The sequence below is a fragment of the Oncorhynchus masou genome, chromosome 30 (genome assembly GCF_036934945.1).
Source record: "Oncorhynchus masou masou isolate Uvic2021 chromosome 30, UVic_Omas_1.1, whole genome shotgun sequence".
NCBI classification, from domain to species: Eukaryota; Metazoa; Chordata; class Actinopteri; order Salmoniformes; family Salmonidae; genus Oncorhynchus; species Oncorhynchus masou.
In genome coordinates, this window is record NC_088241.1 from 39,564,545 (window position 1) to 39,708,723 (window position 144,179).

The following is a 144,179-nucleotide window of genomic DNA, read 5'->3' on the forward strand; positions in this document are numbered from 1 at the left end:
ATGATTTCAGGGTTTGTGAAGAAAAACCTAGCCTAAATATCTACACACAATGCCCAATAATGACAAAGAAAACATTTAGAAAATTTAGCAAATATATTAAGAATAAAAACAGAAATATAACATTTACATAACTATTCAGACCCTCATCTCAATATTTTGTTGAAGCAACTTTGGCAGTGATTACAGCCTTGAGTCTTCTTTTAGTATGACTCTACATGCTTGGCACACCTGTATTTGGGGAGTTTCTCCCATTCTCCTCTGCAGATCCTCTCAAGATCTGTCAGGTTGAATGGGGAGCGTTACTGTAGAGATATTTTCAGGTCTCACCAGAGATGTTCGATTGGGTTCAAGTCCGGGTTCTAGCTGGGCCACTCAAGGACATTCAGAGACATGAAAGACAGTTCTGCGATGTGTTGGCTGTATGTGCTTAGGGTCGTTGTCCTGTTGGAAGGTGAACCTTCACCCCAGTCTGAGGTCCTGAGCGCTCTGGCGCAGGTTTCCATCAAGTATCTCTCTGTACTTTACTCTGTTCATCTTTCCCTTGATTCTGGCTGCTTCTGTCAGGCCACTCTACCATGCAGGTCTGATTGGTGGAGTGCTGCAGAGATGGTTGTCATTCTGGAAGGTTCTCCCATCTCCACAGACGAACTCTGAGGCTCTGTCAGAGTGACCATCAGGTTCTTGGTCAACTCCCTGAACAAGGCCCTTCTCCCCCGATTGCTCAGTTTGGAGTCTTGGTGGTTCCAAGCTTCTTCCATTTAAGAATTATGGAGGCCACTGTGTGCTTAGGGAGCTTCAATGCTGCTGAACATATTAGGTACATTTCCCAAGATATGTGCCTCAACAAAATCCTGTCTCGGTGCTCTACAGACAATCTCTTCAACTTTATGGCTTGGTTTTTGATCTGACATGCACTGTCAACTGTGGGACCTTATATAGACAGGTGTTTGATTTCCAAATCATGTCCAATCAATTGAATTTAGGTGGACTCCAATCAAGTTATGGGGTATTGTGCGTCGTTTGATAAGGAAAACAGTTAATATAAGCAATTTTCGAATAAGGCTGTAGTGTAATAACATGTGGAAAAAGGGAAAGGGTCTGAACATAAGACCCATTAACAATTGTATTATTTCATCAAAATAGTTTAACCAGCTTTTTTTGCAATTATCAGTGTTCTGTCTTTCAAGTCTGTCCTATGAAGATAACATGTTTTGTTTAGAATCTAACTAGAACCATGCACATTCACTAATAATGACTAACTTCTTGTAGCAGGCATTAGGCTATAGAAAATTAACACAGGTCTCATCAACAATCTTTCAAGCCCATGTGCTAGTGATGAGCCAGCTAATCTTTATATACTGAACAAAAATATGCAACAATTTCAACAATTCAGTTCATGAAAGGCAATCAATCAGTTGAAATAAATAAAATTTTCCCTAATCTATGAATATCACATGACTGGGCAGGGGTGGAGCCATGGGTGGGCCTGGGAGTGCACGCACTTGTGAGGTGGGTGGGCCTATTCCACATAAAGTGCTTTATTACAGACAAACATTCCACGGTTTCATCAGCTGTCCGGGTGGCTGGTCTCAGAAAAAGCCGGATGTGGAGGTCCTGCACTGGCATGGTTACACGTGGTCTCCGGTTGTGAGGCTAGTTGGACATACTGCCAAATTATCAAAAATGACCTCAGAGACTGCTTATGGTCGAGAAAGGATCATTCAATTCTCTAGCAACAGCTCTGGTGGGCATTCCTGGAGTCAGCATGCCAGTTGCACGCTCCCTCAAAATTAAAACTGAACATTAGAGTTGCCTTTTATTGTCCACAGCACAAGTTGCACCTGTGTAATGATCATCTTATTAATATGCCACACCTGTCAGGTGGAAGGATTATCTTGGCAAAGGAGAAACGCTTACTAACAGGGATGTAAAAGAAGTGTACACAAAATTTGAGAGAAATATGCATTTTGTACGGTAGAAATGGGGAAGGTATAGTGGGAGGGAATGGGGAAGGTATAGTGGGGAAATATTCTGATATTTACTGTGATGGGGGATCAGTAAATGGATGTTAAACACAGGAGAAGTTTATACGCTAAATAAAAATAAAACCCCTGGAGGGGGGTCTGAGCTGGCAACCCTGAGGTACCATGGTTACAATCTGAAGCCGTGTTCAAAACAACTGGGAGCTCGAAATTGCCAACTTCCAACTTCAGTGTGTACAAGACAACTGGGAACTTTGAAAAAATCAAGCTCCGACTGGGAAAACTATTTTTGAACAGTCATCCAACTTGGAATTCCAATTCGGGAACTCGTGCCTCTATCTAGAACTTCTACTTTCCGGCCTGAGATCACTGATGTCATGATTTGACCTCGTATTTTTCAGAGTTGCCAGTTGTCTTGAAAGCACCAGTCAGTCGAGTGAACTATCCCTTCACTTTGTTTTTTTATAACACCTTTGGTCTGACAGATTACATGATAACCAGACAAATTTGTATGATGTCAACGAACATGGCGCCATGCATAACTGGCAAATAGCATAGCATTAGCTCATCATAATTAGTGCAACCTTCAAAAAGGTATTTTACACATATCACGTGTCCATTACAATCAATGCAAGAATCAGAATGTATGATTTGTCATCAGTACTTGAGAACATTGAGAACAAAACAGGCAGTTAACCCACTGTTCCTAGGCCGTCATTGAAAATAAGAATTTGTTCTTAACTGACTGGCCTAGTTAAAAAAAGGGTAAAAAAATACAAATAATTACATATGGTATGCTACAGTAGAAACAAAAACACGATATGCAGAAAATAAGGCACTTACTTTGATAGGAATGCACACATGTCCAAAGTTAGTATTTGCAAGGAAAACAACAATGCTGGTAATGCGAGCACCAGCCAGAAAATGTACCAGGGGGGAAATGTTTGTGGAAGGCCTATTCTGACTTGAGCAATGTCTTCATACTTGATCTGAGGATACACTTTGGAAGTGTTTGGGCTCTCCAACAGTGGAATGGGTTACTTCTTATGTGAATTAATGTGTAGGCAGAACACACCTCAGTTCAAACTGTTGTTAGAAAATCAAATTTGTTAGAAAATAATTTGAAATTGACAAATTGGAACATAGCCTATAGATAGCAGGCAGCATGCCTTGATTTGACTGCAGCGCGGGTTAACTGTCCTGTTGCGTAAGTAACAAAATCATTTTGGAACAGCGAGTGAATTCTGATATCACACGAATAAAAAAACTCACGCTGGGGCGACGAGTATAGATATTTGGAACTCACACGTAAAAAGGTTCAAAGTTGACCCTATTAATAAATGACAAAGCTCGTTATATGATTCTACTTTCATCTGTGTCTGGTGTTAGCTAGTTCCTCAGCTGCAGTTGTCAAGTCATTACATACGTCAGTGCTGGATGATATTTTAGTCACTCAAAAAGCTATTTTACATGGGAATCAGAATGTCATGTCTTGTCATATTATGTCTTGTTCCTGTTCTTTCTCTTCACTCTGTCTCTCTCTGCTGGTCTTATTAGGTTTCCTTCTCTCCTCCTCCAGCTGTTCCTCATCTCCTCTAACTACCTCGTTCACCGCTTTCCCACCTGTTCCCTTTTTTCCCTCTGATTAGGTCTCTATTTCTCTCTCTGTTCCTGCTTCTTTCGGTGTCAGATTCTCATTTGAGTTTCTCATGCCAGAAACACACTATCGTCTCGTTTGCTTCATCCTTGTCCTGTCCTGTTGGAATCTGCCTGGCAGGTGCATCCTGTACTCAGCTAACTTTCTTATCGTCTGCACTGTGTCCAGTTCATCTGATGCTATGTGAGATCAGGTACCACTGTTCCTCTACGACCCGCGCCTACCCAGAGCGACCTGCAGCCGGTCGCCGCTAACCCAGCTATTCTCCTCTGCTGCTAAGAAGGGGACTCTCTTGTAATTATCAGAGGGACTTTATGTTTCATTTGTCGCCCTCTCTGCGGGTTGTCTATTTTCCATTATCTACATCTGAAGAGGATCTATGTCGTCCCTGTGTTCACATTAAAGAACTCTGTTTTTGTTAAACCGCTTTTGGGTCCTCACTCAAGTGCATAACAGAAGAATCTGACCAAGATGGACCCAGCGACTCCGGATCCTTTCCACTCAGCCGTCGAGATCCAGGGAGCGATGATAGGCAGACACGAGGAGGAATTGTCTGCTGCTCGACATGCCGTTGAGACCCTGGCCGCCCAAGTCTCCGACCTCACAAGACAGATTCACCATCTCCGCCTCGATCCACCGGCCACTTCCAGGGCTTCCGAGTCTCCGGAGCCCAGAGTCAATAACCCGCCGTGTTACTCTGGGGAGCCCACTGAATGCCGCTCATTCCTCAGTGTGATGTTGTGTTTTCTCTCCAGCCCAACACTTACTCCAGGAGCACAGCTCGCGTCGCCTACGTCATTTCTCTCCTTACTGGACGGGCTCGTGAGTGGGGCACGGCAATCTGGGAGGCGAGGGCTGAGTGTATTAACCAGTATCAGGACTTTAAGGAGGAGATGATACGGGTTTTTGACCGTTCTGTTTTTGGGGAGGAGGCTTCCAGGGGCCTGTCTTCCCTATGTCAAGGTAATCGATCCATAACTGATTACTCTATTGAGTTTCACACTCTTGCCGCCTCAAGTGACTGGAACGAGCCGGCTTTGCTCGCTCGTTTTCTGGAGGGTCTCCTCGCCGAGGTTAAGGATGAGATTCTCTCCCGGGAGGTTCCTTCCAGCATGGACTCCTTGATTGAACTCGCTATTCGCATAGAGCGACGGTTTGATCTTCGTCGCCGAGCTCGTGGAAAGGAGCTCGCGTTCTCCGTTGCCCCCCTCTCCGCATCACTGCCCTCTTCTTCCGCCGGCTCGGGTTCTGAGCCTATGCAGCTGGGGGGTATCCGCATCTCGGCTAAGGAGAAGGAACGGAGAATCACCAACCGCCTCTGTCTCTATTGCGGTTCCGCTGGTCATTTTGTCACTTCATGCCCAGTAAAAGCCAGAGCTCATCAGTAAGAGGAGGGCTACTGGTGAGCGCTACAACTCAGGTCTCTCCTTCAAGATCCTGCACTACCTTTTTGGTCCATCTCCGCTGGACCGGTTCATCAGCTTCCTGCAGTGCCTTGATAGACTCTGGGGCGGAGGGCTGTTTTATGGACGAGACCTGGGCTCGGGAACATGACATTCCTCTCAGACAGTTAAGGGATCCCACGGCCTTGTTCGCTTTGGATGGTAGTTCTCTCCCCAGGATTCAGCGTGAGACGCTACCTTTAACCCTCACTGTCTCTGGTAATCATAGCGAAACCATTTCTTTTTAAATTTTTCGTTCACCTTATACACCTGTTGTTTTGGGCCATCCCTGGCTAGTTCGTCATAATCCTTCTATTAATTGGTCTAGTAATTCTATCCTCTCCTGGAACGTCTCTTGTCATGTGGAATGTTTAATGTCTGCTATCCCTCCTGTTTCCTCTGTCTCTTCTTTTTAGGAGGAGCCTGGTGATTTGACGGGGGTGCCGGAGGAGTATCACGATCTGCGCACGGTGTTCAGTCGGTCCAGGGCCACCTCTCTTCCTCCGCACCGGTCGTATGATTGTAGTATTGATCTCCTTCCGGAAACCACTCCCCCCCGGTGTAGACTATACTCTCTGTCGGCTCCCGAACGTAAGGCTCTTGAGGATTATTTGTCTGTAGCTCTCGACGCCGGTACCATAGTCTCCTCCTCCTCTCCCGCCGGAGCGGGGGGTTTTTTTGTTCAGAAGAAGGACGGGTCCCTGCGCCCCTGCATAGATTATCGAGGGCTGAATGACATAACAGTTAAGAATCGTTATCCGCTCCCTCTTATGTCTTCAGCCTTCGAGATCCTGCAGGGAGCCAGGTTTTTCACCAAGTTGGACCTTCGTAACGCTTACCATCTCGTGCGCATCAGGGAGGGGGACGAGTGGAAAACGACGTTTAACACTCCGTTAGGGTACTTTGAATACCGGGTTCTTCCTTTCGGCCTCGTAAACGCTCCAGCTGTCTTTCAGGCATTAGTGAATGACGTCCTGAGAGACATGCTGAACATCTTTGTTTTCGTTTACATTGACGATATCCTGATTTTTCTTTTTCACCGTCACTCCCGATTCATGTTCAGCACGTTCGACGCGTCCTCCAGCGCCTTTTAGAGAATTGTCTTTATGTGAAGGCTGAGAAGTGCACTTTTCATGCCTCCTCTGTCCCTTTTCTCGGTTCTGTTATTTCCGCTGAAGGCATTAAGATGGATCCCGCTAAGGTCCCAGCTGTCATTGATTGGCCCGTTCCTAAATCACGCGTCGAGCTGCAGCGCTTTCTCGGCTTCGCGAATTTCTATCGTCGTTTCATCCGTAATTTCGGTCAGGTGGCAGCTCCCCTCACAGCCCTTACTTCTGTCAAGACGTGCTTTAAGTGGTCCGTTTCCGCCCAGGGAGCTTTTGATCTTCTCAAGAATCGTTTTACATCCGCACCTATCCTTGTTACACCTGACATCTCTAGACAGTTCGTTGTTGAGGTTGACGTGTCAGAGGTGGGCGTGGGAGCCATTCTTTCTCAGCGCTCCCTCTCTGACGGCAAGGTCCACCCTTGCGCGTATTTTTCTCATCGCCTGTCGCCGTCGGAACGTAACTATGATGTGGGAAACCGCGAACTGCTCGCCATCCGCTTAGCCCTAGGCGAATGGCGACAGTGGTTGGAGGGGGCGAACGTTCCTTTTGTCGTTTGGACTGACCATAGGAACCTTGAGTACATACATTCTGCCAAACGACTTAATGCGCGTCAGGCTCGTTGGGCTCTGTTTTTCGCTCGTTTCGAGTTCGTTATTTCTTATCGTCCGGGTTCTAAGAACACCAAGCCTGATGCTTTATCTCGTCTCTTCAGCAGTCTCCACTGACCCCGAGGGGATTCTCCCTGAGGGGCGTGTTGTCGGGTTGACTGTCTGGGGAATTGAGAGGCAGGTAAAGCGAGCACTCACTCACACTCCATCGCCGCGCGCTTGCCCTAGGAACCTCCTTTTCGTTCCCGTTCCTACTCGTCTGGCCGTTCTTCAGTGGGCTCACTCTGCCAAGTTAGCCGGCCACCCCGGCGTTCGGGGTACGCTTGCTTCCATTCGCCAGCGTTTTTGGTGGCCCACTCGGGAACGTGACACGCGTCGTTTCGTCGCTGCTTGTTCGGTCTGCGCACAGACTAAGTCTGGGAACTCCCCTCCTGCCGGCTGTCTCAGACCGCTTCCCATTCCCTCTCGACCGTGGTCTCACATCGCCTTAGATTTTATCACTGGACTGCCTTCGTCAGCGGGGAAGACAGTTATTCTTACGGTTGTCGATAGGCTCTCTAAGGCGGCTCATTTTATTCCCCTCGCTAAGCTCCCTTCTGCTAAAGAAACGGCACAAATCATCATCGAGAATGTTTTCAGAATTCATGGCTTTCTGTCAGACGTCGTTTCGGACAGGGGCCCGCAGTTCACGTCTCAATTTTGGAGGGAGTTTTGCCGTTTGATTGGGGCTTCCGTCAGTCTCTCGTCCGGCTTCCATCCCCAGTCTAACGGTCAAGCCGAACGTGCCAATCAGACTGTTGGTCGCATCTTACGCAGTCTTTCTTTTCGTAACCCTGCGTCTTGGTCAGAACAGCTCCCCTGGGCAGAATACGCCCACAACTCGCTTCCTTCGTCTGCGACCGGTCTATCTCCTTTTCAGAGCAGCCTCGGGTACCAACCTCCGCCGTTCTCGTCTCAGCTCGCCGAGTCCAGCGTCCCCTCCGCTCAGGCTTTTGTCCAACGTTGTAAGCGCACCTGGAAGGGGGTCAGGTCTGCACTTTGCCGTTATAGGGCGCAGACTGTGAGAGCCGCTAATAAGCGTAGAACTAAGAGCCCTAGATATTGTCGCGGTCAGAGAGTATGGCTCTCCACTCAAAACCTTCCCCTTAAGACAGCTTCTCGCAAGTTGACCCCGCGGTTCATTGGTCCGTTCCGTATTTCTCAGGTCATTAATCCTGTCGCAGTGCGACTTCTTCTCCCGCGATATCTTCGTCGCGTCCACCCGGTCTTCCATGTCTCCTGTGTTAAGCCCGTTCTTTGCGCCCCGCTCGTCCCCCCCCCCCATCCTTGTCGAGGGCGCACCTATCTACAGGGTCCGTAAGATTTTGGACATGCGTCCTCGGGGCCGTGGTCATCAGTACCTAGTGGATTGGGAGGGGTACGGTCCTGAGGAAAGGAGTTGGGTTCCCTCTCGGGATGTGCTGGACCGTTCGCTGATCGATGATTTCCTCCGTTGCCGCCAGGTTTCCTCCTCGAGTGCTCCAGGGGGCGCTCGGTGAGTGGGGGGTACTGTCATGTCTTGTCATATTATGTCTTGTTCCTGTTCTTTCTCTTCACTCTGTCTCTCTCTGCTGGTCTTATTAGGTTACCTTCTCCTTCTCTCCTCCTCCAGCTGTTCCTCATCTCCTCTAACTACCTCGTTCACCGCTTTCCCACCTGTTCCCTTTTTTCCCTCTGATTAGGTCTCTATTTCTCTCTCTGTTCCTGCTTCTTTCGGTGTCAGATTCTCATTTGAGTTTCTCATGCCAGAAACACACTATCGTCTCGTTTGCTTCATCCTTGTCCTGTCCTGTTGGAATCTGCCTGGCAGGTGCATCCTGTACTCAGCTAACTTTCTTATCGTCTGCACTGTGTCCAGTTCATCTGATGCTATGTGAGATCAGGTACCACTGTTCCTCTACGACCCGCGCCTACCCAGAGCGACCTGCAGCCGGTCGCCGCTAACCCAGCTATTCTCCTCTGCTGCTAAGAAGGGGACTCTCTTGTAATTATCAGAGGGACTTTATGTTTCATTTGTCGCCCTCTCTGCGGGTTGTCTATTTTCCATTATCTACATCTGAAGAGGATCTATGTCGTCCCTGTGTTCACATTAAAGAACTCTGTTTTTGTTAAACCGCTTTTGGGTCCTCACTCAAATGCATAACACAGAATGACTGTTCGGGACCTTTAACACCTAAGCATATGCTATGTATGTAAGGGTACCATTTGGGAGGCAGGCTTGGAGAGAGTATTTTTTGGCTAGTGCAATCAAGGATACACATCTTCTTCAAAGCTTCTGCGGAAAAGGGCTTATATTGCATTAGAAATGAATAATGAACTGAGTGGAGCCCTGGGCGTTTTTTATATAATCCAGCCACTGTCTCTCACTGTGTATTTCAACAAGTTTCTCTAAAATAATACATGAAAAGTGACACATTATTACTGAAGGCAATCCGAAGCTGCCTGGAGACAAACCAATCAAAGGAAGCAATCTCAGAAATCACAGATAACAATCTCGACAAGTGCCGGGTGAAATTAAAAAGATGTAATTTTGGAAGCATGGGTAACAATCAACTAACGCTTCAGGGCTATCTCTCACAGGTAAGGAGGCAGACAGCATTAGGAGGCCAACGTTGCGAGATGCAGGCGGAGATGGATTGTTTGATTGTGAATGAAAAAAGTCATGTCAAAGTTGTATTTTTGTTTTCAAACAAAGAACACAATCTCATTAGATGGAAATGCCGCATTGTTGCCCCTCTAGTTCAGAATCAATAAAGACTCACTCTCGTTCACGTTACTAAGATTAGATCCAACGTTTCTGCCGTCCGAATGCTTAAGCACTGTGCTATATCATTGATGGTAAATGAGTTAGCTCTCCAAGCCAAATAAATCTGTCTGGTGCAGCTGGCTCAGGTAATCAAACTGAGAAGGTTAAAGAGCCAGACAAAGGCCCTAAAACAAAAGCTTTTTGTACGCCATCGGGTAATGTCACATTATGTCAGCAGGAACTGTATCAATTGCTATACATGTAAATTATACTGCATGCATCGGAATATGTATGCCATGTCAAGAGTACAGCATGTTCTATACAGGAGATCGAGATTTCTTCTCAAAAGACTGCTAGTCAATGAAAGGGGTCAACACAGAATGTGTCAGACAGGCAGTGTAATTTGGAAGTATGTTAGATGGAAAACAAACAACCTTGGTGTTTTCACTTCTTACACACAAAAATCTGCATTCACCATGGCCCACACGGGATACCCTAGTGTTAGTCTTGGCAGCGTATCCCCCTCAGAAATGGCACATTATGCTGTAAGGACACAGAGGGATATGTTGATTAATTCCTCTCGAGCCCCCCTCTGAAAAACACATTTACACAAACCCAAAAAGCGGGAAGAGAAAAGCTGGACGTCGCCAGTGTTGCAGTGTTTCAGACGGTCTTTGGAGGCCAAACACATTCAGCAGCCTGTTCTCCAGTCGAGCATGGCACACCTGTGAAGCTAGCATCTTGGGGGTCTGTAAGGCCAGCTAAGCCTGATAGCTCACCACAGGAGAGGAACTAGAGGACTCTGCCGGCAGCCTACGGCTGGCATGGGTGTTGGTCCGGGGTGGAAAGGAGCTGACGGGGGTTGAGCAGCCACCTGCCAGGCTGGAGCTAATCTCTGGAATGCCAGCCCAGTGAACAGACAGAGAAGGCAGCTAGACAGGCTTCCCTGGAGGAGGATGAGAGGGGGAGAAGGTGGGTGTAAACAGGCCCAAGCTATGGGGATGCTGGATTGGTTAGTTGTAGAACAGCAGTCAGTGACATGCAGGGCGCGGAAGTAGTGGAGGGCGGGTGATGTGTAGGTCAAAGGCATAGGAAGTGGAACAAGTATTATTATTTTTTATGGAAGCTGTTGAAAGTTTTCTAGAATAAAGCCTTTCTATAAACTATAGCTCTTCATTGGCAAACTGACTGGTATGGTTTAAGTTGGGAGCAATGCATTGGAGGTTGAATGGTGTTTAAGGCCAGGAGTACAAGCTGAGTGGCGGAATGTTTAAGATCGGTGTAGTACATGTTTCATTGGTCTGACTAATGAGTAAGGATAAAGGCTTAACAGTTACGTAACAGAAAAAAACACTGAGCATTCACACCCCTTCACTTCTTCAACATTTTGTTGTGTTACAGCCTGAATTCAAAATGGAATAAATACTACATGTTTGACTCACCCAGCTACAAACAATACCCCAGAATGACACAGTGAAAATATTTTTAAGAAAGTTTTGAAAATGTATCGACAATTAAATGTAGAAATATCACACCCCTCAAAACTTTCTGAAAGCATCTTTGGAAGTGAAAGCAGTCTTTTTGAGGGTTTGTATCATTTGCTTTACACAACATGCCTACCACTTTGAAGATGCAAAATATTTTTTCTTGTGAAACAAACAAGAAATAAGGCAAAAAAACAAAACTTGAGCGTGCATAACTATTCACCCCCCCCCCCAAAAAAAAAAGAAAAATCTATACTTTGTAGAGCCACCTTTTGCAGCAATTACAGCTACAAGCCTCTTGGGGCATGTCTGTATAAGCTTGGCACATTTAGCCACTGGGATAGTTGCCCAATCTTCGAGGCAAAACTGCTCCAGCTACTTCAAGTTGGTTGATGCGTTCCGCTGGTGTACAGCAATCTTTAAGTCATACCACAGATTCTCAATTTGACTGAGGTCTGGGCTTTGACTAGGCCATTCCAAGACATTTAAATGTTTCCCCTTAAACCACTTGAGTGTTGCTTAGGGTCATTGTCCTGCTGGAAGGTGAACCTTTGTTCCAGTCTCAAATCTCTGGAAGACTGAAACAGGTTTCCCTTAAGCATTATTTAGCTGTAATTAGCTCCATCCATCATTCCTTCAATTCTGAGCAGTTTCCCAGTCCCTGCCGATGAAAAACATCCCCACAGCATGATGCTGCCACCACCATGCTTCAAGGTGGGGATGGTGTTCTCGGGGTGATGAAAGGTTTTGGGTTTGCACCTGACATAGCGTTTTCCTTGATGACCAAAAAACGAAATATTAGTCTCATCTGATCAGAGTACATTCTTTCATATATTTGGGGAGTCTCCCACATGCCTTTTGGTGAACACCGAATGTGTTTGCTTTTTGTTTTCTTTAAGCAATGGATTTTTTTCTGGCCGCTCTTCTGTAAAGCCCAGCTCTGTGGAGTGTACGTCTTAAAGTGGTCCTATGAACAGTTATTCCAATCTCTGCTGTGGAGCTTTGCAGCTCCTTCAGGATTGTCTTTGGTCTCTTTGTTGCCTCTCTGAATAATGCCCTCCTTGCCTGGTCTGTGAGTTTGGTGGGAAGCCCTCTCTTGGCAGGTTTGTTGTGGTGCCATATTCTTTCATTTTTTTAAATAATGGATTTAATGGTGCTCCGTGGGACATTTAAAGTTTCAGATATTTTTTATAGCCCATTCCTGATCTGTACTTCTCCACAACTTTGTCTGTGACCTGGTTGGAGATCGCCTTGGTCTTCATGGTGCCGCTTGCTTGGTGGCCTTTCAGAACAGGTGTATAAATACTGAGATCATGTGACAGATCCTGTGACACTTAGATTGCACAAAGGTGGACCTTATTTAACTTTATTTAACTAATTATGCGACTTCTGAAGGTAATTGATTGCACCAGATCTTATTTAGGGTTTTCATAGGAAAGTGGGTGAATACATATGCATACACTGCTTTTCTAATATTCTTTAGTTACATTTTTTTAAACAAGTTATTTTTTTCATTCCCCTTCACCAATGTGGACTATTTTGTGTATATCCATTACATGAAATACAAATGAAATCCATTTAAATTACAGGTTGTAATGCAGCAAAATAAGAAAATTGCCAAGGGGGATGAATATTTCTGCAAGGCACTGTATGGGGAAGTGGCTTTCAGATAGTTATTTTTGGCCATCGGTGAGAATAAATGTAATTCTTGTTCCTCATGTTAACTGTGTTCACTGCACATTTAAAATGTTCTTCGATATTTTGGTACATAACATTTTTTAATATACAGTAAATAGAATAACATTATTATTTAAATATTAGAACAAAGTGGTTACTATCCCAACATTGTGATATGTACAGGCAAAGTATTTTCTGCCTGAGAGGTAAGTAACTCATTTTTCATTCTGAATAGGACTATTCCTTCAATTTATACAGCTAACAATTCCCCACGGACCAACTCAATGACTATAACATCTGAAAACAGCTTGTGGGGTCTTAATAATTACTATCTTCATTTGAAAAGGGGTCTGAATCTCAAAGGAACAACCATCCAGCAGTTTCTTGAACTGCATAGTCGGTGTGGCGACCACCAAAGAGGCAGTCAAGTGTAATTCGACAGTTATGGCTGTAGGGCTGGTAGTTTCTGGGAAACAGAACTATTATCTTGTCGTCCTCTCATGGAGTTATCGCCTAGGAGATAAGTTTAGCTACGGTAAATTGACGCACATCATTCTCCCTTCTCGCTGATCAGTCACAGTAACTGTCACAGAAACCTGGGGCACGGCGATAGAATGAAGTCCCCCTGTAGACTCTTCACTGACAATGGAGAGATTCATTAAGTTGGCTCTTGCCATGGGTGAAACTAACAACGCAAATAGTCCACTACAATAGGGCTGAGAATGTTTGCCCATATGTTCTAAAGAAAAACACATGGCATAATATTCAGTCAGAAGTAGAGACGGCTGTTCTTCCAAATTCTCTAACCCCTTTTCTGGCCTAAAAATTACAAGTTCAGGTGTGGTCATTGTGAAATATCTATGTTCTTCAGTGATTTAGACATGTTGGGCACAGCAATAGGAAGATAATGGTGGCTTTTATGTTGCAGACACCAGAAAGATAGAACCTGGGAAACCAGATCAGTGCCAGACTGTGGTCCCCTGCAATAACCCTAACCCTTAGCCTCTTGGGGAACCATGGAACTAAGCCCCCCTCCTCCCACACGGTGTAATGGCTCCATCCAAACAGATCATCAACAGATGGTGACATTCAATACCCTCCTGATGTCCCTCTCAAACCTGGGGACGTGACTTTAATATAGTGCAGTTTATAAGTAGATGCCACACCTTTCGAATGTAGGCCCTCAAGGGATGTGCATCTGTCTGGATATATAAAACTAATTTGACTTGGTCACATTATGAGCAAAGGAATTGAAGTCTCAGAATTTCTTTTTGTGTTAGAGAAAGAAGGTATAATTTCTGATGCACTGTGGATCTCTGTTATAACGCTTTAGATCGTTTTCCTGCCCTTGTAATGCTCACTCTTGGCATGAGAGGAAGAGGAAGAAAGAGAGAAGAGAGGGAAAATAAAGAGAGTGAGGCGTGAGTGGTGTACAAAGTCAGTTTATTTACATGTTCCTGCTGAAAGAGTCGGAGGACCCTTGGCCATCTCACAGCCCTGCCTTTGTGCGCCCTGATGGTCACAGACGTTACCATCTATGACCTGTCACTCCAGTTACCCCTTAGCTTTCTTCTAGACATAGAGGCTACCATTCGTTCCACTCCTTTCATGCCATAATAATTTCCTTCCACCCAAGATTTAATATTAAACTCAATTCAATTCTGTGTCCTTGGTGTGCTGCCATGGGTGTTTCGAATTTATAATTGAACGTGTGAAATTATCCAAAGTGCATTCACATAGGCTTTTGGTTATTTTTACAGATTACCGATTGACATTATTATTGTTATTTTGTTGTTTGATTGAGGATTATGGGTTATGAAAAGTGGGGTTATGAAAAATACAATTGTGGTAAGAAATCTATTCACAACTGTGTGCAAGTTTCAATAACGCATCAAACAACTACATTTTTTTCAGACAGGTTCCATTCTGTGTCCTCTTTCATGTGGTCAAAACAAGATGTGTTCACCCACCCACTACGTGCACCTGTCAGAGACCAGGAAAATATATGAGAGAAAAGGACTCCAACTGAGACCAGTGTGATGCTGTATTCTCTCACAAAACATATATATATAATAATACTGAATGAACAGTGCATTCGGACAGTAGTTTGAAAACAGGTTTTTTGAAATATTTGCAAATGCATAACATATTCAAAACTAAAATATCACATTTACAGAAGAATTCAGACTGTTTACTCAGTACTTTGTTGAAGCACCTTTGCCAGCGATTATAGTCTCAAGTCTTCTTGAGTACACCAATACACATTTGGCACACCTGTATTTAAGAAGTTTCTCCAAGTCTTCTATGTAGATCCTCTCAAGCTCTGTCAGGTTGGAAAGGGAGCATTGCTGCAAAGTTATTTTCAGGTCTCTCCAGAAATGTTCGATCGGGTTCAAGTCCGGGCTCTGGCTGGGTCACACAAGGACATTCAGAGACTTGTCCTGAAGCCACTCCTGCATTGTCTTGGCTGTGTGCATAGGGTTGTTGTCCTGTTGGAAGGTGAACCTCTCTTCGGTCTGCGGTCCAGAGCGCTCTGAAGCAGGCGTTCATCAATGATCTCTCTGTACTTTGCTCTGTTCATCTTTTCCTCAATCCTGACAAGTCTCCCAGTCCCTGCCGCTAAAAAACATCTTCACAGCATGATGTTGCCACCACCATCCTTCACCGTAGGGATGGTGACAGGTTTCCTTTAGAAGTGACGCTTGGCATTCAGGCCAAAGATTTCAGTCTTGTTTCTCACCATCTTAGAGTCCTTTAGGTGCCTTTTAGCAAACTCCAAGCAGGTTGTCATGTGCCTTTTACTGAGGAGTGGCTTCCGTCTGGCCACTCTACGATAAAGGCCTGATTGGTGGAGTGCTGCAGACATGGTTGTCCTCTGGAAGGTTCCCCCATCTCCACAGAGCAACTCTGGAGCTCTGTCAGAGTGAACATCAGGTTCTTGTTCAACTCCCTGACAAAGGCCTTTCCCCCCGATTGCTCAGTTTGGCCGGGCGGGCAGCTCTTGGAAGAGTCTTGGTGATTCCAAACTTTTCCATTTAGGAATGATGGAGGCCACTGTGTTCTTGGGGAGCTTCAATGCTGCAAACATTTTTTGCTACCCTTCCCCAGATCTGTGCCTCGATACAATCCTGTCTCTGAGCTCTACGGACAATTCCTTCGACCTCATGGCATGGTTTGTGCTCTGACATTCACTGTCAATTGTGAGACCTTATACAGAGAGCTGTGAGCCTTTCCAAATCATGTCGAATTAAATACATTTACCCCAGGTGGACTCAAATGAAGTTGTAGAAACATCTAAAGAATGATCAATGGAAAGAGGATGCACCTGAGCTCAATTTCGAGTCTCATAACAAAGGGTCTGAATACTTATGTAAATAAGGTATTTCGGTTTACATTTTTCATAACTTAGCAACATTTAAAAAAAACTGTTTTCGCTTTTCATTATGGGATATCGTGTGTAGATAGACGAGGAAATGTTTTTATTTAATCCATGTTAGAATAAGGCTGTAAAATCTGGAAAAAGTCAAGGAGTCTGAATACTTTCCGAATGCACTGTATGTTAGATGAACTCTCCCAACTACAAACATACTGTACATGATGAAATCTCTGCAACATCACTGCTCTGGAGGTACAACAGAGCACTGAGAGTGATGCTTCACAGTTTGTTAATACAACCCCGTCTTTGTGCATGAACAGTATAACTGACACCATATGGTAATCATGATATAGTCCCAAATGGCACCCATTCCCTCTTTAGTGCACTACTTTGACGAAGCCCATAGGGCAATGGTCAAAAGAAATACACTTTATAGGGCATATGGTATCATTTGGGACACAGACACAGAGACTAGACCTGCTTTAAATCTGTTCCAGGCAGCTTGCAGCAGCAGAATGGGCTAATGAAGCAGCAGGATTCGGCCTGCCTGGGGTCAGAATGCACAAGGAGTTCAGATGGTCCAGCACTGCAGACAGCTGGGGATTCAAATATATATGTGGGCCGAAAGGCACCGTATTCCCTACATAGCGCACTACATTTGACCAGAACCCTATGGTCTCTGGTCAAAAGAAGTGCACTATATAGGGAATACAGCCTTTCTGACCAACCACAGCCCTCAGGGTTCACAGCCCCTCCCCCTCCACAGGACCCAATGTCCCCAACAAGCATGCTGCTGTCAGGGTGCCTAAAAGCCCCTACAGTGCCTTCACATTTTGTTGTGTTACAGCCTGAATTCAAAATGTATTCAACATTGTTTTGTTTCTCAACCATCTACACACAATACCCCATAATGTTGACGTGAAAACATGTTTTTAGAAATGCCTGCTAATTTATTATACATTTTATACATAAATATTGAATTTACATAAGTATTCACACCCCTGAGTCAATACATTGTAGAAGCACCTTTGGCATCGATTACAGCTGTGAGTCTTTCTGAAAGTCTCTAAGAGCTTTCCACACCCAAATTGTGCAACATTTGCCCATTTTAAATTTCAAAATTCTTCAAACTTTGTCAAGGTGTTGGGGATTATGGCCAAGTGGCAATTTTCAAGTCTTGCCATAGATTTTCAAGCAGATTGGTGGTGGAAAGCAGACCGAACTAGGTTTTTTGCTAGAATTTTGCCTGTGCTTAGCTCCATTCCATAATTCATTTTATCCTGAAAACCCCCTCAGTCCTTAAGGATTACAGGCATACCCATATAATGATGCAGCCACCACTATGCTTGAAAATATGGAGAGTTGTACTCAGTAATATGTTGTATTGTATTTGACCCAAACAGAACACTGTATTCAGGATGAAAAGTGAATTGCTTTTCAACATTTTTTGCCGTATTACTTAAATGCCTTGTTGCAAACAGGATGCTTGTTTTGGAATATTTGTATTCTCTACAGGCTTACTTGTTTTCCCTCTCTCAATTAGGTTAGTATTGTGAAGCAACTGCAATGTTGTCGATCCACCCTCAATTTTTTTTATCACAGCCATTAAACTCTGTCACTTTTTTAAAGTCTTCATTGGCCGCATGGTAGAATCCCTGAGCAGTTTTCTTCCTCTCCGGCAACTGAGTTAGGAAGGACGCCTGTATTGTAGTGACTGGGTGTATTGATACACCATTTCAAGTGTAATTAATAACTTCACCATGATCAAAGGGATATTCAATGTCTGCTTTGCCATTTTTACCCATCTACTAATAGGTGCCCTTCTTTGTGAGGCATTGGAAACTCTCCCTGGCATATTTATATGAATCTGTGTATGAAATTCCCTGCTCGACTGAGGGACCTTACAGATAATTGTACGTGTGGGGTACGGAGAGGAGGTAGTCATTAAAAAAGCACTTTTTACAAAGTCCATACAACACATTATGTGACTTGTTAAGCATAATTTCATTCCTGAACTTATTTAGGCTTTCTATAACAAAGGGGTTTAATACTTATTGACTCAAGACATTTTAGCTTTTCATCTTCTATTTATTTGTAAAAATGTCAAGTATACTCTGGTGCACTTCTCCATGGATCTCCACTGCTGCATGGGGAATGAGAATACTCAACAGGCCAAGCCTCTGCCCCCCCCCCTCATTCCTCTCTCTGACCCCAGCACCCCCCTCTGTCCCCCTTAAACCATATCTGCCCCCCTCTTCCCCCCAACCACATCCCTATCTTCCTCTGGATACACTCCCCTGCTTCCATCCCATCCACCTTATGTACTGAACATAGTAGAAGCATGTGGGTAGTTGACATGACACCATTTTTCCCCATGATGACAAACACAAATATAACTTAAATTGCATAACATACAAAAAAGCTTTTTTTTCTTGGATCATGAGTTAATTAATGCAGTGTATAATTTATGTTCATTCAATTTTGAACCACACGAGACTGCCCCAGTTATGTTCAAAGTTCCACAAGTTTAAGTACATTTATGAAAAGATTTATCAAAATACCTTCACCTACTCTTGTAGTTTATTTAATGAAATAACAGTCCCAAGTCCACTCATGATATTTCCAAATACTTCTGATTCATTACATTTTGTTCCTAAAAGCAATGTACACTTGGTGTAACACAATTCTGTGATTTAACAACGAGCCAGCATTTGGGCACCGTTGCGCTGGGATGGTCTCTCTTGCAATGAGAAGTACAGAAAACATGGCTGGAGCACATGGCCTGAATAGATTGTAAGCCTTATCATAAATATTTATCAAAAAATTGCACTTCTCTGCCTTTGCCATAAAAGGAGTCAGTTTCTTAATATTTTGGTGTGATACCTTTCGAATCTACAGTATATATGAAAATAAGATTATTTTTTTGACAATAGAAGTAAAAGAAGCAATGAAAAAATGTTGTGGTGAAATTATATGGTTGTAAGGCTCACACAAGGCTCACAATGGGCCATAGAGCCTGGGATTTCCACTGCTGTGACAGAAAGCTGTCACAGCAGTGGAAACCAGAGGAAACGTCTTTCACTCCGGGGGACATGAACATAAAACTTCTATAATTACATTTGAAGATGTATTTTTCATCAAATAACACTTATTTGAATTAGACCTATTGCATCCTGTAGCAATTGTGATAATTTTAAGTGTTTCTGAGTGCAATATTTAGGTAGTCATTCTCCCACGCCTGGTTTCTCGCTCTCGGCAGGTGAGCGTTCCTCTGTCAACCTCTGGGTCTGTCACTGTCCTCTATGGAGGGATACATTTTTTTTTTACCTGGCCCTATGGATGGTGCAGGCAAATAATGGAGGCAGGTTGTGGTGCTCACATTCATGGTTCTCATTCCCTGCAATAGACCATCAATCCCAATTTCACTCCTCCCGACTGATCATAAGTGATCCACACTGGGAGGGCCCCCATCAGCTGTGCCTCTTTTGGAGACTGTTGCCCCCCTGCTCTCCAATGCACCCCGGCCAGCCTCACTCAAGTCTGTCTCAGTGGTCCTCCGATAGTGTTCCGGTGCAGGGCATGGCACGCCTAGGCAGCAATGCCTGGGGCGGGCACCATCCTATTACTCGTTGACGTCAAAGACACATTGCTTTTCTTAAAACTCTGTTGTTGGCTCTGTTTTGCGGTATACTCCAAAAACCCTCCAATAGGACACCTCTCGAGCGGCTGCGGCTGTGGGTAGGTCGGGGCCTCCCACTGGGTGCGCTTTGATCTCCTCCATCACTGGTGGACTGTGCCCCTGCACCCCTCTGTGCACCAAGGTAAACGTCAATGTTGCAGGTGGCTATCTGGTTGACTCTGCCAGTAGAGTTTTCTTGTCCTAAAGATTAAGCCATTTTAAGTCTAAGAACACACGGTTGGTAAACTGTGAATGCATCTCATTAATTAATGTTTCCATTGATAGCTCCAATGTTACTTGGATAACTGTGGTAATTCTAGAGCAAAGATATGCCAACAAGTGATGGCCCATGCTTCGGGGTGCTCCGGATGCTTTTACTGACCCTTTGTGGCAATGTCTGCCCTATCAACTTTCGATGGTAGTTTCTTTGCCTACCATGGTGACCACGGGTAATGTGGAATCAGGATTCGATTCTGGAGAGGGAGCCTGAGAAATGACAACCACATCGAAGGAAGGCAGCAGGCACGCAAATCCACTCCTGATTTGAAGGGGCAGTGACGTAAAATAACAATAAGGACTCTTTTGAGGCCCTGTATTTGGAATGAGTACACTTCAAAACCTTTAATGAGGATCCATTACTGATGTTTAGAAGCATTTTTGCAGTGATCAGAAACTTCTGAAAGGGTCATTAATTCTGTTTTAAAAGTCAAATTTCACTGCCTGTTGTGTATTGTCCATAAATGTGACGCCAATAAACTAAAGGGGTCCTGTGTGGCTCAGTCGGTAGAGCATGGCGCTTGCAACGCCAAGCGTCGTGGGTTCGATTCCCGCTGGGGCCACCCATATGTAAAAAAAGTAGTGGCCCCAGCCGACTTGTAAGTCGCTTTGGACAAAAGCGTCTGCTAAATGGGATATATATTAAAGGGAAAAAATGTGTTGTCTTCGACAAAATGTACAATTAATTGTTATGAGGCAGGTAACATTATAATATTACACAAGTAAGATAATTGCTTTTTATCTAGTGAGATTAATGTCAATCTTACCTAAAATGTAGTAACGAGACATTTGGTTATCATCATTATACGGGAAATGATGTGTTTTTAATTTCACATTTACATTACATTTAAGTCATTTAGCAGACGCTCTTATCCAGAGCGACTTACAAATTGGTGAATTCACCTTCTGACATCCAGTGGAACAGCCACTTTACAATAGTGCATCTAAATCATTTATGGGGGGGTGAGAAGGATTACTTATCCTATCCTAGGTATTCCTTGAAGAGGTGGGGTTTCAGGTGTCTCCGGAAGGTGGTGATTGACTCTGCTGTCCTGGCGTCGTGAGGGAGTTTGTTCCACCATTGGGGGGCCAGAGCAGCGAACAGTTTTGACTGGGCTGAGCGGGAACTGTACTTCCTCAGTGGTAGGGAGGCGAGCAGGCCAGAGGTGGATGAACGCAGTGCCCTTGTTTGGGTGTAGGGCCTGATCAGAGCCTGGAGGTACTGCGGTGCCGTTCCCCTCACAGCTCCGTAGGCAAGCACCATGGTCTTGTAGCGGATGCGAGCTTCAACTGGAAGCCAGCGGAGAGAGCGGAGGAGCGGGGTGACGTGAGAGAACTTGGGAAGGTTGAACACCAGACGGGCTGCGGCGTTCTGGATGAGTTGTAGGGGTTTAATGGCACAGGCAGGGAGCCCAGCCAACAGCGAGTTGCAGTAATCCAGGCGGGAGATGACAAGTGCCTGGATTAGGACCTGCGCCGCTTCCTGTGTGAGGCAGGGTCGTACTCTGCGGATGTTGTAGAGCATGAACCTACAGGAACGGGCCACCGCCATGATGTTGGTTGAGAACGACAGGGTGTTGTCCAGGATCACGCCAAGGTTCTTAGCGCTCTGGGAGGAGGACACAATGGAGTTGTCAACCGTGATGGCGAGATCATGGAACGGGCAGTCCTTCCCCGGGAGGAAGAGCAGCTCCGTCTTGCCGAGGTTCAGCTTGAGGTGGTGATCCGTCATCCACACTGATATGTCTGCCAGACATGCAGAGATGCGATTCGCCACCTGGTCATCAGAAGGGGGAAAGGAGAAGATTAATTGTGTGTCATCTGCATAGCAATGATAGGAGAGACCATGTGAGGTTATGACAGAGCCAAGTGACTTGGTGTATAGCGAGAATAGGAGAGGGCCTAGAACAGAGCCCTGGGGGACACCAGTGGTGAGAGCGCGTGGTGAGGAGACAGATTCTCGTCACGCCACCTGGTAGGAGCGACCTGTCAGGTAGGACGCAATCCAAGCGTGGGCCGCGCCGGAGATGCCCAACTCGGAGAGGGTGGAGAGGAGGATCTGATGGTTCACAGTATCGAAGGCAGCCGATAGGTCTAGAAGGATGAGAGCAGAGGAGAGAGAGTTAGCTTTAGCAGTGCGGAGCGCCTCCGTGATACAGAGAAGAGCAGTCTCAGTTGAATGACTAGTCTTGAAACCTGACTGATTTGGATCAAGAAGGTCATTCTGAGAGAGATAGCGGGAGAGCTGGCCAAGGACGGCACGTTCAAGAGTTTTGGAGAGAAAAGAAAGAAGGGATACTGGTCTGTTGTTGTTGACATCGGAGGGATCGAGTGTAGGTTTTTTCAGAAGGGGTGCAACTCTCGCTCTCTTGAAGACGGAAGGGACGTAGCCAGCGGTCAGGGATGAGTTGATGAGCGAGGTGAGGTAAGGGAGAAGGTCTCCGGAAATGGTCTGGAGAAGAGAGGAGGGGATAGGGTCAAGCGGGCAGGTTGTTGGGCGGCCGGCCATCACAAGAAGCGAGATTTCATCTGGAGAGAGAGGGGAGAAAGAGGTCAGAGCACAGGGTAGGGCAGTGTGAGCAGAACCAGCGGTGTCGTTTGACTTAGCAAACGAGGATCGGATGTCGTCGACCTTCTTTTCAAAATGGTTGACGAAGTCATCTGCAGAGAGGGAGGGGGGGGGGGGGGGAGGAGGATTCAGGAGGGAGGAGAAGGTGGCAAAGAGCTTCCTAGGGTTAGAGGCAGATGCTTGGAATTTAGAGTGGTAGAAAGTGGCTTTAGCAGCAGAGACAGAGGAGGAAAATGTAGAGAGGAGGGAGTGAAAGGATGCCAGGTCCGCAGGGAGGCGAGTTTTCCTCCATTTCCGCTCGGCTGCCCGGAGCTCTGTTCTGTGAGCTCGCAATGAGTCGTCGAGCCACGGAGCGGGGGGGAGGACTGAGCCGGCCTGGAGGATAGGGGACATAGAGAGTCAAAGGATGCAGAAAGGGAAGAGAGGAGGGTTGAGGAGGCAGAATCAGGAGATAGGTTGGAGAAGGTATGAGCAGAGGGAAGAGATGATAGGATGGAAGAGGAGAGAGTAGCGGGGGAGAGAGAGCGAAGGTTGGGACGGCGCGATACCATCCGAGTAGGGGCAGTGTGGGAAGTGTTGGATGAGAGCGAGAGGGAAAAGGATACAAGGTAGTGGTCGGAGACTTGGAGGGGAGTTGCAATGAGGTTAGTGGAAGAACAGCATCTAGTAAAGATGAGGTCGAGCGTATTGCCTGCCTTGTGAGTAGGGGGGGGAAGGTGAGAGGGTGAGGTCAAAAGAGGAGAGGAGTGGAAAGAAGGAGGCAGAGAGGAATGAGTCAAAGGTAGACGTGGGGAGGTTAAAGTCGCCCAGGACTGTGAGAGGTGAGCCGTCCTCAGGAAAGGAGCTTATCAAGGCATCAAGCTCATTGATGAACTCTCCGAGGGAACCTGGAGGGCGATAAATGATAAGGATGTTAAGCTTTCAAATGCCAGAATATGATTACTGATTTAAAGACAGAGGTAACTACTTAATGAGTAAAATAAATGTAGTGTCTATTTGGTCATCATGAAACCTTATATTAACATGAATTATGATGTCACACCAGAGAACAAACTGAAGGCACTAATGCATTCAATTCTTCATGAAATTGGATATCAACTCAAAATGTAAGGTGACCTTATAACATTTTGAGCTGTTTAGACACATTTTATTGTAACTATATGTTTTTTTTCTTACATTTTAGAATAAATAATGTTCTACTTTTGTTTTGGTCATATGGCAAATACCCATGTATGTTGGTGCCAGGCCTAAAAAAAAGACAAGCGGAGAGGAAGAGATGGAGGAGAATTAGCCCAAGGCGGTATGGAAGGTTTTAGTTGGCAACCTAAAATTACCCTTTAAAATGTGAGCAAAGGCACAGAGAACCTCATACCTCACAGGGGTAAGCTGCTCTTTCCCTTCCGGATGGAAGTGCTTATCTATTCAGTAACAACACCTCAGTCTGCACTAAGCAGAGCTATGGACTAGGAAAATGTCACAGACAACCATACGCAAATTCCAACCAAGTCTACCTCCCTCTCATACCACTCACACCCTGTGTAACATTGAATGTGATATTAAACAACTTAAAAAGAGAAATGCAATTTCAGGCGACATACGTAATCGATATTTCAACGAAATAACAGGTATCTTCTGAACTGCTATTGCGTTCATATCATTTGGTCAGATATATTCATAAACAGCCCACTGGCACATAGTGGCATGCTCAGCAGAAAATACATGACAGATAAATGAATCATGGTGCGATTGGTTCTTCAAGGACACCAGCTCAACGGTGCACCATCCAAGATGGCCACAGCAAACCGCTGAGTCAGGAAAGACCCAAACAAGCCATATTATTATTATTATTATTATTATTATTATGATAATTAATCAACTGTATTATCAGTTTATACGCCAATAAAATGCATCTCATTTTATGATAAATTCCCACAGAGGCACTCTTTGTCATTCAGTTTTTCCATTGATGATAAGAACTCATTCTTTAACAGAGGTATTATAGGCTGTAGAGAAGCTGTGCCAAGCTATGCCATGAAAACGATGAGCATATTATGATTCCGTTTTTACTGGGTTATATTGTAATTGCCTGATATGACTATTAGCAGTGTCTGGGATTATGCCCTGCTCTGTTTAATGCATGAATTTAGTTTTTCAAATCAATCTAAAACTTAATCTCAGCATTTTTGGGGAGGGATGAAGAGAATTACACTGTTGTGTAGAGTAGATCCCCAAACTGCACCATTTAATGACTATATTTGAGCCTGAATCTCCTAAACTTTGTTTAACCAAAGTGTACGGAGACATTCAAGTGTATCAGACAATGTACTTGAAAGGCAGACTACCATCATAAAACTATTGTACGGAAATAGAGACAAAACATAACCAAAAAATAAAATCATCAGCATCTCTATACTAATTTTTGTCCTAGTCAGCAGTAGCATTGGTTTCGGGACATTGAAGTGATGATATTTACACGTTACAGTATAATAAAGTAAACTCCTCATCTGTGGACCTCTATAAACTAGACGGGATTGTGTGCAACTGTAATATGATGTGTAGAGAGGGCAGCTATCAATGTAATCAATCTCCAAAAAGGCTTTTAATGAAATCAATACAGAGAAAGGGGATTGATTTCCTAAATAGTATACCGCCATACTTATTTAACAGTCAAAACTACTGGCTGGACCGGAAACTCCCAAAAAACAATATACTGTAGGTTAATTGCATATCGAATAAAGCAGCTCGATTTGGTAAGTGACACCATTTCTTTCAGTAGCCATTAGGCAGAAGCAGCCAGGCAGGCACAGCTGGATGCATTTGAGAACTGAGTAGTGAGTTCCACCCCTGTTTAGCCGCCTATGCTTCCTCGCCCAGATGAATTAGACCAATCTAGTTCTCTAATTAAACACAGGGAAAGTTGTGGTCATATCTACCTAAGAACTATATGCCAAAATTTGGTCAATTCGGCCAATTGTATGCCATAAATGTGTCATGTTTGATATGTGCATGTGAAATGCATCAGGGATATACATTTAACACTGCATTTGTCATGCATTGTCAAAAAAAATTTAATAGGCATAATCACATTCCGATGTGGATGGGTATTATCTTTCCCTACTGATTTATTTTACTGCCCACTTTTAGCCTTCCCGATTCCAGGCAGTATAAAATAAAGTTGAATAAATCCTGATTTGGTAATTGGGGTCATCTGACTGTTTCCTAAAGTCCTATTTCCTTCTCCGAATGTTTTATTTATCCCTGCTATTGATTCATGAGAGATAATATTCAAAAATGTGTTTCAGGGCCAAGAGGGAGGAAAATAAGTACGTACATGCAAAGTAAACAGGCACGTTGTTAGTCACCATACCAATACATCAGAATGATAGAATTTAGCACATACAGTATTTACCCCAGTTAAACTTTTACACATTTTATTTAATTGTCATTTTTTGGTCAACAATCTACTCAAAACACTTTGTAATGTCAAAATGTATTTTCAAAATTCTTCAAGCTCTGTCAAGGTGTTGGGGATCATGGCTTGACAGCAATTTTCAACTCTTGCCATAGATTTTCAAGTAGATTTAAGTCAAAACTGTAACCACTCAGGAACATTCACTGTCTCAACTCCAGTTTCTATTTGGCCTTGTGTTTTAGGTTATTGTCCTGTTGAAAGGGGAAATCCTCTCCCAGACTGAAGCAGGTTTTCTCCATCCTGTTTCATTTCATCCTGAAACACTCCCTAGTCTTTGCCGATGTCAACCGTACCCATACCATGATGCAGCCACCACTTTGCTTGAAAATAAGGAAGCAGTTACTCAGTCATGTGTTGCGTTGGATTTGCTCCAAACATAATGCTTTGCATTTAGGCCAAAAAGTGTATTCCTTTGCCTTGTTTTATTTTGCAGTGTTACTTTATTGCCTAGATACATGTTTTGGAATATTTTTATTCTATAAAATAAACTGTCAAATCCCTACAATTTGGTTCATCCATACTCATTTGTTTTACCATCTCAGCCATTAAAATAGGTAACTGTTTTAATAAAATCACCAATGGCATCATGGTATCATCCTTGAGCAGTTTCATTCATGTCCTGTACCTCAGTTCAGAAGGCTGACTGTATCTTTCTACCCGGACACGGGTGGTTTAATACATAATCCACAGCATAATTATTTTACTTGACCCTGCTTAAATATTTATTATATTTCTGATTTGTTATTGCTACCCAACTGCCAATCAATGCCCTTCTTTTGAGGCATGTGGTGGAATTATTGTGATCAAAAGGAGACTTTTAGATTTCTACAAATCAATCAAACTTTACCCTATTATTTAATTACTGCAGTAATAGAGGTGGTTGGTAATCACCCCTTGAAGTGATCCCTGAGAACTCAATGGGCGGATTTGAGCGACAGCATTTTACATCAATGGCCATCCTCCTGGATGTTCATGACAAACAACAGATGTATGGAATGGGTCACAAGGTTAGGGTTTGTATGAAAGATACTTATAATTCACAGCAGACAGTATCTCATTGTGTAGGTCTGGCCCTGGAGTCATCTCTCCCTGGTACCTTATTGAACAGAAACATTAACTCATGCTCTGGAATGTGGTATCGCCCAATGACATTGTAAATCTTCTAGAGGCCCATCCTCAGTTGAACACACACAGATGAGTGTTCTAACAACCCTTTATTCTGTTGCATAAAACAACCGTTTGATGCAATAACAGCATTATAACATAATCTTGTAATTTCCACCATAGGCTTTCAAAAATCTCCCTGGTCTCTGTAGTTGAATCTTTGCTTGAAATTCAACACTTGACTGAGGGACCTTACAGATATTGTTTGTATGGTGACCGAGGAAGGGTTGGTCATTGAAATCATGTCTATTATTTAATGAGCTCTTACTAGTTTCATTGTACGGCCATGTGTACTTAGACTTGCATGGCTTAATCTTTGAGCCAAGCATATGCTACTGGCAGGATCAACCAGGTAGCCCCTAGCAACATTAAGTTTAACCGCGGTGCTCATCGAAGAGGAGAACTGCTCGCACTCAGCGGGAGACCTGGACCTACCCAGAGCAGCCAGCAGCAGCAGGCCTTGCGACACAGTCCCCCTCAAAAACGATCCACATTTGCTTAGTAGAGAGCCTCCTGAATATTTTATACCCCACACTTTGGTAATTTATATGGGATTTGTTCAGACAGATTTTACTCCTGAATTCACAAAGAGAGTGAATACTTATGCAATGACTATATTTTTGTTATATTTTTTTTATTAATCCACTTTGTCAGCGATTGGGTGCAGAGTAAAAGCGAAGTCAGGTGCAGGACACAGGTATAGAGTAATCCAACTGAGTTTACTCAAAGAATAAAGCAAAATTCCAAATAGGAACATGCAACACAACTCAAACACAACCACTAATGACATGAACAATCACGGACAGAACAGAAATGTATGTCAGATGGTTAAATAGGGAATGTAATGAGGGAATGTAAAACAGGTGTGTGTGCAATCAGACAAAACAAAACGAAACAGAAAAATGGATCGGTAGTGACTAGAAAGCCGGTGATGTCGACCGCCGAACACCACCCGAACAAGGAGAAGGGCCAACTTCGGCGGAAGTCGTGACACACTTTGACATTACAGAGTATTTTAAGTAGATTGTTGACAAAAAATACAATTCTATCCCTTTAAATTCCAGAATGTAACACAATACAATGTGCAAAAGTCTTATGCAAGGCACTGTATGAGAACATATCATGTTGATATAAATTACATTAAATGACAAGCACGTCAGTGTCTTCTTTCAAGGAGTATTAATTTGTCCCACAGTCCCGTCTCTCCCCAGCCCACATTGGTTGTCTCAGTAGACAACGTGGAGGTGGCTTGTGTTAGGACGTTGCACGTTGTTCATCAACCAGACATGACACATTGTTGACATGTTCAGTCATGGTAAACCTGGATTTAACACACCTGACAAATATATGCAGGTGACAGGTCAGTGCTCAGCTCAGCTCACCTGACACTGACACACAGTGGTCATGTCAAGAATGGTTTTCCGTTAGTGTCTCGTTCTTTCGTGTTTTCTTTGTTTTAGCGTTGGTCAGGACGTGAGCTGAGTGGGCATTCTATGTTGTGTGTCTAGTTTTCCCGTTTCTATGTTTGGCCTGAACCATAATTAGGTAGCCTGTTTTGTGTTGGATTTTGTGGGTGGTTGTCTTCTGTCTTCGTGTGTCTGCACCAGACAGAACTGTTTTGTTTTTTTCACGTTTGTTGTTTTGTATTTTGTAGTGTTCACGTTTATCGTCTTTATTAAACATGATGAACACTAACCACGCTGCGCTTTGGTCCTCTCCTTCGTCCACAGAAGAAAGCCGTTACAGTTAGGTGAAACTCATTCTTCTCAAGTCAGAGTCATCAAATTTCTTCTCTACTGTGTTTGAGTCCCAAATGGCACCATATTCCCTATATGGTGCCCTGCTTTTGATTAGAACCCTATTGGCCCTAGTCAAATGTAGTGCACTATAAAGAGAAAATAGTGCCATTTGGGACACAGACTCAGTCAATGTTTTGAATTTTCTTGTCTTTTATCTGTGCAGTAATCGTAGAGCAGAAGTGTTGGGCAGATGCCCTTAAACAATGTTGTTCTGTCCCTGCTAAAAAACATAGCATAGACCAGCATAAATGTCAAGTTGGTCCATGCTGGTGTTGTGTCTTTGGCATCATTGAAAGTGAAGACTGTCATTTTATCAAATAAATTGTCTGTAATTATTATTACGTGATTAAACTAATCATGTAAGTAATTAACTAGGAAGTAGGGGCACCACAGAAAATATTCAGATTACAAAGTTATAATTTTCCAAATATAACTCTTCAGATATTTAATATCTGATCAATTAGTCTTCTATTAATTAATTATACTTTACCTCACAATAGTGTCATTCCAAATGTCGTAAATTGTTGGTTATCAGCAACGAACCAAGCCTAAACTATGGATCATCCATACACCAATTAGCTTAGTAAATAAATGATTAACTAAAGAAAAGTATCACAGAAATGCATAAACAAACAGTAAATATTCGTTAATAACAATGATAGGGAAGAGTGCCTACTGGGCTAAGCCGATATGACTGCTTGGTGGACAAAGGAAAGGGGCTGTGGCCTGAGAAAGAGCAGGAAAGACTAAATGGATTCATTAGACAGTCTATAATGATATACATTGAAACGCCTATCCTTCGCACATGAACGGTCACTCATTCGAGAATAATTGCAAGTGCACATTTATGGTGTATGTCATTGTTGTCTTCTCTGTTGGAAGAAGTCCGTCTGCTGGAGAGTTCATCCGAGTATCTCTCTCTTTCTGTTTCCCTGAAGAGCAGTCTTTTGTGGTTAGAATGGATTCTTCAGAGTACCATTCAGAAATGTTCTCTTAGAATATATGTTTCGGCGGATGTCGGTTTTCGCATCACAGGATTACATAATTTCTAGCTGCAGACTAGTAATTAGTATCTAAGGTTTGCTCTTATTCTGTAGGGATCGATTGTCTCAGAGTTTAACCTTTTCCAGCTGTGTAGCCAATGACCAAGTGGTATGGTTAGGAGTTCAACAACCATTGCAACCTTAGCTTACACTAGGGTTTTTGTGGTCTGAAGAGGAGTTCCTCAGGAGGGGATTTTATTCGTATAAGAAAGGGCTGTTCCTTGACGCCAGATCATGTCTGTGCTCTCGGGGGTGGGCAAATGACTTAGTTAAACTTGAAAGGGAATACCATTCTCTCACATTAAAGGTTTAACATCACATTGCATAATTTCACAAATAGTTTAATCTTTACTCATTAATTTTATACAAGAATTAGATGCAAACACCATCATTGAGAAATGTACACATTCAGAGATATAGTTATGTGTTTCCTGTCCTTCGTGAGGTCACCAAATGAAAAACTCTCAACATAACTGTCCCTTAACTGTCCACTGACCCCTCCCACATTCTCACAAGTGGAAATATAGTTTCAATATTCCATTTTGGGGATTTAGGAGTTCAGCCATGTGAAATCCTTTGTTCAATCTCTCTGCATGAAAAGGGGGGAGAGAGTCTCTGCCAGGAATTTACGACCTGAGAACCTGGGTGTAGGAGAGAGTGTGAGAGGGGGAAGCCATGATCTACACCCAGAAAGGGCCATGTCATGACACTGGTTCATGCTGGTCTATGCTGGTTAGTGCTGGTCAGTGCTTGTTGGATGCTGGTCAAATGTATCTGACCAGCACGGTCTAGCTGGTTCTGCTGGCTGACCCGCATGATCTAACTGGTTCATTGTGTTTTTTCGCTGGTGTTGACCAGCCTTCATTGTGTTTTTGCTGTTGACCAGCCTTCATTGTGTTTTTGCTATTGACCAGCCTTCGTTGTGTTTTTGCTGTTGACCAGCCTTCGTTGTGTTTTCGCTTGCAGACCAGTCTTTGTTGTGTCTTCGCTGGCAGACCGGCCTTCATTGTGTTTTCGCTGGTGACCAGCCTTCTTTGTGTTTTCACTGGCAGACCAGCCCTCGTTGTGTTTTCGATGGTGACCGGCCTTCAGATGTGCTTATGGAACACACTGTTAAAAGATGTCTGCAATTTTACATTAAGTTACCGGCTATTGAGTTGAAGTAAAAATACTGTGTTTTTACAGTTGAGTTAAGGTGTTATTGTTGTAAAATGAATTGTTGTTGTTTACCTTACTTTCATATCACTTTGTCTTGGCTACTGTACATTTCAATGTGCTGGTGGGGGCTCATCACTATATTTGAGGATATTGTCTAAAATATGTTGCATTTGTGAAAACAGTTAGTGGAAGTGTTATACCAGTTTAATTGTTATGTTGCTGAAGGTTGTGCAACATATACCATAATGCCTAACAAGCATGAGGATTAATTACATGTGTTGGTAGGTGCGATAAAGAATGCTTATTGATTATTTTGCAATCATTACAATTTATACGTCCTTTACATACCCAAGGCCATTAGAGTCATGAATCAAACATTTAAGGAGGCTGGCATGCAGGATGTCTTGGATAAGAAATGGAAAACATGCAAGGGAGAGGGGACATGCAGGAGGAGGACATGCAAGAGAGGTAATATTACTAGTGAAAATCTGAGCTACATTTGATTCCCTTTACTAGTGCCTTTTTCCACAATGAGTCACACTCACTGGAGTGCCATAACCTACAGTAAAACAATTACAGTCCTCTACGATGCAAAACTGTTTTCCTTCGCATTCAGGTGACACACAAACAAACCGAGTCCTCTTCTCCTTTTTATATTTCCTGTAACACAGCCAACAATTTCTAGAGGGGGACGGTAGTCTGGGTACATACTGTGTGTGAAAAAATGGACGGTCTGTAAAATATGGATACCTGTCATTTTTTTACCTTTATTTAACTAGGCAAGTCAGTTAAGAACAAATTCTTATTTTCAATGACGGCCTAGGAACAGTGGGGGCGGGCAGAACGACAGCTTGGGGGTTTGAACTTGCACCCTTCTGGTTACCAGTCCAAAGCTTTAACCACTAGGCTACCCTGCTGCCCCATTAACAGGTGCTGCATGACTACACTGCCATTCCTGGAACAAAAGGTAACTTGACAACTGCAAAGTCAGCACAGTGGAAAAAAAGTGTTTTCAGCCACTTCTAGGTCTTTTGCAAAACATTGTAGAAGTTGATCAATTGATCAGACTTGTCAACCCCAACATTTGGTTATTTTAATCATGGACAGCAGCCTGGCGAACAAGCCTCGCTACTTTCCTATTCCAAACACCATCCTGTCGGACTAGCCTTGTTACCTGAGTGGAATCATTTTCATTGTGCAAATTGGAAAGGCAAGTAACAGTATGTGTCTCTCCACTGTATGGCCGATACATTGCCCCCTATCCTACACCAATGCATATCCCCATGCTTGGTTTGAAATCTAAAGTGTAGCCTGGCCCAAATGAAGCAATTAAGGATATTAGTGTGTAGCCAAAACTGTTTGAACGTTACAGACAGAAGTTGGCAGATCGGCTGTACCGACTTCATACAAGTCCCAAAAGGCTTCCAAAATGCAGCACTATAGTGTTTGTGAGAGTTCCATCTTTCCATAGAGGGGTCATATCAGGTTGTACACTACAGACAATTTTGGGAGAAGACCGCTTTTCGGGATGTCTCATGGACCGGCAAACACCGCTCTAGCTCTGTCACCTTTCACCGCAAATGCGGAAGTGTATTTGATGAAATTGTGTTTCAAAAGATGCTTTTCCTTAAGGGGACTATACAGTCACCTCTCATGACAGACCTTGTGGATCTGCTGCCATGGGTTTGGGTTTTCTGTTTAACAAAAGTGCTAAGTGGAGGGGGAGCCAGGCCATTTAAGATCTTGAATAATAGACATGCGTCAGTGTATTGCACATGTTTACTGAGGATGTAACAGTGATGATGGCTATTGGGCTTTCCATCAAGCACATTGATAGCCTGACAGACTGAATTGGTTTTGATGTTGTACAGCAAGCTTGGGCTCAACTAGTCAAGCAGTATGTTAAGTGGGGGAGTATCACAGATTTGAAGTAACTGGGCCTCTCTCTCTCCCACAGAGAGGAGAGGGGGAGCTGTTGGATGGTCAACGTTCACACCCTGCTGTTAATCTCTAGGGGGGGAAACTTTCTCTCTATTCCCTTTTAGTATCAACCAAAATAATGTCTTTGTCTAGAGAGACTTTTGCCAGATCAAAACTCTAACGTCCAAAAAGTGGACTTTAGAACAACATTTCTAACATCCAAATGTGGGAAATGGTCAGCGGGTTGATGTATAAAAATAATGTCATATTGATTTTCTTTTTGTGATGCTATTAAAAACTGTATGGACCAAATAATATAACTTGGAATGGATACCCCCTTTATATGTTAGGTTTCCATCCAATACATTGTGCATTGGATATGAAAAATGATGAAGACATTTGTGTTAAGATAGGATTGTGACTTTAGTAGTCATAAGATAACTTTTTATCATATCCTTTGCACATTAAGTAGCCACGCCTCGAGTGAGGAAGAGCATGTCAGACGAATGGAGCTGTACCCATTGACCAGAGTGCTTATTTTGTATTTTTTTTAATTTCACCTTTATTTAACCAGGTTGGCTAGTTGAGAACAAGCTCTCATTTGCAACTTCGACCTGGCCAAGATAAAGCATAGCAATTCGACACATACAACAACACAGAGTTACACATGGGATAAACAAAACATAGTCAATAATACAGTAGAACAAAAGCAAACAAAAAGTATATGTACAGTGAGTGCAAATGAGGTAAGATAAGGGCGTTAAGGCAATAAATAGGCCATGGTGGCGAAGTAATTACAATATAGCAATAAAGCACTGGAATGGTAGATATGCAGAAGATGAATGTGCAAGTAGAGATACTGGGGTGCAAAGGAGCAAGATAAATAAATACTGTATGGGGATGAGGTAGGTAGATAGATGGGCTATGTACAGGTGCAGCGATCTGTGAGCTGCTCTGACAGCTGGTGCTTAAAGCTAGTGAGGGAGATATGAGTCTCCAGCTTCAGAGATTTTTGCAGTTTGTTCTAGTCATTGGCAGCAGAGAACTGGAAGGAAAGACGACCAAAGGAGGGATTGGCTTTGGGGGTGACCAGTGAGATACACCTGCTGGAGCGTGTGCTATGAGTGGGTGCTGCTATGGTGACCAGTGAGCTGAGATAAGGCAGGGCTTTACCTAGCAGAGACTTGTAGATAACCTGTAGCCAGTGGGTTTGGAAACGCGTATGAAGCGAGGGCCAACCAACGAGAGAGTACAGGTCGCAATGGTGGGTAGTGTATGGGGCTTTGGTGACAAAACGTATGGCACTGTGATAGACTGCATCCAGTTTGTTGAGTAGAGTGTTGGATGCTATGTTATAGATGACATCACCGAAGTCGAGGATCGGTAGGATGGTCAGTTTTACGAGCATGAGTGAAGGATGCAGCATGAGTGAAGGATGCTTTGCTGCGATATAGGAAACCAATTCTAGATTTAATTTTGGATTGGAGTTGCTTAATGTGAGTCTGGGAGGAGAGTTTACAGTCTAACCAGACACCTAGGTATTTGTAATTGTCCACGTATTCTAAGTCAGAGCCGTCCAGTGATGCAGGACAGGTGAGCAGGTGCGGGCAGTGATCGGTTGAATAGCATGCATTTAGTTTTCCCTGCGTTTAAGAGCAGTTGGAGGCCATTCTTCATTCTTTCCTTTACACGGATCAGTCGTTCTGGTCCCTTTGCAGAAAAACAGCCCCAAAGCATGATGTTTCCACCCCCATGCTTCACAGTTGGTATGGTGTCCTTTGGATGCAACTCAGAATTCTTTGTCCTCCAAACACGACAAGTTAAGTTTTTACCAAAAAGTTATATTTTGGTTTCATCTGACCATATGACATTCTCCAATTCTTCTTCTGGATCATCCAAATGCTCTCTAGCAAACTTCAGACGGGCCTGGACATGTACTGGCTTAAGCAGGGGGACACGTCTGGCACTGCAGGATTTGATTCCCTGGCGGCGTAGTGTGTTACTGATGGTAGGCTTTGTTACTTTGGTCCCAGCTCTCTGCAGGTCATTCACTAGGTCCCCCCGTGTGGTTCTGGGATTTTTGCTCACCGTTCTTGTGATCATTTTGACCCCGCGGGGTGAGATCTTGCGTGGAGCCCCAGATCGAGGGAGATTATCAGTGGTCTTGTATGTCTTCCATTTCCTAATAATTGCTCCCACAGTTGATTTCTTCAAACCAAGCTGCTTACCTATTGCAGATTCAGTCTTCCCAGCCTGGTGCAGGTCTACAATTTTGTTTCTGGTGTCCTTTGACAGCTCTTTGGTCTTGGCCATAGTGGAGTTTGGAGTGTGACTGTTTGAGGTTGTGGACAGGTATCTTTTATACTGATAACAAGTTCAAACAGGTGCCATTAATACAGGTAACAAGTGGAGGACAGGGGAGCCTCTTAAAACCTCTTGAAACTCCCCATCCCGGATCCGGGATCGTGACTAAAGCCTCAGGCCCATTAGCATAACGCAACGTTAACGATTTCTGAAAATCGCAAATAAAATTAAAATAATGCGTTTGCTCTCAAGCTTAGCCTTTTCTTAACAACACTGTCATCTCAGATTTTCAAAATATGCTTTTGAACCATAGAAATTGACTAATTTGTGTAAGAGTATGCAAAGCTAGCATAGCATTTTGTGTAGCATGTAGCACGCAACATTTTCACAAAAACCAGATAACCAAATAAATAAAATCATTTACCTTTGAAGAGCTTCTGATGTTTTCAATGAGGAGAGTCTCAGTCACATACCAAATGCGCAGTGTTTCCTGAAAGCGTCTGTGTGTAGGAGAAATCGTTCCGTTTTCTACATTGCGTCTGGCTACCGAAACGAACCGAAAATGCAGTCACCTACAACGTGAAACTTTTTCCTGATTAACTACATAATATCGACCGAAACATGGCAAACGTTGTTTGGAATCAATCCTCAAGGTGTTTTTTCACATATCTCTTCATTGACATGCAGTTCGTGGAAGCTTGCTTTCCTCTCTGTGTCCCATGGAAAAATACTGGCAGGTGACTTTTGCGCACCAATTTCGGCGCAGGACACCGGGCGGACACGTGGTAAATGTGGTCTGTTATGGTCAATCTTCCAATGATCTGCCCACAAATACGTCACAATGCTGCAGACACCTTGGGGAAACGACAGAAAGGGCTGACTAATTCCTCTTGCGTTCACAGCCATATAAGGAGATCTTGAAAAACAGAGCCTCAAAAATCCTTGTCATTTCCTGGATGCCATCTCATCTTGGTTTTGCCTGAAGCTCACGTTTTAGGGCACGCACAGAGAAGATCTTTGTATTTCTGGACACGTCAGAGTGTTTTCTTTCGAACGGTAGCAATTATATGCATAGTCGAGCATCTTTTTGTGACAAAATATCTTGTTTAAAACGGGAACGTTTTTCATCAAAAATGAAATTGCGCCCCCAGAGCATCAACAGGTTAAAGCCTGATCTAACCAAGATGGCATAGCAGTTCAGACATCTTTTGTCCTCGTCTTGTCGTGTCCCGTATATATATATATATTTACAACTTTTTTCATACATTTTTTTTGGTCAATTTTCCATAAACTTATCCTCAAAACACTCTCCTGCAACCCGCCTCACCAATTTATATTTATAAAAAAGTATAAATAATTATTATTTACCTCAAATCTGTAATCATCCAAGAAGATAGCCCAAAACTCCAAGAAGCTAGCCAGAAACTAGCCAGGAGCTAGCCAGAAGCTAGCCAGGAGCTAATCAAGAAACTAGCCAGAAGCTAGCCAGGAGCTAGCCAGAAGCTAACCCAGAAGCTAATCAGAATCTAGTTAAAGCTTTCGTTGATTCCGGAGCGAACATCAGTTGTTCCGGAGCTAGCCAGCTGAGGAGTTCCATCAATCACTCCTGGGCTGCGATCACCTATCCGGACCCGTTTTGCTGCCTACGCGGAGCCCCACTGGGACTTCACAGCTGAACTGCCGACGTTGTCTACCCGAGGGAGTTGTCCGTCTGGTTCCTCCGTCGCGACGTTGCCTGGGCGCCCATCTGCGGCCTGCTAGCCATTAGCTGTCTTATCGGCTGCTATCTGAATAGATAATCTAACAATATATTTATTTATTTTTATTGTTATTGCTTTCTTCTTCTTGGGCCTCTAGCTATATCTATTGTTTTTATTTTTGTTGTTGTTGTGTGATTTGGATGGGTCCCCTCTACCACACGGAACCCCACTAATCTACTGACGGAGCGCAAGAGGTGGCTAATAACAGACGTCCATCCTATGCTAGCTTGCTACCGATGGCCGTCTGGATCGCCGTGACCCCCAACCAACCTCTCCACTCTCTGGACCCTTTTGATCACTCGACAAAGCATGCCTCTACTTAATGTCAATATGCCTTGTCCATTGCTGTTCTGGTTGTCCTGCTCACCATACCTTATCCAAACTATTAGTTCCACCACCCATGCAATGACGTCTCCTGGTTTCAATGACGTTTCTAGAGACAATATCTCTCTCTTCATCACTCAATACCTAGGTTTACCTCCACTGTATTCACATCCTACCATACCTTTGTCTGTACATTATACCTTGATGCTATTTTATCGCCCCCAGAAACCTCATTTTACTCTCTGTTCCAGACGTTCTAGACGACCAATTCTTATTGCTTTCAGCCGCACCCTTATTCTACTCCTCCTCTGTTCCTCTGGTGATGTAGAGGTGAATCCAGGCCCTACAGTGTCTTGCTCCACTCCTATTCTCCAGGCGCTCTCTTTTGCCGACTTTTGTAACCGTAATAGCCTTGGTTTCATGCATGTTAACATTAGAAGCCTCCTCCCTAAGTTTGTTCTATTCACTGCTTTAGCACACTCTGCCAACCCGGATGTTCTAGCTGTGTCTGATTCCTGGCTTAGGAAGACTACCAAAAATTCTGAAATTTTACTTCCAAACTACAACCTTTTCAGAAAAGATAGAACTGCCAAAGGGGGCGGTGTTGCAATCTACTGCAAAGATAGCCTGCAGAGTTCTGTCCTACTATCCAGGTCTGTACCCAAACAATTTGAACTTCTACTTTTAAAAATCCACCTCTCTAAAAACAAGTCTCTCACCGTTGCAGTCTGCTATAGACCACCCTCTGCCCCCAGTTGTGCTCTGGACACCATATGTGAACTGATTGCCCCCCATCTATCCTCAGAGCTCGTGCTGCTAGGCGACCTAAACTGGAACATGCTTAACACCCCAGCCATCCTACAATCTAAACTTGATGCCCTCAATCTCACACAAATTATCAATGAACCTACCAGGTACCTCCCCAAGGCCTTAAACACGGGCGGGCACCCTCATAGATATCATCCTAACCAACTTGCCCTCTAAATACACCTCTGCTGTCTTCAACCAAGATCTCAGCGATCACTGCCTCATTGCCTGCATCCGTAATGGGTCAGCGGTCAAACGACCCCCACTCATCACTGTAAAACGCTCCCTGAAACACTTCAGCGAGCAAGGCTTTCTAATCGACCTGGCCGGGGTATCCTGGAAGGATATTGATCTCATCCCGTCAGTAGAGGATCCCTGGATATTTTTTTTAAATGCCTTCCTAGCCATCTTAAATAAACATGCCCCATTCAAGAAATTTAGAACCAGGAACAGATATAGCCCTTGTTCTCCCCAGACCTGACTGCTCTTAACCAACACAAAAAATTCCTATGGCGTTCTGCATTAGCATCGAACAGCCCCCGTGATATGCAGCTGTTCAGGGAAGCTAGAAACCATTATACACAGGCAGTTGAAAAAGCCAAGGCTAGCTTTTTCAAGCAGAAATTTGCTTCCTGCAACACTAACTCAAAAAAGTTCTGGGACACTGTAAAGTCCATGGAGAATAAGAACACCTCCTCCCAGCTGCCCAATGCACTGAAGATAGGAAACACTGTCACCACTGATAAATCCACCATAATTGAGAATTTCAATAAGCATTTTTCTACGGCTGGCCATGCTTTCCACCTGGCTACTCCTACCCCGGTCAACAGTACTGCACCCCCCACAGCAACTCGCCCAAGCCTTCCCCATTTCTCCTTCTCCCAAATCTGTTCAGCTGATGTTCTGAAAGAGCTGCAAAATCTGGACCCCAACAAATCAGCTGGGCTAGACAATCTGGACCCTTTCTTTCTAAAATTATCTGCCGAAATTGTTGCCACCCCTATTACTAGCCTGTTCAACCTCTCTTTCGTGTCGTCTGAGATCCCCAAAGATTGGAAAGCAGCTGCGGTCATCCCCCTCTTCAAAGGGGGGGGACACTCTTGACCCAAACTGCTACAGACCTATATCTATCCTACCATGCCTTTCTAAGGTCTTCGAAAGTCAAGTCAACAAACAGATTACCAACCATTTCGAATCTCACCATACCTTCTCTGCTATGCAATCTGGTTTCAGAGCTGGTCATGGGTGCACCTCAGCCACACTCAAGGTCCTAAACGATATCTTAACTGCCATCGATAAGAAACAATACTGTGCAGCCGTGTTCATTGATCTGGCCAAGGCTTTCGACTCTGTCAATCACCACATCCTCATCGGCAGACTCGACAGCCTTGGTTTCTCAAATGATTGCCTCGCCTGGTTCACCAACTACTTCTCTGATAGAGTTCAGTGTGTCAAATCGGAGGGTCTACTGTCCGGACCTCTTGCAGTCTCTATGGGGGTGCCACAGGGTTCAATTCTTGGACCGACTCTTTTCTCTGTATACATCAATGAGGTCGCTCTTGCTGCTGGTGAGTCTCTGATCCACCTCTACGCAGACGACACCATTCTGTATACTTCTGGCCCTTCTTTGGACACTGTGTTAACAACCCTCCAGGCAAGCTTCAATGCCATACAACTCTCCTTCCGTGGCCTCCAATTGCTCTTAAATACAAGTAAAACTAAATGCATGCTCTTCAACCAATCGCTACCCGCACCTACCCGCCTGTCCAACATCACTACTCTGGACGGCTCTGATTTAGAATACGTGGACAACTACAAATACTTAGGTGTCTGGTTAGACTGTAAACTCTCCTTCCAGACCCATATCAAATATCTCCAATCCAAAGTTAAATCTAGAATTGGCTTCCTATTTCGCAACAAAGCGTCCTTCACTCATGCTGCCAAACATACCCTTGTAAAACTGACCATCCTACCAATCCTCGACTTTGGCGATGTCATTTACAAAATAGCCTCCAATACCCTACTCAACAAATTGGATGCAGTCTATCACAGTGCAATCCGTTTTGTCACCAAAGCCCCATATACTACCCACCATTGCGACCTGTACGCTCTCGTTGGCTGGCCCTCGCTTCATACTCGTCGCCAAACCCACTGGCTCCATGTCATCTACAAGACCCTGCTAGGTAAAGTCCCCCCTTATCTCAGCTCGCTGGTCACCATAGCATCTCCCACCTGTAGCACACACTCCAGCAGGTATATCTCTCTAGTCACCCCCAAAACCAATTCTTTCTTGGGCCGCCTCTCTTTACAGTTCTCTGCTGCCAATGACTGGAACGAACTACAAAAAGCACTGAAACTGGAAACACTTATCTCCCTCACTAGATTTAAGCACCAACTGTCAGAGCAGCTCACAGATTACTGCACCTGTACATAGCCCACCTATATTTTAGCCCAAACAACTACCTCTTTCCCTACTGTATTTAATTTATTTATTTTGCTCCTTTGCACCCCATTATTTTTATTTCCACTTTGCACATTCTTCCATTGCAAATCTACCATTCCAGTGTTTTACTTGCTATATCGTATTTACTTTGCCACCATGGCCTTTTTTGCCTTTACCTCCCTTATCTCACCTCATTTGCTCACATCGTATATAGACTTGTTTATACTGTATTATTGACTGTATGTTTGTTTTGCTCCATGTGTAACTCTGTGTCGTTGTATGTGTCAAACTGCTTTGCTTTATCTTGGCCAGGTTGCAATTGTAAATGAGAACTTGTTCTCAACTTGCCTACCTGGTTAAATAAAGGTGAAATAAAATAAATACAATAAAAAAGAAGAAGTTACAGGTCTGTGAGAGCCAGAAATCTTGCTTGTTTGTAGATGACCAAATACTTATTTTCCACCATAATATGGAAATAAATTCATAAAGAATCCTACAATGTGATTTTCTGGATTTTTTTTACTCATTTTGTCTGTCATAGTTATGATGATACCTATGATGGAAATTACAGGCCACTCTCATCTTTTTAAGTGAGAGAACTTGCACAAATGGTGGCTGACTAAATACTGTTTTTCCCCACTGTATATACTGAGATCATGTGACGCTTAGATTGCACATAGATGGACTTTATTTAACACATTGTTTTTCTTCTGAAGGTAATTGGTTGCACCATATCTGTAAGGCGTTCTTCGTTTGTCGAAAGAAAGTCGGACCGAAATGCAGCGTGTTGGTTACTCATGTTCTTTAATGGAACAAATGACGATACACGAAATAACTTATAAATACAAAAAACAATAACACAAAATACTAAGACCAAGGCGTGACAATATCTCATCTATGGGCTTCATAGCAACAGATGTGAATATATATGCAAGTACCACTTTTCAGATTTTTTTTATATATTTTTTTTAAACAAGTAATTTTTTTCAATTTCACTTCACCAGTTTAATCTATTTTGTCTATGTCCAATACATGAAATCCAATTAAAAATCCATTTGAATTACAAGTTGTAATGCAACAAAATAGGAAAAACGCCAAGGGGGATGAATACTTTTGCAAGGCACTGTTGTTTTTTTTCAGCAGGGGTTGTATACTCAGAGGAGAATCTTGTTCATGTTAATGAAGCCACCAAAGCAATGTGCTAACGATACTGTAGATGCCTCCGGGTTGTTTGCTTTGGTTTCTTTTCTTTTCTTTTTCTGTCTTTAGATTTTTTATTTTAAATTCCATGGGGAGGGCTGTCCATATGTTATGGGACTGTATTAAAACATTCTGTTGTGAGGTTTCTACAAGGAGAATGACACCCCGTGTCACGCCTTGGTCTTAGTATTTTGTGTTTTAGTTAATTAGTTGGTCAGGCCAGGGTGTGACATGGGTTTATTGTTTGTTGTATTCTTAGTGGGGTTTTTTAGTTATTGGGATTGTAGCTGATTAGGGGTGTGTGTTACATAGGTTTGGCTGCCTGAGGCGGTTCTCAATCAGAGTCAGGTGATTCTCGTTGTCTCTGATTGGGAACCATATTTAGGTAGCCTGGGTTTCGCTTTGTATTTTGTGGGTGATTGTTCCTGTCTCTGTGTTAGTGTTCACCAGTCAGGCTGTAATAGGTTTCACGTTCCGTTTTGTTGTTTTGTATTTATTAGTTATTTCATGTATAGTTTCGTTATTTGTTTCACTAATAAACATGAGTAACCAACACGCTGCATTTCGGTCCGACTCTCTTTCGACAAACGAAGAACGTCGTTACACCCTGTCCTTCTTTGAGCCTTCGACTGAGCCAAACCCTTCCCGAAAAAGCTTTTAAAGGCAAACATCTACAATACATGAAAAGTGGTAACTTGACACAGCTCGAAATAACAATAAAATGCTATACTGAGCAAAAATATAAACTCAACATGCAACAATTTCAATGATTTTACTGAGTTACAGTCAGTGCTTAATTTGTAAATCGGGAGGTGCCGGAACAAAAAGTGAGTGGGAGAGCGGGTGACCAGAAGGAGGTACCAGAATGCATTACAAAACAATATCCCCTTTATAATAGAGATTCTCATATCAATAATAACAATCTTGTCTTGAATCTATCGGTAGTCTAGGCCTAGGTGTGTGGAGACACACATATCGTAGGCTAAAATATGAGGAGAAAATTATAGTCCTAAAAAAGCTTTCCAGTTTCACTGACTCAGCCAATGATGCGCAGCTCACTCACCGGTGATGGCTGATGTGATCGTGCCCAAATCCTATATTTGTAAAACAATATTTGGAAGCTGATCAAATATTTTGGTAGCCTACAGCAGACAGATTAGAGTCTTGTCTTTTCTGCAGAAGCCATTTGCTTTCCAACCTGTGTTTTCCAACCATTGTATTTTAAATATTGGGAAAGGCGTGTTTTGTCCACATGCTGTTTACTGACAGATTTGCGATTTGCGTTCCTGACTGTAGGTTATGCCATGTTATCTTCTTATGGCTGGGGGGCAGTATTGAGTAGCTTGGATGAATAAGTTGCCCAAACTAAACAGCCTGCTCCTCAGTCTCAATTGCAAAGATATGCATATTGTTATTAGTATTGGATAGAAAACACTAAAGTTTCCAAAACTGTCAAAATATTGTCTGTGACTATAACAGAACTGATATTGCAGGCGAAACCCTAAGGAAAATCAAACCAGGAAGTGGCTTCTATTTTGAAAACTCCATGTTCCATAGCCTGCCTTTGCTCCATTTAAAGGGATATCAACCAGATTCTTTAACTATCCCTTCCTCAATGTGTCAACAGTCTTCAGACATAGTTTCAGGCTTTAATTTTGAAAAATGAGCGAGAACAATAACATTGCGTAATTGTATGGCCGGGTGCCAGCAGCGTTTTGTATGAGTAACAGAGTTTGGCCAGCCATTGTCTGTCCCTCGCCTACTGATAAAGACAGTTGCGGTTGATATATTATCGATGATATATTTTAAAACAACCTGAGGATTGATTATAAAAACATTTGACATGTTTTTGTAGACATTACGGAAACTATTTGGAATTTGTCTGCGTTGTCGTGACCGCTGTATCCTGTGGATTTCTGAACATAACGCGCCAAACAAACAGAGGTATTTTGGATATAAAAATAATCTTTATGGAACAAACGGAACATTTATTGTGTAACTGGGAGTCTCATGAGTGAAAACATTTGAAGATCATCAAAGGTAAACGATTAATTTGATTGCTTTTCTGATTTTCGTGACCAAGCTATTTGATGCTAGTTGTACATAATATTTTGTCGAGCGATCGATAAACTTACACAAATGCTTGGATTGCTTTCGCTGTAAAGCATATTTTCAAATTCTGACACGACAGGTGGATTAACAAAAGGCTTAGCTGTGTTTTCTTATATTGCATTTGTGATTTCATGAATATAAATATTTTTTGTAATATTGTTTTAATGTGGCACTATGCAATTCAGCGGTTGTTGATGACAATTATCCCGTTAATGTTAACAAGTTATTGGGCTACACACAAACCACATATATTTAAAAAAAAATAAACTATTGATCTCCAGCGACTAAATTATAGGCCTTCTCATGGTGTAGTAGGCTATTCTGAATTATTTCATTTCTTTCTGAACAGACAGCAGTAATTCTATAACTTTGGCAAATTTATTTCAATTTATCAGGGGTGCTGCAGCTCTCCAGAACCATTTGAGCGGCTATGATTCTATAAGGAAATAAATGATGAAGTGCAACGCTAGAGAGATGACAGATGCAGGCTCATGTCTATCAGAGCAGGGAGAGGGAGAGAGATCATAGAAAGTGAATCTCATTCTAGTTCTGTGAGAAATACAGGAGCGCTTCTCACACCGTCACAAGTTGGTCTCAAACATAGGTTGTAATGTTGAGCAAACCATAAGCCCAGGCCGGCCCAACCCGAATAAACACTTAGAATATCAGGCCCAGGCTGCAAATCAACTTTTTCAGCTTCATTACAGATATAAATACTCCTCAATTTCATCAATAATCAGGGTGGCTGGTCTCAGACGATCCCGCAGGTGAAGAAGCCGGAAGTAGAGGACCTGGCGAGGTTACAAGTGGTCCGGAGTTGTGAGGCTGGTTGGACGTACTGCCATTCTCTAAAATGACATTGGAGGCTGCTTACGGTAGAGAAATGTCTGGTTGAGATTCCTGCAGTCAGCATGTCAATTGCGCGCTCCCTCAAAACTTGAGACATCTTTGGGATTTTCTTGTGTGACAAAACTGCACATTTTAGAGGGACCTTTAATTGTCCACAGCGCAAGATGCACCTGTGTAATGATCATGCTCTTTAATAAGCTTCTTGATATGCCACACCTGTCAGGTGGATGGATTATCTTGACAAAGGAGAAAGGCTTGGAAACAAATTTGTGGATAACATTTGAGAAAAATAAGCTTTTTGTGCGTGTGTAACATTTCTGGGATCTTTTGTTTCAGCTCATGCAACATGGGACCAACACTTTACATGCTGCGTTTATATTTTTGCTCAGTATATAATATATTCCACAGAGGGAGAGAAAATTTTAACCCAGAAGGTTTATACAGACACTCTACATGTCAGTAATACAGCCTGAATGCAAACCCTCACCCCTCGCCTTGATCTTCCATGTCAAATGGATAGCGAGACATAACAGATGGGTATCATCTGATTGCTGTTCTGCTGCAGCCCACCACGTCCTCCATCCTTCTTATCAGCCACTGATCCTCACGCTGATGCTTCACCCATTATGGTTGTGTCTCTTATGGCACCCTATTCCTTTTTTTATCGCACTACTTTTGACCAGAGCCCTATAAGCCTTTGGTTCAAAGTAGTGCATAGTGCACCATGTATGGAATCGGGTGGCATTTGAGATGCATTCAATGCCTGCTCTCTTCCCTTTACTTAATGTGCTGTTTCACAGTGCTAATGCATGTTCTTGGGTTTAGTTTACACAGCTCCCTCTGGCCCCTCAGAGTGTACGCTCTCTCCCCTTCATAATCTGAGAAACACGATTCCTATCTGATCTTCACCAGAGAGCCACTTAAACAGCCCCACACTGGGAAGCCCGGGAGCAGGCACTGGCCGGCCGGCAGACATCAAGGCTACATCCCAAACGGCACCCTATTCCCTATATATTGAACTCCTTTTGACCAGAGCCTTATGGGCACTGGTCAAAAGTAGTGCACTTTAAAGAAAATACGGTTCCATTTGGGATGCAGGCCATCTAAGCAACACAGCAAGCATTTTGGTGGTAAAAATAGAAACATAGATTAGTATAATTTGAAATGCCTTTTTTCAAGATCACTCTACCCTTGGTGACTATGGAAGTGCAGCATAATAGTTAATGTATATCAGTCATGGACATGCGTGTGTTACACAGATCATATGGACTCACGCTCAAATACAACCACATAGCCTACTTAACATATTGAAGCAACAATAAAAGTTGAATGGTGATGAATAACATGCGTTAACGGTGTGTGATCACCAGGGTTCGGGTCAATTAAATTTAGATTCCAGTCAATTCAGAATGCATACCAAATTCCATTTCCAAATGTTCCTCATGGTAAAGCATTGAATGAATTGGAATAGGAATTTCAGTACATAGCCCTAAAAAATTATTTACTGGAATTTAAATGGAATTGACCCTAACCCTGGTGGCCACTGTCAGAGGTGAATGATGTGCAGGTACTGTCCCTATGAATGAGTCCCTGACATTTTTATTCCGTGCATTCACTTCTGCAAAACAAGTGTTTTCACTGTCTGACTCTTTTCTTGACTAGTTAACTGGAATATTCTGTCTTTCTTTCCCGGCTGTCACTTTAACCACTATAGTAGAACCATTCTCCTTGAACCACACTGTGTGCAGCAGTGTGCAGGACAAAAGAAGAAGATGATAGCACAAGGTTGGAAAAGGAGGTAAATGGTCCCAAATGGCACCCTATTTCCTATATAGTGCACTACTTTTGACTAGGGCCTAAATGGACTCAGGTCAAACGTGGTCAAAAGTAGCAGTGTACTATATAGAGAATAGGGTTCCATTTGGGCTTCACCCATTGAATTGAGAGTGGGAGTATCCCTGCCTGCCTGTCTGCCCCTGCTAAACAACAAGCTGACAGCTGACGGGAGAATACTGAGGCACATTGAAGCAGATGGGTCACACATTGAAACGTATCAGTTTGTCAATGACAAGAAATATCCGGACGGAGATCATTACAGCCAATCACAGCAGAGGAGGAAGTGCAGAGCGATTCAGATTGATGGCACCAGACTGCTGTCTTTCAGCTTTGAATAAATGAGATAGAGGAAGAAAGATGTAGACAATAAGACCTCGGTGTCTTACTGATGTCTCATAGCATTGTATCCAAACTTTTTCATTTTGTGTGGATGTATGTGAGAGAGAGAGAGACATAGACAGTGAGAGAGCGGGAGAGAGAGAGAGAGGGGTTGGGGACAGAGACTCAATATTCTGTGTGTTATTTTATTTTCTATTGTTGTGTGGGGGTATAGTTCTACATGCCTGGACATGCCTGATCACACATGTCAATAACAGATCTGATCAGTTCAGGCATTTTTTTATTATTTTTTATTTCACCTTTATTTAACCAAGTAGGCCAGTTGAGAACAAGTTCTCGTTTACACCTGAGACCAGGCAAAGATAAAGCAAAGCAGTGTGACAAAAACAACAACACAGAGTTACACATAAACAAACAAAGTCAATCACACAAAAGAAAGAAAAATTGAAAAATCTACAGTTGAAGTCGGAAGTTTACATTCACTTAGGTTGGAGTCATTAAAACTCGTTTTTCAACCACTCCACAAATTTCTTGTTAACAAACCATAGTATTGGCTAGTCGGTTAGGACATCTTCTTTGTGTTTGACACAAGTAGTTTTCCCAGCAATTGTTTACAGACAGATTATTTCACTTAAAATTGACTGTATCACAATGCCAGTGGGTCGAAGTTTACTTACACTAAGTTGACTGTGCCTTTAAACTGCTTGGAAAATTCCTGAAAATTGTGTCATGGCTTTAGAAATGTTTGATAAGGCTAATTGACATCATTTGAGTCAATTGGAGGTGTACCTGTGGATGCATTTCAAGGCCTGTCTTCAAACCCAGTGCCTCTTTGCTTGATTTCATGGGAAAATCAAAAGAAATCAGCGAAGACCTCAGAAAAAAAATTGTAGACCTCTACAAGTCTGGTTCATCCTTAGAAGCAATTTCCAGACACTTGAAGGTACCACGTCCATCTGTACAAAGAAGGAAAAGCACATGGGACCACGCAGCCATCATACTGCTCAGGAAGGAGATGTGTTCTGTCTCCTAGAGATTAATTAATGTACTTTGTGTGCGAAAAGTGCAAATCAATCCAATAACAACAGACCTTGTGAAGATGCTGGAGGAAACAGGTAAAAAGACAGTGAATATTTACTAGGATTAAATGTTAGGTATTGTGAAAAACCGAGGTTAAATGTATGTGGCGAAGGTGTATGTAAACTTCCAACTTCAACTGTATGTACAGTGTGTGCAAATGTAAAGGAGTATGGAGGTAGGCAAAAAATAGGCCCTAGAGGTGAAAATAATTACAATTTAGCATTAATACTGGAGTGATAGATGTGCAAATGATGATGTGCAAGTAAAGATACTGGGGTGCAAAAGAGAAAGAGGTTATGAAATAATATGGGGATGAGGTAGTCGGGTGTGCTTTTTACAGATTGGCCGTGTACAGGTACAGTGATCGGCAAGCTGCTCAGATAGCTGATGCTTAAAGTTAGAGAGGGAGATATAAGACTCCAGCTTCAGAGAATTTTGCTATTCGTTCCAGTCAATGGCAGCAGAGAACTGGAAGGAAAGGTAGCCAAAGGAAGTGTTGGCTTTGGGGATGACCAGTGCAATGTAACTGCTGGAGCATGTGCTTCGGATCGGTGTTGCTATGGTGACCCGTGAGCTGAGATAAGGTGGGGCTTTACCTAGCAAAGAATTATAGATGACCTGGAGCCAGTTGGTTTGGTGACAGATATGTATTGAGGGCCAGCCAACAAGAGCATACAGGTCGCAGTGGTGGGTAGTATATGGGGCTTTGGTGATAAAACGGATGGCACTGTGATAGACTACATCCAGTTTGCTAAGTAGAGTTTTGGGGGATATTTTGTAAATGACATCGCCGAAGTCAAGTATCGGTAGGATAGTCAGTTTTACAAGGGTATGTTTAGCGGAATGAGTAAAGGAGGATTTGTTGCAAAATAGGAAGCCAATTCTAGATTTAATTTTGGATTGGAGATGCTTAATGTGAGTCTGGAAGGAGAGTTTACAGTCTAATCAGACACCTAGATATTTGTAGTTGCTGCAGGGGGTGCTGAGGTGTTGGCCAGGGTAGGGGTAGCCAGGTGGAAAGCATGGCCAGCCGTGGAAAAATGCTTATTGAAATGATCAATTATTATAGATTTATCGGTGGTGACTGTTTCCTATCCTCAGTGCAGTGGCTATCTGGGAGGAAGTGCTCTTGTTCTCCATGGACTTTACATAACTTTTTGGAGTTTGTGCTACAGGAAGCAAATTTCTGTTTGAAAAATGTAGCTTTAGTTTCCCTAACTGCCTGAGTGTATTGGTTCCGGACTTCCCTGAAAAGTTGCATATCGCGGGGGATATTTGATGTTAATGCAGAAAGCCACAGGATGTTTTTCTGCTGGTCAAGGACAGTCAGGTCTGGGGTGAACCAAGGTCTATATTTGTTCTTAGTTCTACATTTTTTCAATGGAGAGGAAAGCACTTTTGAAGAGCAACCAGGCATCCTCTCCTGACGGGATGAGGTCAATATGCTTTCAGGATACCTGGGCCAGGTCGATTAGAAAGGCCTGCTCGCTGAAGTGTTTTAGAGAACGTTTGATGATAGTGATGAGGGGCAGACCCAGTACGCACGCAGGCAATGAGGCAGTGATCGCTGACATCTTGGTTGAAGACAGCAGAGGTGTATTTAGAGGGCAGGTTGGTCCTGGAAGGTTCCTTGATGATTTGTGTGAGATTGAAGGCATATAGCTTGGATTGTAGGATGGCTCGTGTGTTACGCATGTCCCAGTTTAGTCACCTGACAGTACGAACTCTGGGCGGGGCGATCAATTCACATATGGTGTCCAGGGCAGGGGGGTCTATAATAAGCGGCAATGGTGAGAGACTTGTTTCTGGAAAGTAGAAGCTCAAATTGTTTGGGCACAGACCTGGATAGTATGACAAAACTCTGCCCCCTTTGGCAGTTCTATCTTGTCGGAAAATATTGTAGTTAGGAATGAAGATTTCAGGGTTTTTGGTCGCCTTCCTAAGCCAGGATTCAGACACGGCTAGGACATCCGGGTTGCCGGAGTGTGCTAAAGGAGTGAATAAAACAAACTTCGGGAGGAGGCTTCTAATGTTAACATGCATGAAATCAATTCTTTTACGGTTACATAAGTCAACAAATGAGAGCGCCTGGGGAATGGGAGTGATGCTGGGGGCTGTAGGGCCTGGGTTAACATCCTACAGCACCAGAGGAACAAAGTAGGATTAGAGTACGGCTAAAGGCTAAAAGAACTGTCCATCTAGTGCGGTCGGAACAGATAGTAAAAGGGGCAGGCTGCTGGGTGTAGAATAATACGTTCAAGGCATAATGTACATAATGGTAGGATGTGAGTACAATGGAGGTAAGCCTATGCATTGAGTGACGATGATATAGGTTTTGCCTCTAGAGGCACCAATTAAGCCAGGTGCGGTCACCGCATGTGTAGGGGGTGGAACGTAAGGCTAGCTAAGGCATATTGAGCATGGCTGGAGAATCTACAGTGAAATAAGACAAAAATGACTAACCAAAACAGCAGTAGACAAGATATATTTAAATTAGGGTGAGGCATGTGTAGCGGAGTGATCATAGGGTCCAGTGAGTAGCTAAGCTAGCTGGAGGCACGGCTATTCAGACAGCTAGCAGGCCGGGTCTAGCAGCAGGCTAGCAGATGGGCCTTAGGGGGTCGTCGCAACAAGAGTCTGATTGAAAACCTCTCGGACGGTTACATTGGCAGACCAGTCGTGGTGGATCGGCGGGGCTCCGTGTCGGCAGCAAAGTGACAGGCCAATTGGCAGAAGAGGTATTGAAGCCCAGGAATTATCTAATGGATTTCTTTGGCTAGCCGGGAGAAGGGCCTTTGCTTGAGGCTACCTCAAGGCTAACTGGTGCTTGCCTGGGGACAGAAACCTCTTCGGACGGTTACGTCGGTAGACCAGTCGCGATGGATCGGCGATTAAAGTGTCCAGGCCAATTGGCAAAAGACGGAATTTATCCCCAGAGATTGCTTGATGGAATCTCTTCAGCTAGCCAGGAGATATGCTTAGTTCGAGGCTAGCTCCAGGCTAACTCCTAGCTAGTAGCTAGTTAGCTGGCTATCTTCAGAAGTGGGTACTAGTTCAAAAGTGTAAAAATAGCAGATTCATGCCACATTGGGTGAGGCGGGTTGCAGGAGAGTTTGTTCAGTCAGTTGGAAAATGAGATTTAAAAAAAATAATACAATTATATACGAAATGTATACGAAGAAAAGATACATATACCAGGGACAGGACAAGACAATCAAAACAGACATCCCCACTGCTACACCATCTTGGAAATGCATTAGTCCTGCATCAAACCCCATAAGTCTTGCACTGTATGGGAACACACCTGTGTGGGCACTGTTGGAGAGAAGGAAGAGATGCCTATCTATGATCAATACATCACAATCTGGCCTTATCTATCGCTCTAAAATGCTGTGCAGCCACTTTCCCCTCTCTCCCATGTCCACAAGGCATCAGATCTGAGAATGTTGACAATTATGGATCGCCACCTTTTCCCAATAAGCCTGGAGTCAGCAAGCACAGCCACAGAACAGTACAGTCAGGGCTTCTTATTTAGGTAAGTCATCCAACTTTTTTGCAAACAGAGGAGACAGATTTAAAAAAAAATTGCTCTATGTTATCTCACCTGTGTATCAAAACGGCTGACAGGACTGGCGTAGCCTTCCATCATTTTAACCATCATCACTATATGTTGTAGAAGAGTGATTCCCCTATTCCTATTATGTTTAATAAATAACCATACTCCCTTTGTGACTGACTGGGTCTCTCTGTGCTGAGATACTCTGCTCAACAGGACAGTGACTTCAGTGCTGGCCCAGCCCCCAGGCTTCCTGTACCATTCACCCCAATCCAGCCTACACCAGGGACCTTTCATAGTCCCTGCCAGCCCTCAGGACTGAATTATCAATTATTTACTGAGCCTATCTCCATATGGACAGGTCTTAAAAGAGCAATATCCAGGAAATATGTTGAGGTTACATCAGGCTCCCTATTTTCTCTACTTAAAACAGATAAATATATTCATATTGAATTGTTAAAATCAAGCCCCACCCATTTCTGCTGAGACATATAGTACTTCCAGATCCAGACTTGTCTATGTGTCTAAGACTCCTTTGCCTATGTGTTTGTCCCCAATGGCACCCAATTCCCTATAGTGCATTACTTTTGACCAGAGAAAAAATTGGGCCCTGGCCAAAAGTAGTGCAGTATAATGGGAATAATTGCCATTTGGGAAGCAGACTGTGTGTCCTGAGCTGTTTAGGCACATCTCAATGTCTGTCTGTCTGGTTCTCTCTCTGTGTGCTTGTGTGTTTGGGGGAGATTTAGTCGTACAACAATAGCGATGTACAGTAGTTACTGTAGACATACAGACAGGTTGATAACACAACTAAATATTCCCGGAGAAGCTGGAGAGAGAGAAAGAGAGGACAGGAGAGCAGCTAAGGAGAGAGACAGGAGAGGCCCTGCTGGAGGCTTGCCACAGGCTACATCTGACATCCCTCTCTCCAACAGACTGATGAGATTACCCTGACATTTTTTCCTTCCATCTTAAATTGCATTACCTCAGGGATCTTATGTTAGGCAGAGTTCCATATTATACTCAGGGGGATTTCAGTTCCATTTGGTTATCCCTTGTCATTCTATTCTACCTTTTCTCTCATTCTCTCTCACCCTTAGAAGGAAGGATGAAATCCCCTTACAGCCTTCCATGTATTACCCATGTAAAAATATATGGGTCCACATATCAAAGGTAATTTCTCTACCATATATCCTCTTAATTAATGCAGTTTACTGGTTCAATCACAGTTAGTTGGAGTGTTTCATATATTCAATACAGGTCAGGGAGTGCCCACGTTACTCTGCTGCACACCACACTAACTGCACTGTTAGGTCTTCCCAAATGGCACCCTATTACCTATTTTCTGCAGTACTTTTGATCAAGGCTCATAGGGGTAGAAAGTAACGCACTTCATATGGAATAGGCTGCCATTTTGAACATATCCATCGTCTACTGGTTTTCAGTGAACCATGGAACTTGATTAATCTACTATCCGTCTGATGAAGACTAGTCTAATAGGGAATCCAAACAGATACTGTACTACGACCCCAAATGGATTGGGGTTATGAACCATGTGTTTTGGTTTGGTTGCCTTTAGTAATTTCAACCTTGACATTTAAAGGAAATACCACTCAAAAATCATTGTGTTTTTTTTCATTAGTCCACTGTTGATTAAGTTCCAAAATGTTTTTTCATGTCAGCTGTCAAGTATTTAAGATATTGGACTTTCAAGAAGCAAAGTGTCAGTATCCATATCATCATGATGATTCAAAATGGAAGGTTATATTACAAATTGGCAGAGATACAACTTGTAAGATAGCGCCGGAGAACAAGGCTTATGTTTAACGTATTCCAAACCAATTGTGTTTTTTTGTTGTTTGTAACTTATTTTGTAACTTATTTTGTACATAATGTTGCTGCTACGATCTCTTATGACCGAAAATAACTTCCGGGCATCAGAACTGTGATTACTCACCACGGACTGGCAGAAGCCTTTTTTTCATTTAACGAGTTTGACGTGAATGATATACTGCTCTCCCGGGAACAGACCCAGATTCCCGTCATTTGTGTTAAGAGAAGGGGGAGAAAAAGGGAAGGTGGGCTTCCTTCTGAGAAGTTGTAGGCAACAAATTAAACACTCACTTACTTCCATTCGGCTAGCAAAAGTGCAATATTTGGAAAATAAAATATATGACCTACGCAGAAGATTAAACTACAAACGGAACATTAAAAACTGTAATATCTTATGCTTCACGGAGTCATGGTTGAACGACGACATTATCAACATACAGCTGGATGGTTATACACTGTATCGGCGGGACAGAACAGTGCCGTCTGTTAAGACAAGGGGGGCAGACTATGTATTTTTATAAATAACAGCTGGTGCACAATATCGAAGGAAGTCTCGAGATTTTGCTCGCTGAGGAAGAGTATCTCATGATAAGCTGTACTGTAAACCACACTATCTACCTAGAGAGTTTTCATCTGTATTTTTCATCGCTGCCTACTACATATCACCACAGACTGATGCTGGCACTAAGGCCGCACTCAATGAGCTGTATACCGCCATAAGCAAACAGGAAAACGCTCACCGAGAGCCAGCGCTCCTAGTAGCTGGGGACTTCAATGCAGGGAAACTTAAATTTGTCTTACCAAATTTCTATCAGCATGTTAAATGTGCAACCAGATGGGTTATGGTTAGGGTTAGCATTAGGGTTAACCCTAACCCTAACCTCCACACACAGAGACACATACAAAGCTCTTCCTAGGCCTCCATTTGGCAAATCTGACCATAATTCTATCCTCCTGATTTCTGCTTACAAGCAAAAATTAAAGAAGGAAGCACCAGTGATTTGATCAATAAAAAGGTGGCAGATGTTAAGCTACAGGACTGTTTTGCTAGCACAGACTGGAATATGTTCCGGGATTCCTACGATGGCATTGAGGAATACACCACAACAGTCATTGGCTCATAAATAAGTGCATCAATGACATCATCCCCACATTGACCATACAAAAAAACAACAACCAGATTACAGGCAACATCCGCACTAAGCTAAAGGCTAGAGCTTCCGCTTTCAAGGAGCGGGACTCTAACTCAGAAGCTTATAAGAAATCCCGCTATGCCTTCTGACCAACCATCAAACAGGCAAAGCATCAATACAGGACTAAGATCTAGTCATACTACACCGGCTTTGACGCTCATCAGATGTGGTATGGCTTGCAAACCATTTCAGACTACAAAGGGAAGCACAGCCACGAGCTGCCCACTGACACAAGCCTACCAGATGAGCTAAACTACTTCTATGCTCGCTTCGAGGAAAATAACACTGAAACATGCATGAGAGCACCAGCTGTTCCGGAAGATTGTGTGATCACGCTCTCCACAGCCCATGTGAGTAAGAACTTTAGACAGATCAACATTCACAAGGCCGGACGGATTACCAGGACGTTTATTGTGAAAATGTACTGGCCAACTGGCAAATGTATTCACTGACATTTTCAACGTCTCCCTGTCCGAGTCTGTAATACAAACATGTTTTAAGCAGACCACCATAGTCCCTATGCCCAAGAACACTAAGGTAACCTGCCTAAATGACTACTGACCCGTAGCACTCACGGCTGTAGCCATGAAGTGCATTGAAAGGCTGGTGATGGCTCACATTAACACCATTATCCCAGAAACCCTAGGCCACCTCCAATTTGCATATCACCCATACAGATCCACAGATGATGCAATCTCTATTGCACTCCACACTGCCCTTTCCCTCCTGGACAAAAGGAACACCTATGTGAGAATGCTTTTCATTGACTACAGCTCAGTGTTCATCACTATAGTTCCCTCAAAGTTCATCAACAAGCTAAAGACCCTGGGACTAAACACCTCCCTCTGCAACTGGATCCTGCACTTCCTGACGGGCCATCCCCAGGTGGTAAGGGTAGGTAACAACACATCCACCACACTGATCCTCAACACAAGGGCACCTCAGGGGTGCATGCTCAGCCCCGTTCTGTACTCACTGTTCACTCATGACTGCATAGCCAGGCACGACTCCAACACCATCATTAAATTTGCCGATGACACAACAGCGGTAGGCCTGATCACAGACAACAAGGAGACAGCCTATTGGGAGGAGGTCAGAGACCTGGCTGTGTGGTGCCAGGACAACAACCTCTCCCTCAATGTGATCAAGACAAAGGAGATGATTGTGGACTACAGGAAAAAGAGGACTGAGCAATCCCCCATTCTCATCTACGGGGCTGCAGTGGAGCAGGTTGAGAGCTTCAAGTTCCATGGTGTCCACATCACCAACAAACTAACATGGTCCAAGCACACCAAGACAGTCGTGAAGTGGGCACGACAAACCTATTCCCCCTCAGGAGACTGAAAAGATTTGGCATGGGTCCTCAGATCCTCAAAAAGTTCTACAGGTCCACCATCGAGAGCATCCTGACTTGTTGCATCACTGCCTGGTATGGCAACTGCTCGGCCTATGACCGCAAGGCACTACAGAGGGGAGTTCGTACGGCCCAATACATCACTGGGGCCAAGCTTCCTGTCATCCAGGACCTCTACACCAGGCGGTGTCAGAGGAAGGCCCTAAAAATTATTATCTATGCATAGACACTTTATTCCTGAACATCTAATCAAAACTTCTGAACATCTAATCAAATGGCTACCCAGACTATTTGCTTTGTCCCACCCCTCCCCTCTTTTACACCGCTGCTACTCTCTGTTGTTATCATCTATGCATAGTCATTTTAATAACTCTACCTACATGTACATATTACCTCAACTAACCGGAGCCCCTCTACTCTGTACCGTTACCCCCCTGTGTATATATATCTTACTGCTGCTCTTTAATTACTTGTTACTTTTATTCTTACTCATATTTTATTTAAACTGCATTGTTGGTTAGGGGCTCGTAAGTAAGCATTTCACTGTAAGTATTCGGCACATGGGACTAATAACATTTGATTTCATTGGATTTGAATTGCAAATTGGGCAGAGATACAAGGTAGAAGAGAAAGAGGTGGATGGTGTCCACCATGCATTAGTCCATCATATTAGCACATTCTCTTTGCTGTGCCTCATAGCGTAATGGGCTCAATTAGTCTAAAAGTCACCGCCGTTAATAATTCACCTCTCTCAGGCTTAATTACCTGTGATCGTAGTCAAGCATGGTGCAGGAAATGACACTTCAGGAGCCTTTAAAGAATGACGAGGACAAGCGGAGCGATCAGGGGTAGTAAAATCAGGTGAGCGGAGCGACTCTTTCTCTCTTTCGCTTTCTTTTTTTCTCTCGCATCATTGATGGTTGCGGGTGGGTGGCAGGGGGACTGTCACTCCCTTGGTGACATGTTTCATCAAGATTCACGTTGTGCAGAGCTGTGCACAGACCTTTAGTTGGCAGGTGCTCAAAATTAAAAAAGGGCAACCCCCACAGCTTAGTAGTAGTTTCATAATTCATATCTCGAAATTCATAACATACCAAATGCCATGCATGTTTGGATACCAGACACTCATAATCTCAAACCAACTGACGGGGCGTGGGGTGGCGAATTTAAGGACGACTTGTGGGCAATTGGTTCTGAACAACAATGACAAAAAATGTATAAAAAAATATATATATTTTGTGGTAATTTTACCACAACCCAAAATAGTATTTTGGAAACTGGAAGGGCAAAGGGTCATGTGCTCTACACAGGTAGAGCCCTATCTGTGCACATGCTTGACATTGTGACATCTTCACTGAATCATGGTTGCCTCATTCACTGGAATAAACTGTCACTCCCATCCAACGGAAATTGCACTATAAGAGAGCTTTCAACAGAATAATCTTTATTTAGAGTATTCACACAGTCACATACAACATCAAGACACTGCAACATTTGTTTGGGAGAGGATATGGATAACATAAATGTACTGTATTAAGAATACAAAAACTATTTGAGATGTGCTTGATTTAGTGGACATTTTGTGGAGTAAACTGGATATGCACTTTTTTGAGTTCTCTATTGACCCCATTTGAGCTGGCAAACTAAGTCATGTGCAGCTTCAAGTAATTGAATTTACTTGACATATGTATTTGATCCAGGTCTGGCCACTAAAACTTTGACTACATCCCAAATGGCACGATATTCCTTCCATGGGTCCCAGGTCAAAAGTAGTGCACTATATAGGGAATAGGGTGCCATTTTGGACAAAGTAACTGCTGTAGTGATGTCTTTGATCAAACTTCACAGCGACCAACCCATCATTTGCAACTTAAAAGTTGCTGCCTGTGTGGATAGTAATCACCCCGGGGACAGCCAGGGGATCAGTGGCGACCTTGAGTCAGTCAGGGGGAGGATACAAATCTTTTCCATAATCATACTGAGCCGTAAATCATGACTAACCAATCATTAACAGGCTTATACATTGGCATCCCCCTGCACCATTCCAACCCCACTCCACTCCACTCCACTTCCATTTATCATGCAGCTAGCTAATGGTAATTACTCTTCAACTTACATACATGCTCACCCATGAAGCTCACTGAGGATGTATCCTAAAAGGCATCCTATTACCTATTATGTGTACTTATTTTGACCAGAGTCCATAGGATTCTGGTCAAATCAAATCAAATTTTATTTGTCACAGACACATGGTTAGCAGATGTTAATGTGAGTGTAGCGAAATGCTTGTGCTTCTAGTTCCGACAATGCAGTAATAACCAACAAGTAATCCAGCTAACAATTCCAAAACTACTGTCACACAAGTGTAAGGGGATAAAGAATATGTACATAAAGATATATGAATGAGTGATGGTACACAGCGGCATAGGCAAGATACAGTAGATGGTATTGAGTACAGTATATACATGTGAGATGAGTTTGGAAACAAAGTGGCATAGTTAAAGTGGCTAGTGATACATGTATTACATAAAGATGCAGTAGATGATATGGAGTATAGTATATACGTATACATATGAGATGAATAATGTAGGGTATGTAAACATTATATTAGGTAGCATTGTTTAAAGTGGCTAGTGATATATTTTGCATAATTTCCCATCAATTCCCATTATTAAAGTGGCTGGAGTTGAGTCAGTGTGTTGGCAGCAGCCACTCAATGTTAGTGGTGGCTGTTTAACAGTCTGATGGCCTTGAGATAGAAGCTGTTTTTCAGTCTCTCGGTCCCAGCTTTGATGCACCTGTACTGACCTCGACTTCTGGATGATAGCGGGGTGAACAGGCAGTGGCTCGGTGTGGTTGTTGTCCTTGATGATCTTTATGGCCTTCCTGTGACACCGGGTGGTGTAGATGTCCTGGAGGGCAGGTAGTTTGCCCCCGGTTATGCGTTGTGCAGACCTCACTACCCTCTGGAGAGCCTTACGGTTGTGGGCGGAGCAGTTGCCATACCAGGCAGTGATACAGCCCGACAGGATGCTCTCGATTGTGCATCTGTAGAAGTTTGTGAGTGCTTTTGGTGACAAGCCGAATTTCTTCAGCTTCCTGAGGTTGAAGAGGCGCTGCTGCGCCTTCTTCACGATGCTGTCTGTGTGGGTGGACCAATTCAGTTTGTCTGTGATGTGTACGCCGAGGAACTTAAAACGTACTACCCTCTACGGTTCCATCGATGTGGATAGGGGGGTGTTCCCTCTGCTGTTTCCTGAAGTCCACAATCATCTCCTTAGTTTTGTTGACGTGCACTACGTAGGGAATAGAGTTCCATTTGGGACACAGATTGATTTCTTGATTTGTCATTGCCCCTTTTTGCCCTGTGTAACATAATATGCCACAGGTTTTGATTTCGTAAAGGGATTATTTTAAATGGTGCGGATCTCAGATCAATTGGCATGTGAATTCAAATGAAAAAGTTGTAATTTCAGGCAATTATCACCTTTTGACCTTTATTTCCCCCCTACATTAGACCATGGGGCCACCTGCAGGAACTTGCTCTGACAGTTTAAGCGCAAAACATGAATGAGACAAATGCTATGGTTCAGTCCCAAATGCCATTTAAGACACAGTCAAACAATATAAAAAGCCTCCCCTTTAAGTGTGACATTAATAAAAATCAATATTCCAATATGAAGGAGCTTTTTAACACAATTAATTATTACACAGAGTCAATGTCATCATCAATAGATATTATCCTAATTAGAGTTTGGTTATTTTTTGTGAACAACGGTACAATGGATATCTCAAATAGATTCATCCACCCCAGCTCAGCTCTCAAATAAGTGTTCTGCAAGGCTATCAATCCTTTATAGGCCCCAGCTGTTAAGAAAAAGTGTAATAGTGTAGTAGTATTTGAACGCAGGTCGGATAAACACCTCCTTTTCTCAGTAACGTTAACACCAGAGGGACACAGACAGGGCTGGTGCCAGATTGTTATCACATTTACTGATGTTTCAGGTAAGAGCTGGAAATATAGTCAGGATGTGTCTGCTATCTTCCACCCATCACCCATCCCCCCTCCTTCCTCCCTCCTCCCATCTCTGATCTCTCCATCCACACCCCACTGCCTATACATCTCCTCCCCTCTGTGTGCGTTTGATGTCCAGATTGAGTTTTGCCTCAACACCTCCCTCCCTCCTTTCATCCCTCCATCTCTCCATTCCTCCCCCCTCCCCGTCCCTTTCAGGGAGGAGACTATAACACACCCTAGCTGTTGTGTCTCCTGCTGTCCCCCTCTCTCAGGCTCACTTAACCCTTCTCACTGACCCTGCTGAGCACTGGTCAAGTGCTCACTGAGGTGTGGTGTGGCCGTCACTCTACCATGACCAATGTGCCTGGGCCAGGGGAGAGAGGGTTAGGGGAAGGTTGAGGAGGGGGTGAGGGAAGGGGTGGAGGGGGGAGTTCGAACAGATTTGTTGGATATCACAGACTCTCAGGGAATAGGGAATTGGGGACTGGGTATGAGGGGGGAGGGGGGGGAGGTTAGTTGCAGATTGTGGGAAATGGTAAAGTCTTGGGACCAGTGGGTTTGGTGTACCTTGACTCCATGCCGACCCCTATTTCCCCTCTCAATTGCCTCAGCTTGAGTTGGATTATGTGGCGCGTTAATGCTGTGTTCCAGTCCGTGAACGCTTGACCTCACATTGGACATGTGTATGTTGTATTCTGCTTGTAACTGTAGAATTGAAAACACGTCTCTTCACAACACACCACAAGGCTGTGATTATTGTTTATTATTTAGCATGCTTTAACGCAATTTTGTCACTCCACTTGAGCCTGGCATAGACTACATGATTTTGGCCCAGAAGTTTTTGAGATTGGAAACAACATCCATACGTCCCAATATTTTCAAACATGTATGATTTTATTGGCACAAAATCTGCAATGCTCTTGTAGTGTAAATGTGCAACGACAAGTTTTGAGAATTGTGATCAGCAATAGACAATAAGAACTTGTTCAGAGAAGAAGCCAGTGAGCTTATGATGTTGTATCGCATGACCCAGAATGTGTGGACTCCCGAGCAGTAGCAATGACTACTACTAGTATGAGTGTCAAATTGTTACAGCTCTGAAGTTCACAAGCAATGTTATTCAATTCAAAATTATTGGCTTGATATTAAAATTTTGTATGGCAAGCATGAATGTCTGACTGAAAATGTTTATGTTTAGGCTACTTTGAGCCACAGCTCATTCTGGCTATGTTAAAACCTGTTAAGGCTCGGGACAATACTGCCCCCTTTGGATGAATTGCGTGCCCATAGTAAACTGAAATATATGCATATAATAATAATAATTGGATAGAAAACACTCTAAAGCTTCTAAAACCGTTTGAATTATGTCCGTAAGTATAGCAGAACTCACAGGGCAGGCAATCTCCCAAACTAGTTTTGGCATCCAGAAAGTCGGGCCAACTTTGACGTCATCGCCCCCACACTTCCCAACCAGCTATGGATCTGGAAACACTTTCTATGTCTTCCACTAGATGTCCTCATTCAGTAGAGCGTTTAATTGTGCAAATCCCGCGAGCTTTGACCCTTTGGGAGGCAAAATAGTGGGTGTTGCGAGAAAATACATGCGCGTTAGAGCGCGAATTGTACAGAGTCATTCCTCCGTTCCAGATTGTCTGAGAAGAATTGCTTTTGTCCGGTTGAATCGCCAATTGTTTTGTACGTTTATAACATCCTAAAGCTTGATTCTGCACTTAGTTTGACCAGTTTAGTCGACATATAATATGTAATTTTGAAGTTTTGATGCGCAACTGTTCGGGACCAGAAGTCATTTTGGATGCATTTCAGCTGAAAGGGGTAGCATATGCTACTATAACTACACACGAACTGAAACAAAACGATGTATTGGGTAAGTATGACTCCTTCCACTACATTCTGATCGAAGACCATCAAAGGTAAGGGAATATTTATGTTGTAATTTTGTATTTCTGTTAACTCCAACATAGCGGAGAAATATTGCTTACGTCTGAGAGCCGCCTCAGATTATTGAATAGTGAGCGATTTCTTTAACTTTAAAAGAAATGTGACACAGCGGTTGCATTAAGAAGCAGTGTATCTTTCTAACTATATGTTGAACATGTATATTTTGTCAACGTTTATGATGTGTATTTCTGTTATCTGGCGGAGCTATCTATAATTTCTCCGGACATTTTTGAGGATTTTCTGAACATGGCGTCAATGTAAACGGAGATTTATGGATATAAATTGCATATTATTGAAAAAAACATAAATGTACTGTGTAACATGTCCTATTACTGTCATCTGATGAAGATTTTCAAAAGGTTAGTGAATAATTTTTCTTTTAATCCTGTGTTTGTGATTGCTTCTTTTGTTCGACAAAATGGCTGCATATCGTCTGTGTCTTTATGGTGGTTTGACATACATATGTGCTATGTTTTCGGGGTAAAACATTTTAGAAATCTGACTCGCTGGGTAGATGAACAAGGTGTTTATCTTTCATTTGAGCTATTGGACTTGTTAATGTGTTAAATATGTCTAAGAATATTTTTGCATTCTGTGCGCCACCTTTTGAGTTGAGCGGGGGGAGCTGTGGTGCCCTTGGGGAAACCTGTACCATGAACAAGTTTAACTATCTAATCACATCATTATATAATTGTTTTTGCGAGACAGGGTGGTCTTGTAGTGTGTGAAAAATCTTATTGTGTGTGACCCCCATCTGTGCCACATTGTTAGCTACGTTGGCAGGACAAAAAAATACAGGAAAGAAAGTAGTAGAATGTGAGTGTAATGGGTTGATGTGCAACAGGTGGGACAGAGTAAGGCGCAGGACACAGAGGATGAGTAATAACAGACTACAACAAAATAGATTCCACGCAGGGAAAACAATCCAGCTCAAAAAATTTGTAGCGACCGCTAAACACAGAACAAACACGCACAAAACCATGTGGGAACCAGAGGGTTAAATAGGGAATAAATAATAATGTAATGGAAACCAGGTGTGTACAATAAAGACAAAACAAATGGACTATGAAACTTAGGTCGGTGGCGGTTAGAAAACCGGTGACGTCGACCGCCGAACGCCGCCCAAACAAGGTGAGGCACCAACTTCATCGGAAGTCATGATAGTACCCCCCCCGTTGACGCGTGGCTCCAGCAGTGCGCCGACACTGGCCTTGGGGACGACCCGGAGGACAAGGCGCAGGATGGTCCGGGTGGAGACGGTGAAATTCCTGCAGTCCAGGATGTCCAGGATGTCCTCCACCGGCAGCCAGCATCTCTCCTCCGGACCGTATCCTCCCACTCCATGAGGTACTGAAGGCCCCTCGCCCGACGCCTTGTCCATGATGGCTCGAACAGTATACGCCGGGGCCCCCTCGATGTCCAGAGGGGGCGGAGGAACCTTGCCTCCCGGATGTACTCCAGATTGCGTGGATCAGTCCAAATGAGGAAAGGGTATTTAGCCCCCTCAAGCCAATGCCTCCACAGTTTCAGAGCCTTTACGACAGCCAGTAGCTCCTGGTCCCCCACATCATAGTTACGCTCCACCGAGCTGAGCTTCTTCAAAAAGAAAGCTCAGGGGTGGAGTTTTGGTGGTGTAACCAAGTGCTGAGACCTATCCCAGCCTCGGACGTGTCCACCTTCACTATAAATGCCTTCACTATAAATGCCAAGGAGGGATCGTGGTGAGCCAGCACGGGAGCCTGGGTAAACAGAGCCTTCAGGTGAACAAAAGCCCTGTCCTCCCCAGCCGACCACTGCAGTCGCACCGGTCCCCCCTTAATCGCACCCGTCCCCCCATAAGCAGTGAGGTAATGGGAGCCGCTACCTGACCAAAACCCCGGATAAACCTCCGGTAGTAGTTGGCAAACCCTAAGAACCGCTGCACCTCCTGTGCTGTGGTTGGAGTCGGCCAATTACGCATGGCTGAAATGCAGTCACTTTCCATCTCCAACCCTGATGTGGAAAGGCGGTACCCTAGGAAGGAGCTGGACTGTTGAAAGAACAGACATTTCTCAGCCTTCATGCTCTAACAGTCGACCAAGCACCTTGCACACCAGGGACACATGTTTGGCAGGTGTAGCGGAATATATCAGAATGTTGTTGATATACACCACTACACCCTGCCCGTGTCGGCCCTGGAAAATCTCACCTACAAAGGATTGGAAGACTGATGGAGCATTCATCAACCCGTGCGGCATGACGAGGTACTCATAGTGCCCAGAGGTGGTACTAAATGCCGTTTTCCACTTATCCCCCTCCTGGATACCCACCAGATTGTAAGCGCTCCTGAGATCCAATTTGGTGAAGAAGTGCACCCCGTTCATTGACTCGATTGCACTGGCTATGAGAGGCAGCGGGTAACTGTACCCTCTCAGTGATCTGATTGATACCTCTATAATTAATACGCGGGCGTAAATCACCGTCCTTATTCTTCACAAAAAAAGAAACTTGAGGAGGCAGGTGAAGTGGAAGGCCGAATGTATCCCTGCCCCAGAGATTCGGAGACATATGTTTCCATAGCCGGCGTCTCCTCCTGTGACAGAGGATACACGTGACTCCTGGGAAGTGCTGCGTCTACCAGGAGATGTATCACACAATCCCCCCGTTGATGGGGTGGTAGTTTAGTTGCCTTCTTCTTACAGAAGGCGAGAGCCAAATCGGCATATTCAGAGGGGATGTGCAAGGTGGAGACCTGGTCTGGACTCTCCACCGTAGTAGCACCCATGGAAACACCTGCACACCTCCTTAAGCACTTACGTGACCATCCCTTGAGAGCCCCCTGTTGCCACGAAATAGTGGGGTCATGATAGGCAAACCAGGGAAGGCCCAACACTACATGAAACACAGGAGAATCAATCAGGAAGAGACTCATTATCTCCTCATGACCCTCCTGCGTTATCATGCATAGTGGAGCAATGGCCTCCCTAATCAACCCCTCACCTAAAGGACGACTATCTAAGGCATGTACAGGGAAGGGCACATCAACGGGAACAATAGGTATCCCTAATCTAAGTGCAAATGAACGGTCAATAAAGTTCCCAGCTGCGCCTGAATCTACTAGCGCCTTATACTGGGAATGCGGGGAAAACTCAGGAAATTCTACACACACACACGTGTGCAACAGGGAGCTCTGGGTGAGTCGGGTGCCTACTCACCTGGAATGATCCACCAGTGCCCTGCCTGCTGCCTCGACTCCCTGGGGATGGAATGGACGGGCCCCGATCCGGACGTCCGCAGGTGGCCAACAGGTTATCCAGCCGGTTGGATAAATCCACCAGCTAGTCGAGGGTAAGGGTGGTGTCCCTGCATGCCAGCTCCCGACGAACGTCCTCCCGTAGACTGCACCGATAATGGTCGATCAGGGCCCTTTCATTCCATCCCATTCTGGCTGCCAGGGTCCTGAAGTCCAGTGCAAAGTCCTGTGCGCTCCTCATCCCCTGTCAAAGATGGAACAAATGTTTCCCCATGCTCCCGTGTCCCGAGGGAGCCGGGTGGACAGTCGCCGTATATCCTCAGGAGCGAGAGCCGAATCCCACTGGATCCAGGTGACAGCGGTGTGGGTTGGGGTGAAGTTGATGGGGGTGTGGGAAAAACCCCTCTCTCCCATCGCGCTATGTTGTGCAGCATGCTATCCATGGCTGTGCCAAGATTTTCTAGTATTGTCGCGTGCTGCTGGACGTGCTCCTCCACAGGTACCGGAGGACTGAGTGCACCTGCTGACTCCATATTTAAGGTGCGTGTTTTAGTAAAGGGTAGATGTGCAGCAGGTGAGACAGAGTCAGGCGCAGGACACAGAGGATGAGTAATAATGGACTTTTACTCAAAACGACAACAAAATAAATTACACGCAGGGAAAACAATCCTGCTCTCTAAAGTAGCGACTGCTAAACACAGAACAAACATGCACAAAATCATGTGGGAACCAGAGGGTTAAATTGGGAATAAATAATAATGGAATGGAACCAGGTGTATACAATAAAGACAAAACAAATGGACTATGAAACGTAGATCGGTGGCGCTAGAAAACCGGTGACGTCGACCGCCGAACACCGCTCACTGTCACAACTTTGGCGGAAGTCGTGAAGGTGAGAGGCTCAGCAATGTTAAGATTTTGAAAGTTATGTAGTGTTCACCCCACATTAGGTTCATTCATTACAGGCAATGAGGTATAAAACAATATATTTAAACAAATATTTCATGAAACATGGAATTTGGCATACTGCGATTTTTATTTATTTTATATTTTACCTTTATTTTACTAGGCAAGTCAGTTAAGAACAAATTCTTATTTTCAATGACTGCCTAGGAACAGTGGGTTAACTGCCTGTTCAGGGGCAGAACGACAGATTTGTACGTTGTCAGCTCGGGAATTTGAACTTTCAACCTTTCGGTTACTAGTCCAACGCTCTAACCACTAGGCTACCCTGCCGCCCCATTCATTGACTCTATTAGCTCATAGAAACACAATGAATAACACCTTCATACATGGATAAACAGATGACTGAACAGACATGGTGTGTTTGTGTTTGTCTGTGCATTTGTGTGTGTGTACATGTATGTGTGTGTGTCTGCCCGATTAGAGCGTAAGCGAACAAGAGCAGTCCCGGGTTAGATCAAGAACTCTCTTTTGTGAAATAATTTATCACCAGCCCAATGAAGAGTTATGTTTGTAAGAGGAGAGTAAGGGTCCCTAAAAGGCAAGGTTTCCACTTCAAAGCTGTTCTATACGATTCATCATTAGACAGAACCTCTTGGCAAAGGGCCATTTCTCATCATGGGAATTGAATGGAAGGACTCTATGGTCTGCTCTCCACATGTTCCCAAGGCTAAATCCCAAATGGCACCTTATTTCCTATACAGTACACTATTTTTAACCAGATCCCCGTGGGTCAAAATTAGTGCACTATATAAGGAATATAGAGCCATTTGGGATGCAAACCAATTGTTTTCCACAATGGTCACTGATTAAATGGAAACTTGAATTGATATCTTACACTAGAAAGGCTTTCAACTTCATTTACAACATTGGAAACCAATAACTGTCCTCGAACATAATAGAGAAAGTAATGAAACGTAGAAATATGTGGCTTCAAAACCACCATTACATGGAATGAATATTGAGCCATCCCATGTGACATTGTGTGCATCCTAAATGGCACCCTAATCCCAATGTAGTGCACTACTTTGGAACAAGGAAAGGCTGTGCTTTGATCTTTTCAATTTCGTCTTATCTGATTAACTTCACTAATCATTTAGCCATGTTGTTCGTGATACATGACAACTCCATGTATCACTAACTCCAGCTTCATGTGAAAGCCTGAACGAAAACCTATTCTTGCTTTTTACCATATCGCTTCCACTTTCAATGCAATATGTAGGTAGAGCAAACCCATCATACCTCCCCCGAAATACCCCATTGCGTAAGCACACACACACACACACACACACACACACACACACACACACACACACACACACACACACACACACACACACACACAAAGATGAAGATTATACCTAACCAATTTCCCTCTCAAATTAACATGTATGATCTCTCTTCAGATGGTGAAAAAAATGCAGATCTATTTGATATAATGCTCTTACTTAGTCACTGGGAAGTTTGAATCAATGGCACCAAAAGAGAGGATATTTTTATTATAGCAGAAGCACTCGCCACACTCTCTAAATAACTTCTAAAGGCCTGAGAGAAAAGGAGCTAACCTGCTCTGTATCTCTGAATCAATCATTCACTGTGTTTTCCTCCTTCTGCAGCCATCCACTTGATCACTTTGGTGCTTTAATGAGCCATTTCGATTCCTATCAGATGATCTCTGTGTCGCTTCCCATGTGTGCGCACGTGTACCCATCACACGGTTAAAGTCATGCTGATGCCAGACTGTTCAAATGGAGTTTGTGGGATATTTATTAATTCTCTCTCTCTCCCCCTCTCTCCCAGTCTCCCTCCCAGCTTCACCTGGAATGCTTTTTCAACAGTCTTGAAGGAGATCCCACATATGTTGAGCCCTTTTTGGCTGCTTTTCCTTCACTCTGCAGTCCAACTCATCCCTAACCATCTCAATTGGGTTGAGGTCAGGTTATTGTAGAGGCCAGGTCATCAGATGCAGAACTCCATCACTCTCTTTCTGGTCAAATAGCCCTTACACAGCCTGAAGGTATGTTGGGTCATTGTCCTGTTGACAAACAAATGATATTCCCACTAAACGCAAACCAGATGGGATGGCGTTTCACTGCAGAATACTATGGTAGCCATGCTGGTTAAAAGTGTGCATTGAATTCTAAATAAATCCCAGACAGTGTCACCAGCAAAGCACCCTAACACCTCCTCTGCCATGCTTCACGGTGGGAACCACACTTGCAGAGATCATCCGTTCACCTACTCTGTGTCTCACAAAGACACAGCGATTGGAACCAAAAATCTCAAATTTGGACTCAAGACCAAAGAGCTGTCAAAGGACACCAGAAACAAAATTGTAGACCTGCACCAGGCTGGGAAGACTGAATCTGCAATAGGTAAGCAGCTTGGTTTGAAGAAATCAAGTGTGGGAGCAATTATTAGGAAATGGAAGACATACAAGACCACTGATAATCTCCCTCGATCTGGGGCTCCACGCATGATCTCACCCCGTGGGGTCAAAATGATCACAAGAACGGTGAGCGAAAATTCCAGAACCACACGGGGGGACCTAGTGAATGACCTGCAGAGAGCTGGGACCAAAGTAACAGCCTACCATCAGCAATGGCATTGAAGATGAAACATGGCTGGGTCTTTCAGCATGACAATGATCCCAAACACACCTCCCGGGCAACGATCACGGCTTTAGAGGAGATCTGCATGGAGGAATGGGCCAAAATAACAGCAACTGTGTGTGAAAACCTTGTGAAGACTTAAAGAAAATGTTTGACCTCTGTCATTGCCAACAAAGGGTATGTAACAAAGTATTGAGAAACTTTTGTTATTGACCAAATACTTATTTTCCACCATAATTTGCAAATAAATTCATTAAAAATCTTACAATGTGATTTTCTGGATTTTTTTTCTCATTTTGTCTGTCATAGTTGAAGTGTACCTAGTGATGAAAATTACAGGCCTCATCTTTTTAAGTGGGAGAACTTGCACAATTGGTGGCTGACTAAATATTTCTTTGCCCCACTGTATATACTTTAAAGATCTACACAAAAAAATGGTTTTCTCAAGGGTTCTTTGGGAAAGCTGATGGTTCTATGTTGAACCATAATGACTCAAATAACCCTTTGAGCTCTTCAATGGTTCTTTACACTTCACAAAAAAAATTTGCTCTTTTAATGATAATTAAATGTAGGAGAGGTGACACAATATAATATTTTTGGGTGTGCTATACTCAGTGCTCTTTCTGTACAACCGTAAGTGACAGTGTCATTACAGTTTGTCTAATGTGTTGTGTTTCACCAATATGTTTTATTTTACAACTATAGCCAGTTAGAATGTCTTGTGAATTAGTGACATATTATTTTTATTTTTTTAATTGTATTTCACCTTTATTTAACCAGGTAGGCCAGTTGAGAACAAGTTCTCATTTACAACTGCGACCTGGCCAAGATGAAGCAAAGCAGTGCGATATGCCATTGTCTCAATTGAGAATGGTTGACCAGATCAGTCTATGGTTCCCAATTACCTTCTTGTGGACATCTGATGAAGCACCCATTATTCCACTTGTCAATTAACACAATAGTAACACCTATGGAATTTTAACAATATAGTATGGCTGACCAGAATAATAAAAAATGTTTAGTTCTTCAGAAGGATCTACATTTTTGTCATTTATCAGATGCTCTATTCAAGGTTGACTTACAGTAGTGAGCACATACATTTTCATACTTTTTGTAACCATTGCGGAACCCTTTTTTGGTGCTATATAGTACCTTTTTATATAACCTTAAAAAATATTATTTTTAGCACCATACAGGTTCCATTTCAAACCTTATTAGCATGGCTTTTTATAGAACCTTCAAAAAAGGGTTCTACAATATATAGCACCAAAAAGGGTTCCACTATGGTTACAAGCCAAATAACCCTTATCTGGTACTATTTAGAAGCATACTTTTTGGGGTTGTAACGTCATTACATTACATACAAAACTTTTTCTAAATAACAAAATATTAGATCAATTTCCCTGAAAATTGTTTAAATGGAGTGTCATAAAACAATGTTGAGCAAGAGTAGTGGCAACCTGGGAAAGTGTTAGAAAATGTTTTTCTGACAAAGTGGTGTCTGTGAGAATTACAGGTAGAGGGCGAGATACCCTACATGTTCAATACATTTTTCCTTTAAAGGTAGGTAAAAGAGAGCATCATTTAAAAAAGTGTGTAAACCACCCTTTACTACAGTACTGGTTACATGTATATCACACAGCATCAGAATCACCTTTATTTGGCAAGTACATTTACATGTATGATTGTTTTGCTTCTGGTATAGATCAAATAATTGATGTTCATGCAAAGGGACTGGGAAATGTACTGTATGCATCTTTCATTCATCTACTCATTCTACAGTATATCAGACATAAAGGGCAGTCAGTAGAAAATATATTCCCAGTTTCTGGTTAAAGGTGTTCTATACATGTGGATAATTCCTGTAGAAAATGTTAACTCCCCATAGTGTGGTTATCTTTATCACGTAACAATGGATCATTAACATGATTGATGGGCTCTATCCCTCAAGGATTGCGTGCCCACTAATTACTGTAGTGTGATAGCAAGACTCTCTCTATAATTCTCTTCTATCTATCTCATTATATACTTCCTTCCCTTTTGGTCACACACACTTTTAGCTATATCGCCTATCGCGCCATCTGAGCTTATAGGAACGAGCCGTGTTTAGGAGTCATCAACACCTCTGAGACTTCCCCCTCACAGTAAGCAGTAAAAAGAGTGAACTGTCTTTAAAGTTATGGCTCGGAGAGAGTTCATTTGGTACTCAAGCCAAAGTGGGTTGTTGAATAGGAGCCAAGCCTTAGCCAGAAGAATCGGAGAGAGGGAGGGAGGGAGGGAGGGAGGGACCGGCACGGCCCAGGTCCAAACCCTGTTGGAGTAACGTCAAAGCATTGTGTAATGGACTACTGTACAACTGGAAATAATGTGCTCAGTCATTTATGAAAGCTATTAAGCCCCCTGAAATTCACTAAACCCTGTTCCCTTCACATGTATTCTGCAACGGAACTAGCAGGCATATTCAGCTTCTTCAACCCTGTAAGATCTAGAATGCATCCCGAATGGCACCCTATCCCCTATAGAGAGCACTACTTTAGACCAGGGAAGAGGGAGGGAAGAGGGAGAGAAGAGGGAGAGTAAGGGAAGTCTAGGGCTTCGTCTGGGGCTTTGTCTCAAAGAAACGAAACGAAAATTCAGTCACCAAAACGTCAAACTTTTTCTGAATTAACTCCATAATATCGACCGAAACATGGCAAACGTTGTTTGGAATCAATCCTCAAGGTGTTTTTTCACATATCTCTTCATTGATATGCAGTTCGTGGAAGCCTGCTTTCCCCTCAGAATCGCATGGAAAAATACCAGCAGCTGAAAAAGACGCACCAATTTCGACGGAGGACACCGGGCGGACACCTGGAAAATGTAGTCTCTTATGGTCTTTCAATGATATGCCTACAAATACGTCACAATGCTGCAGACACCTTGGGGAAACGACAGAAAGGGCAGGCTCATTCCTCTCGCATTCACAGCCATATAAGGAGACAATGGAAAACGGAGCCTCAAAAATCCTGCTGGTTTCCTGGATGCGGTTTCATCTTGGTTTTGCCTGTAGCTCCCGTTCTAGGGCATCCACAGAGAATATCTTTGCAGTTCTGGAAAATTCAGAGTGTTTTCTTTCCAAAGCTATCAATTATATGCATAGTCGAGCATCTTTTTGTGACAAAATATTGCACTTAAAACAGGCACGTCTTTTTATCCAAAAATGAAATAGCGCCCCCAAAGCATCAAGAGGTTAACTATTCACAAAAATCGCAAATGAAATGAAATAAATATGCTAGCTCTCAAGCTTAGCCTTTTCTTAACAACACTGTCATCTCAGATTTTCAAAATATGCTTTTCAACCATAGCAAAACAAGCATTTGTGTAAGAGTATTGATAGCTAGCGTAGCATTTAGCGTAGCATTTAGCGGGCAACATTTTCACAAAAACCAGAAAAGCATTCAAATAAAATCATTTACCTGTGAAGAACTTCAGATGTTTTCAATGAGGAGACTCTCAGTTAGATAGCAAATGTTCAGTTTTCCTGAAAGATTCTTTGTGTAGGAGATATCGCTCCGTTTTGTACATCACGTTTGGCTACCAAAAAAAAAACGAAAATTCAGTCACCAAAACGCCGAACTTTTTTCTAAATTAACTCCATGATATCGACTGAAACATGGCAAACGTTGTTTAGAATCAATCCTAAAGGTGTTTTTCACATATCTCTTCATTGATATATCGTTCGTGGAAGTCTGCTTTCTTCTCTGAATTACATGGAAAAATACTTGCAGCTGAGGTTTACGCACCAATTTCGACGCAGGACACGGGCGGACACCTGGTAAATGTGGTCTCTTATGGTCAATCTTCCAATGATATGCCTACAAATACGTCACAGTGCTGCAGACACCTTGGGGAAACGGCAGAAAGTGTGGGATCATTACTGGCGCATTCACAGCCATATAAGGAGGCATTGGAAAACAGTGCTTCAAAAATTCTGCTAATTTCCTGTTTGAAGTTTCATCTTGGTTTCGCCTGTAGCATCAGTTCTGTGGCACTCACAGATAATAACTTTGCAGTTTTGGAAACATCAGAGTGTTTTCTTTCCAAAGCTGTCAATTATATGCAGATTCGAGCATCTTTTCGTGACAAACTATCTTGTTTAAAACGGGAACGTTTTTTTATCTAAAAATTAAATACTGCCCCTAGAGTTCAGAGGTTAACTGAGGATATGTTTTATTAACCTCCTGAAGCTAGGGGGCACAATTTCTATGTTTGGAAAAACAATGTTCCCAAAGTAAACGGCCTATTTCTCAGGACCAGATGCTAAAATATGCATATAATTGATTGACAGATTAGGATAGAAAACACTCTAAAGTTTCCAAAACTGACAAAATATTGTCTGTGAGTATAACAGAACTGATATTGCAGGCGAAACCCTGAGAAAAAACAAAGCAGGACGTGGCTTCTATTTTGAAAACTCCATGTTCCATAGCCTCCCTTTGCTCCATTTAAAGGGATATCAACCAGATTACTTTAACTGTCGCTTCCTCAAGGTGTCAACAGTCTTCAGACATAGTTTCAGGCTTTTATTTTGAAAATTGAGCCAGAAAGATAACATTGCATCAGATGGTCACATGAGTTTTGCTTGGCAAACAGAGTTCGGACAGCCATTGCCTTTCCCTCTCCTACTCATAAAGACATTTGCGGTCCGAATTAACTCCATAATATCGACCGAAACATGGCAAACGTTGTTTGGAATCAATCCTCAAGGTGTTCTTTCAATGTACTACAGACCACTCCCCATTCATAGAGGACTACAGGAAATGTAATTGTCATGTTCGCAATAATGATGGTCGGACAAAGGCACAGCGTACGTAGAGTTCCACATATTTTAATGAATAAAGTGAAACTGAAGCAAATACAAAACAATAAAGAAAAACAAGTTGTGACGACAATTCAGTGCTGACAGGCAACTAAACATAAACAATATCCCATAACCCACAGGTGGAAAAAATGCTACCTAAGTATGATCCCTAATTAGAGACAACGATAACCAGCTGCCTCTAATTGGGAATCATACAAATCACCAACATAGCAAATGAACCTAGAACCCCACATATAACCCCCCCCCCCCCCAGTCACGCCCTGACCTACTCTACCATAGAAAATAAAAGCTTTCTATGGTCAGGACGTGACAGTACCCCCCCCCGTGACAGACCGCAAAACCTGAAACAAAAAGGGAGGGTTAGGGGGGTTGTCTAGTGCCAGTGGCAGCTCTGGTGCGGGATGAAGAACCCGCTCAGCTCTTGGATCCACCATCTTTGGTGGTGGCTCTGGTACGGGCCAAAGAACTCACTCATCCCGTGTATCCAGCCATGGACGCAGGCTGGACGCCGTGTCTGGACTGGGCATTGGCACAGAGGAGGGCTCCTGCCATGGAGCTGGACCGGACGCCGTGTTTGGACTGAACATCGGAGCAGGGGAAAGCTCCCGCCATGGAGCGGGACTGGACGCTGTGCCTGGACTGGGCACAGACGCATAAGAAGACTCTGGCCTTGGAGCTGGACTGGACGCTGTGGTTATACTGGGCATCGGCGCAGGGGAAGGCTCCAGCCATGGAGCTGGAGGTTTCGGACCGTGGACCATCTCAGGAGTTTCCGGACCGTGGACCGTCTCAGGATGGAGAACTGACGCCGGAAGCTCTGGACTGGGGACTGTCGCCGGAAGCTCTGGACTGGGGATCTTCGCAGGAAGCCTGATGCATGGGGCCGGCACTAGTGGTACCAGGCTGGTGACACGCACCTCAGGGCGAGTGCGGGGAGCAGGCACAGGACGTACTGGACTGGGAAGGCGCACTGGAGGCCTGATGCGTGGGGCCGGTACAGGTGGCACCAAACTAGTGACACACGCTTCAGGGCGAGTGCGGGGCGCAGGCACAGGACGTACTGGACTGGGGAGGCGCATTGGAGGCCTGATGCGTGGGGCCGGTACAGGTAGCACCGGACTAGTGACAGGCACTTCAGGGTGAGTGCGGGGAGGAGGCGCAGGATGTACCTGACTGGGAAGATGCACTAGAGGGAGAGTGCGAGGAGCAGGCACAGGACGTACCAGGCTGTGGAGACGTGCTGGAGACCTGGTGCCTATAGCCGGCATCAATGGTACTGTTTCGATGACACACCTTGCCCGGCAAGTGCGAGGAGCTGGCACAGGACGTACTGGGCTGTGAAGGAGCACTGGAGCCACGGTGCGTATAGCTAGCATCAATTATACCGGAACTTTAACACACTCAGGAAGAGTACAGAGAGCTGTCTCAGGTGGCTTTAAATCGATAACACGCTCCACCAATTCATTAACTCTCATTTCTCTCTCCTCCACATTCTCCCTCAACTCACTGACAGTCTCTGATTCACTCCCTTCAACTTTCGCCGACCACTCCTCGCTCAATCTGTTCCAATATTCCTTCTCGGTCTCTGACTCACCCCTCAGCGTCGCCGACCACTCCGTGTGCCCCTCTCAAAAAAACTGTTGAGGCTGCTTCTTGGGCTTGCGTCGTGGCCGCGAACCCTGGCGTCATCGATGTTTTCCATTATCTCCTTCCGTCTGCCGTGACTCCTGCCAAGGAAGTATCTCCTGTCCTTCCATTATTTCCTCCCAGGTCCAACTCATCATCCCTATTGTAGCATGCTGCTTGGTCCTGGTGTGATGGGATATTCTGTCACGATGTTCGTAATAATGATGGTCGGACCAAGGCGTAGCGTACATAGAGTTCCACATATTTTAATGAATAAAGTGAAACTTAAGCAAATACAAAACAGTAAAGAATAAACTAACCATGACGACAATTCAGTGCTAACAGGCAAATAAACAAAAACAATATCCCATAACCCACAGGTGGAAAAAATGTTATGTATGATTCCCAATTAGAGACAACGATAACCAGCTGCCTCCTAATTGGGAATCATACAAATCACCAAAATAGAAGCTAGAACCCCGCACAGAAAATATAAACTAGAACAACCCCCCAGTCACGCCCTGACCTACTCTACCATAGAAAATTTAAGTTTCCTATGGTCGGGACGTGACAGTAACGCTTCTGTGACTTACTTTTCCCGCATCAATTACTTCTTGACTTTACTTCTCATTTACACGCCTAGCACTCCAACTGAAAAATAATAAATGCCGGCGACACCCCCTCTGTGGCATAAACCGTTACCACCTTTGATAAGATATTTTCATAAGGATGCATCCCAAATGGCAGCCTACTGCCTGTGTACTGCATTACATTTGAGCACTACATACCCTATGGGTCCTGGTCAAAAGGAATGCACAACATAGGGAATAGGGTGGCATTTGGTAGAGATGTGGAATTGAAGCTTCCGAAAGCATTCACCATTTCCAGCCAATTGTGTCAAAAATAGGTTCCTTACTCGAGGCTTTGATCAACACGTTGTACGCTAGTGGCACCTGCTGATCAAAAGAATTTAGAAAAGCGAAATTATTATAGATGACGTCGCTTCGTAATCTTTTTGTCTACTGAAACCAATACCAAACCAATACCAGCCAAATGCAGCTTTGGACGTCATTGGTCACATGCTTCTGATAAAGTGATACAATCATCTGCACAATGCTTTGTAGTAAACCGCTTAACGATTTCTATGCATAACTCAGAACTCCGATATAAAACCTAACATCATTACCATTTGGTAGTGATGGGAACCAAGGTTTTCTGAAAGATGGCTCATTACTCAGATCTTCATTTTCTGTACACAATGCACATTAGTGACATCTGCTGGCCATCAATAATAGCAGCGTGTGATATTCAAAGTTTTTTTCTCCACTCTTTTCACCAAAACTCCGGGGCGCAGTGGTAAGTCGTTGGCTTTAGTAAGCTATAATCAGTTGTAATACCAGGTTTACATCATGCTTCCCTTTTTCGCCTTCAAGTTTTCAATTTTTCAAAAACTAAGTCTTTGTCATTATTAAGGATGCTTAAGAAAGAAGCTTATACTATACAAAATAAAACATGTATTTGAACAACAATGAAGAAAGTGTGATTTCCCTTTATTATCTAAATAAGATTCAAACTCATATCCTCACATCCCTGAATGTTACATAGAGTAGGGAACTATCTACTAAGCTATTGGTCTGATAATACTTTCAATACAAAATCCTAACTATATTTGTATGTCCGGTGTCCACTAAAGGTCACTGATTTAAAGCAGCTTGGAATCGAAGAAAACACCAGGGCCACAACGAAATCAGTGGGAACTCGCATTTCCAACACACAGTTTGAAAAAGCACATGATCAAATGACGCTTTGGACGTCATTGATGACATACTTCTGATAAAGTGAAACACGCATCAGCACACAGCTTCGAGGGTAGCTGCTTAATCCATTTCTATGCAAGCCTCAGAGCTCCTGTATCAAACGTAACATCACCACCATTTGGGACGCAACCATCAAGGAAAAAATGAATCACCATGAGCAGCCCTTGTTTGATTAGTGGGAACCAGCTGGATTAGTTGTCGTAGCGCCCCTGGAACATCCCAATTAAAATCAAAGCAATCACCATCTTGGAGAGAGAGAAGTCGTTAGATTGAGAGGGTGTTTGAGGATAAACGTTATAATGACACAGAGCCGAAGGATTTCAGAAGCCTGTCAGACACTGATTTCATACATAAGAAAAGTTTGATGAATAGAGTCTTGTCAGAGCTAGGCAACTCTTAAGCGCCTGCCGTACTATTACAAAAAGCTTTACTGGGGGATTAGAGAGAAAGACAAGCTTTTATTCCTTTAGTACGTCAAAGTATGAATAATTTACGCAGTGGGGATCTCTTTAGCCCCTCACTTTAAGCCATGGTAGAGTTTTATTTGTATGTTTTCTGTCAGAAGTAATCTGGCATTTGGGTACAGTGTACTGTGCCCTGATGAGGGAAGCAAGGCGGATGCGTTTCATATGATCCCTGTTTGATGTGAAGTCTGTTGTCACTTTTAACTATGTCTGCTAATGCTGCCGACCATTTCACTACGCTGTCCCAGTAACACACACAAGCACCCGCACCTACGCACAATCACACACACACACACACACACACACGCACACACGCACACACGCACACACACACACACACACACACACACACACACACACACACACACACACACACACACACACACACACACACACACACACACACACACACACAAACTCTCTTTATTTCTTTATCTGTTTTACAGCACAGAGTCATGCACATAAACCCACATCAACCCCAAACACCTAAAAAGTATTAATCCCGTGAAGGAGTCTCAAAAGGGGGCTTTACAAAGCTGATTCCGCAGGGAGGCTTCCTAGGTCAGGAATGTTTGTGGTGCCAATAGTGCTGAAGCGTTCAAGCTTAAACCCCTCACCTTTCCACACACATGGTGCGCGCATACACGCACACACACACACACACACACACACAAAAGAGGAACGCAGGGGAGAGGGGTTGTGGAAATAATTTGACACACATTTTTTTCTCACCCTTTCTCTCTATCTCTCTCTCTCTCTCTCTCAATTCCCTCTCTCTCAACCCCCCCTCTCTCACAATAACACCCCTTCTCTCTCACTCACTCTCTCCCTCTATGTCTAACTCTCTCTCTATCAGTGTTTCTCTCATGCACACTTACGAACATCGTGTGCACACACACACACTTACGAACATCGTACTCAAACTCTCTGTTTTACAGAGTCATGCACACAAACCTACAACAACCCCAAACACCTAAACAGTATTAATCCCATGAGGGAGTCTCAAAAGGGGGCTTTACAATGCTAATTCCGCTGGGAGTTTACCAGGTCAGGAATGTATGTGGTGCCAATGGTGCTGATGCGTTAAAGCTTAAACCCCTCACCTTTCCGCACACACACACACACACACACACACACACACACACACACACACACACACACACACACACACACACACACACACACACACACACACACACACACACACACACACACACACACACACACACACACACACACACACACACACACACACACACACACACACACACTCCCTCTCTCACTCTGTCTCTCTCTCTCTCTACCCCCCCTTTTTCTCCCTCCCTTTCTCTCTGTTGTCAAATGTAATCCGTTTGCATTTGTATCCCCTGGCATTGTTTAACATAAATCGAAGCAATGTTAATCAACAGCAAAATGAATGCATGAGCCCCTCTCTCTCTGTAATTAGTAGGATGACTTTGGTTTATCTGTTTTCATAGGACCTCCAGGCCCAGTAATAGGATAATTGAAATCAATACATTCACATCATGTGACTTCCTCTTAGTTCTCAAAGTCTGATGTTATAGGGCCTGATAGAGTGCAAGACACTAAATCGAAGATAAACTCACAGGGAGGTAGCGCTACTTGTTAATGGTCTTCTCTCTGGGTTACTGTGGTTTGTAAGCATGTTTGCACATTGGTTTGATTTGGTATTCGATCACAGGCTGTCCTGCTGCAATGAGTTTATCAGTCAGCTAAGCCAGATTTGTGTTTACACAGCAAATATTGGACATGTGTGGTTATCCAATCCATGACAATTCCAGACAAACAATTGATTGAAGAGAAAAAAATGTAAATATGTTATGGTAATGATTCCGCATGATTCTCAACACGCCTGCACTCATAGATTCCTCTACCTTGTGAAATTATTTGACTAAACTCAACAAAAAGTTGAAGAAACTGTATTATGAAGCCAAGATCAACAATATAAAGAATGATGGAACTAAACTTTGGAATACTTTAAATTAAATTATGGGCAGAAAGAAAAATTCAACTCCATCTTTCAACTCAGATGGCTTATTCATCACAAAACCATTTGATGTTGCCAATTATTTTAATGATTACTTAATTGGCAAAGTGGGCAAACTTAGGCAGGATATGCCAACAATGAACATTGAGCAATTGTATTCATGCATAAAAAACAAAAAATGAAAGAAAAGCATTGCAAGTTTGAATTTTGGGAAGTTAGCGTGGTATAGGGGGATCAATAATGACAAATCTCCTGGCATTGACAACTTAGATGGAAAGCTACTGAAGATGGTAGCTGACTCTATAGCCACTCCTATCTGTCATACTAGAGGAAAGTCTTTGTCCTCAGGCCTGGAGGGAAGCCAAAGTAATTCCGTTACCCAAGAGTGGTAAAGCGGCCTTTACTGGTTCTAAGAGCAGAGCTATAAGCTTGCTGCCAGCTCTTAGCAAACTGTTGGAAAAATTTGTGTTTGACCAAATACAATGCTATTTATCTGTAAACAAATTAACAACAGACTCAGCATGCTTATAGAGAAGGACACTCAACATGTACTGCACTGACAAAAAAGACTAATGATTGGTTGAAAGAAATTGATAATGAGAAGATTGTGGGAACGGTACTGTTAAATTTCATTGCAGCCTTTGCTATATTGACCATAACCTGTTGTTGAAAAAAACATATGTGTTATGGCTTTTCAACCCCTACCATATCGTGGATTCAGAGCTATCTATCTAATAGAACTTACAGGGTTCTTCATTGGATGCTTCTCTAATGTCAGACATGTAAAGTGTGGTGTACCACAGGGAAGCTTTCTATGCCCTCTACTCTTTTCTATTTTTACCAATGACCTGCCCCTGTTTCACGGGCGTCGTAAGAAGTGGACCAAAGCGCAGCGTGGTGGGCGTACAATTCTGTTGATTAGGTAAATGTTGCCAACAAAACAAAGAAACGACCGTGAAGCTTAACTTAGGCTATGATGTCTCTAACAAAGTCAACTTCCCACAAATAACAAAGGGAAAAGGCTACCTAAGTATGATTCCCAATCAGAGACAACGAATGACAGCTGTCCCTGATTGAGAACCATACCCGGCCAAAACAAAGAAATACAAAAACATAGAATGCCCACCAAAACAAAGAAATACAAAAACATAAAACATAGAATGCCCACCCAAATCACACCCTCACACCCTAAAAAGCTCTCTAATGTCAGGGCGTGACACACTTGCATTAAACAAAGCATGTTTGTCTGTGTATGCTAATGATTCAACTATATACACAACCACAGCTAATGAAGTCAGTGAAGCCCTTAACAAAGAGTTGCAGTCTGTTTTGGAATGGGTGGCCAGTCACAAGCTGGACCTGAACATCTCAAAAACTAAGAGCATTGTATTTGGTACAAATCATTCTTTAAGTTCTAGACCTCAGTTGAATCTGGTAATGAATGGTGTACATGTTGATCAAGTTGAGGAGATTAAATAGGGGTGGCAGGTAGCCTAATGGTTTGAGCATTGGGCCAGCAACTGGAAGGTTGCTGGATCAAAACCCTGAGCTGACCAGGTAAAAATAGCTAATTTTGAGCAAGGCAGTTGTTCCTCAGGCACCATTGATGATGGCAGCCCCCCCCCCCACCTCCCTGATTCAGAGGGGTTGGGTTAAATATGGAAGACACATTTCAGTTGAATTAATGTAGTTGGACAACTGACTAGGTATCCCCGTTAAATTACTTGGAGGTACCTTAGATTGTAAACTGACATGTTCAAAACATATATATTCAATGGTTGTAAATATAGGGAGAGTTCTGTCTATAATAAAGAGGTACTCTGCTTTTTGACACCACACTCCAAATTTGGTTTTAAAAAAACAGACAAAGCAACACCTCACAGCACAGCGCCTCTTCCCCATTTTGACCTTGATAGTTTGTGTGTATGCATTGATATGTAGGCTACGTGTGCCTTTGTAAAAAATGTATTAAGTTCTGTCCTTGAGCTGTTCTTATCTATTAATGTTCTGTATTATGTCATGTTTCATGTTTTGTGTGGATCCCAGGAAGAGTAGCTGCTGCTTTTGCAAAAGCTAATGGGGATCCTAATAAAACACCAAAATACCTTCACACACACACACTCACACTCAATCTATTCCCTGTGGTTCATAATGGGGAGTGTTAATTAATATGTAACACTTTATTTAGATAGTCCATCGATAGATGCTCTACAGACTATCACTCACATGTCAACTGCATGTCTATTGAATTTCAACAAGAATGTGTTTATCTGTAGATGGACGACAGACACTTTCTTGTTTAAAGTAAACAGACATGCAGTTGACATGAAACTGAGCATCTACAAATGGACTATCCAAATAAAGCGTTATCTATCAGCATGACTTCATTTTCCCTCTCTGTGAACTGTAACATGGATGGTTAACTGCCTGTTTTTTCTCTCTCTCTACCGGCCTTCCTGTTCACCTCCTCAACCCATACACACACGCAAACACATGCACGCTCACACACACACATCCCACCTCCACTGTTCTTCCACACTTTCCTCCACCCAGAACATAATTATTTTTCAATCGTTTTGTTCGGAACGGAACCATACATTTTTCCATTCATGTCCACTGTTCCGACCAAAAAAATAAAGTTCTGAAATGGTTCAGATCAACAAATCTTTTTTTACAATTAGCTCGACATTAAATTACTTTACCAATCAGTGCGGATTGAGCAGTTTGCTGTGGATCGGATTAAGGATTTAATCTGTATAGGAAAGTCTTTAATAGCTAATTGTATTTTGCCGTAACATAATGGTTTAATCATTATGAAAGACAAACACACACACTGTGCTGCCAGTCACAAGATGCAAATGAAATTTTGAGGGTGAGGAGAGAGCGAGATAGGATGGAGGAAGCTTGCCTTGAATCTCTGGGCATCTTGTTATGACATGCATTATCTGAATTAGGCCCACATAATTATACATGGATTATACATTACCCATGGAGGAAGTTTGAATGTCTTTTAACTTCCGAGATTGTTTAATGTTGGACCAGAGCAAACATTAGCTAGCTAGCTAGTTAGCAAGCTTGTGTGTACAGAGCAGCACTAGAATTAAAACACGTCTTACTTTTTGTATTTAATAAATATCATGTGAAACCTTAACTAGCAATGAAAAAGTCAATCCAATGTTTTGCCTAATTTCTGAGTTACGCTTGAAACATTGTCAGTAAGCTACAGTAACCTATTCTTCAGAGGGGAGGGGCAGGTAGACAACGCACACACACTGGCAAAGATTTCCAGCTGGTAGACAGACGCTGGAGTACGTTTATGAGTGACAGAGTGAGGGCTTTGCAAAGGCATTTGTTGTATTTTTGTGGAACTGGAAAAAATACAAAGAAAGTCAAATAAATTTGATAACCGATTCCCATGCTTTTAAAATAACGATTGTGTTCCGGGACAGTATAGATCACTTTCATTTTCGGTTCGGATTCTACTCCTCAAATAATGGATTTTATTTCAAGTCAAAATTATGATCACAAACAATTCCTTAGTTGCCAGGTTCTGTGTTCTTACAATCTTATAACAGATCAACGCTTTTATCTGTCAGTCCCTAACTATGTCCCAAATGGGAACCTTTTCCCTAAATTCAGCACTACTGGCCCTGGTCAAAAGTAGTACACTATATAGGGAATGAGGTATCACTTGGGACACATCCCTGTGGTGTGCTGCATGAGCAGTATACCTGCCTGATCTTAAAAATACCTTTTAAAATTATTAATAATAATAATTTGAATACAAGTAACAAAGTGCTTCACATCATAAAATAATAAAATAAAGTAAATACTATATTTTAAAGCCTCTTTATAAAATTCTGTATTCAGTAGGGATTTAAAAAGTGGCACTGAATCTACAAGGCTGATCATTCCAAAGTCTAGGGACCCTAATGGCAAATTCCACGTCTTTGTTCATTTTCAACCTAGACTTTGGAATGGTCAACAGTGCCCTGCCAGAGGAGCTCAGGCTGCTCCCTGGCTCACAGGGAGATACATGATTGGACATATAGGATGGGGCTAATCCAAGCCTAGCCTTAAACATGATTAATACCATTTTTTTATGTACTCTATACGTAACTGGTAGCTATTGTGATATGGTTAAACTAATTTAGGTATGATAGGTTTACATTGTCTGGTGCCTGTTAATAGCCGTGCTGCAGCATTTTGAACCAACTATAGACGATGGATTGATTTCTGACTGAGACGTAAACAAAGAGTTACAGTAGGCATGAGGAAATAAAAGCATGTATAACTTTCTCCAGATCAGTGATTGAAATACAATACTTGACTTTAGCTATGTAACTTAGATGATAAAAGCAGGACTGGAAAATCTTCTTTACATGCAGCTCAAGGTTAAGGTCAGGGTCAAAGACCACACCAAGGTTTCCGGCCATAGGCTTTACATGGGTGGACAAATAACCAAGGTTATTTACAATCTGGGTTCTAGCAAGGTAGTGGCCGAATAAAAATAAAAAAAAACTCTGATTTCTTATCATTGCGCTGGAGACAATTGCCAGACAAACAACATTTGATGTCAGAAAGACACTCGTGAAGGATAGCAGCGCTAGCTTAGTCACTGAGCCTGATTGGTAAATAAAGCTGTGTCATCTGAGTAGCAGTGAAACTGAATGTTAAGATTGCGGACGATGTCACCAAGGGGAAGCACATACAGCACTCTCAAAAATAAAGGTCCAAGTTGCATTTTAGGGTATCTAAAGAACCATAAAAAAAATCCCAAACCAGAAATGTTTCGGCCCTCCAGGTATGGAATTGAATAGCCTACCTGTAGGGTTTTAAGCCTTGTTTGCATATTTACCAAGGTTCCTTTCGAGTGAATTTTTGAGTTATCAGTACCACCCATGAATGATTGCTACTGCCAGAGACATGATTTAAATACTGTACATTCATTTTAAGTATGGTGCCCTTTAACAGGTTTGTTGTCATTAGAATTTAAGGCAATATGTATTTCATAAGGTATTCATTTGAGGGCCTAGTTTTCCCCTGATATAGTGGCCTGAACTGCATAGATTTGAGGGCACATCAGGCATATTATGCTGGCTTGCAAAGTGATGTGCAACTCCTACTGGAATTCAACATTTGGATGAATGGCACGACAATTGGCCTCAGGATCTCGTCACTATATTTCTGTGAATTCAAATTGACATCGATAAAATGCAATTGTAGCTTATGCCTGCCCATACCATAACCCCACCGCCACCATGGGGCACTCTGTTCGCAACGTTGACATCAGCAAACCACTCGCCCACACAACACCATACACACTGCCTGCCATCTGCCTGGTAGAGTTGAAACTGGGATAAATCCATGAAGAACACACTTTTCCACCATGCTAGTGGCCATTGAAGGTGTGCATTTGCCCACTGATATCGGTTACAACGCCAAACTGCAGTCAGGTCAAGACCCTGGTGAGGATGATGAGCATGCAGATGAGCTTCCCTGAGTTTGAGCATAAATTCTTCAGTTGTGCAAACCCACAGTGTTATCAGCTGTCCAGGTGGCTGGTCTCTGACGATCACGCAGGTGAAGAAGCCAGGTATGCGGTTGTGATGCCAGTTGGACGTACTGCCAAATTCTCTAAAATGACATTGGAGGTGGATTATAGTAGAGAAATTAACATTACATTCTCCCTCAAAACTTGCGACGTCTGTGGCATTGTGTTGTGTGTCAAAACTGCACATTTTAGAGTGCCGTTTTATTGTCCCCAGAACAAGGTGCACCTGTGCAATGATCATGCTGCTTAATTAGCTTCTTGATATGCCACACCTATCAGGTGGCAAAGGAGAAATGGGATGGAAACATATTTGTGTCCAGCATTTTAGAGAAATAAGCTTTTTGTGCATATGGATAATTTCTGGGAGCATTCACTGGCATCGGCAGCCAACAGAATGTCATTACTGGCTTTCAATAAAGCATTTTCGTTCGGCCAAGTGAACGGAAGCCCAACTGGAATTTTTGTAACAAATATTTTGAAAACAACTTTTCTAAAATCTTGACTAAAAAGGGAAGTTTAGATAGAGGCCTATAATTACGCACTGAGGTTGGGTCTAGAATGGGCTTTTTAAAGAGAGGTTGCACCAGATCAGTGTTAAAATGCACTGGAATGGAGCCAGATGTCATGGAGCTTTTTACAATAGACCGAATGTTAGGGACAACAGTAGACAACCTCTTTTAGAAGTCAAGTGGGGGTCACATCTACTGTGAGCTACAGTATCAAGGAGGGACTCAAAGGATATTTTCTTAAAGGAGCAAGAGAAAGCAATAGACAGTCTCAGAGTAGTTGCTTCAAGTACCTCCTGATCAGAAATACTGTTATGGTTTTTGGACACTGTCAATCTGGGATCTAATATATAATTTTAATCTTTTCTGTAAAGGATCATAAAACAGGGAGTGCAAACATGTCAGCCTTCAAGCCAGGCTAACCTGACTCTCCGCAACAGCAGCAGTGAATGGCATTGGAAGCCCTGGGAAGGTGGAGGAGGGCCCGAGACACTACTGTGTTGAGTCAGTCAGCGGCCTGCTGAACAGTGGTATTCGTGGAGAAGGGTTCAACCGGTCGGCTGCCGGCTGATGGTACACTCCCAGGATTAGAGCTGACCCCCGGGGCCGGTAGGTCCACCTCCAGCGGTGCAAAGCTGTTAGATAGCTGGAATCGGATCTTCCGCATAGATGGAGGCCCAGCCAGACTGCCTCCCTCCCGGCCTCCTACACCTGGCCAGTGTCCAGTCTCCCAGGGGAGTTGAGCTTATTTTTCATCTGTCAGGTGGATTTGAACAGATTAACACCGCCCGACTCATCAGCACCTTGGCGGTAGGAGGCACTCAAGACTGAGATGCAATTTGCCTGGGTTGTCACCAGGTATGTGAACTTAAAAAGCAGATCCTGCTTTTGCCACAGCTGAGCTAGCAGCCAGAAAGACTCTTGCTGAAGCAGCTTGATGGTGATGCATTGAGGGCAGACAAACCCCTGTCCATTCCTGTCATGTCCTCCTCTAATTCCCATAAAGATGATTGGAGCAATCCGGTTTAGTTTATTGGTTTGTATTGTTCTCCCAAAGACAGGGACAGAGAGATGTGAACGTTCAGTGTCAAGGATAACATTGAGCTAATGAAATGATTGTCGGACGCAGCTTTCTGATGGAGGGGGGGCACATGTTTTTATAGGTCAAACATGGGGGCGGTGGGCTGAGAAGGGGGCAGACGGAGGGGGTGAGGTGCAGGGGCAGAGGGGGGACAAGGCAAGGTCATGGCCACCTTACTTTCAAAGTTAAGAGTCTCCAGGCTCCTGTACATTCTGCCCATGCTAATTAATCCCACGAAGACATTATAAATTACTCAAATATACATTCAGGCATAGGATTCATCCAATCATTTATTGACACAACAACAGGAAGATGTAAAATGTGTGTTGTATGTTAAATGGCAACCTTGAACATAGCCATGTTGTCCAATCTGAAAGAATAAAGCGTTAATTAGCAATTCTTGTAATTTTATCAGTAATTTACTGTATGAATCAATAGTATGATACTGTATAAACTGAATACAGTAGATTACCGTATAAGGCACAGTGAAATACCTTACATTTGTTTACAGCACATTGTAAGACAGGGTTTCCCAAAAATATTTGGGTCCGTGATCCCATTATGAAATTATTATTTTTTTACCCCAGCATGTAAAGTGATGTCCAATGAGAAAATGTCCAAGCAGATGAAGAAAATATCCAATGATGTCAACATAAAAAAAATTGATATGACTGAACAGGGCAAATGAGAGGAGGCCAAACCTGGGTTAACCCTGGAGAAAATTTCACGAGAAAAGCTCCAGAAACCGTCAATGAGCAAAAAATGCATCATTATAGGGCTTACTGAAAGATTAAAGAAGATGGAAGACTTCAGTTTGCATTCAAATCTTATTTTCGTAATTTCCCTGAAAGTTGTGGAACAACTGGAATGGAAGAATTCCTGGTTAAGGTAATACCACAACAACTGGACCAGGAGAACTTCATACGGAATCCCACAATTGAACGAGCACATCGAACAGGTCGGTTGAGAGAGGACATGAACAGCAAACCAAGGGGCATGAACGCAAAGTTCCTTAACTATAGGGACAAAGATAAAGCTCTATGACTGGCCATCCAATCCAAAAAGTCAGGAGTCAGACATTTGTTGTATGAGGGCCATCAGATCTACATCAATGCCAACATAAACAGAGACCTCTACATGAAATGCAGAGAATTCGACCCCATAAAGAAAAAGTTATGGGAAAAATTAATCCCGTTCTCTTTGGTGTACCCAGCACAACTACCGGTTAAGGGATAGGAAAGAGACATCACACTGAAATCAGCAAAAGGAGCTACCCGATTCCTGGATAACCTGGGCAAGGATAACGGTGGAAATGGCAATGACTACAGCACAGCCTCTCTACATATGATGTTTGACAAATGAGGCACAGGACTATTGTACTGTTAGGATACTGAAATGAGGTGAACAATGGACACCCCACCACATCAAAGAAACAAAAGAGAAAGGTATGTGTTATTAATGCCTTCACTCACATGCCTATTAAACAGACAATCACAGCACCATCCAGGCAATCTGTCTAAATGAATAACACTTTAATGACTATTGGATGTGCAGACTTTTTTGTTATAAGAAACTCACCATCAGCAATAGAACATGAAAGGTTTGGGTGAGCTTGGGATGGGTTGGCATTCTCCTCCACCTACTCCTAATTCTCATTGATAAAAAAGTCCAATTTCAGTCTACAGAAATGACTGAAGACCCAAAATGGAAGTTTTATAATGGTAAAAGGAAATTTGGCACAAGAAAAAGTCCCTTTACTGAACACTTTCAATCCGACTTAATAAAGCCTATATTACTTGTGCTCACAGCAGCTCTTGAGAAAAATTAACTTCCCCAGTCACTATGTTTGGATAGAATCACCCTACATAAAAAGAAAGATAAAGATCAATTTTCATGTGGATCATTCCTCCCAGTATCACTCTTGATGTGGATTACAAAATCATTGCTAAGGTAATAGCTTTTCACATAGAAACTGTAATACAAAAGTTGATTTACTCATATCATACAGGGTTCATAGGGAACAAGACAGTCTGCACCGTTTTTTAAATATATTCCATCATAGCAAGAACATGAACGCTCAAAAGTGGCACTATCTATCAATGCTGAAAAAGCATTGGAGTACGTAATGCCGTCATGGGTAGGCCAAATAAAAATGTGATTCATATTTCTTCAAACAGTACATTTATATTGTCCAATGGGGCTATACATTTGGGTGAGGTTTTTAGCCTCGTTTCACTGCCAAAAACAGAATGAAACCATCTAGTGTTCATTGAAATAACACAATGTCAAATACAGGTAGCCTAGTCAAAAAAATAACATCCAATCACATTAACTGTTACTCTCTTGGGGGAAACTTTCACTCTTGCGCAGACATTTAGAAACAAAACACGAGTATTTGGAAAAAATAAGCCACGGGAGTATTTTGAACAAGAATAAAGACAACTTTCTTGTTTTCTTTCTAGCATTTTTTCTTTCACCTTTATTTAACCTGGAAGGCTAGTTGAGAACAAGTTCTCATTTACAACTGCGACCTTGCCACTATAAAGCAAAGCAGTTCGACACATACAACAACACAGAGTTACACATGGAATAAACAAACATACAGTCAATAATACAGTAGAAAAAGTATATATACAGTGTGTGCAAATGAGGTAGGATTAAGGGAGGTAACCAGTGAGATATACCTGCTGGAGTGCGTGCTATGGGTGGGTGCTGCTGTGGTGACCATTGAGCTGAGATAAGGCGGGGCTTTACCTAGCAGAGACTTGTAGATGAGCTGGAGCCAGTGGGTTTGGCGGCAAATATGAAGCGAGGGCCAGCCAATGACAGCGTACAGGTCGCAGTGGTGAATAGTATATGGGGCTTTGGGGATAAAACGGATGGCACTGTAATAGACTGCATCCAATTTGTTGAGTAGAGTGTTGGAGGCTATTTTGTAAATTACATTGCCAAAGTTGGGGATCGATTGGATGGTCAGTTTTACGAGGGTATGTTTGGCAGCATGAGTGAAGGATGCTTTGTTGCAAAATAGGAAGCCGATTCTCAATTTAATGTTGGATTAGAGATGCTTAATGTGAGTCTGGAAGGAGAGTTTACAGTCTAACCAGACACCAAGGTATTTGTAGTTGTCCACATATTCTATGTCAGAACCGTCACGAGTAGTGATGCTGGACGGGCGGGCAGGTGCGGGCAGCGATCGTTTGAAGAGCATGCATTTAGTTTTACTTGCATTTAAGAGCAGTTGGAGGCCACGGAAAGGAGAGTTGTATGGTATTGAAACTCATCTGGAGGTTAGTTAACACAGTGTCCAAAGAAGGGCCAGACGTCTATAGAATGGTGTCATTTGCATAGAGGTGGATCAGAGACTCACCAGCGGCAAGAGCAACATTATTGATGTATACAGAGAAGAGAGTCGGCCCGAGAATTGAACCCTGTGGCACCCCCAGAGACTGCCTGAAAAGGCCCTCCGAATTGGCACACTGAACTCTATCAGAGAAGTAGTTGGTGAAGTAGTAGTAAGACATGTATAAAAGAAACAGATACCATTAATAAGAAGGGGCTAGGTGACTACCGAGTGGCTAGGACAGGCAAGCCCCATATTATTGTGGAGGAATTAATTCCTCCTGCAGCCGGGGATATGGCTGGGACAATGCTGAGCGAAAAGGCCAAAAAAACTATACAGACAATTCCTTCATCAAACAACACTGTTTCACAACGCATTAGTTACATGGCAGGAGATGTTTTGAAACAATTACTGCTGTCAGGATTTGGCCAGGGTTGTTCCGGGTTTTTTCACTAGATGCCCCCATTGTGCTTTTTGACCTTATGTTTTTTCCCTTGATCCCCATTATTATTTGCACCTGTGCCTCGTTTCCCCTGATTATATTTAAACCCTTTGTTTCCCTCAGTTCTGTGCTCTGTGTTTGTATGTTAGCACCCAGCCCTAGTGTTCTGTGTGCTCTTGTCGATTCCGGGTGACGCTCTTGTGGAATTCTGTTTTTTTTGTTTTTGTTCATTTTTTGTGAGTATCTCTTGAGGCTTTTTTGTGCTTTACCTTCCACCTTTTGGATTTGCCATTTTTGTATTAGAAGGACTTTTTACTTTATTAAATACACCGTCTTAAGTACTGCTGTGTCTGCCTCATCTTCTGGGTTCTGCTGACTATTCGTGGCTCAGTTGGTTAAGTGACTGTTTCTCACTCCAGAGACCCAGGTTCGTAACCGGGTCCTGACAGAAATACAGAGCCAATAATGAACCCAGAGGCAGCCAGTTCCCAGGACCTTTTTGCCATGCTGTCCCACCACCAGGAGACTGTCCAACGCCACGAAGCCGCCCTGGTTCAGCAAGAGGCCTTAATGGCTAGACATTCTCATCTTCTGTCGGAGATGCTGACTTCCATTAAGCAAATATCTGATCGACTTACCCCGGCAACAGTTCCCGTCCCAGTACCTCAGATTCACGTACCCATGGCAGTTAACCCCCTGGCTGAACCTCGTCTTCCACCTCCCCAACGGTTCTCAGGTGATCCAAGTGCTTGTAAAGGGTTTCTCACCCAATGTTCTCTCTCCTTTGAGCTGCAACCCTCGTCGTTTCCCACCGACCGGTCTAAGATCGCATATATCATCACCCTGCTGTCGGAAAAAGCCCTGGCCTGGGCTACTGCTGTGTGGGCTGCCCATAGTTCCTGCTGTGCCAGCTACTCTGCCTTTGCTGAGGAATTCAAACGAGTGTTTCAAGGCCCAAGCAGTGGTTCTGACTCAGCCAAACAGCTCCTGACTCTCCACCAAGGTTGGCGCAGCGTGACGGACTATGCCATCCAGTTCCGCACGGTGGCAGCAGCGAGTGGCTGGAACAACGAGGCGCTCACGGTGTGCTTTCTGAAAGGCCTTTCCGACACTATCCAAGATGAACTGGCCACTCGGGAACCACCGGACAATCTCGAGTCCCTGATCAAGTTGGCCTCACGCATTGACCAGCGTCTGAGAGAGAGAGAACTCAACCGTAGACCTCTAGCCCCTATCAGTCCCAGCTCCGAGTCCCCACCTTTATCCTCGCTGGCTCCACCGTAACCTATGCAGATTGGACGCATCTCCCAGGCTGAGAGAGACCGCCGGATGAGGGAGCGACGCTGTCTATATTGCGGCAACCCGGGCCATTTCCGTTCCACGTGTCCCGGGCTCCAGGGAAACGCTCTGTCCCGTACAGACCGGGGGGAACTGTAACGGGAAACATAACCTCCTCCCATCCGTCCAACTCCCGTCTGCTCATTCCAGTCACCCTCTCCTGGGACAACCACAAGCTTCACCTTCAAGCCTTGGTAGACTCTGGAGCCGCAGGTAACTTCATGCATGGTGTCTGGGCGAAGGAGAATGGCGTTCCCTCTGAACCTCTAAGTGACCCCATGAGGGTTACTACATTGGATGGAAGCCCTTTGGGATCTGGACTTGTCACTCATGTCACTACCTCCTTGCGACTTTCAGTTTCACAACACCAGGAATTAATGAACTTTCATTTGATCTCCTGTTTCGAGTTCCCTCTCGTCCTTGGATACCCCTGGCTTCACAGCCATAACCCTCACATCGACTGGTCTGTGGGCACTATCAAGCAGTGGGGTCCTACGTGCCAAGCTACTTGTATTTTCCAGAATTCCCCGAGTTCTACTCCCGAGTCTTTAGAATCCATCGACCTGTTTCCGGGCACTTGCCCTCCCAGGGGTCGGATCTTTTCCCTATCTCCACCCGAACGAGCTGCTATGGATACCTACATCAAGGACGCTCTGGAAGCAGGCCTCATGCGTCCATCCACCTCCCCGGCAGGAGCAGGGTTTTTCTTTGTGGCCAAGAAAGACGGTGGATTACGTCCTTGCATCGACTACCGGGGACTCAATGCCATAACCGTCCGTAACCGTTACCCGCTACCCCTTATGGCCACAGCCTTCGAGCTGCTCCAGGAAGCAGTTGTTTTCACTAAGCTTGACCTGCGGAACGCATACCATCTTGTGCGGATCAGACCTGGTGACGAGTGGAAGACCGCTTTCAACACGCCTACTGGTCACTATGAATACTTGGTGATGCCCTTCGGCCTGACCAACACCCCAGCGGTGTTCCAAGCGCTCATAAACGATGTGCTTAGGGATATGCTTAACATATTTGTGTTCGTTTACTTGGATGACATCCTCATCTTTTCGAGCTCCCTTCAAGAACACACTAAGCATGTCAGACAAGTACTCAAACGCCTCCTAGACAGCCATCTGTACATTAAGCCGGAAAAATGTGAATTCCATTCATCCCGAGTACAATTCCTGGAATTTGTAGTGGAACCCGGTCGAGTCCAAATGGACCCCAGGAAGGTAGGGGCGGTAGCGGATTGGCCCACCCCCAAATCCGTTAAGGAAGTTCAGCGTTTCCTGGGCTTCACAAACTTTTACTGCAAGTTCATCAAGAACTTCAGTTTGGTGGCAGCCCCTCTCTCAGCTTTAACCAAGGGTGGCAATGCAAGGTTTTTGTGGGGAAGAGAAGCTGAGACGGCCTTCCAAGGACTCAAGCAGCGCGTCCTCTCTGCTCCCATCCTGATACTACCGACTACGGATGAACCATTTGTGGTGGAGGTAGACGCATCAGAGGTTGGTGTTGGAGCTGTCCTGTCTCAGAGGGGTGAAGACAAGAAGCTTCATCCGTGCGCTTTCTTCTCACACCGGCTTACCCCGGCTGAGAGGAACTACGATGTGGGGGATCGTGAACTCCTAGCGGTTAAGATGGCATTGAAGGAATGGAGACACTGGCTCGAGGGGGCTTCTCACCCGTTTCAAGTGCTTACGGACCACAAAAATCTGGAGTATATCCAGCAGGCGAAGCGGTTGAACTCTAGACAAGCTAGATGGTCTCTTTTCTTCAATCGATTCCAGTTTATCCTCACCTATCGGCCCGGGTCGAAGAATCTCAAACCGGATGCCCTGTCCCGAGTCTACGCTCCTGCCATTCGAGATGACACGGACATGCCTGTCCTTCCTGCTGCTAAGATTGTGGCTCCGATCTCCGTGGCAAGTTGAGGATACCGTGAGACGAGCTCAAGCTATCGAACCGGACCCGAAAGGAGGTCCTGCCAATCGGTTGTTTGTCCCCAAGGCAGTGAGGACTCAGGTCCTTCTGTGGGGGCACTCCTCTCGCCTCACCTGTCACCCGGGCGTAGGTCGCACCTTGGAGTTCATCCAGCGTAAGTTCTGGTGGCCTACCATAAGAGAAGACGTTGCCACTTTCGTCAATGCCTGCCCCGTGTGCTGCCAGGGCAAATCTTCTCACCTCCGCCCTCAAGGACTCCTTCACCCTTTACCTGTTCCCCACAGACCCTGGTCCCATATCTCATTGGACTTTATTACTGGACTTCCTCCATCCCATGGCAATACTACTATCCTAGTCATAATCGACAGGTTTTCAAAGGCGGCCAGGTTCGTCCCTCTGACTAAGTTACCTTCTGCCAAGGAAACGGCTGAGTTGGTAATTAATCATGTGTTCCGAGTCTTCGGCATTCCTCAAGATATGGTTTCTGACAGAGGTCCCCAGTTCGCCTCAAGGTTTTGGAAGGCCTTCTGCCAACTCATGGGGGCTTCTGCCAGTCTATCTTCAGGGTACCATCCGGAGTCCAACGGCCAAACAGAGAGGATGAATCAAGAGCTGGAAACCACCCTCCGGTGTATGACTCGTGACAACACGTCCACATGGTCATCCTTTATTGTTTGGGCCGAATACGCGCACAACACCTTGCGCTCCTCCTCCACTGGTATGTCTCCGCACGAGTGTCAGTTTGGCTATGCTCCTCCATTGTTCCCGGACCAGGAGGCAGAAGTCAGAGTGCCTTCAGCCTTGAAGTTCGTCAGACGCTGTCGGCTTATGTGGAGGAAGACCCGTCTTAATCTTATGCGTTCCTCACAGAGGTACCAACAACAAGCCAACAGACGTCGCCGTCCCGGGCCTACCCTGCGCCCCGGCCAGAGAGTCTGGCTCTCCACAAGAGACTTACCACTACGGGTGGAGTCTCGCAAGCTGTCCCAAAAATACATCGGTCCCTTTAAGGTTGCCAGGAGAGTTAACCCAGTTTCTTATCGCCTACACTTACCCAGATCCCTTAAGATTAATCCCACATTTCACATTTCCTTGTTAAAACCTGTTGTTTTTTCTCCCCTTGTCCCGGCAGACAGACCTCCCCCTCCGCCTCGTGTCATTGGAGGCCAGCCGGCTTATACCGTCCATCGGATACTGGATTCCCGCCGGGTGCAGCGGTCCTGGCAGTATCTGGTGGACTGGGAAGGCTACGGTCCTGAGGAGCGCTCCTGGGTTCCTGCCAAAGACATACTGGACCCTGACCTCATTCGTCAGTTCAGGGCCCTCCACCCCGAGAGAGCTGGTAGGAACGTCAGGAGCCGTTCCTAGGGGGGGGACTCTGTCAGGATTTGGCCAGGGTTGTTCCGGGTTTTTTCACTAGATGCCCCCATTGTGCTTTTTGACCTTATGTTTTTTCCCTTGATCCCCATTATCATTTGCACCTTTGCCTCGTTTCCCCTGATTATATTTAAACCCTTTGTTTCCCTCAGTTCTGTGCTCTGTGTTTGTATGTTAGCACCCAGCCCTAGTGTTCTGTGTGCTCTTGTCGATTCCGGGTGACGCTCTTGTGGAATTCTGTTTTTTTTGTTTTTGTTCATTTTTTGTGAGTATCTCTTGAGGCTTTTTTGTGCTTTACCTTCCACCTTTTGGATTTGCCATTTTTGTATTAGAAGGACTTTTTACTTTATTAAATACACCGTCTTAAGTACTGCTGTGTCTGCCTCATCTTCTGGGTTCTGCTGACTATTCGTGGCTCAGTTGGTTAAGTGACTGTTTCTCACTCCGGAGACCCAGGTTTGTAACCGGGTCCTGACAACTGCTTTGCATTCAAGCCATTGAATTATATGCGTTACAGCTGGATGAGTCTACAGGCCTTGCACAGCTCCTGGTATATGTCCGTTACATTTATCGGGGGTCAATTAAGGAAGGCATCCTTTTCTGCAAACCACTGGAAACCAGGATAACGTGAGAGGATATATTTAAAGCACTGGACAGCTTTGTGACATCAAATGGACTTTGGTGGTCAAGATATGTCTGTATCTGTACTGATGGCTTAAAAAGCCATTACAGGGAGACATGGTGGAGTGGCATGCAAGCAGTTGATCCCGATGCTACTTAGGTACACCGCAGCATCCACTGAGAGGCTCTTGCTGACAAGGGAATGCCTGACAGCTTGAAAGACGTTTTGGACACTTCAGTGAAAATGGTGTGTTAAAGCAAGGCACCTGAACGCTCGTGTATTTTCAAATCAAATCAAGTCTAATTTTATTGGTCACATACACATGGTTAGCAGATGTTAATGCGAGTGTAGTGGAATGCTTGTGCTTCTAGTTCCGACAGTGCAGTAATATCTAACAAGTAATCTAAGAATTTCCCAACAACTACCTAATACAGACAAATCTAAAGGGGTGAATGAGAATATGTACATATAAATATATGGATGTGTGATTGCCGAGCAGCATCGGCAAGGTGCAATAGATAGTATAAAATACAGTATATACATATCATATGAGTAGTGGAAGATATGTAAACATTGTTAAAGTGGCATTATTTAAAGTGGCAATGTTTAAAGAGACTTGTGATCCATTTCTTAAAGAGGCCAGTGATTGGGTCTCAATGTAGGCAGCAGCCTCTCTGAGTTAGTGATTACTGTTTAGCACTCTTGAGATAGAAGCAGTTTTTCAGTCTCTCTGTCCCAGCTTTGATCCATCTGTACTGACCTCGCCTTCTGGATAGTAGCGGTGTGAACAGGCAGTGGCTCGGGTGGTTGTTGTCTTTGAAGATCTTGTTGGCCTTCCTGTGACATCGGGTGCTGAGGATGTCATGGAGGGCAGGTAGTTTGCCCCCGGTGATGCATTGTGCAGACCGCACCACCTTCTGGAGAGCCCTGAGGTTGTGGGCATTGCAGATGCCATACCGGGCAGTGATACAGCCTGACAGGATGCTCTCAATTGCAATCAATATGCTGATAGAATTTAGGCAGGCCTGTTCTCAAATTTGCTTTGTTAAAATCCCCAGCTCCAATAAATGCAACCTCAAGATATATGGTTTCCAGTTTACATAGAGTCCCGTGAAGGTCCTTGAGGGCGTCTTGGTGTCTGCTTGAGGGGGAATGTACACAGCTGTGACAATAACTGACGAGAATTCTCGTCATGGCTGGCATTTGATTTTTAGGAATTCTAGGTCGGGTGAGCAGATGGACTTGAGTTCTGTATGTTGTTATGATTACACCATAAGTAGTTAATCATGAATCATACATCTCCCCCCCCTTCCTCTTCCCAGAGAGGAGTTTATCTCTGTTGGCTCGATGCATGGAGAAGCCCTGTGGCTGAACTGATTCCGACAACATAACCCGAGAGAGCCATGTTTCCGTGTAACAGAGAATGTTACAATCTCTGATGTATTTCTGGAAGGCAACCCTTGCTCAAATTTCATCTAACTTGTTGTCAAGAGACTGGGCATTGGTGAGTAATATACTCGAGAGCTGTGGGCGATGTGCACATCTACGGAGCCTGATCAGGAGGCAGCTCCGTCTTCCACTTCTGCGGTGCCGTTGTTTTGGGTCAGTTTCTGGGATTAGGTACATTGTCCTGGGTGGTGGTCTAAACAGAGAATCAGATTTGTGAAAGTTGTATTCCTAATTTTGGTAAATTGACGTCGCTCTCACATCCAATAGTTCTTCCTGGCTGTATGAAATAAGACTAAATATTTCCTGGGGTAACAATGTAAGAAATAATACTTAAAAAAACGAAATACTGCATAGTGTCCTAAGGATTCGAATCGAGTCAAGGCAATTATGTTTTTTATCACCTGAATGATATGAATCTAGTCTTACAGGGACTCTCTGCAACTATATTCAATGTGTAGGACAAAATTGGGGCTATGATTAAGAAATTGGAGTACTTTTCTGTCTGCATTAATGGTTTAGTCCCACAAATCAAACATGCTAAATTTGATGTTGAAGTTGCGGATATATTCCTGGGTATCTTGTTGTATGCTGATGACATAGTTCTTCTTGCCGAGACCGAGATGACCTCAGGAATATGTTGAATATTGTAAATTTATGGTGTACTAAATGGAGAGCAGTGATATATCAAGAGAAGACCCAGATTGTTCATTTCAGAAAGAAGGGCATGCAGAGAAGTGCACACAACTTTTGTTTGGGTACAACCCCATTATTCTACACTGGGCTCTATAAATACTGTGGTTTCACTCTGGATGAACACATGACCTTTGAAGATGGTATTAGATCACTGGAAGATTCTGAAGGTAGAGCCTTGGAGTCAGTGTTAAACAAAATTAACATATGTAAGGATCTCTGTTACTGTAGTTATTCTCAGCTGTATTAATCATGGGTTTCCAGTGATGGACTATGATACTGGGGTATGGAGATTGTGGCGTGCACAAACTGACTCCAAACCTGGCCATCTGTGGAAATATGGGTTGGGAACCATGTGTGTTTGGGTAAAAAGGGGGCATGGCACATCTATAGAACAGACTGATAAATATGCCACAACACAGAATCACAAAAAAAAACTTTAGACTGGGACCTTACTCATAACTGTCCGTGGGCTAGAGAATTGTTATCTTTTTTTGTGAAATTGATCTGCAGTATATATTCAGGAACAAATGACCATGTGGTGTTAACCAAATCAAGGACATGCCTTTTCTGATCCATAAAGACAAATGGGCAGTTAATGTTTGGTTTCAACCTAAACTTAGAATGTACACTCTCATCAAAGAGAACTACACCCCTGAAACATATGTCCGACTGAACCTAACAAATAGCCAAAGGTTAGTTTCTGGAAAACTCAGATCTGGCACCCTCCCTCTGGCTGTAGAAATGGGTAGATTTAACAGAGAGCCTGAAGAGGAGAGAACTTGCATACTGTGTGATCTTGGGGAAGATTAAATCAATTTTGAATGTTATTGTACCTTTTGTAGTATGGCCAGATGGTAGCTGTACTTAACATGATCATTGTATGCGTATAATTAGTATAATTGTATTTTGTTCTCTAGTGTCTTGCAAGCCCATGTGGGCTGGGCACCGGTAGGTGCATTGAAACATAAATAAATCATATCCATAAAAAATCTAGGAATGTACCAAAAATAAATTGCATTTGTATGCCTAGCAATCAACAAATGTACTGTACATTGCTTAAAGCACATGTTTACAAGTCTCAGTCAAAAATGACAACTCCAATAAGCCCTTAATGGTGAACATAATGTGAACGAGAGGCTTGTAGAACCATGACTATTTCGGTTTTCAGTCCATCGTTCGCCAGTAGGGAGTCCTGTATGCTCTGAGGGTTACTGACTTAAATTAACAAAGTGAGTCGTAAGATTTGTTCTGTTGACTGAACGAGTCGAGAAAAGACCAGAGTCAGTAAAAAGAGCCAAACTTCCCATCACTAATACATTTGCAAAATGTTTTGGTAATCCAAACAACACAACTGGCTGGGTCAAAATAACCCAAAATGGTTTGTCTTTAACCCCGCATTCTTTTGTGTTTTAGTGCACTGGCCTCTGGTCAAAGTAGTGCACTAAATAGGGAATCGATACTAATCGAGACACATTGATTGTGTTCCTCGTCAACCTGTGGTTCTGACTATAGAGGGAATAAGGTGCTATTTGAGATGCAGACAGATGTGATTCTAAAACGAATCTAGGTCAAGTATGTTCTGTGTCACTGTCAGTGTTCCCCAGTTTTACTACACAATCGATTTCACAGCCTGTGATGTCACAAGGTACACAGTACAAAAGACATCTGGACGTAATTTCAAGCTGCCTTTGTTGGACTTGAATATTGAGAAAGTGTAAATATTACAGGGTAAATATCACTTGGCATAATGACAGTAGCTGTGCCTCTTTTAGCAAAAAGTAGTGCACTATAAAGGGAATAGGGTGGTATTTGGGATGCAGTAGTGCGTCAGTGGGGGTGAGGTGGCTTTTCTCCTCTGGTGGACCTGAGCCCTAGGACCATGCCCCAGGACTACCTGACATGATGACTCCTTGCTGTCCCCAGTCCAAATGGCCGTGCTGCTGCTCCAGTTTCAACTGTTCTGCCTTATTATTATTCGACCATGCTGGTCATTTATGAACATTTGAACATCTTGGCCATGTTCTGTTATAATCTCCACCCGGCACAGCCGGAAGAGGACTGGCCACCCTACATCTGCTCGCTCTAATTCTCTTTCTTTCTCTCTCTCGGAGGACCTGAGGCCTAGGACCATGCCCCAGGACTACCTGACATGATGACTCCTTGCTGTCCCCAGTCCACCTGGCCGTGCTGCTGCTCCAGTTTCAACTGTTCTGCCTTATTATTATTCGACAATGCTGGTCATTTATGAACATTTGAACATCTTGGCCATGTTCTGTTATAATCTCTACCCGGCACAGCCAGAAGAGGACTGGCCACCCCACATAGCCTGGTTCCTCTCTAGGTTTCTTCCTAGGTTTTGGCCTTTCTAGGGAACCACCGTGCTTCTACACCTGCATTGCTTGCTGTTTGGGGTATAAATTTGATTTGATTTGGTGTGGCTGCGTGTGTGTGTGTGTGAGAGAAGGGGCTCAGTGGGTTTTAGTTTCATTGGAGCCGATCTGGCTATCACCAGTGACTAGAGTGTAATATAGTATGTATATACAACAATACACTCTTTAAAATAAAGGTCATATTTGAAACAAATAAGGTTGGTTACTGAGAGCGTTCAAATAAGGGAACCATTTTAGGGTCTCTGAAGAAACATAAATGGGATGGTTCTTTGAATAACCATGCAAAAATCCAAAACCAGAAATGTTTTGGCCCTCCAGGACCGGAATAAAATAGCCCTGCTGTAGGGTTTTAAGCCTAATTTGCATATTTCTCAGGGTGCCTTTCAATTGAATTTTAGAGTTACCAGTACCACCGATGACTGTTTGCTAGTGACAGAGATTGTGATTGTTACATTCATTTAGTTTCAGTCCTGTTGCCTTCACCAAGTTAGATTTCCACCCACATGGAAATTGAATTAGCATAATACAAAAAATCCCCATAAAAATCTGTCAGTTTAAGCTACAGATCTCTATTGTTTTGCATTGATACGTCTGAATCCACCGCATCTGCCTATGTAACACTTCCACATCTGCGGTGTAATGTGAGAGAGCTGTTTGACCTACAAACTATTATGACCCCTCTATGGAAAGCCCACTGGCTTCAGATTTGTCTGAAGGTCCCCCGGTACCAGTCGAAAAACTGAATGGAAGTGTATATAAGTGTATATATGGAGACTGTTATTAAGTGACAAAAATCAAGGGGTAAATACATGTCAAAAAAATATTAATCCAAACAAGCGTCTTGGGACTTGTCTGGAGTCGGTACAGCCCTCCGTTTAAAGGTAAGACTCTGATGAACACGTACATGTCGGTTGTTTTGCTCCCAGGCCTCACAAGAACTTGTCTTTTTTCATATTTCAGATCCTTTACTCATTACTTTGTTGAAGCACCTTTGTAAGCGATTATAGCCTTGAGTCTTCTTGGGTATGATGCTAAAAGCTTAGCACACCTGTATTTGGGGAGTTTCTCCCATTCTTCTCTGCAGATCTTCTCAAGCTCTGTCGGGTTAGATGGGGAGCGTTATTGCAAAGCTACTTTCAGGTCTCTCCAGAGATGTTCGATCGGCATCAAGTCCGGGGTCTGGCTGGGCCACTCAAGGGCATTCAGAGACTCCTAAGTTGTCTTGGCTGTGTGCTTAGGGTCATTGTCCTGTTGGAAGGTAAACCTTCTCCCCAGTCTGAGGCTATGAGCACTCTGGAGCAGGTTTCCTCTCTGTACTTTGCTCCATTCATATTTCCCTCAATCCTGACTACACTCACAGTCCCTGCCACTGAAAAACACCCCCACTGCATGATGCTGCCACCACAATGCTTCACCGTAGGGATGGTGCCAGGTTTCCTCCAGATGTGACGCTTGGCATTCAGGCCAAAGTGTTCAATCTTGAATTCATCAGACCAGAGAATATTGTTTCTCATAGTCTATGTCCTTTTGGTGCCTTTTGGCAAACTCCAAGCGGGCTGTTTTGTGGAGTGGCTTCCGTCTGGCCAGACTAGCATAAAGGCCTAATTTGGTGGAGTGCTGCAGCAATGGTTGTCCTTATATACGTTTCTCCCATCTATACAGACGAACTCTGGAGCTCTGTCAGAGTGACCATCAAGTTCTTGGTCACCTTCCCTTCTGGCTGGACAGCCAGATCTAGGAAGAGTCTTGGTGGTTCCAAAATTAATCAATTTAAGAGTAATGGAGGCCACTGTGTTCTTGGGGACCTTCAATGCTGCAGAAACTCTAGGACAATTCCTTTGACCTGATAGCTTGGCTTTGCTCTGACATGCACTGTCAAATGTAGGACCTTATATAGACAGTTGTTTGCATAACAAAATTATGACCAATCAATTTAACTAGACTCCAATCAAGTTGTAGAAACATCTCAAGGATGATCAATAGAAACAGGATGCACCTGATTTCAATTTCGAGTCACATCTCAAAAGGTCTGAATACTTATGTAAATATGTTTTTTATATACATTTGCAAACATTTCTAAAAACCTGTTTTCAGTTTGTCAATTATGGGGTATTGAGTGAGATTGATTAGGAAAATGTGTAATGTAATCAATTTTAAAATAAGGCTGTAACCTAACAAAACGTGACCCGTTTCAGGAAACTAGGCATATATCGCCGGTCACTACTTCACAGGACAGCCATTTGAAAGAAAACCTTTTTTTAAATCAAAATGCATTTTTTTGGCACAAATGCCTTTTGGAACATATGAACTTTTATGTGTCTTAATAACAAACTTGTTTGCCATCTGTAAATAAGAATGCAATTGTTAAATTACGAGCCTAGTCAGTTAAGGCACAGAAAAAGGGAACAAGCCTTCCCTCAAGCCATGATTTGCTTAGATAATGAGTGGCCTGGACATGCCGAGAGATGAGTTTGGATTGGTCTGCCATATAGCTGCTTCTGTCTATTTGAGCTGGTCAGTATGTGTAGGTAATACTGTCTAACGTGGCATTTTTAAATGTATGTATGTAGTAAAACTTAACAAAAGACTCAACAATGCTGGTATCCATTTCAATAGATCGTCACTGTGACAACTGTTTCAGAAGACTGTCGTCTGAGTGTGCCAGAGCGCAGAATAACTGATTCATTTATGAATGTTCAACACCTGTTGAATATGGCCTGGTGTCAGTAAACGTTGACAAAAATGTATTTAACTAAATTGTTCCCAGGAGTACAGTTACAGTCACCAACACTCTGGATGACATGAAAACAGCCTAACCAGCTCTGCTAGGACAAGTAAAATGGTCAGAGTTTGGGTGGGGGCTAAAGCTTAAGATGATTCTTATGGCATTGTACACGGTCTGTGTGAATCAGAGTGACTTGACACAATTGGCCAAGCAAGCTGTACAAACAAAACGAAAACGACACAGGAAAGGGGTTGCAGTCTGCCATGAAGCGTTCATCCATGTATACGGTTAAGAGTCTAGCTACAGTTTTAGATATTATAAGTTTCCAATTTTGTCAAAGTTGTTTTCATTGCAAGTGAAAGCTTACTGCTAGCTAGCTAGCTGATGCTAGTTGATGGCTCTCTCGCTGACATTGACCCTATTTGGTTAACTTTAGCTAGCTATGACAATCGGTTTGTATTGCTAGTACTCTACTGATTGGGATTATGGTTAATTGTTTAGCTAGCTAGCTTGCTAGCTACATGTCTAAACAAAAGCCCCCATGTTAAAGCTTACTGTTAGTTAGCTAGCTAATGTTAGATTGCTGGCTCGTTAGCTAACATTATGTTTATGATCTGTGTGTAGTAATATTATCTCAGAATGCCATTTTGCATTGCTAGTTATAGCCTAATGTTAGCTAGCTAACATTGAACCTATTTGGTTAACTTTAGCTAGGTATGACAATCGGTTTGTGTTGCCAGTTCTCTATGGATTGGGATTATGGTTCATTGTTTAACTAGCATGTCTTAACAAAAGACTCCACTTTGCGAGATGATTACATGACCCATCAAGTTAGCCAGGTGTGCCTGACGGTGATTACGGCTATATATTGTATAATAATGCCAAAACATTTATAACGTTGACATCCTTCCTCCCATAGATGGTCTGCCTGTACAAGCACCACCTGGTCTGGACACAGCTAGACAAACATATATTTTTGAGAAGATCGGGGAGTTTTGCGATGACGATGCAATGGACATCACATGCCCTACACCAAAGTCAAGGGCAGGACAGAAACAGGCTCTCTGAATATAGATTATCTTGTTCATGTGTGGTTCAGACAGACTAGTTCATCACTGTGGTGCGAGTTCCCAGTCGTCAGCACTATCTGCAGTGGCTCTTTTCAAATGACTCTCTCCTAACACACGCCATACATTGCTGGTGCAATTTTTTTTTCCTGCTGCTCAGACACTTTACATCTGATTGTATGCATACAATTACCTCGTCTATCACTGATATCTTTATTGATATTGTTCTTGTACATAGTGTATATTATTTTCTTTATATTGACACTATTTGTTTATGATATTGCTACTATGCAAGTAACCATTTCTCTGTACCATTTACAGCTATAGAAACCCATCGACTTAGCAAGATGTGGCTGGTGGTTATCGCATTTCTTTCACATGACCCATCAATTTAGACAAGTGTGTCTGGGTAATCGTCATCTAATATTTATACAATATTTATATCTGGACACTTCCTCTTTACCTGGAATTTTTCCTTATTTTAGGCTACTACTTTTACATTGTTAGTCTTTACTATACTACTCAATCTTTACTACACTAGTCACATGACCACACATGTGAATCCTTAATGCGATGGGTGGGGCTGGCTTAAGAGGGTATGAACAATGCTGAATTTGTGTAGACAAAGAAGAGCTCTCCAGTAGGTATCAAAACATTGAAAAGCCATTTTCTCAAAAGTGAGGTTACAAATGTATCAACTTTCAAAGCAGAATTACTTTCCCATTGTTCCTAAAATGCAATGCATGATATACAATTTTGTAGCTCTGTGTCTCTGCTTTATCCAATGTACAAATCACAATTTCAAATTTTCGAATCAAGGCGGTCGGTCACAAACGTGGAAAAAGTCAAGGGGTACTTTCCGAATGCACTGTATATGGACTGTTATGTGACAACAATTAGGGGTTAAATAGATGTAGAAAAAAACATGTTTCCTGATCTTATATCTCTCAGATATAGAATAGACACTTCAGAATAAACTTAGTTTAGATTTTTTGGGGGGGACTATCTGTTGTTCCAGCTAATAGCAGTAAGGTCAAATACATATTTTCATCAAAAAAACAACATTTGATATATTTTTTTGATACTTCAAGAGGTCTTAAAATTCTAAATCAAATATCAAAATGTTTTTTGTTGTTGTATGACCCTCTTAAATTAAAACAATTCTATAAAGCTTAGTAGTACACCCACCAGATTAGACAGGGTTTATGGGTTAATAACTGAAACTGATTATCGGGCAAGTGTTCTCCACGGAAACTTAACCTGTTGATCCTCTGGGGGCGCTATTTCATTTTTGGATGAAAAACGTTCCCGTTTTAAACAAGATATTTTGTCACAAAAAGATGCTCGACTATGCATATAATTGATAGCTTTCGAAAGAAAACACTCTGACGTGTCCAGAACTACCAAGATATTTTCTGTGCGTGCCCTAGAACGTGAACTTCAGGCAAAACCAAGATGAGACGGCATCCAGGAAATGAGCAGGATTTTTGAGGCTCTGTTTTCCATTGTCTCCTTATATGGCTGTGAATGCGAGAGGAATGAGCCTGCCCTTTCTGTTGTTTCCCCAAGGTGTCTGCAGCATTGTGACGTATTTGTAGGCAGATCATTGGAAGATTGACCATAAGAGACCACATTTACCAGGTGTCCGCCCGGTGTCCTGCGCCGAAATTGGTGCGCAAAAGTCAGCTGCCAGTATTTTTCCATGGGATACAGAGAGGAAAGCAAGCTTCCACGCACTGCATATCAATGAAGAGATATGTGAAAAAACACCTTGGGGATTGATTCCAAACAACGTTTGCCATGTTTCGGTCGATATTATGTAGTTAATTCGGAAAAAGTTTTACGTTGTAGGTGACTGAATTTTCGGTTCGTTTCGGTAGCCAGACGCAATGTAGAAAACGGAACGATTTCTCCTACACACAGACGCTTTCAGGAAAAACTGCGCATTTGGTATGTAACTGAGAGTCTCCTCATTGAAAACATCAGAGGCTCTTCAAAGGTAAATTATTTTATTTATTTGGTTATCTGGTTTTTGTGAAAATGTTGCGTGCTAAATGCTACTCAAAATGCTATGCTAGCTTAGCATACTCTTACACAAATTAGTCAATTTCTATGGTTCAAAAGCATATTTTGAAAATCTGAGATGACAGTGTTGTTAAGAAAAGGCTAAGCTTGAGAGCAGACGCATTATTTTCATTTTATTTGCAATTTTCAGAAATCGTTAACGTTGCGTTATGCTAATGAGCCTTAGGCTTTAATCACGATCCCGGATCCGGGATGGGGAGTTGGAAGAACCATTTAAGAACCTTTAGTCTTTTCAGTGAAGATAGCAAAACATTATTTACTATATTTTGAACAGGTAAATATATCACAGATTAGCAGCCCCTTTCCAACACTGAAATATAAAAATATAGAACATTAATTAGGGGAGAAAAATCTACTACTCAACACTGTTGTGATGTTGTCATCCACTGAAGCAGGAACCATTTTATGACAGACAATAATTTTGTTGTAAACATTGTCTGGTAAGCCCCACCTCCGGGCCTAATAAACAACAGGGCTAAATCAATAGCTAGACACATTCACTCACTCACACTATGTCTCTCTTTCACAAACAAACACACGTTCTCTCTCTCTCACACACACACGCACACTCTCACACACACACTAAAATAATCCATGTAATGGATTTCTGCCTGAGTTGATTCAGGTCACAGGGTTACCTGGCACCTCTGGCAAACTGTATTTTTTACATTCTAATGTTGTCATAACTATTTCCATTGTCACTTGGCTGGCTGCTGGTGACAGGCGAGTCAGAGGACGCTGCTCAGGGACAGGAGGGTTTAGCTGTTGATGAAGCATGATGAAGGATGAGTTTTCACCTTATTGACACGTACACCAGAGTTACTTCACCAAGCCTTTCCTTTTCCAGTTACTCTCAATGGTCTGTGTTTCTATACTAAGGTTTCCCAAACTGTGAATATGTGGTATATGTTAATGATGGTATGACTGTGACAATTATGATATAGGGCTTAATTTTTGTGGGTTTTTCCTCTCTTGATGCATAAATAAATTTTACTTTACCAACCCTTCCTTTTCCTGTCACTCAGTCTCCATTCTGGCTCTATACCAGCCCTTCCCAAAGCTGAGGGTGACGTTAGTCCAGGTGGGTGGCGGGATGACTGACATTTTTGACACACATCAAATATTCCCTTTCCAGTCACTCACATTGCTCTCTCTCTCTCTCTCTCTCTCTCTCTCTCTCTCTCTCTCTCTCTCTCTCTCTCTCTCTCTCTCTCTCTCTCTCTCTCTCTCTCTCTCTCTCTCTCTCTCTCTCTCTCTCTCTCTCTCTCTCTCTCTCTCTCTCTCTCTCTCTCTCTCTCTCTCTCTCTTTAAATCAGTGCTCTCCAAACTGTGGGTGATGGTGGTTCAGTTGGGTCATAGAATAAGTTAGGAATATTACCATCCAGGCCAAAGAATTTAGACCGTGAAGTTCATAGATTGACATAAACAGATTGATATTCTCACTTTGCATATTTTCCTATTAACTGGTGTAACATCTAAACCTTTATTTCCCTCTCCATTCTTCTTTTCATTATCTCACATTTATTTATCTTAATCTCTTTCTCACTCTCTGTCTCTGTTACGCCCTGACCTTAGATCCTTTTTATTTCTCAATTTGGTTAGGTCAGGGTGTGATTAGGGTGGGCAATCTAGGTTTTCTGTTTCTATGTTGGTGTGTTTGATTCCCAATTGGAGGCAGCTGTTGTCTCTGATTGGGGAATCAGATATAAGTTGTCAGTTTCCTTTTGTGTTTTGTGGGATCTTGTCTTTGTTTGTTGCTTTATGCACGACTAGCTTTTCGTTCAGTTTGTGTTCATTGGTTTTTCCCGCTGTTAAGTTTTCAAATAAAGAGATAATGTTAGCCTACCACGCTGCACCTTGGTCCGGTCATTTATCATCCGACAACGAGCGTAACACTCTCTTTCTCTCTCTCTGGCTCTTTCTCTCACCCTATTTATTTTATTCTCTCTCAATTTCTTTTTTACGGAATCACCTGTGCTGCTCAGACCATAACTTAGAGCTCCAAAATAAATAAAATTCATTAGTGGAAAAATACATTAGTCTGAAGGTCATAAGAGAACAGATGAAAGCATCCTATTGTTCACAAATTGTTTGTGTATATTTGTTTTTTATCCCATAATGTTAAAAGTTTACAAAATATATTTAATGGGTGTAAAAGCATGATCAATCAAAGTTGGCATCGGTTACCAAGGTCAAGATGACCTGGAATAATAAATTCTTAGCTTGTGTTCCAAATGGAACTCTAGTCCCTATATAGTGCACTATTTTTGACCAGGGCCCTATGGATATGCTGCCAATTGGGATGCAGCCCTAGACTGGAGATTAATTAAATGTTTGGTTTTTCATTGTGTTCCATAATCTTTCCTTTTGCTTTATTAGTACTGGCAGCTCCACTATGTTACTTGAATGATGCAATGACACTGCGGACCGAAGTCTACAGTTCAAAACTTTTATGAAAAGTATCCTTACATATCCGCTCGATCATAAGAGAATGCAAAAACAATTCTCAATTAAACTCTTTTTGTTGACTATTTGTTTGTTTTCTTATAGATTTTCTACAGCACCCCACAAACAACACAAAACAAAATGCAACACATTCCCCAAAGTGATCATCATATGGTTTCCGAATGTCGTCAAAACACTTCAATGTTTTGTTTAACTTTGTGACACACAAAATTCAGTGTCATGTAGCAGTCAAAGTTTGTTATTGAGTGTGAATATGAGGCAGCAATTAGACCTAGATTACTAGACGTTCTCTGATATTGATCACCAATATTTACATTTCTCAACAGACATAATTGTGGAGATGGATGGATATAAATTCCTGGACACAATGAAATGATAGCACATACATTATCCCAAAATGGTGTCAGTATATCACAGGACCACAGCATATGTAATAGGTTTTCTTTGTGCTTTTTGCATCCCCAAAAGAGACCCAACATTTCTGGATGCATTACTGTACATACATTCTGGCAGGAGTGTAGTTGGTCCAATAAATTATCCTAAATTGCAGTAGTTTATGTCTTAAGTTGTAGGATCAGGTATGAACATTTTCACATATCGGTGACCAATTGTTCTGCTCAATTTCTTCCTTTAGATCTGTTGCCCATATTTTCCTTATAGGTTCTGAACAATCAGGTAGAGTTTCAATCAGCCCTTGATATAACTTGGCAATCAACTTCTTTGGCCTTGCAGCTTCTTTCAGTATTTTGTCTATGCTAGATGCCTTAGGTTAATCCAGATTCTGTTGCTGCAATTGAATATGATTTCTGAGTTGTAAGAACATAGAGATATCGGCATTGGATAATCCAAATCTTTCTTATAATTGATTGAATGACAGTAGAGGTTCATTATGGTACACATGCTCAAAATTCATAATGCCACTTTGGAACCAGGACTTTAATCTTTAAACCTATGTAAAATAGGTTTTGTTTCCTGAATTTTTATATAATGAGCATTTCTGTATTTGAATTTGGTGCTCTGCAATCTCACTGGATGTTGGCCAGATGGTACGCTAATGTCCCACATAACCTAGAGAGGTTAAAGGTGCAATACAATACATGCTCAATACAGCAATACATGTTCATTTGAGGTAGTCCAATACCTCCATTTTGATAGGGTAAGTGTAAAACAGTCAATTTGACTCTAGATGTCTTTACATTCCAAAGAAAGTTGGAGGGCAAGCCATTTATTTTACTTAAAAAGTTTGACTGACTTGAAACTGTCAGGGTCTGGAATAAATACATCTAAGCAGAAAGCGTATATTCTTGTTAATCTAACTGCATTGTCCAACTTACAGTAGCTATTACAGCGAACAAAATACCATGCTATTGTTTGAGGAGAGTGCACAACAACAAAACACTTTTTTCACTGTGACAGTTTTGATACATTCACATCTGAAGGTACAATAAATAATTTACTTACATTCTGAATTCTTGCTCTGATTTGTCATCCTAAGGGTCCCAGAGATAAAATGTAGTGTAGTTTTGTTTGATAAAATCCTTTTTCATATCCTAAAAAGGTCCATATAGTATGCACGATCGATTTTGTATTTCCACTCGATCAACTTGCAAAGAAAGAAATCTGTGAAAATCGAAAGCTAAACTTGATCCTCAGACAGTCTAAAAAGTACCAGCCTTTGCTATATTATTCTGCATTCAGTATATACATATATATATAAAGATTTTTATGATATGATATACACAACATGCCTACCACTTTGAAGATGCAAAATACATGGTTGTAAAACAAACAAGAAATAATACAAAAACACTGAAAACATGAGAGTGCATAACTATTCACCCCCCCCCCTGCAAGTCTCTTGGGGTAGGTCTCTATAAAGTTTGGCATATATATATATATATATATATATATATATATATATATATATATATATATATATATATATATATATATATATATATATATATATATATATATCCACTGGAAAGCCAATATTACGAGGAAGGTACAACATCATTGCGCACCGATGACACAGGCATTGTTCACTTGATTGACAGTAGCTTTGTCAAATGACCACCTATCGTTTTGAAACCTAGCTAGCTAGATAGCCAATGAGCTATGCTTTGCGAGAGTAGGTGGAAACGCTTTGTGTGAAGAAAAATCTTTCAGATAATCTCGCACGTATGAGTCAAGTGGCGTTTGGCATTTAAGCAAGAGCATGTCGAAGCTCGTTTTGCAAAAGTAAGTGTTTTGCAAATTGTTTACTTACAATATGGCTACTAATACTGGAAAAGCTAAATCAAAGTCCGGTAGACAGATTTTGGACGATATTCTTGCAGAAATCTCCCGGGAAAGTGTGATAGACAACGGCTAAATGAGAGGACACTAGACAGGTAAGTGAAATACCAGTTTTTAAATTTATATTAGTTCATATAGTAAATCCAAGCTAAAACCGTTTCAATGGTTGCATAGTATTCAATTGAGAGATTTTTTTTCTTGATTGCTTTATATTTATATATGTATATATAATACCTAATGAAATACAATGGCTTGCGAAAGTATTCACCCCCTTGGCATTTTTCCTATTTTGTTGCCTTACAACCTGGAAATAAAATGTTTTTTGGGGGGTTTGTATCATATGATATACACAACATGCCTACCACTTTGAAGATGCAAAATACATGGTTGTAAAACAAACAAGAAATAATACAAAAACACTGAAAACATGAGAGTGCATAACTATTCACCCCCCCCTGCAAGTCTCTTGGGGTAGGTCTCTATAAAGTTTGGCACATCTAGCCACTGGGATTGTTGCCCATTCTTCAATGCAAAACTGCTCCAGCTGCATCAAGTTGGACGGGTTCTGCTGGTGTACAGTACTCTTTAAGTCATACTACAGATTCTCAATTGGATTGAGGTCTGGAATTTGACTAGACCATTCCAAGACATTTAAATGTTTTCCCTTAAACCACTCGAATGTTGCTTTAGCAGTATGCTTAGGGTCATTGTCCTGCTGGAAGGTGAACCTCCGCCCCAGTCTCAAATCTCTGGAAGACTGAAACAGGTTTCCCTCAAGAATTTCCCTGTATTTAGCACCATCCATCATTCCTTAAATTCTGACCAGTTTCCAAGTCCCTGCCAATGAAGAACATCCCCACAGCATGATGCTGCCACCACCGTGCTTCACTGTAGGGATGGTGTTCTCAGGGTTATGAGAGGTGTTGGGTTTGTGCCAGACATACCGTTTTCCTTGATGGACAAAAAGCTCAATTGTAGTCTCATCTTACCAGAGTACTGTTGTGGTGATTTCCTGTATTACTAAACATTGAGAGAGCAAACCACACACAAGTCAGAGTTATATTATAAAGTCAATTTTTAATTATATGAGCTTCACCATAGCCCTTTTTGACTCTCAGATCAATTCAGTGTCTATAAATGAATTCTCTGAGAGTGCTTACAAAACAATTCTTAGTATCATGTATACCCAAGACACACCCCTCTCAATTCACATGACAAATAACAGATCTTCGGAACATTACAAAGGGCCTATGACTTGAAAGAGGAGTATCCCATCCAGATAGCATTAGCTATAAATTATCGTTCAGTTTAGTCTCTTTAGACGAGATTCTAAACTCGTTCTTGGTACCACTTAGGACCAAAACATTACCTCATCCAATGGCATATATCAATTGTCAATTATAGATACTCCCATCTCAAATACACCTCCTCCTGGACAAGATCATAAAAGACAGTAAGCCTCTTAGGTCATATACTAGGTCAAGATAAGGGCAGCCTCAGAGGGGACATACAATAGTTAGACACATTCCCATAAGAAGACAAGCCTCCATTCTGTCCTCCTCCCCTTCTGACATTCTTCAAAGCATCACATGGTTTAACAGATATATTGACATATGAAGACAATACTAAGCCCTGGAGAAGAGAGAGGAAAATGCAATTGCCAACAGTATTATCCAACAGAAAACACCCTAATGACAAATATCTCACATAAGCATTATTTATGTAAATAAAACATCTTATTTATCAATGTTACCTAAATAATTCTGATTCAGCCACGACAGTACCTTCTACCATATGTTTGGGGAGTCTCCCACATGCCTCTTGGCGACACCAAATGTGTTCACTTTTTTTTCTTTCAATAAGCAATGGATTTTTTTCTGCCACTCTTCTGTAAAGCCCAGCAGTGTGGAGTGTACGGCTTAAAGTGGACAGATTCTCTAATCTCTGCTGTGGAGCTTTGCAGCTCCTTCAGGGTTATCTTTGGTCTCTTTATTGCCTCTCTGATTAATGCCCTCCTTGCCTGGTCCATGGGTTTTGGTGGGTGGCCCTCTCTTAGCAGGTTTTTTTTGTGGTGCAATATTCTTTCCATGTTTTAATAATGGATTTAATGGTGCTCCGTGGGATGTTCAAAGTCTCAGATATTTTTTTATAACCCACCTCTGATAAGTACTTCTCTCCAACTTTGTCCCTGACCTGCTTGGAGAGCTCCTTGATCTTCATAGTGCCGCTTACTTGGTGGTGCGCCTCCTCAGTTGTGTTGCAGACTGGGGCATTTCAGGACAGGTGTACACATACTGATATCATGTGGCAAATCATGTGACGCTTAAATAAAGTCCACCCTTGTGCAATCTAACTAATTGGGTGACTTCTGAAGGTAATTGGTTGCACTAGATCTTATTTAGTGGCTTCATTGTAAAGGGGGTGAATACATATGTACGCACTTTTATTTATTTTTTAAACAAGTTCATTTTTTTAATTTCACCAATTTGGACTATTTTGTGTATGTCCATTACATAAAATCCAATTAAAAATCCATTTAAATTACAGGTTGTAATGCAACCTGTACACTGTATGTGTACAGTATGAATAGCAAGCAAGTCACTCAAAAGCCACAACATGTCAAAGTCAACATACATTTCACATTGGGCTCCCGGCTGGTGGGCTAACACACTGCAGTACCTGGTTTGAATCCAGGCTGCATCACATCTGGCCGTGATTGGGAGTCTCATAGGGTTGCGCACAATTGGCCCAGCGTCGTCCAGGTTTTGCCAATTTAGTCTTCATTGTAAATTATAATTTGTACTGACTTGCCTAGTTAAAACAAGGTTAATTAAAAAAATTAATTAATAATTGGTACACAGACTTCACAAAAGTGTCCTCCACTCTATATAATATATGTTTATAGATGTGATGTGGGGAGGTAGCCTAGCGGTTAGAGCGTTGGACTAATAATCGAAAGGTTGCAAGATCGAATCCATGAGCTGACAAGGTAAAAATCTGTCGTTCTGCCCCTGAATAAGGCAGTTAACTGACATTAAAAATAATGAATTTTTCTTAACTGACCTGCCTAGTTAAATACATATAAATAATGATGTATTGCTAAAATAAAGGTTCAATAAAATAAGTAATAATCTTGATTTCTTTATCTTCAATAGTGGTAAAGACTGACTTCAAAGAGAACCCATTCAAGTCCTCCATCCCCCACTTAGTCTGACTGCTGCTCTCTATGGCTACACAACATACCCCCGCCCGGCCATCGAGAGGTGGGAATACCCAGCCAGCCTACAAGTAGAGGATGTTAAGTGCCTTACAGCAGAAAGAGACTTGGGACCAGCAGCACAATCTTGGTACTAAATACTTAACTTCTTGCGTCGAGCAATCCCGGATCCGGGATTCTATTTATAGCCTCAAGCTCATTAGCATAACGCAACGTTAACTATTCATGAAAATCACAAATGAAATGAAATAAATATATTTGCTCTCAAGCTTAGACTTTTGTTAACAACACTGTCATCTCAGATTTTCAAAATATGCTTTTGAACCATAACAAAAAAAGCATTTGTGTAAGAGTATTGATAGCTAGCATAGCTATAAGCCTAGAATTCAGCAAGCAACATTTTCACAAAAACAAGAAAATCATTCAAATAAAATAATTTACCTTTGAAGAACTTCAGATGTTTTCAATGAGGAGACTCTCAGTTAGATAGCAAATGTTCAGTTTTTCAAAAAAATATTATTTGTGCAGTTGCAAACCGTAGTCTGGCTTTTTTAGGGTTGTTTTGGAGCAGTGGCTTCTTCCTTGCTGAGCGGCCTTTCAGGTTATGCCGAAATAGGACTCTTTTACTGTGGACATAGATACTTTTGTACCTATTTCCTCAGCATCTTCACAAGGTCCTTTGCTGTTGTTCTGGGATTCATTTGCACATTTCACACCGAAATATGTTCATCTCTAGGAGACAGAACGCATCTCCTTCCTGAGCGGTATGATGGCTCCGTGGTCCCATGGTGTTTATACTTGTGTACTATTGTTGGTACAGATGAACATGGTACATTCAGGCGTTTGTAAATTGTTCCCAAGGATGAACCAGTCTTGTGGAGGTCTCCAATTTTTTAAAGGTTTTGGCTAATTTCTGTAGATTTTCCCATGATGTCAAGCAAAGAGGCACTGCGTTTGAAGGTAGGCCTTGAAATACATCCACAGGTATACCTCCAATTGACTCAAATTATGTCAATTAGCCTATCAGAAGCTTCTAAAGCCATGACATCATTTTCTGGAATCTTCAAGCTGTTTAAAGGCACAGTCAATTTAGTGTATGTTAATTTGTGATCCACTGGAATTATGATTCAGTGAATTATAAGTGAAATAATTTGTCTTTAAACAATTGTTGGAAAAATTACTTGTATCATTCACAAAGTATGTGTCCTAACCGTCTTGCCAAAACTATAGTTTGTTAACAAGACAATTGTGGAATGATTGAAAAACAAGTTTTAATGACTCCAACCTAAGTGTATGTAAACTTCCGACTTCAACTGTATCAGTCTGAAACTTTGCACATACACTGTTGACCTCTTGTGGACTGCATCTAAATTACAGCTTTCGAGCTGAATGTGTGGCTCTTCTCTTGCATTTCAAAGATGATGGTTCCAAAAAAATACAAAAAACCCTGTAGTTTTTTCTTTGTATTTTCTTTGAACAGATCTAAAGTGTAATATTCCCCTACATTCATTTCACATTTACACAAACTTTAAAGTGTTTCCTTTCAAATGGTTTCAAGTATATGCATAACCTTCAATGCCTGAGCTACAGGCAGTTAGATTTGGGTATGTTATTTTAGGCAAAAATTTAAAAAAAGGGGCTGATCCTTTAACCTCTTACATCTATGGGGGCGCTATTTCATTTTTGGATGAAAAACGTTCCCGTTTTAAACAAGATATTTTGTCACAAAAAGATGCTCGACTATGCATATAATTGATAGCATTCGAAAGAAAACACTCTGACGTGCCCAGAAATACCAAGATATTCTCTGTGCGTGCCCTAGAACGTGAGCTTCAGGCAAAACCAAGATGAGATGGCATCCAGGAAATGAGCAGGATTTTTGAGGCTCTGTTTTCCATTGTCTCCTTATATGGCTGTGAATGCGAGAGGAATGAGCCTGCCCTTTCTGTCGTTTCCCCAAGGTGTCTGCAGCATTGTGACGTATTTGTAGGCAGATCATTGGAAGATTGACCATAAGAGACCACATTTACCAGGTGTCCGCCCGGTGTCCTGCGCCGAAATTGGTGCGCAAAAGTCACCTGCCAGTATTTTTCCATGGGATACAGAGAGGAAAGCAAGCTTCCACGAACTGCATGTCAATGAAGAGATATGTGAAAAAACACCTTGAGGATTGATTCCAAACAACGTTTGCCATGTTTCGGTCGATATTATGTAGTTAATTCGGAAAAAGTTTTACGTTGTAGGTGACTGAATTTTCAGTTCGTTTCGGTAGCCAGACGCAATGTAGAAAACGGAACGATTTCTCCTACACACAGACGCTTTCAGGAAAAACTGCGCATTTGGTATGTAACTGAGAGTCTCCTCATTGAAAACATCAGAAGCTCTTCAAAGGTAAATGATTTTATTTATTTGGTTATCTGGTTTTTGTGAAAATGTTGCGTGCTAAATGCTACTCAAAATGCTATGCTAGCTTTGCATACTCTTACACAAATTAGTCAATTTCTATGGTTCAAAAGCATATTTTGAAAATCTGAGATGACAGTGTTGTTAAGAAAAGGCTAAGCTTGAGAGCAGACGCATTATTTTCATTTTATTTGCGATTTTCAGAAATCGTTAACGTTGCGTTACGCTAATGAGCCTGAGGCTTTAGTCACAAACCCGGATCCGGGATGGGGAGTTTCAAGAAGTTAAGAGGCAAATTAAGTGGGCGAGAATACGTCCCCCTGTTTTACACTGTAAGGGGTTGTAAACCAGCCAGTCCCGAGGTCATTGACCTGAACACAGGCAACTGGAGCCTGATAATGAGCTTTGATGGCATCATAGAATCTTCCATCAATTCCCATTTGAATGAATCTAAAATCAAGGAGGTCTCTATTCACCCAATCGAAAGCCTTCTGAAACACAGTAAAACAGGCAAAAGTTGGTTCTCTCTTGAATTGTATCCCGGAACACTGTGGAGACAGTATATACATTTATATATAGTCTATACATGCTCTGGATTTCCTACAGCCATTCTGTTCATCAGCAAGCTGACCAGAAAGTTCTAGGTAGTGGGAGAGCCTGTTATTTAGAATGCAATAATACAATTTACATACAGTGCTAATGAGAATTATCCCTCTCTGTTACAATGGGATTTTAGAGTCTTTTTTGAGGATTTGGGGATACTGTAGGCTTAATTATGTATTTTGACCATACATTTGAAACAAGGTCTAGTTGTGGCCGCAACTAGACAAAATTGTGAATTACCTTTGGCAGTATGCATTGCTTGACTGCCTTAAGGGTGATAAGCACAATATCATTTGAAAAAAATGTAGCTTCATAATTACCAGTTGGCTAGTTGTAATTGCTGTTCATCTAGCTAGCAAGCTAGTAGAACATGCAAAAAACCAACCCTGAAATCCATAATCCAAAGCTAGCTATTTAGCTATCATTTCATTGTGAAGTGATAATTGTCTGTAAAGGCTAGCATGAGGGACAAGTAGCTAGAAAGAAGGTTTGTTTTGAGAAAAGTCATCTAACCTTGTAAGTTACCTAGGTATAACTAGCTAGCTAGCCACTAGCTAGTTCCATATCTCTCGTTATAATAATACCAACAAAATGTTAATAAAAACAACATGGTATTGATCTAAAAGGTTAGCTGTGCTAGCCCAGTCGCTACCTTATCCAGGGATGGTGATACATAGAGCAACCATTTACTGCCTATCTATGGGAACATTGCTAGAATGACTGAAATAACATTTCATGAACCTCAAAATATTACTTGTAATGTTCTACATGCCTTTTAAATTCTAATCTTGCGAAGCCTAATTTTCATCTCCTTATTTTCTTACTATACCTAAATTACAATGTCAGCGTTTAAAAGTCATGTATAAAATCTGTTAAATGGTTTGCCTCATATACATTGGCTGGTGTGTTTACGGACATATTCAATCAATTCCTATCCTAGTCTGCTATTCCCACATGTTTCAAGAGGGCCACCATTGTTCCTGTTCCCAAGAAGGTAAGGTAAGAAGCTAAGGTAACTGACCCAAACGACTATCGCCTTGTAGCACTCACTTCCGTCATCATGAAGTGCTTTGAGAGACTAGTCAAGGATCATATCACCTCCACCCTACCTGACACCCTAGACCCACTCCATTTTACTTACAGCTCAAATAGGTCCACAGATGACGCAATCACACTGCACACTGCCCTAACCCATCTGGACAAGAGGAATACCTATGTAAGAATGCTGTTCACTGACTACAGCTCAGCATTTAACACCATAGCACCCTCCAAACCCTGGGTCTCGACCCTGCCATGTGCAACTGTGTCCTGGACTTTCTGACTGGCCGCCCCAAGGTGGTGAGGGTAGGAAACAACATCTCCACCCCGCTGATCCTCAACACTTGGGCCCCATAAGGGTGCGTTCTCAGCCCTCTCCTGTACTCCCTGTTCACCCATGACTGCATGGCCATGCACCCCTCCAACTCAATCATTAAGTGTGCAGACGAAACTACAGTGGTAGGCTTGATTACCAACAACGACGAGACGGCCTACAGGGAGGAGGTGAGGGCCCTCGGAGTGCGGTGTCCGGAAAATAACCTCACACTCCATTTCAACAAACCAAAAAGAGATCATCGTGGACTTCAGGAAACAGCATAGGGAGCACCGACAGGACAGTAGTGGAGAAGGTGTATAGTTCCTCGATGTACACATCACGGACAAACTGAAATGGTCCACCTACACAGACAGCGTGGTGAAGAAGGTGCAACAGCGCCTCTTCAACCTCAGGAGGCTGAAGAAATTTGGCTTGTCACCAAAAACACTCACAACCTTTTACAGATGCACAATCAAGAGCATCCTGTCGGGCTGTATCACCGCCTGGTACGGCAACTGCTCTGGCCACATCCGCAAGGCTCTCCAGAGGGTAGTGAGGTCTGCACAATGCATCACCGGGGGCAAACTACCTGCCCTCCAGGACACCTACACCACCCAATGTCACAGGAAGGCCAAAAAGATCATCAAGGACAACAACCACCCGAGCCACTGCCTGTTCACCCCGCTATCATCCAGAAGGAGAGGTCAGTACAGGTGCATCAAAGCTGGGACCGAGAGACTGGGAAACAGCTTCTATCTCAAGGCCACCAGACTGTTAAACAGCCATCACTAACATTGAGTGGCTGCTGCCAACATACTGACTTAAATCTCTAGCCACTTTAATTATTAAAAATTGGATGTAATAAATGTATCACTGGTCACTTTAAACAATGGCACCTTATATAATGTGTACATACCTTACTCTCATGACGTTGGCCTGGGGGGTAGGTTTATGACAGTCATAAATACCTCTTCCCCTCTTTTTCATCTCTCTAACCTACCGAGGTTACATTTGCAAAACCCTTGGTTAACATAGAGATTCTGGGAACATCAGAAGGTGGGGGGAAATGAACTATATTCTGGGTAATCCGACCAATAGAACATATGCGGTGTTACCTCTTAGAGATCGGGCTACTTTTTTCAACAATCTGTTAAAAATCGTGCAACATTTCAACGTCCTGGTACTCATGCCAGGAATATAGTATATGCATATGATTAGTATGTGTGCATAGAAAACACTCTGAAGTTTCTAGAACTGGTTAAATGGTGTCTGTGACTATAACAGAACAAGTTCCGTGGTCAAAATCGCCAGAAAACCTGGTCACTAAATCGACGGAGAAAAAATCAATCCGCCAGTCCATGTATTGTCTATTGGAAGGAAAAATACTTAAGGCTAAGAATACAGTTCCTATAGCTTCTACACGATGTCGCCAGTGTTGTGATTTCAATTCAACTAAATCGTTGGTCATCTGAGTAATAGCCACATCCGGTTGTCAAGTCCACAGCTGTAAACAATGGAACCGGAAAAGTTGACTACGTTTCCCAAACTTGTGCCAATTTAATACATATCGCTCCGTGATCAATTTGATCATTTATTAACGTTTAGTAATACCTAAAGTTGGATTACAGAAGTAGTTTGAAGTGTTTTGTCAAAGTTTATAGGCAACTTTTTTAATAAAAAAAAATAACGTTGCGTTTAAAAAATGTGTTTTTCCTGGATCTGACGGTCTTCATAAATGGACATTTTGGGTACACAAGGACCGATTTAATCGAAAAAAATACCCAATTGTGATGTTTATGGGAAATATAGGAGTGCCAACAAAGAATCTCGTCAAAGGTAATGAATGTTTTATATTTTATTTCTGCGTTTTGTGTAGCGCCGGCTACGCTAATTCCTTTGTTTACGTCCCCTTCTGGTATTTCGGCGTGTTGCCTCCTATCAGATAATAGCTACTCATGCTTTCGCCGAAAAGCATTTTACAAATCTGACTCGTTGGCTAGATTCACAACGAGTGTAGCTTGAATTGAGTACCCTGCATGTGAATTTTAATGAACGTTTGAGTTTTAACTTAGTGCTATTAGCATTTGGCGTAGTGCATTTGCATTTATTGTTGGCAGGGGGTGCGGTTGCGTCCCGGGTGGGCCAGACAGGTTAATGAATATGATGTCAGTTCGGTTGTCATCTGAGACATTCTCATCAGTGATAAGATGACATAAACTCTACAGTGGAAAGTCTACACATCAGAGTTATCGGATTCACATGGAATTGTTGTTCAATTTAAATGTTTGAATATGAAATTATTCGTGATGGGATGAAATGTGATTTTAGCTTCTAAAACGTGAGATTTGGGTTTTCAGAATATAGGACTCTGCTCAATCAGTGGCCTGCCCCTGTGAAAGGACATGGGCTAAAAAACTTTTCAAACACGCCCTCCTCTCCCTTCCTATATAAGCCCTTGACGACAATATAACCTCAGTCAGAATGGTTCAGATAATAACTACAGAACGAAGTCAACATCAGCATGAGCTTTGGTTGCGAATGGTATGAATTTTGAACTCTTATTCACTACAGAAGTGATACCTCCTAGCCGTTGAGTTAGCAACAGCAGATGCAAACGAGGGTTAGGAAGGAACAGACAGAGTATCTTGTCTATCACCCAACGACGTTACTACAATGTATCCAATTCACAAGCAGAGATATTCTTCAAAGGACTCGTTGGGCAACACGGCCTTTCATTTACCACCAACCTACCGAAGGGCAGCTCAGAGTAAATAGTTATTGCATTTTCCTTTTCCAAATGGGCGGTAATTTAGAATATATAAGATACTGTATTTATGATAGCACAGCTTCTTCCTTTTGTTCCTCAGTCTTCCCGCTCTTTCACTCAAATCCAGCCCCCTTTCTTTTGTGTAACCAGCTGTCATATCTGTTCCTCCCGCTAGGGACGTTTTCCCTTTATGACGCAATTTGTAATCAAGTTATGATTTAATTATGTGTAATTCTGTGAAAATGTTAGATTACTTGTTAGATATTACTGCATGGTCAGAACTAGAAGCACAAGCATTTTGCTACACTCGCATTAACATCTGCTAACCATGCGTATGTGACCAATAAAATCCGACTTGATTTGATACGAAGTGTGAGAAATGCACAATTCTATAGGGTGGCAGGTATGCAGACACCTTTTCGTCGAACATCTCATTCCAAAATCATGGGCATTATTATGGAGTTGGACCCCCTTTGCTGCTGTAACAGCTTCCACTCTACTGGAAAAGCTTTCCACTACATGTTGGAACATTGTTGCAGGAACTTGCTTCCATTTAGCCACAAGAGCATTAGTGAGGTCGGATGCTGATGTTTGGCGATTAGGCCTGGCTTGCAGTCGACGTTCCAATTTATCCCAACGGTGTTCGATGGGGTTGAGGTCAAGGCTCTGTGCAAGCCAGTCTATTCCACACCGATCTCAACAAACAATTTCTGTATGGACCTGGCTTTGTGCACAGGGGCATTTTCATGCTGAAACAAGAAAGGGCCTTCCCCAAACTGTTGCCACAAAATTGGAAACACAGAATTGTCTAGAATGTCATTGTATGCTGTAGCGTTATGATTTCTCTTTACTGAATCTAAGGGACATAGCTCGAACCATGAAAAACAGCCCCAGACCATTATTCCTCCTCCACCAAACTTTACAGTTGGCACTATGCATTCGGGCAGGTAGCGTTCTCCTGGCTTCTGCCAAACCCAGATTCGTCCAATGGCAGCAAGCTTTACACCACTCCAGCCGACGCTTGGCATTGCGCATGATGATCTTAGGATTGTGTGTGGCTGCTCGGCCATGGAAACCCATTTCATGAAGATCCTGACGAACAGTTCTTGTGCTGACGTTGCTTCCAGAGGCAGTTTGGAACTCTGTAGTAAGTGTTGCAACTGAGGACAGACAATTTGACTAACTGATTTGTTGGAAAGGTGGCATCTTGTGACGCTGTTACGTTGAAAGTTACTGAGCTCTTCAGTACAGGCCATTCTACCTCCAATGTTTCTCTATGGAGATTGCATGGCCATGTGCTTACACCTGTCAGCAACGGGTGTGGGTGAAATAGCGGAATCCACTAAATTAAAGTCATGTCCACATATTTTTGGCCATGTAGTGTACATACCAGGTTGTGTGCACAGATAGGGCTCTACCTGAGCAGAGTACGTGCTCCTTTTCCCTTTCAATCTCTAGTACATTATTGATGGTGGTATAATTTTGTTTTATGTTGTTGTTATGAACTCACTGCCCACAAGATGTCGGGGAATTCTCATCTATACTTCAGAACCAAAAAGATTAGTGACCAGAAATAATTTGTTAATTTCCTCCAGTTTTGGCTGACAAAAACAGAGTAGGCCAACTTTTATCATTCATATGAAATACAGTTTAGCAATCTACTACTGACTCATCTTTGCCAGGACAATAATAGGTTACCTGGCGATTTGATTGATCATTTTCATATTTCAGATAGGCCTAGCTTGAGTGGCTACCGGCTATATGTCTATAAGCAGCTGTAACATCGCATTGCCTTTAATATTATGGCATGAAGATTTAACACATCTAGCAAATGTATTACAATATTTATGAGGAAGAACAGGGCTACCCAGCTGGCAACTAGCACTCTGCAGGCAGACTGTCCTCCAAAGTGACTGTGGGTGCAGATAGGACATGAATTCCATCCAATCCGGTAACATCTGTGTAGCCCTATGATTTTACTTGCTCTGTACTCCAGTGAAGTGACATATCACTATTTGACATTGTCTGCTATCTTGAATAACTTTCAGCTCCAAATGCAGGTGTAAAAGGCTGTTAATATTGCATTTTGAAAATTCATCACTGTTTATGGCTGTAATGACAGGCTACATTTGCTCATTGAGCGTGCATGTTCGCGTGTGCACTTCTGCATGTGCGTGTTCAGGGGTCGCAAGTTTTGAACCATTCCTTTTTGGGGAATGCAGGTCAACAAGTTTGAAAACCATTGGGATACATGATAGTTGCAACAAATGGAGTTGGGTTGGATAACGTAATAGTATGCTACAGTATTTCTTACATTCTATTTTTACTGGAATTGTATTGGACATTGTTAATAAAAGCAGCATTTTTTCCTGTCAAAGTAGTTTTGTAAAGTACTTTACTCATCAGATTGAGCTGCTTTCCCCTCTTCTTGTAATAATTCAACGAGTCTGAGACTGCCATTGCAGGATTTTGTTTTTGGGGGTGCTCTTTTTTTCTGTTGAGCACATGCCCCGTAAAAGGTCTGTGCACTGCCCTGATACATACCACAGCCTTAACAATATTAAAGTCCAAGACATGCATCGCAATGCTTTTCCTAATCATTATACTATTTGATATGTTTATGATTATTTTGAACATCAAAGCTGGTCCAAAGCTATAGAAACAGTTTTGTGTTGAGATTAATGTCTATGTCCTCTGGTGTGCTATTAACTTGCTCCCCTGACAGACGCGACAGCAGGCAGTAAAAACAGACCAGGCACTGGCACGACAAGGCTGTGTGTGGGATGGCTGTGAAGCTGCCTCTGTGACAATGAGTTGTAAAACTGTAACATATTGAATGCAATGCTCATAAATACATGGGAAATGACCAAATAGAGATCTGGATAGAACAGGGCTGTGCCCAACATAGCACTCTATAGGCCCTGGACAAAAGTAGTGCACTACATAGAGAATAGGATGTAATTTGGGATGCATCCCAGGTCAAAAACGGATCAATATTCCGTTTTTTATTATATCAATAATTTTGTGAGAACATTTTAGAATACAACATGGAGAGAAAAATGGCAAATAATGGGACTGAAGATGAGACGGTGTTCTTATAGCAGACAGTAATGTTTGAAGAATACTGCTCTGAGCTGGCTCTGTATATCACTTTGAGTGTCTCCGTGACTCAACAGGAAATTGGAACAATAATGTTCCACCTACTGGAGAACAACACAACAGCATTTAATAGTTAGTCTTAATGTAAAACTGGAATGATAACTAATAGATCATATGGGATCTACGAGACATGGTGTTTTTTCAAATAGGGATTGAATTCTGTGATAATAAATAAATACAATGATATAATAAATAAATAAAAGGATTCCATATTGGTTTCCCTAGCTCAGCCAGCTAAGTCAGAGATTCCAACTGACCAGAGAGTTGCTGTGTCCTTGTGGGGCCGGATAAACTCATTGTAACAGACAATCACAGAACAGAACAGAACAGCTGTAGACGCCTCAGGCAAACATCTCCCTGCTCACCTCAGGACCTCCAGACTGTCAGAACTAGGGCAAAACTTTCCACCAAACCAGCCACAGATGCATCAAACATGAGTAAGGACAGAAGCAGTTCTAATACGACTCTGGTTTCTCTTCATTACGCACAACCCTGCGTGGGGGAGATATTCTGGGGGTGTGTCCCTCTCTCTACTCTCTAACCTCTATCTCACTTTTCTTTGGACTGACCAGGAGGCAGAATCTGTATCAGTGGTTGTCTCTGTGGTCCAGCGGACAAGGCCGGAATCACCGGAAAGACTATGGAAGACGGAAAGTTAACAGTGGCTTGACCGTGGCCCCCCCAGTTCAAGGACCACCCGGATCCCCCCATTATCCAGGACCGGCGCTGGACCACTGCCTGACAAGGAGGCGATGGATTGCAGGCCTTGAGGCGAGTAGAGCGCTGCCGAGGGTGCCATACTCCCTCTACCCTTGGCCTGCAGCCCTCCTCCCTTTCCTTTCTTTTTTCTATCTGCCCTCTTCAGGCCACCACTGACCAGAACAGCTGACCACTGGCATTACGCAGTTTCTCCGGACCCCCGCAAGGTCGGAGTTTGCCCCCCCCAAATTTTTTTTTTTATAAACAATGTAATACAATCTGTCCGCCAGACAGCCATTCACAAACTGTTTGCTATCCCAGGTGCTGAAATGTAGACATGTGGCTACATGCCAAATAAATCAATGATAGGCTTTCTGTGGTGCAAGGGCATGTATAGCTTTGCTTTACCTAATGGTAAATGTTGTAAATGTTTATTGGTCTTCCTTTGGCCGTCCTTTTTCTCATGTTAAGCATAACATTTCAGAAGCTATACATGGTGTCAGAATGCTGCCATGGTAAGACTTCTGGTGGCAGTATTATAATTCAAATATTGCAGATTTTAAAATGTATGTGATTCAAAAAAATATATATGCATCTGTCCTGTATAGGCTACCTGAACCTGCATGACATGAGCCATCCTTGTGCTCTCTCCCAGCTTGAATAGAATATGGTGTGCGTAAAACCAGTCTATTTATAAATAATAATACAAATAACACAGTCAGACCACCTTCAAAACACTAGTTTACTAGGGATTGTTTCATTATTCACCATAATATATATAGCTAGCTATATACCATATTTGGCTGCTATTTATAAACTTAATTCAAAAATGACACATCAAATAAAATAACAATGAGGAAAAAAGTAGTTGGCTTGAATCTGCCACTCATTAGTGTTGAACTCAACGGGTTTTGTCTGGCTAATAGCCTACACAAATGGTCTGCAATATCCAAGGTGCACAATATATACAAAAGTATGACACCCCGTCAAATTAGTGGATTCGGCTATTTCAGCCACATCCGTTGCTGATAGGTGTATTAAATTGAGCACATAGCCATGCATAGCCATCTCCGTAGACAAAGGTAGAATAGCCTTACTGAAGAGCTCATTGACTTTAAATGTGGCAACATCATAGGATTCCTCCCAAAACTCTCTGCGCTACTGGAGCTGCACTGGTAACTGTAAGAGGTAACGTCTAGGAGAAACAACAGCTCAACCGCAAAGTGGTAGGCCACACAAGCTGGCAGAATGGGACCTCCGAGTGCTGAAGCACTGAAACACCTCGAGTTCCAAACGGCCTCTGGAAGAAATGTTAGTCGGGAAATTCATGAAAGTGGTTTCCATTGCCGAACAGCACAAAAGCCTTTGATCAACATGTGCAATGCCAAGTATCGGTTGGAGTGGTGCAAAGCTTGCCACCATTGGACTCTGGAGCTGTGGAAAAGATTTATTTTGAGTAATGAATCACACTTCACCATCTGGTAGTCCGACGGACGAATCAGAGTTTGATGGATGGCAGGAAAACGCTACCTGCCCCAATGCATAGTGACAATGTTTGGTGGAGGAGGAATAATGTTCTCGGGCTGTTTTTCATGATTCGGACTAGGCCCCTTATTTCCATTGAAGGGAAATCTTAACACTACAGCGTACAGTGGCATTCTAGACAATTCTGCACTTCCAACTTTGTGGCAACAGTTTGGGGAATTATCTTTCTTGTTTCAGCATGACAATGCCCCCATGCACAAAGCCAGGTCCATACAGAAATGGTTTGTCAAGATCGGTGTGGAAGAATATGACTGGCCTGAACAGAGCCCTGACCTCAACCCCATCAAACACCTTTGGGATGAATTGGAACGCCGACTGCGAGCCAGGCCCAATCTCCCAAAATCAATGCCTGACCTCACTAATGCCCTTGTGGTTGAATGAAAGCAAATCCCAACATTTACTGGAAAGCCTTCCAAGAAGAGTGGGGGCTGATATAGCAGCAAAGAGGGAACAACTCCATATTAATGCCCTTAATTTTGGTAATGCAGTGTAAATTAAAATCCAATTTTAGAGACTCCCCTGGTCTCCTGAAGTCATTTTGCATCATGTCCATTGCACTGCACACAATTTAAACATACTATTGAATGATCCATGCTGAGATATACTAGAGAAAGGGGAATTTTGATATTTGCAGCCACACAACACAAACGCCGGTTCACCAGCATATCATTTTTTTTCAAGCCCTCAAGAACTCTTGTCCACTAAATATGATCATATTGTCACACCCTGACCATAGTTTATTTGTATGTTTCTATGTTTTGGTTGGTCAGGGTGTGATCTGAGTGGGCATTCTATGTTGGATGTCTTGTTTGTCTAGTTCTATGTCTGGCCTGATATGGTTCTCAATCAGAGGCAGGTGTTAGTCATTGTCTCTGATTGGGAACCATATTTAGGTAGCCTGGGTTTCACTGTGTGTTTGTGTGTCATTGTTCCCGTCTCTGTGTTACTTTGCACCAGTATAGGCTCAGTCACTTTGGATTTTCTTTTTTCCTTGTTTTGGAAAAGAAGAGAACGAGCGCCATTCTCCTTGCGGAGATGGTGCAAAATACATCAACACGGTCGGTCCCTGGGATTGGGCTGGCCAACACGATTCGGTTTGCTTGGAAGGAAAAGGAGTTGGAGCCTTTAGGACGGGAAACTTTTGGAAGGATAATATTTATGGGGATTCTAAAGATGACGGTGAAGGACGTGTTTTTTTTCCAAGGCAACTCGTTGGAGGGAGCATACGACGTGGCACTATATACAGAGGAGATACACGATGATATCCTGAGAAGGGCAAGAGCAGTGGGAGGTGAGAGGCCGATGAGCCACTATGAAATAACAAGCCTGGCGAAGAACAACTTTAGGGTTGTAACTGTCAACATTTACAACCCATACGTTAAGGACGAAGAGGTGAGGGCCTTTCTGGGGAGATACATGCATAACGTCTCCTCAGCAAGGCACCTCAAAGACTCCCTTGGGTTTTGGAATGGGAGGAGAGGCTTCCAGGCCCTCCTCAGGGAGGACCCAAAGGGACATGGTGGCTACCTCCATCCTCCTGCTATGTTCTCCCTAGGGGCTGACAGGGGGACATTGTTTTATGCACGTCAGGCCCCATTTTGCCGGCGCTGTATGGCCTACGGCCACATTTTCGCCTCCTGCAGCATGAAAAAATGCAGATTTTGTGGATCTGAGGAACACGAGGCGAGGGATTGTGACAAGCCTAAGGCGTGCCACGGGTGTGGCTATATATGCACTGTCACACCCTGACCATAGTTTATTTGTATGGTTCTATGTTTTGGTTGTTCAGGGTGTGATCTGAGTGGGCATTCTATGTTGGATGTCTTGTTTGTCTAGTTCTATGTCTGGCCTGATATGGTTCTCAATCAGAGGCAGGTGTTAGTCATTGTCTCTGATTGGGAACCATATTTAGGTAGCCTGGGTTTCACTGTGTGTTTGTGGGTGATTGTTCCTGTCTCTGTGTTTGTTGCACCAGATAGGGCTGTTTTGGTCTTCCACGTTTGTTGTTTTGTATTGTTCGTGTTTCATCTTCATTAAAGATTTATATAACTAACCACGCTGCATTTTGGTCCAATCCTTGTTCCACCTCCTCGTCAGAGGAGGAGTTAGAAGAAACCCATTACACATATGTTTGCATCTAGCAATTTATTGACTGTCCAGTATCCAGATGACCTGTCCCCAGAGCTTGCTGTAGCTTCTTGCAATTAAGGAGAATGAGTGGCTCAATTGACTGTTACTGACTAAATCATTCTGAGCCAAAACTTCAACATCACACTTGGTGTAAATATTTTTAGTATGCATTCACCATAACATGTACTTGAAATGATATTGTGAAATTATTCCAATATCTTCAGTACCATATACCTTTTTAACTTCACTAGGGTAGGGGCCACTATTTCCACTCCCGGATGAAAAGTGTGCCCAAAATAAACAGCCTGCTACTCAGGCCCAGAAGCTAGGATATGCATATAATTGGTAGATTTGGATTTAAAGTTTCCAAAACTGTAAAAAAAATTATGTCTGTGAGTATAACAGAACTGATTTGGCAGGCCTGAGATTTGTTTTTATGTTCGTAATTTTCTATTGAATGCCATTACAGTATCCATTGACATAGGACTCAAATTGCACTTCCTATGGCTTCCACTAGATTTCAACAGTCTTTTGAAATTGTTTCAGGCTTGTATTCTGAAAAATGAGAGAGTAAGACCACTTTGAATGAGTGGACCCTACAGTGTCCCAGAGGTTTTTCATGCACTCGACCGAGATCGCGCCTTTCTTGTTTGCCTTTTATTTTGAAGACGTTATTGTCCGGTTGAAATATTATTGATTATTTAAGCTAAAAGCAAACTGAGGATTGTTTATAAACATCGTTTGACATGTTTCTACGAACTTTACGGATACTATTTGGATTTTTCATCTGCCTGTTGTGACTGCATTTGAGCCTGTGGATTACTGAACAAAACGCACAAACAAAACAGGAGGTTTTTGGATATAAACAGGGACTTTATCGAACAAAACAAACATTTATTGAGTAAATGGAAGTATTGTGAGTATTGTGAGTGCAACCATATGAAGATCATCAAAGGTAAGTCATTAATTTTATCGCTATTTCTGACTTGTGTAACTCCTCTACTTGGCTGGTAACTGTAATGATTTGTCTGCTGGGAGCTGTTCTCAGATAATCACATGGTATGCTTTCGCCGTAAAGCCTTTTTGAATTCTGACACCGTGGTTGGGTTAACAAGAAGTTAATCTTTAAACCGATGTCTAACACGTGTATGTTTTATGAATTTTTTAATGAGTATTTCTATTTTTGAATTTGGCGCTCTGCAATTTCACTGAATTTTGCCCGGGTGGGACGAGAGTGTTAAGTCAACATTGAATGACCGTAATTGAAACTGTACAGCCTTCATTGATGTCAGTCTTCATTGCAGAGTACCTGTGCTGGGTGCCATCTACAAAATGGTGCTGGCAGGGTTTGATTATATATTAATCAAATCAATTGCACTAAGTTGCACTTTAGCCTATCCATAAGGTGTAAAAAATTACTCAACTAAGTTTCTAACTAGTACATAAGTAGCTTTCTGACCGGATACATTTTTACTCTTACTTGAGTAGTTTCTTAAGAAGGTACATCTTACTTTAATAAATTACAATCTAAGTTACAGTACTTTTACTTAGTTAAAGATTTTGAGTACTCTAACTACCTCTGCAAATATATATATCCTAATTTATCAAATGTAGGTGAGCATCCACACTGAAGGAAAGTTTGTTTTACAGTAGGCCTACATCTGTCAATCAACTGATGGCCCAACATCAGCTCATATATTTAGCCAGGGAAACGCATGGTAGATTACCGGTTTTAATACCTTTCATTGTGTGACTATTGATAGGCTAACGAGTAGCTTACAAAATGTAGCCTATAGTAATATAATCAAATAACATGGGGCCTATTGCAACCATAGATTGTCGCCAACAGAGTGTTCATAAAAACATCAATATTCGCTAAATTCAACCACACAGTGGATCTTAATTGTAACCATTATTGGTCACCTTTACCACTCCCTAAAATATGATGTCGGTGTTACCTTAGTCATAGATCTGTATATAATGACGAGATGCTCATTTCTCCACCATAACAGGAATGTTTTTAATTTAACCTTAACTTCTTGAAACTCCCCAACCCGGATCCGGGTTTGTGACTAAGCCTCAGGCTCATTAGCATAACGCAACGTTAACGATTTCTGAAAATCGCAAATAAAATTAAAATAATGCGTTTGCTCTCAAGCTTAGCCTTTTCTTAACAACACTGTCATCTCAGATTTTCAAAATATGCTTTTGAACCATAGAAATGGACTAATTTGTGTAAGAGTATGCAAAGCTAGCATAGCATTTTGTGTAGCATGTAGCACGCAACATTTTCACAAAAGCCAGATAACCAAATAAATAAAATCATTTACCTTTGAAGAGCTTCTGATGTTTTCAATGAGGAGACTCTCAGTCACATACCAAATGCGCAGTGTTTCCTGAAAGCGTCTGTGTGTAGGAGAAATCGTTCCGTTTTCTACATTGCGCCTGGCTACTGAAACGAACCGAAAATGCAGTCACCTACAACGTAAAACTTTTTCCGGATTAACTACATAATATCGACCGAAACATGGCAAACGTTGTTTGGAATCAGTCCTCAAGGTGTTTTTTCACATATCTCTTCATTGACATGCAGTTCGTGGAAGCTTGCTTTACTCTCTGTATCGCATGGAAAAATACTGGCAGGTGACTTTTGCGCACCAATTTCGGCGCTGGACACCGGGCGGACACGTGGTAAATGTGGTCTCTTATGGTCAATCTTCCAATGATCTGCCTACAAATACGTCACAATGCTGCAGACACCTTGGGGAAACGACAGAAAGGGTTGATTCATTCCTCTTGCATTCACAGCCATATAAGGAGATCATGAAAAACAGAGCCTCAAAAATCCTTGTCATTTCCTGGATGCCATCTCATCTTGGTTTTGCCTGAAGCTCACGTTAAAGGGCACGCACAGAGAAGATCTTTGTATTTCTGGACACGTCAGAGTGTTTTCTTTCGAACAGTAGCAATTATATGCATAGTCGAGCATCTTTTTGTGACAAAATATCTTGTTTAAAACGGGAACGTTTTTCATCCAAAAATGAAATAGCGCCACCATAGATGTAAGAGGTTAATTTAACCAGGCAAGGCAGTTAAGAACAAATTCTTAATTACAATGACGGTCTTCCATCCTGGCCAAACCCTCCCCTAACCACGGCCGATGCTGGGCCAATTGTGTGATGCCCTATAGGACTCCCTATCACAGCCGGTTGTGACACAGACCGAACGAACAATCAAACCAGGGTCTATAGTGACGCCTCTATAGACCGCTGCACCACTCGGGAGGAGCAGGCAACAAGCCTAGGTTTGCATATTAAGCCCATAGAACCATATTGGGCTTATTTTGGCAAGAGTTAGCCCACTCTCTTCGCCTGTTCCTCTGCCTTAGTTCTCCTTGCAACCAAAGTTTTTCAGGATGTGTTCGTCCTCTGATTGGTATTGTCTTCGGAACAATTTAGTCCTTTTTGAACAGACTAAGGGCGATTTATCTATTTTACAAGCATTTTGTACAATAGAAATAAAGTATTTCCTTATTAACACGACAAATCTACCATGGCAATTTATCTGACACTTTGTATGACTAGAAAGCAATGTTGGTGCACTGCTTTTTTGTTTACTATTTATGTTATACAAAAGTGTTTGGTATGGTAATTTCTTATCAAGAAAAACAAGAAATTAACTTGGACTGTCTATATTTGAAATGTCAAACTACATCAAGTCATTCTGCATTTTTTGTGCCAGAAGGGCTTGGGCCGAAATCAAACGCATGCTAATAAGGTAGGCCTATATATGCACACTAAAGGCAGTAGCCCAAATGGCAAGACCACCCCAAGCCATGATTAAACTCAATTTTGACAGTTCATTCGTAACCTTAGGATACACCAGACACTTGTATGTATACATAGCCTAGTGGGGACCAATAACTATATTAAGCTAAATTAAATGATGGTTGTTGATGTGGCTGAATTTCAGATACATTTTTGTACATTTTAATGTTGCAGTAATAGGACTTAGGCCTTTAGTGTTTGAGCGAGCGAGATAGAACATTATTTTAAGATTGCCAGCCCTGATCCCAATGACTCAACAGCCACCGAATGGAGAGAAAGAGAACTGCTCCTTTTTAGCCAATCACAAGACATTGGAATTTCCTGATGCATTTGGATAATTCTCCTAAAAACAACATAATGTCTACCATCTACACACAATACCTCATAATGACAAAGTGAAAACATGTTTTATACATTTTTGTACATTAAAAAAAAATACAAATAGGTAATTTACATAAGTATTCCAACCCCTGAGTAAATTCATGTTAGTATCATGTTTGGCAGCAATTACAGCAGTTACTCTGGCTCGGTAAATAGCTTTATACACCTGGATTGTACAATATTATTTCTGCATTATTCTTTTATCTTCATCAAGTTGGTTGTTGATCATTGCTAGACCGCCATTTCTAAGACTTTCCATAGATTTAAGTTAAAACTGTTACAAGGCCACCCAGGAAAAGTCAGTCATCTTGGTAAGCAACTCCAGTGTATATTAGCCTTGTGTTTTAGGTTATTGTCCTGCTGAAAGGTGAATTTGTCTCCTAGTGTTTGTTGGAAAGCAGATTGAACTAGTACTTCCTCTAGGATTTAGCCTTTGCTTAGCCCTACTTTGTTTATTTTCATCATCAACAACAAAAAACTCCCTAGTCCTTGTCGATGACAAGCATACGCATAACATGATGCAGTCACCATCATTTTAGAAAATATGAAGATTGGATTTGCCCCAAACATTAATGCTTAGTATTCAGGACATAAAGTTAATTTCTCTGCCAATTTTTTTGCAGTTTTACTTTAGTGCCTTGTTGCAAACAGAGCCAGTTTGTGCTGTTCTGTGAAGGGAGTAGAACACAGTATTGTACGAGATCTTCAGTGTCTTGGCAACTTCTCGCATGGAATAGCCTTAATTTCTCAGAACAAGAATTGACTGACGAGTTTCAGAACAAAGTTCTTGGTTTCTTGCCATTTTGAGCCTGTAATCGAAACAACAGATGCTGATTCTCCAGATACTCAACTAGTCTAAAGAAGGCCAGTTTTGTTTCTTTAATCAGCACAAGTTTTCAGCTGTGCTAACATAACTGCAAAAGGGTTTTCTAATGATCAATTAGCCTTTTAAAATTGTAAACTTGGATTAGCTAACACAACATGCCATTGGAACACAGAAGTGATGGTTGCTGATAATGGGCCTCTGTTTACCTATGTAGATATTCCATACAAAATCACCCATTTCCAGTTACAATAGTAATTTTTAACATTAACAATGTCTACCCTGTATTTATGATCAATTTGATGCTATTTTAATGGACAAAAATGTGTTTTTCTTTCAAAAACAAGAATTTCTAAGTGACCCTAAACTTGTGAATGTTAATGTGTGTGTATGTGTTTTTTCATAGTTTTGATGTCTTCCATATTATTCTACAATGTTGAAATTTGTAAAAAATAAAGATAAACCCTGGAATGAGTAGGTGTGTCCAAACCTTTGACTGGTACTGTACATATCCCAAACAGAAGCAATGAATTACATCCACTCTGAGCTAAAGGCTTGAGCTGCTGCTTTCAAGAAGTGTGACACTAATCCGGACTCATAAGAAATCCTGCTACGCCCTCCGGCGAACCATCAAACAGGCAAAGTGTCAATATAGGACTATGATTGAATTCTACTATGGCAGGGCTTGCAAAATATCATGGATGACAAAAGGGAAACACAGCCACGAGCTACACAGTGAACCGAGCCTACCAGACAAGCTAATTGCTTTCTATCCTCGCATCGAAAAAAGCAACACTGAACCATGCTTGAGAGCATCAGCAGTTCTGGACGACTGTGATCACTGTCTCCATAGCCTATTTGAGTAAGACCTTTAAACAGGTTTACATTCACAAGTTGGCAGGGTTAGATGGATTACAAGGACCCATACTCAGCGCATACGCTGACCAGCTGGTAAGTGTCTTCACTGACATTTTCAACCTCTCCCTGACCCTGTACTACCTCCATGTTTCTAGCAACCATAGCGCCTGTACCCAAGAACGCCAAGGTAACCTTTCTAAATGACCATCACCCTGTAGCACTCACATCTGTAGGAATGAAATTCTTGGAATGGCTGGCCATGGCTCACATCAACGCCGTCCCAGACATCCTGGCCCCCTCCAATTCACATTCCGCCCCAACAGATCCACAGATGACGCAATCTCAATTGCACTCCACACTGCTCTTTCCCATCTGGACAAAATGAACCCCTATGTGAGACTGCTGTTCATTGACTACAGCTCAGCTTTCCACACCATAGTGCCCTCCAAGCTCATCACTAACATAAGGACCCTGGGACTGAATACCTCCCTCTGCAATTGGATACTGGACTTCCTGACACGCCACTCCCACACATTTGCCACCCTGACTCTCAATACGGGGGTGCTTAGTCCCCTCCTGTACTCCCTGTTCTCTCATGACTCCATGACCGCGCACAATTCCAACACCATCATTAAACTTGCTGACGACATGACGGTAGTGATGTTAAGTTTGATGCCAGAGCTCCAAGGCATGCATCGAAATGGCAAATCAGTTTACTTCGAAGCAGTTTGCCAATCACTTTATCAGAAGCATGTGATCAATGATATCCGACGCTTCATTACATCCAACAACCACCTGATTGGTTTGGTATTGGTTTGGGCAGAACACAAAAATGCTACTCCGCTCACGCATTACAGCATGTGGGACTATAAAACATTGGCTGCTCTAAATGATTTTACCAGCAGGTGTACATTGTGTTGATCAAAGCCTTGAGAAAATAACCTATTTTTGTCTGTGATGAAATAGGTGAATTAATCTGTTTTGACCAGCATGTTCCACTAGTGTACACTGTGCTAATCAAAGCCTAATTTAGAAGAGCCAAATTATTATAGATGTCGCACATGCTGTTACACGCATGCACAGGCTACCCTTTGGTCATCTACTGAAACCAAACCAAGCAGGTGGTTGTTCAATATAATGAATCTTTGGACGTCAGTGATCACGTGCTTCTGATAAAGTCATACAGGCATCGGCACACTGTTTCGATGTAAACTGTTTAGCAATTCTGACGCATGCCCTGGAGATCCATTATCAAATGCAACCTCAATACCTAAAACATCTAAGTAAACTGGAACAACCATTTCAGTAATGCATGCAATAAGTACAAGTAACATATTGGATTAGATAAAAAACATTTTTTAGTATATATTTGAGTAGCAAAATATAAAAATCAATCAATCACAAACAGATATTGAAACAAAACAACTTAAAAATCTATGGACAATAGAGCATGCTGGGAAATATGATAACAATGGCCTGGATATTTGTTAGGAATTATGAGTTTCAGTCCCCTGTACTAGAGTAAAGTTAGGCCCTCAAAGTAAGGACATGAAATGCATATGCATTATATTAAATAATTAACTAATTATAATATATTTGCTTAGGATTTCACTTGGTAAAGTCCGCTGGAACAAAATTGTATGAATGCAACAACCACATCTTTGTCACTAACAAATGCAGTCATGGGTGGTAAATCTACAATTTATTCGAAAGCCAAGGCACTCAGAGAAATATTTGAATAAGGCTTTACACTATGCAGTGTGTTAATTTAAAACTTTACCAGTGTCTATATGGGTCCACAGACAACACTTTCACTGTTGATGTAACATTGTCAGTGTTCATTTATCTTTTTTAACACTCGATAATTTGCTGTGTACTAACGTAGGTTTTGACAAAACCGGGTACAAGAAACTTCAGAATTGTGTTTGAACCCTTACCAGGATGTGATTTGGCAGAATGTACATGGTTTCTCTCTTACAGAATATGTGCTATAAATTTGCTGGTGAAAAGGCTGGACAGCAATTCTTGAAAGAACTTCAGTCAAATTACTGATTTTTACAGTTATCTCTGAATAGCAGGTAGGAATTTATTGTCATGAATCTTGCCCTAGAGGGAGCTCTGCAGAGTGGTCACTAACCTGGACACAAAGTCATAGAATATGATTTTAAGCCTAACCCTACCCTTAACCACACTGCTTACCTTAATGCCTAACGTTAAATTAACATCAAAGAGCTATTGTCTTTAATGTATTTTTACAATATAGCCAATTTTTACTTAGGGTTCAATTCTTGGACCGACTCTCTTCTCTGTAGACATCAATGATGTCGCTCTTGCTGCTGGCGAGTCTCTGATCCACCTCGACGCAGACGACACCATTCTGTATACTTCTGGCCCTTCTTTGGACACTGTGTTAACAACCCTCCAGGCAAGCTTCAATGCCATACAACTCTCCTTCCGTGGCCTCCAATTGCTCTTAAATACAAGTAAAACTAAATGCATGCTCTTCAACCGATCGCTGCCTGCACCTGCCCGCCTGTCCAACATCACTACTCTGGACGGCTCTGACTTAGAATGCGTGGACAACTACATATACCTAGGTGTCTGGTTAGACTGTAAACTCTCCTTCCAGACCCACATAAAACATCTCCAATCCAAAGTTAAATCTAGAATTGACTTCCTATTTCGCAAACAAAGCATCCTTCACTCATGCTGCCAAACATACCCTTGTAAAACTGACCATCCTACCAATCCTCGACTTCGGCGATGTCATTTACAAAATAGCCTCCAATACCCTACTCAACAAATTGGATGCAGTCTGTCACAGTGCAATCCGTTTTGTCACCAAAGCCCCATATACTACCCACCATTGCGACCTGTACGCTCTCGTTGGCTGGCCCTCGCTTCATACTCGTCGCCAAACCCACTGGCTCCATGTCATCTACAAGACCCTGCTAGGTAAAGTCCCCCCTTATCTCAGCTCGCTGGTCACCATAGCATCTCCCACCTGTAGCACATGCTCCAGCTGGTATATCTCTCTCGTCATGCCCAAAACCAATTATTTATTTGGCCGCCTCTCCTTCCAGTTCTCTGCTGCCAATGACTGGAACGAACTACAAAAATCTCTGAAACTGGAAACACTTATCTCCCTCACTAGCTTTAAGCACCAACTGTCAGAGCAGCTCACAGATTACTGCACCTGTACATAGCCCACCTATAATTTAGCCCAAACAACTACCTCTTTCTCTACTGTATTTATTTTATTTATTTATTTATTTTGCTCCTTTGCACCCCATTATTTTTATTTCTACTTTGCACATTCTTCCACTGCAAATCTACCATTTCAAGGTTTTACTTGCTATATTGTATTTACTTTGCCAACATGGCATTTTTTTGCCTTTACCTCCCTTATCTCACCTCATTTGCTCACATCGTATATAGACTTGTTTATACTGTATTATTGACTGTATGTTTGTTTTACTCCATGTGTAACTCTGTGTCGTTGTATGTGTCGAACTGCTTTGCTTTATCTTGGCCAGGTAGCAATTGTAAATGCGAACTTGTTCTCAACTTGCCTACCTGGTTAAATAAAGGTTAAATAAAATCAATAAATAAATAGTAGCTGGCCCATCTAACGGAAATCCTTCAGGCCAAGATTCATGACAATAAACGATAACCTGCCTCTGAATATTCATAAAGGGTGAACTTATTACACTTTAATTACATCTAATATATTGCATATTAAACAGTAATAATGGATATTAAGAAATTGAGACCAAGGCGTCATATAGAATGAGATCTGCCGTGACTCTGAAAAGAAACAAACAGACCAAGGGCAACAACAGAGAGGAATGTCATCTGCTTCAGAAGCTTCTAAGAGCTGTACTGAAGTGGCTAGCAATTATACACATCAACAGAGAGAAGTAGGCGAACAACATGCTGTAGATTTGTATTGAATCAACTACTGACATTGATTGGGAAAATTAGTGTTTCGAGAATATAATTGCCTCTTTGGTTGTGATCATTGATTTAAATGCATGTTTACAATGTTTCTAAAACCATGGGATTGACTCCGACCTTGGTCCAATCGATGGAAACAATGTTTTATTTCTACATTGGCCGTGAAAATATATATCATCTAGTTAATTCAGTTGGTTAAAATCTAGGAAATGTGCATTGAACGGGTTAGTTGTAGATGCATTCAAGTAAACAAAAAAAGAAAATAATTCAAATCATTTCTACAGTGTTTTGTATTTTTCAAGTATATCTATCAAAGCTCAATACTACCTTTATTTATCTAAGTAGGAAAGATAATGAAATGCACTTCACTAAAGGATTTTTTTACGCATTGGACTTGGAATAAGAAACATGTACATCTTCATTGAATTCTAAGCACAAAAATATTATTTCTTATCAGGGTTCTTTGACATCTAGTAGAACATTTTACAAAGTCATTAGAGAGAGAATGAAGTGCATGTCACCACATCTGTGACCTGCCCTATATTTCTAATATGGAGACTCCCGACGTACACTAAAGTACGCATCATCTTGTATCAAGGGCCTACTGTCAGTCTGAAAATATATTAGTTATAATTTTTGTAACGTGACGCTTCTGGGACTGGTATTTCTCATCCCTTGGCAGCGCTCTGAGGATAGATATGGTAAACAGTGACTTCTGAAGATAATTTGACCTCAGAGAAAACCGGGCCATTTATTTTCTTCCGCCTGATGTTATAAACGTCATTGTATTTCATGAAGAAAAAAGGAATTGCTGCAACTATAGGCACCTTGCTGGATAAAGTGCTGGAGTAATATAACATTTTTACTGAATCCCTACATACAAGTTTTGGGGGTGGTTTCCCGGACACAGATTAAGTCCTGAACTAAAAGATGTTTTTGATTCTCAATTTACCTTTAGACCAAATTTAGTGTTAATCTGCATCCAGAAAATTGCACCTTACAGTATAGAAGTTCCAGCATTGATGAAGTAGTCTCATGGATGCTCAGACAGTGTTTGCCCCTCAAAAAATGTGTTTTTCCTATAAATGAATTTGCACAATCTTTTGAAAGTTATTAGAGCAATGCATGATGTGCAATGGTGTTCTACACCATATTTTGGTTCCCACATTTTATTTATATAAAATAATAAATGTGTTAGGCCTCCAAAGTGGCACAGAGGTCTAATGCAGTGCTAGAGGTGTGACTACAGACCCTTGGTTTGATCCCGTGCTGTATCGGGAGTCCCATAGGTTGATGCACAATTGACCCAGCGTCGTCCAGGTTAGGGGAGTGCTTGGGCCGGGGACTTTAAGTGGCTCATCACACTCTAGTGACTCCTTGTGGTGGGCCGGGTGCCTGCAGGATGACATCATGATTCCTCCGACACATTGAGGCTAGCTTCCGGGTTAAGCGGTTGGGTGTTGAGACGCGTGGTTTGAAGGGGTCATGTTTCAGAGGTTGCATGACTTGACATCATAACAAAATAAAACATGTAGCATGTAAATGTATATATTTTGTTTTGGGTCCACACTGATGAGTTAACTTCTGTAAATGGCCCGGTCAGGGCATAGAGCTTTCCACAGGTTCAGGCAACTTTTATGGCTTGATCACACCGGTAGTGACTACTTCTATCCTTCACGCCCATTGTTGCTTATCCATTGTTCACCAGATATGTCAATGTAATTACACCCAACACAATTTTGAAAAACAGAATACTTCCCACCACTAGATCACATAACTAGATGTGAGCTGGACATAATCCTAACGCTGCCACCAATGTAGAGGAAGAAAGTGAAAACTGCAATAGGGACTTAACCAGGGTTAATACGTGGCAAAGTGAGCTCTAACGGCCATTGCTTTGAAAGCTTAGTAGGCCACAGAGCAGAGACAGTTTTTTTATTTTTTATTTATTTTTTTATTTCACCTTTATTTAACCAGGTAGGCTAGTTGAGAACAAGTTCTCATTTGCAACTGCGACCTGGCCAAGATAAAGCAAAGCAGTGTGACACAGACAACAACACAGAGTTACACATGGAGTAAACAATAAACAAGCCAATATCACAATGAAAAAATCAATGATACAGTAGAAAAAAGAAAGTCTATATATACAGTGTGTGCAAAAGGCATAGACAATAATAGGCCATAGGAGCGAATAGTTACAATTTAGCAGATTAACACTGGAGTGATAAATGAGCAGATTATGATGTGCAAGTAGAGATACTGGTGTGCAAAAGAGCAGAAAAGTAAATAAAATAAAAACAGTATGGGGATGAGGTAGATAGATTGGGCGGGCTATTTACAGATGGACTATGTACAGCTGCAGCGATCGGTTAGCTGCTCCGATAGTTGATGTTTAAAGTTGGTGAGGGAAATAAAAGTCTTCTGCGATTTTTGCAATTCGTTCTAGTCACTGGCAGCAGAGAACTGGAAGGAAAGGCGGCCAAATGAGGTGTTGGCTTTGGGGATGATCAGTGAGATATACCTGGAACGTGTGCTATGGGTGGGTGTTGTTATTGTGACCAGTGAACTGAGATAAGGCGGAGCTTTACCTAGCATAGACTTATAGATGACCTGGAGCCAGGGGGTCTGGCAACGAATATGTAGCAAGGGCCAGCCGACTAGAGCATACAGCTCACAGTGGTGGGTGGTATAAGGTGATTTGGTAACAAAACGGATGGCACTGTGATAGACTGCATTCAGAGTAGTCTAGCCAGTCCAGCCAGACACCTAGGTATTTATAGTTGTCCACATATTCTAGGTCGGAACCGTCCAGGGTGGTGATGCTAGTCGGGCGGGCAGGTGCAGGCAGCGAACAGTTGAAAAGCATGCATTTGGTTTTACTAGCATTTAAGAGCAGTTGGTGCCACGGAAGGAGTGTTGCATGGCATTGAAGCTCATTTGGAGTTTAGTTAGCACAGTGTCCAAGGAAGGGCCAGAAGTATACAGAATGGTGTCGTCTGCGTAGAGGTGGATCAGGGAATCGCCCGCAGCAAGAGCGACATCATTGATATATACAGAGAAAAGAGTCGGCCCCAGAATTGAACCCTGTGGTACCCCCATAGAGACTGCCAGAGGTCCGGACAACAGGCCCTCCGATTTGACACACTGAACTCTGTCTGCAAAGTAGATGGTGAACCAGTCATTAGAAAAACCAAGGTTCTGCCGATAAGAATACGATGATTGACAGAGTCGAAAGCCTTGGCCAGGTCGATGAAGACGGCTGCACAGTACTGTCTTTTATCGATGGGGGTTATGATATTCTTTAGTACCTTGAGCGTGGCTGAGGTGCACACGTGACCGGCTCGGAAGCAGGATGGCACAGCGGAAAAGGTACGGTGAGATTCGAAATGGTCAGTGATCTGTTTATTAACTTGGCTCTCGAAGACGTTAGATAGGCAGGGCAAGATGGATATAGGTCTGAAACAGTTTGTGTCTAGGGTGTCACCCCCTTTGAAGAGGGGGATGACCGCGGCAGCTTTCCAATCTTTAGGGATCTTGGACGATACGAAAGAGAGGTTGAACAGCCTGGTAATAGGGGTTGAAACAATGGCGGCGGATAGTTTTAGAAAGAGAGGGTCCAGATTGTCTAGCTCAGCTAATTTGTACGGGTCCAGGTTTTGCAGCTCTTTCAGAACATCTGTTGTCTGGATTTGGGTGAAGGAGAAGCTGGGGAGGCTTGGATGAGTAGCTGCGAGGGGGGGAGGGAGGGGGGGGGGGGCTGTTGGCTGGGGTTGGAGTAGCCAGGAGGAAGGCATGGTCAGCCGTTGAGAAATGTTTATTGAAATTTTTGATTATCATGGATTTTTCAGTGGTGACCCTGTTACCTAGCCTCAGTGCAGTGGGCAGCTGGGAGGAGGTGCTCTTGTTCTCCATGGACTTTACAGTGTCCCAAAACTTTTTGGAGTTAGAGCTACAGGATATGAATTTCTGCTTGAAAAAGCTGGCCTTTGCTTTCCTGACTGACTGTGTGTATTGGTTCCTTACTTCCCTGAACATTTGCATATCGTGGGGACTATTCAATGCTATTCCAGTCCGCCACAGGATATTTTTGTGCTGGTCAAGGCCTATATCTGTTCTTAGTTCTGCATTTTCGGGGCATGCTTTTCTAAGGTGGTGAGGAAATTACTTTTAAAGAATGACCAGGCATCCTCGACTGACGGGATGAGGTCAATATCCTCCAGGATACCCGGGCCAGGTCGATTAGAAAGGCCTGCTCGCAGAAGTGCTTTAGGGAGCGTTTGACAGTGATGAGGGGTGGTCGTTTGACCTCGGAACCATAGCGGATACAGGCAATGAGGCAGTGATGGCTGAGATCCTGATTGAAAACAGAGGAGGTGTATTTGGAGGCCAAGTTGGTCAGGATAATGTCTGTGAGGGTGCCCATTTTAACGGATTTAAGGTTGTACCTGGTGGGTTCCTTGATTATTTGTGTGAGATTGAGGGCATCTAGCTTAGATTGTAAGACTGCCGGGGTGTTAAGCATATCCCAGTTTTGGTCACCTAGCAGAACGAACTCTGAAGCTAGATGGGGGGCGATCGATTCACAAATGGTGTCCAGGGCACAGCTGGGAGCGGAGGGGGGTCGATGGCAGGCGGCAACAGTGAGAGACTTATTTCTAGAGAGGTACATTTTTTAAATTAGAAGTTCAAACTGTTTGGTTATAGACCTGGAAAGTATGACAGAACATTGCAGGCTATCTCTGCAGTAGATTGCAACTCCTCCCCCTATAGCAGTTCCAGGCAGGGCCTGGGTTTACCTCCACATCACCTGAGGAACAGAGGCTAAAGGCTATCAAAACTGGTCGCCTAGAGCATTGTGGACAAAGAATAAAAGGAGCAGATCTCTGGGCGTGGTAGAATAGATTCAGGGCATAATGTGCAGACAGGGGTATGGTGGGGTGCGGGTACAGCGGAGGTAAGCCCAGGCACTGAGTGATGATAAGAGAGGTTGTATCTCTGGATAAGCTGGTTATAATGGGTGAAGTCACCGCATGTGTGGAAGGTAGGACAAAGGAGGTATCAGAGGTATAATGAGTGGAACTAGGGGCTCCGCAGTAACCTAAACAACAGTATACAAGGCATATTGATATATGAGAGAGACATACAGCGAGGCACAAAGTAATCGCAGGTGTTTATTTGGAGAGCCAACTAAGACAACAACGGGTGAGACAACAACAGCTAATCAGCTAAAACAACAACAGGTAAAATGGTGATGACTGGGCAGAGAGGGTCGGTTATCTACACACAGAGCCTGAGTTCTCGGCTGGGGCCGACAGATAAACAAAACAAAAATAAT